We start from the raw sequence: 109,670 nt of genomic DNA on the forward strand, positions 1-109,670 counted from the left end.
ATAGTCCATGAATGGAATATTCACCCCCTTCTGGGGTATGTCTAGGGCCACCCTAGGGACAATGCCCAACTCTATGGTTTACACTCATAGCCTTGGGGGCCAGGCCCACCCTGAGTGAAGCTGGGACTCCAGAAACCTGATGTCCCTTACCAGGTCTGTGGGGTCAGGGTTGGGCCCCCAGGAATGGGCCCTCACTCAAAAATACCAGGTCCATTAGTGGGAAGAGGCCTAGGAATGCAGACAGTAGCTATGGGCACCTACACTGTGCCCCTCACTGCACCCTTCTATTTCCCTGACAGGGAAACTGAGGCCCAGGGCGTGGCAAGAATTTGCCCAAGGTCACAGTGAAATGGGAGGGTTGAGGGATTCAAACCTAGACCCCATGGCCCTCACTCCTCTCCCAAGGCCTAGGGTATGTAGGGGACTCTTCGGGCCAGAAGGCTGTGTCAGGGTGGGTGGCAGCCTACTTTGGGTGTATTAGGAGGGGCTTGTGATTTTATTAGGATACCCTTCCTTTTTCCTGGGGTCTTCTTCACTCCCCTTTCCCTACTTTTCTTCCTTTCAGCCCAGCTCCCTTGCCTGGAAGCAGCCCTAAACTATGGGTTGATACAGGGGCTTCAAGTGGGGGTGGAAGGGCATTGCAGGCAGGGGGTATAGTAAGGACAAAGGCTCAGACATGAGAATGAGCCTGTCAGGTTCAAGAACAGTGCGGACGCCCTTGTGTCCAGACCTCCATGGGCCAAGGGGCTGGTAGCCTCTTCTCAGGCTTGGAAACAGTGTAGCTCTCTCCATGGGGACACAGGTAGCCATGAAAGAATGTTATTTAATTTATAATAGTAATTATTCCCATTCTGTAGGGTCTGTGGTCTTCAAAATCCTCTTGCTGTGGGGGAAACTTTGGACCTACTAAGAGAATCAGCAGGCTTGATCTATCCTTAGGTCTGTCCAAACTTAGGTCCAAATTCCATGTTACAGATTGGGAAACTGAGACCCAGCGAGTCAGAGACACAGCGCAGGTCTCACGTGGGGCTTTCTGACACTGAAACAGAGCTGACCTCGGTTTCCCTGCCCGTGAAATGGCTTTCACTCGCTGGTCCTGGACCTGGGCCTTGGTTGCCCTCTCGCAACACCCAACACCATGGACAGCCCTAGGAACGCAGACACGACCAAGCCCGAGAGGCCGCGCGGGCGCCTACGCAAACCTGAGAATAAAAATGCAAAACCCACCCCCGCTGTTTCTCGAGGACTCTAATTCGAAGAGTCCCGCCTCTTTCTTCGCAGTCAGCCGAGAGAGGGAGTGGCCTCTTCACGAAAGCTCAGTCGCGCCGCCAATCAGGCTTTCGCGCCCTCCGATTGGCCACTACCGCTCTGCCTTATCTTACCATCTCTCGGCCCTTTCTCCCTTGCGTCATGTGTGTTACGAACCCTATCCGTGTGCGCCTCCGCGTTGGAAGATAGTCCCTGCCCACTAACCCGTGCCGTTTGCAGGAGGACTCCCAGGGCGTCCCCACCCCCAGACTCCAGGCCCCGCGACGCAACAACGGCTTCTTGCGAGCGTGCGGGGCAGTCAAGCTGGGAGAGGAGGACCGCCGGGGCGGTGGCGACGGCGGAGGGATTCGCGGCCGCGCCGGACGGGGCGGGCCGTGGGCGGGCCCTGGAGTGGGCGTGTCCGGCGCACGGGTGGGGGACGGAACATGTCTCCCGCCGCAGGAAGATGAGGCAGTGGCGGCGCCCGCGGACGTAGCGGGCCGGGCAGAGCCGACTAGACGCGGCGGCACCGCGTACTCCGAGCAGGACGCCTCCGCCAGTGCCCCGAACACGCGCGGGCACGCGGGGCGGGCACGCGGGGAGGGGCCTGGGCCACGCGCCGCCCACGCGCGACCCTCGGGGCCAGCTGGCGCCCCTTTGTCCGGGGGGGGGTCCGTACGTGTACCGCTCCCCGTGCGCTGCGGTTGGGCCGCTCTGAGCAGGTAACTGCAACGGGACCGGGGGCCGTGTGGCTTTGGTGGCCCTGTGTCTTTGTGCAAAGTTGCCCCGGTCTTCCCCGCACCGTGGGGGCCGGGAAGTTGGGGAGGGGGCGGTGCTCCGGGGTGCTTTCCTGCCCCCCCCCGCCCCCGGCCCCATTGCGGGCCAGGCGCGGGGCGGCGGCCGGGAGTCATTGTTCTCCAACTTTGGTCGCCGGGCATTGGGGCGGGCGACGTGTAGGGTCTGGTGCACGCGAGGCCCGCGCGCGCCCCCTCCCCGGTCGGGCCGGCCACTTCGGGAAACTTTCCGGAGCCCTGGGAGGGGGTGCAGGGGGCGCCCGAGGGGCCTCCCAACTTTGTGGCGGGGTCCTCAGGGCGCCCCCTCCCCCGGGAGAAGCACGGCGGGGCGCTAGAGTTTGGAGGGGGAGCGTGTGAGGGAGGCAGAGTCCTTTTGTCTGAGCCGGGAAGGTGCGGCCGCGCAAACTGAGGCTCAGGTTGAGGGCCGGGGGAACTGTGGAGTGAACATCTGCTCCGCGTTAATGGGGGAGAGGCGGCAGCGGCGGCTCGGGGTTGCGAACAGCGGAGTGGTGGCGCCCCAGCTTCAAAGGGCTCCCGGGCCTCGCCGCCTGCACCGGCTGCGGGGGGTGGGCGGTTGGTTTCTCGGGCTTCCCCCTCAAAGGAAGACGTCCCGTGCCCCCCTTCCTTTGAAATGGTTCGGAACACCTTACGAGTCCCTAAAAGTCTTTGTGACACCCAGAAGTCTCAGGTCCCCTATAAGAGCCTGTTTCAGCCACCCACCCCAGTCTGTCTTAAAAATTGGTTTCAACTATCCCACAAAAAATTGCGGTTTCGTATTCAAAAAAGTCAGTTTCACATGCCCTCCCAAAAAAAAAAAGTCAGCGGGGGAGGGTGTGCTCAGGGGCAGCCGTTTCACACCCAGCCTCCAGTTGACAAACAAAGCGGGGGTTTCTCCAGCGCTGAAGTTGGGTCTCCCTCGGCCTCGGAACCCCCTTTCCCCGCAGTGTCCCCACGGCCATCCCACCACCATCCTGGCACCCAGGGAGGAAGCCAGAGGGACTTTGTTGTCTGTCTACAGAGCAAGGAAGACTAGTTCTGCGCCCTTTTCTGGGGGTGGGGTGGAGTGGAATGGGGTTTGGCAGGTGGTCCCCAACCCCCATTCTAGAATATAATGTAGCCCCTGGGACCATGGAGGGGGGGACCCTAGTCTAGGAACCCATTTCCCCCAGGGGCGGGAGAGGGGATGTTTTCAAAGTCGCTTAAAAATAATTCCCGGATACAACGTGACAATAAAACAACCTAGGGTGGTTTTTTTCTCTTCTGAGTTGGGTTGTTTCTTGAAGGGGGAGGAGATGACGGGGAGCTTTGAGGATAGGTCCTGTGCTGGGTTCCTATTAATTCAATCATGAAGCAGGCAGGGGCTTTGCCTTCTTGAAGATTTATTTTGAATTTGGGGGTGACCAAGACTTCAACCAGCTGTGACAGTTGCTTGGGGGAGGGGGTGAGCAAATCTCCTCTGGTTGCTGGGGCTGGGTAGGCCTGGGAGTGGTTAGAAATGGGAGATGTGACCTGAGGGGGACAGGTTCTGGCCCAGCAAGTGGAGAAGTGACTGCTCCAGCTCTGCTTCCAGTTTAAAATTTGTAGCTTGAGTCCCTGGTGGTCTCAGAGGGAATTAGGAAATCTGTATTTGCTCATTTCCCCTCTCTCATTGTTCAAACCCCCATTGCTCTGGGGAGAGGGGTCTCCAGGGGTCCCAAATCCTGGCATTCTTGCTGCCGTGTCCCCATAGCCAGGGTCACGAAGGGACTCAGTCTAGGGGGACCCAGTCTCTCAGGGTAGTTAGAAGGGTGTTTCAAACAGCTCTCCTACTCCCCATCTGCCTGCTTGGGCCACAGTCACAAAAACCTTTTTTCTTCTTTTCCTTTTTCTCTGTATGTGTCTGTCCCTGCCCTTCCCTGTGTCTACTATCACCATCCGCCACCTCAGACTACCACACAGGGCCATCTCTAGGACTGAGATATCCACCTTGGCCCCTGAGCCCACCATTGCAGCTGGAGAATGAACCAGCCGCAGAGGATGGCGCCTGTGGGCACGGACAAGGAGCTCAGTGACCTCCTGGACTTCAGCATGGTAAGCCAGGCTCTGCTGGCCTCTCAGACACCCCTCGTACTCCCAGGATTCCTAGGAAAGAAGTACCTACTGAAATACCCTCAGAAGCTAGGCCTAACATTTGTTTGGATGGAGGGGCCCCCAGGTGGGACTGTGGGAATCGGGGTGTCGCTCTGAAGGGCAGGCTGACATGGCAGTATGCGTAACTGGGGCCGTTGTTGGGTTCCAAAGGCACCTGTCACACAGGCGTTTGCTCAGGCACAGAATGGGTTCAGTCTACCACTATACAGGTGGGGAAACTGAGGCCCAAAGAGTGGGAGGGGCTACCCAGAGCCTCCAGTGTTTTCAAGGGGAGGCTCAGCTCTGAGGCCCCTGCTTGGCTGTGTGCACACAGTGACCTTGGCCTTCTGATCCATAAAATGAGTTGGATCAGTGTTATTTGCTACATCATGGATTTAAAACAAAAACAAAAAAGCAAGGCAGTATTCATGGTCTAATTATTTATCTAGCCACACAGTGGCTAGTGTAGTCAGTTGACATGAAGACACCTCATGAGGAGTGTGGGAATTTGTGGGCAGCACTTAGCCATCACTGCCATTGTTATTTTCGGGGAGAGGTGGGCCCCATGGGGAGAGGTAGGGATCCTTATACTTCAGGTGGTTTGATCCAACTTGAATGGCCCATTTCTCTGAGAATCAGGTGGAGGTTCAGAGAGGGTGCTGGCTTTCAGAAGTCACAGCTCAGAAACCATAGCAGAGCTCCCTTAGGTGCTGAGAGCTGGAGTGCACCTTGGACCACAGGCCTTGGTTTGCTCATCTGCACAATGGGCCACATGTCACGAGTGTCTAGGTGATCAGCATTTCCTCACAAACCAACCCAGTGTGGACAGTTCCCTAAGTCCCGCCCCTTCCCCCACCCAAGCACCATTTTGGTTTGAAACAAGTTGGGGGAGGACTCTTTCGGTCTGATTTTAACCCTCCACTAGTACCAGACCCAGTCTACTGAAGCTGATGAAAAACAAGTCCCCAAACTGAAACATCAGCCATCCTGCGGAAAAACACAGCCCTTGAGACAGTGCACCTACACCTCGGGAAGGGCCGGGCCCGTATTTTTAAGCCCTGTTTTATTTTTGCCTCCCTGGCTGAGTAACTAGGGGTACAGCTCAGTTGTTTTTTTTGTTAAACTGACAAGTCACAGACTACTGGGCCAGAACAGATTCACTTGGGGGTTGGGGAGCACAGGTTTAGAGCTGGTCTCTTCTCTGTCATCTGAGAGCCCTGAACAACTTGTCCAAATCCCCCTTCTTTTTTTTTTTTTAAGATTTTATTTATTTTTAGAAGGGGGAACGAAGGAGAAAGAGAGGGACAGAAATGATGTGAGAAACATCGATTGGTTGCCTCTCACATGTGCGTGCACCGACTAGGAATCGAACCTGCAACCTTTCACTTTGGGGACCACACTCAACCAGCTGAGCCATACCAGTCAGGGCTGCCTCCCTTTCTGTCTAGAGAGTCTGAACATCCCCCTCCCCAGCTAAAAACCAGTAACCCATTTCACAGAAGAAACAGGCTGAGAGAGTGAGATGCCCATTGTCCTCTCTCAGAATCTCAGAGCCTGATTTTCATCCTCCCTTCTTGTTACTGGAGAACAGCGCAGAGGCAGCCTCCCATTTCAGCTCACATTCTCTCCATAGCGCCCCTTCTCACCTCACCTGCCTCAGAGAAACTGAGTTCATCGGATTCTTTCAAAGACCTTGTTTTTAGACTGAAACGGAAGAAACTTAAAGGGAAGCAGGTCTTTGGGCTAGGTTCTCAAAAGTCAGAAAGACAGCAGTCAAAATTAAATACAAAGAAACTCTCTAGGTTAGAAAAGGAAGGTGTTGAGAGCAGTTTGAGTGATGTTCCCTGAGTGGTCCCGAGATGGTTCCTCTGTCTAAAGAGGGGCTGGGAGGACAAGGTGGTTGGGCAATGCCTGTCTGTGACCAGCCTGGGTGCTGCTGTGAGCCTGGTGTGTGTGGAGGCTCCCACATGCCCTAAATATCTGTGTGAGTTGGAGTTTCACAACATCCCATGTATTCAAAACCCCAAGCCCATTTCACAGAATAGAATATTGAGGCTCCAGGAGGGTGTGGCCTGTCTGGGTTGATGGTGAGTCCTACAGTGCTCAAAGGGCACAGCCCATTGCCCCTTTGGCAAGTGCGGTGGCAGAACCCCTGGCAGTTTAGGGGACAAAACAAAGACAAACCCCAGAGACTTGGCTGCTGACCTTCAGGTCTGGGGTCCTATTGGTTGGGGTCCTTCTGGTTTTGGTCCTGCCTCAGGCCAGCCCCTCCGCTAACATAGACCTCAGTTTCCCTAATGAAAAAGGAACCCATTTTGGAGAATAGGGCCCTGGGGATGCTGGCCCAGGTCAGGGAGCATAGACACACGGGCGCGCGCACACCACACCACCCCCAAGAGGGGCACAGACTATGAGAACCCATTGCCATCCCTCCCATGAGTCTCTGCTCTAACTCCTACCAGGACCAGTGGAGCATGTGGCCTTAGTTTCCCCTCCTGCAGAATGGAGCATGAGGGGGCAGGACCCTACTTCCCAGGCCCCTCCCAGGGTTCATGGTGCCCACATGAGAGTCACCCGCAGGTGAGAGCTGCATCTCCATCAGCCATTCCCCAACAAACCACTTACCCCAATTCTGGCCACTTTTATTCACTTGGGCCCAAAACAGATCTGTAAAACCCAGATCTGTGGGGCACGGCAAGGACATGTGTTTGTTTTTTGTGGCAAAGGATTTGTTGATGTTGGGTTTTCCTGTTAACACTGCTAAGCTGTTTAATCCGTAGGGACTTAACACCAAGTGTTTGAGCAGGCAGGGTGACACCCAGGGAACCACCCAATAAACCACAGGGTGGGGGTATAGCTGCTCCCTAATTCCTCCAGCTTCCTGCCTCCCTGAGCCTCAGTTTCCCCTTCTGAAGGGCAGGCATCAGCACTTATGGTGTGGTGAGGGCTGCTCAGGCAGCTGCTGAGCACAGAGCTCAGCATGTGAGGGACACTGCGCCTGGGTCATGCTCTCTGTCCCAGTGCGGGGCCTGGATGTCCTCCCCATGTCCCTGCCACTCAGGGTCAAGGATACATACAGGAGGTGACTCCGGGTTTGTCAGGAAAGATCTCTGTGCATGGTAGCATGCTAGGCCCTATCTACCTGTTAGGTATAAGTGGTCTCACCTTCTAAAGCTGAAACTTTATATCAAGTCTAAGAGCAGATAAATTGTATCAAGTACTAAATAAGTTATTCCATTGGGCAAAATACAAGCCTGGTGTAAACGATTTTAACTTCCACTGGATATTGTTGCCACTGGTGGGCTGTGCTGTCAGAGGGGCTTTCAGTTAAGGTGGTGTGCAGTGAAGGGACCCCTGGCTGCCTTTTCCTGCCTTGGCCTTCTGATGGGACAGGACCTGTAGGCAGAGCTGCATCCCCGGATGTGCCCCCCCACCCCACTCACCACTCTCTCCCTCCCCACAGATGTTCCCCCTGCCGGTGGCCAATGGGAAAGGCCGGCCCACTTCCCTGGCTGGCACCCAGTTTGGAGGCTCAGGTAGGACTCTGCCGCCTTGGGGCTGTGAGTTTGCACAAAAAGATGAGAGTGTGCAGAGGGTGGGCTGGAGCAGAACAGGAACAGTGTGCAGCACCAGATCTAGAAGGTGGAGTGGGGCTGAGGCTGGATGCAGGCTCATGGACAGGGTGCCAGAGGAGGAGGTTTTGGGGGAGGGAGGCAGCGCCCAGATCCAGCCGTTGGAGTGGGGGTGGGGGGCAGTGAGCCTGAGAACCAGCTGCTGTGACAGTCACAAGACCTGCGTTGAGTATAACGGAGGGAGCCTGGAGGTCAGCATAGCATCTGTCCTGCACCTGGAGCCCAGGCCCCTGGCCTGGAGATGGGAAGCATCTGTATCAGTCAAATGGGGGTCCTGTGTGAGAAAGGGACTTGAGTCTTTGAGGTCCTCTTTGCCTCAGTGGGGTCCTGGGTCTCCATTTCATCCCTGAAGAGGAAACTGAAGCCCAGCAGGGGCGTGATGTGGAACCCCAGCTCTTGACAGATCTTGCCTGTCCCACAAGCCTTGGGAGAGGCACAGCTCCTATTTACATTCAAGCATGTATTAGGCCCTTAACGGTATACAGGGGGATTCAGAGGGTTATTGGAACTTTGAGCATTCAAACTGGGTACATCTACCTGGCACTGAATGCTGATGACATGGCTGTGGGAGGATGGACAGTATGGCCTGAAGGCACCTACAACAGGGGTCACGAAACAGCAGTGGGGAGGGGCTTCCACAAAGCCAGGCCAGGTGGGGATGGTCTCCAAGGAGACATGGCAGAGAGTTCAAGGCAGGAGGAATAGCATGTGCAAAGGTCCTGGGGCAGGACCTTGCCTGGGGTATAACACGGAGAAAAAGGGAGGAAGTTCATGTGGCTGGAACAGAGTGAGCATGACAGGGTAAGAGGGAGGATGTTAGGGCAGGGAGGGGATGGGGCGGGTCATGCAGGGCCTTGTGTGCTATGATGAGGACTTGGGCTTTTGCCCCAAGGAAGGTGGGAACCCTAGAAGACTTTGAGTAGAGAGTTGCCATGTGCATGTGGGGGAATCCACTCTGGCTTTTGGGAGGATTTTGGGGGAGCCTTTGGGAAGGTTGACTGTTTCAGTCTCCAGCACTTCTGGTACTCTCTGTGGACTTTGGCATCTTTCTGGAATTCCGTGATTAGCAACATGTCCTTCCATGCCATTGAGATCCAGGACAGAAAATTCTATCTTAAAGTCATTTCTGAAATCCGTTGGGATATCCAGTTAGCTCTGGCTGGAGGAGGAAGGGTTTCAAGGGGGTGGTTTATGTCCACGCTGCTACCCCGAAGGGAGGAACATTGCGTTGCCGATGCCATTGCCCTGCACTGGCCTTCCTCTCTGCCTGAGGAAGTGGCAGCATGGCCAGCTAGAGTCCTCCCTGAGGTGTGGAAATCCCCACATCCCTTCCCTTCTGAAATAGCCCGCAAGGGCTAAGATGCTGCCACTTCGTTGCCTCAGGCAGAGGGTCAGGGCCTGGGGTCTTCCTGGAGGAGTTGGCACAGATGTGCCTTCATCTCCCCCTTGGCCTGTGCCCTGTGCTGTTTTCCTTATCTGGTGTCCACTTATGGGGCCAGCAGCCCTAAGTAGCCAAAGCCATGGCCCAGGGTACGGGTCCCCTCCAGGACACCCCGTGCCTGGACTGGCTTCCCAGTGCACACCCAGCCCAGCCTCAGTAGGAGCCCTTGTAAATATTCGCAGATTGATTTTCCGTGGTTGCTACAGCCCCTGCCCTCCCTCTGGCCCTGCCCTGACCACTTGGGACTGGGAGGGTCTTGTCCAAACCCCCCTTTCATCAGAAGGCCACCCTCCTTCTAGAGAGGCCATGTTAGCTTAAGGGGGACACTACCATTTATCAAGAGTTTACAAATGGTTTTGCCAGCCACAATCTCTCCCTCGCCCCTCCTTGTATGTCCTGGTACATGAAGTCAACTTGCTTCTCTTTAAATTTATTTCAAAAAGGCACTTCTATCAGAAAATCAGTGGCCTGGCCCAAAATAGGAGGTGTCTCTGAAAGTAACTGAAATGGTAGCTGAGGGGACTGTTGGGGTCTAGAGACAGCCTTGCCCAGGATGTCTGGGCCATCTCTGCCCTTTTTTAAAAAAAAATTTTAATTGATTTTTTTAAAAATATTTCATTTATTTATTTTTAGAAAGAGGGGAAGAGAGGAAGACACAGAGGGAGAGAAGCATCACTATGTGAGAGATCAGTTGCCTCTCACACGCCCCAACGGGAACCTGGCCCACAACCAAGGCATGTGCCCTGACTGAGAATTGAACCGGCGACCTTTCGGTTTGTAGGCTGGCACCCAATCCACTGAGCCACACCAGCCATGGTTAATGGATTTTTTTCGGGAGAGAGGAAGGGGGGAAGAGAAAGGAAAAGAAAGAGGAAAACATCCATTTGTTTTTCCGCTCATTTACGCATTCATTGGTTGCCTCTTGTGTGTGCCCTGATCAGGAATTAAACCCACAACCATGGAGTACTGGGGACAACACTCCCGCCAACTGGGCAGACCATCTCTGCTTTTAAGAAATGATGTGGCCCTGGCTGGTGTGGCTCAATGGATTGAGCACCGGCCTGCAAACCAAAGGGCCACCGGTTCGATTTCCAGTCAGGGCACATGCCTGGGTTGCCAGCCAGGTATCCAGTTTGGGGTGTGTGAAGGGCAACAGATCAATGTATCTCTCCCACATCGATGTTTCTCTCCCTCTCTTTTTTCCCCTCCCTTCCCTTCTCTCTAAAAATAAATAAATAAAATCCTTTTTTTAAAAATGGTGTCAGAGAAGCATTTGGCGACCACCCAGTGCCAGGCCAGGCAGAGAGGCTTTCTAGTTCTCTAGATTGAAAGATGTTTAAAACAAGAAAAATTTTTGCAGTCTTTCCGTTTGGGGAAACTCTGAGGCACAGATCTCTAAGTGATAGTGCATACTCTGCCAAACACTACAGGGTTCAAGGCCACATGAGACATCAGGGAGTGCTCGTTGTCAGACCAAAGAAAGTGTCTCTAATTTTAAGTTCTCCACAGCTTTCTTGGTTTGTGTCAATGTAACATATGCTTTGGTGAAACACTAACACTTAGGAGGGATGGTTTCCATGTTTCATCTTTGTAGGGATGCTGCGCAGGTGTATGTGATTGTTCTCTGGGGAAGCCACTAGGCTGGCCATGGACCTGCATTCACCATGAAAGGTCCTCACTGCTTGACCAGTACTGTATCTTTTAAAATCTCTTCCCATTTAATTGGTGAAAAGGAACATGTCATTTGAATGGGCACTTACTTGATTAACAATGAGTAATTACCTTTTCAAAAGCTGATGGACCATATGAGTTTTGTTTTTTTTTTTAATTAAAAAATATATGTATTTTTGATTTTCAAGACAGAGGACCTGAGAGAGAAAGAGAGGGAGGGAAACATCGATGTGAGAAACGTTGATCAGCTGCCTTCCATATGTACTCCAACCTCAGTATAAACCTGCAGCCCAGGCGTGTGCCGTACCAGGAGTCAAACTGGTGACCTTTAAGTTTGCGGGAAGTCGCCCAGCCGAGAGCTACACTGTCTGGGGCCGTAGAGTTCTTTTTGATGAATTTCCCATTTACTATATTGAGCCCCCTTTTTCATTTCTTTCTTGTGGGGAGTGGATTGACCAACTTTTTAGTTTAGCTAAATTTTTTTTTCCTAAGATTTTATTTTCAGGGAGAGGGGAAGGGAGGGAGAAAGAGAGGGGGAGAAACATTGATTGGTTGCCTCTCAAAAATACCCTGACTGGGGAGCAAGCTCGCAACCCAGGCATGTTCCAAGACTGGGAATCAAACTGTCAACCTTTTGCTTTGCGGGACAATGCCCAAGCAACTGAGCCACAACAGTCAGGGCTAACTTTTTATTTTGAAATCATCATAGATTCATAGAACAACGCAAAGAAATGTATTGAGAGGTTCTGTTCCCCACCACGCCGCAGTCCCCCAGCATCCTGCATGTCTGTGATATAACACAGAATTGGAAGGGGGGCTTTGGTACAGTACACAGTTTACTCAGATCTCACCAGTGCGTGTGTGCCAGTGCATACATGTGTGTATAGTTCTGTGCACTTTGTCCCCAGTGTAAGTCCATGAAGCTACCACTATAGTTAAGACATAGAGCTGTTCCATTGTCCCACTGTCTCTCCCCTGCTGCCACTTCATAGTCACTGCACCTGGAGACCACTAATTTGCTCTTCTCTATCTCCACATTTTATTGTGTTGAGAAGATTATATACACAGAACCACAAAGCATATTGCCTTTCGAGGTTGACTTTGTTCGCTCAGCATAAATTTCTGGAGCTCCATCCCAGTTGCTGGCTGTTCTAATGCTTGGTTCCTTTTTTGCTGCCTGATCAACTTTTTAACAAAAGTAATCATAATATTTATCAACAGTGACTTCTGTCACTATTTCTTGAGCACTATATGCCAGGTACGCAAACTGGGTCATTGATTGTGAGTCTTCCATCCTCACAGGTCAGTGACATAGGTGCTATAATCATCCTCATTTTACTTATAGAAAAGCTGAAACTCAAGTTTAGTAACCATCCCAACTAACCACTCAGTGCCACCTTCCTGTATCCCATACCCACACCCTGTGTTGTTCTTTTTTGATTTCAAGAACTCTTTATTTAGGAAGGATACTCTTTTGTGATCTACGATGCAGCAGCTTTCTTTCTTACCAACCATTGTTAGTAATGGAGGTTTTTCATTTATCTCAGTGGTTTACTGTCTTAATTTTAATATCATCAAGTCTTTCACTTATATGTTCTAGCCTTGGTGGCATTTCTGAAAAATCCCTAAGAACTGGATAACAGTCCATTCTGCAGTGCAGATGTGACAGTCACAGATGTGCCTGTTTCTCATTACATCAGGTTGAGGAGTATATGGGAAAAATGCTGGAGAGGAGGAAGGCATGCTTTTGCCGTTCTTGGCAGAGCAGAGACATTAAAAGTAAGTGGAGGAGTCCTGACCAGTGTGGCTCAGTTGGTTGGGCATCATCCCACAAAGTGAAAGGTTGCTGGTTTGATTCTTGGTCAGGGCACATGCTTGGGTTGCAGGTTCCGGCCCTGGCCAGGGCACGTTCAAGAGGCAACTGATCAGTGTTGCTCTCTCACATTGATGTTTCTCTGCCTCTCTTTTTCCCTTCTCTCCCCTCTCTCTAAAAATAAATAAATAAAATCTTAAAAAAGGAGGAGGAGGAAAGCAAGTGGGGGAGAGAAATCTTAATGGTGATTGAGGCTGAGCTAACGTAACTGTTCCAGGTGCACACATGGGGCTGCCCTGGACAGCCCTGTGCTCTGGACCCAGAGCCCCTGATGAAAAGGCTGGGATGGGGCCTGTAAGAGCTTCAAAGCGGTTCTAAGGGTACCTCCAGTTAGAGCACTTACCCTTTAAAGGCCATACCCTGTAATTAGGGTCCACACCCCTTTTATAAACATCGACCACATACTGGGCACAATCAAGACATTTAAGAACAACAACAAAAAAGACCAGTATAAACCACATTTTTTGAGGACAGTGCAGCAACTCTAGGAATAAAACACCAAAAAGTAGAAAGCCTGGCCACTTAGATCAGAATTCTTTTTTACCCAACTCTTGGGTTAAGGAGGACATTAAAACAGCCAAGAAAGAATAGACATAAATCAGCACTAATGAAAACACATTGAAACTATTTGGTGTAGCCAAAGTTGTACTTGGGGAAGAATCATAGCCTTTGATGTTCTCATTAGAGCAGATAGAGTGAAAAGAAATGGATTAAGCATTTAAGTTAGGAAATTCTAGAACAATAGGATAAATTCAAGGAAACTTTTTATTAACTGATTGATTGATTGCTTTTAGAGAGAGAGAGAGAGAAACATCAATTTGTTGCTCCACCTTTTGATCCTTATATTTGCCCCGACCAGGGATGGAACCCACAACGTTGGCATATCGAGACAACACCTAACCAGCTGAGCTACGTGGTCAGGGCCAAGGAAACCTTTCTTGGCGGTTCAAAATGCCTTAAAGAATTTCCTAAATTCTAATTACCCATGAATTTTTTTTCTCATCTTTTTACCTTTCTATCTATTACTACCTCAGTACTACCTAGTGTTGTTACTGTAGCTTTATGGTGTTTTTACAGTCCTACTGCAGTTCTTCATTTTCAGGCTATTTTCTTCCGTATTTTCAGAGATGCTGTTTCTTTTCCATGATGTTTAGAATAATTATGTTTCCTCTTCCCAATTCACCCTCACCCCCCAAAAAAAGACCTCTTGGGATTTTGATGTGTTAAATTCATAAATAAGTTTGGGAAGAACCATGTGTCTTGCCATTGTAAGAGTCTGTTATCTTCTCCATTTATTTAAGTTTTCTTCATTCCTTAGTAATTTTTAAGATAAACTTTGAAGATTGAAGTATAGAGCACTTAGTCATTTTACATAGTTTTTAAAAATTTGGTCACATACTTTTCCAGTGAGGGGTGTTTCTACATATTCCAGTAATTTCTGTGCTGTGTTTTAGGGATCTTTTTAATCATGCTTACCACCTGGTCACTTCCTGCCATCCCTTAAATGTTTGCATTTTCCCCTTGGTTTAGTTTTAGGCCACCCATCCTTAGACACCTAGGCTCCCCTGTCCCAGAAGAGATGCCATGTCCCTTATTGCATCAGCTGGTGTTTCTAGAACCATACAGCACATGCTATTTGCTTGTTGTCAGCAGGACCAACCGTGACACTTGCTGTCAATTTGAGATTGATCTTTCTGTGTGTGCTCACCCTTTTAAGGGCATTTCCCTCTCGCCCTGTATGACCATCCATAGTGAATGTCTCAGAATGGCCTGTGGTTTCTTCACCAGGTCCACTAATGGTTGTCACCGCCAATGCTCCTTGAATTTTATGCATGGCCTGCATTCTTTGTTAGCTAGATCTGTCTTGTTTTTGTTTTTGTTTTGTTTTTGACTGTATTCCTAAGTCGGTTTGGCCTGCGGCTGTAGGCACCGCTGCATTTCTGAGCCAGTTTCTCAGGAACAGTCTCCAGTATGTGGTACTTTATCCCTCCACACTTGGGAAACCGGCCCTGCCCTGTTTGTTCCCGGTGCTTACCGTCAGCCTGTCGAGATTCTGTTCACTCCTCTTGTTCATTTTACTGTTTTCTTAGGCCAAAAAAGTCATTCATTTTAGGCACATTTAAAAATGGCTAATGTTGCACCCGGTTGGTGTGGCTCAGTTGTTAGGAGCGTCGTCCCATAACCTAAACGTTGTGGGTTTGATTCCTGGTCAGGGCACATACCTAGGTTGCAGGTTTGATCCCTGGTTGGGGTGCATACAATTCCCAGTTCAGGCGCATTCAGGAGGCAATTAATCAGTGTTTCTCTCTCACTTCAGTGTTTCTCTTCTACCTTCTCCTTTCTCTAAAAGCAATGAAAATATTTCCTCGCATGAGGATAAGAAATAAATAATAAATAAAAATGGCTAATGTTGCATTCTTTTATTATGTATAAAGTCACCTGTCTTTGTAGTATCAGGAGGTAGTCTGTCCTAAATCTACATGTTTTTTTCTATTCTTTTGTCCTTCATTCTGCTCCCTCATCTGTTACTGATCTTTCTTTCAATCTGCTTTATTGTTGAATCAATATTTATCAATTGACTGCTTTTCTTTTCCTTCTTCCATCTTGATTTCTCCTGTTTTTAATTTAATTTTTTTTTAGTTTTATTGATTTTGTTAAGTCAAAGACCATGTTTGTTTATATCAGCTCTCTCATTTAGTAATCAAGAGTCCAGTATTACACGTTTCTTTCTGAGGACCACTTCAACATTGGTTTCAGTATTGCATATTTTCCTTACGTTTCAAAGATACTGGATAATTAAAAAATTTTTATTTTTGAGTCATTATTTTGGAGATTTCTAATTTCCCAGTTGGAAGTGGCGTGTCCCTGGATTGGTGGATTTCTCTTCTAGGTTATCAGTGCAGAAATCAATGCAGCATGAGCAGCTGCACCTGTCCAGATGGTACAGAGCATTCCTGCTCTCACTCTGATAGAGCCACTTTGTCATTCTTCACAAGCACTTGAGGGACAGTTGGACCTGGAGCCAGGAGGCCTTTGTCCCCCACCTGACCACCATTTAGTGTTTTAATCTGTTTCACATTAAGACGGCAGCTTGTTTCCCCTCTTGTTTTGTTGGTCTTCGAGTGTTCCCTGGGCTCCAACTTATTTATTTGCATGCTGGGTTATCGGCACATGAAACTCGAATGGAGTTTTCTCTGCGGGTCCAGCCTGTCACTTGCGGAAAGTCACCCTCTCTATTTCAGTGAGCACTTGCCTCTTGAAGTCAGACTTTTAGATGAATGTTACGATCCCATCATTTAGTTTCATGCCTTGGTCTGTCTTTGTGAAGCTAATTCTCTGTAGTCCTCTGGATTTGCTTGTTCTGGAATGTCTCCTGTAGGTGCTGTGGCTTTATAAGAAATCGTGAAGCTTACGTTTTCAGTCCTTCCTCCATACTTTCATGTTTGGTTTTCCTGTCTTTACAACCCCTCTTGCAGTTGCGTATGTCTGGTGTGTATGTTTTGGAAATTGGTTTTGAAAGGTCTGTGCTGGTTCGCAACTCACTGGTGATTATTTTCATGGCTTTAAAGAATGTGCTGAAACCTCTCATTTCTGCTCTTTCAATCCTCGAAGCAAAGTCACATAACCCTCGTGTGGGAAAGTAGAGGAATGAGCCCCCGCGTCTCTTTTCTGCCCTGGTATTCATTGTGAATAAATTGCCACTTTTTAAAAGCATTGTTTTTCTTCATTAACAAATTGTGTGTGTGTGTGTGTGTGTGTGTGTGTGTGTGTTCTCAGAAAAATGCCTCTGCCGCTTATTATGAGACCTTGAGCAAATGATAAAGTTTTGTGCCTCTGTTTCTCATCATCACATGGGGATATTAGCAGACATTACAAGGATCTGGTGGGATTAACCAGGAGAAATATCCAGAGCAGGGTGGCACCTGCGGGCCCGCAGCCCTTTTCTTGGTGCAGTGGCATCTTCACTTCAGGGCTAATGGGATCACTCTCCCCAGACCCATCACATACACCTGACTCGAGTGTCCGTGTTTGACCCCTCCCAGTCTGGAGTGAGTTTTCATGGATGATTTCCAGCAAGGGAACATGGTGATGTTTGCCTTGCACATGACAGGACTAGAGTTCCTTGGCCACCAGCTTTCCCACCGCCACCTCCACCTGTGCAGTACAGGTTGTATGCCATCGCCATCCCATGATACTAGGTGAATGTGCGTATGTTATCTTAACTCTGTGTGCTTTTTCATTCATTTTGGGGGTTGCCAATGAGCCCTTAAGGTCTCTGTTTCAGAAATGCTTGGTCAGCTGTGTCTTCCACTCTAGTTTGGGTTTTTTTTTCTGTTCCCTTTTGGGGATGCCAGCTCTCCTGTGTCAAGTCTCATGCTGAGTCTTGTTTAGATCTTCATGTCCATTGTCTCAGAATTCCTTCCTTCACCCCTGTGTTTGGGGGCATTTACACAACTTTCCCTCCTCTTCATTGATCACCTTTTCCGCTCCATCCGTTCTGCATTTGCTTCCTTTGACGCTGCCTTTTAAAACCTGTGAATTTGTTGCATGAACTTCTTTTCTTAGTTTTTCCTGCTTCCTCTCTTTCTCTCTGAAATCTCATCTTTCTTCCAAAGAACCACGTGCTCTGTCATTTCCTTCCAGGTGTATGGAGGTTGCTGTCTTAGATATGCTTCTGTTTCCTGGGATAAATCCTGAACTCATGAGTTTGATCCATGTTTTGTGTTCCGTGTTTGTTCCCTTCTTGTGTTTGTTTCTTGTAGGAGGTTGCAGGTTGGCCTCTGAGCTCCTATTTGGGGGTGGGAGAGAGCATATTCTCCCATCCCCACCTTTGGGTACCTCATGGGTCCCACTTGAGACTGGAGCAGGAGGGAGTCTTTCTGTTGTCATTTTGGTCTTGGATCTGAATTTCACAGGAGGGAGCGGATGGGCCAACTCCTGCAGCTAAGGGATCCCAGTTCTCTGTGAATCATTCTCTCTTGGTGGGACCCTTCATCTGAGGGGGCTCCGCACACTAGGGAATCCCCAGGGTTGGGAGTTGCTGCCCTGGGAGTTCAGGAAATGTTCGGTTGGGGGGCCCCCTTCTTTTAGAAAGGGTGGAGTGTGGCCTCCACTCACCTCTGCAGCCTCAGAGCTGCTTGCCTGGGTGGGGAGCATGGGGCCCTGCCTTTGTGCTTCCTGCTCCCCATTTCGGGGGCACACACAACATTCTAAACAGGGCAGCTGATAAAAGGGGTGAAATAGAAACAAGTGAATTTGGATTTGGGGCACAACCTGGCATTCTCTCTGTAACTTTCCTGTAAGTATGAAATAATAAGCTGCTGCCAGCCACCCCCTCCCCCTCCGCTAGTGGTGAGAGCCCACGGCCCCACTCAAGAGGGAGGGCTGCCCCCAAATTGAAACCCATATTTCTCTTACCACCACCTTCCCCCTGCCCCTCCATCACTCCTGTGAGACTCTAAGCACCACAGGGCCAGGCCCTGGCCCAGGCAGGGCAGTCAAATGGCCACCATTTGGTTTCATGGGGGTTTTAATTTTAGGTAAAAGCTGGAGGAAGAGCAAATGGGCTTGGGGTCACATCGGCCACCTGATAAAGCTCAAGAAGAAAGTAATTTCTTGTGCGCTGGCCGAATAAGCAGTAAAGGCACTGTTGGTTTTTTAATTAACATTGTTTAATTGCTCTTAAAGGCATTGACAATTTTTCTCAGATGTGATTATGGTCTATGGTGGTTATTTTTACTATTGTTGTTACCATTTTAGGCTTTATGTTTTGGGATCGCACTGTCCAATATAGCAGCCACTAGCCACATAGGGCAATCTAAATTTGCATTAATTAAAATCACAGAGTCGGATGTTCTTTATCAGCTCTGTGTGGCTACCAAACAGGACAGATGTTATGATCGTGGCAGACAGTCCTGTTGGAGGTAGGTTAACTTATTTGTGAGTGCACTGAAGAAGTGGAAAACAAATATGGAGGCTATTTGAGGGGTCAGCGCTGTGCAGGGATGCTGAGGTCACAGAGAGGGCCCTGGGCTGGAAGACCTGCAGGGTGACTTTCCTGAAGGGGGATGAAGAACCAGCAGGTGTGGGGACTAACAGGCCAGAGCTGAGCAGGGGCAGAAGTCTGCTCATGTGTTGGGGGTGGTCAGGGAGGAGCCCAGTCTCTGTCCTGAGGGCAGTGGGGAGCCATGGCAAGAATTAGAAGGAGAGAGGAAAGCCAGGTTTTGCTCCTGAAAGCTCTGTTGGACTGCCTGGGGTGAAGTGTGGTCAAGGAGCCTGAGAGGGCACTGCAATAGGGATGCAGCTGGTGCCAGCTAGTGGGAAAGACACAAGAGGGAGGGAGGGAGATGGGGCCCTGCTCCCTGGCGAGGGGGCACTTGCAGAACTGGGCCGCAGAATGAAGCCCCCAGGCCGGGCTGAGAACCACCTGCTTGTACCTATAGGGGTTTGGGGCAGGGACAGTGGATGAAGCACCGTGACCGTCTGGGTTTTGCCTGTCCCACACGGTAACCCTGCTTGCTTGTGGTACTGAATTCTGATGGTACCAAGTTCTGATGGTCAGGCTTCTTCATACAAAGGAACCAGCTTCTGGAATCTTTCCACTCACCAGGGCCAGTAGATCTCCATAAAGGGCCAGGCAGTGCACATGTGGAGGCTGGGCAGCCTCTACTGCAACTAATATAAGCGATTACATTAGTTGTAGCATAAGTTCCTGTAGACAGTAGGGGTCAAATGGGTGTGTCTATGTGCTAATAGAACTTTATTTATGAAAGCAGTTAGGGGCCAGACTTGGTGTAAGGGCCCTTGTTTGCTGACTCTGCCCCAGAGGAATCCTGCACAGGACATGGGCCATTTGGTCCCAGCCAGTGTTCACTGAGTGTCTTTCAGAGGCCCCTCCCCCAGTTCATCAGGCAAAGACCAGCCCTCAGTCACATGGTGGAGTTACCTCTCCATCAGGACGCTAACTGTGCTACCCACTCTACAGCAGTCTTTGCCATCCCAAAGCAACCTGGGCTAGTGGGCAGCTTCATCAGCCCCAGCCACCTCGAACTGGGACTGAAGCTCAGGGGATGGGCAGCACCCTTGGGCCCCACATGCACTCTGTTCCATCTCTCTCCCTCTACCTGAGGCAACTGGGCTGAATCTGAATGGATAGATGATTTTTCCCGGGTGGCCCCCCTACCCCCAGTATGTCACATCCAGAATATTTTTTTTTTTAGAAAGAAATAATTTTTCAAAAATTATACTCTTGACAGCAATGTCTGATTCTGTTGGTATGTTTTAATTAGAATATGAACAAGGGATGTGTTATTTAAATGCATAAATTAATCAGTGGGGGTGTTAATAACTATTAATAGAAGCAATGAGGGAGGGAGAGGCTGTACCTATTTTTGTCATTTATAGAAGAGGATATGCGGGCTGGGGGAAGGGCATTTTCCAGAAAGGCCCTTTGCTAGGCACTCATGAGGCCCATGTGATGGGGGTGTCCCTGGGCCCCAGGAGTACCCTTAATTGCTGCCAGGCCTTAGAGAGTGAGGGCTGCTCCAGAAGGGGTGAGGACAACAGGCAAGTGCGCATAGAGGGAAACCGAAGCTCCATGGTTGGTAGCACTTTTTACCCAAGGTCACCCCTGGCTCCCTAGCTGCTCTCCTTCCCAGAGCCCAAGAGGGGATTCAGGACCTTTTGGTACAAATACCCCAAATCTGGCAGGCCACAGAATGGATCCCTAGAGACCACAGGACCCCCTCCCCTCTGCCAGGTCCCTTACTGTAATCACATTGGAAATTTTTTATTAGAAAACAAAATCTGCATGAGATATATGAATATTCATCAGGATGGGAGCTTAATATACATAATCATGCAAATTAGACAGCAATTAAACACCAGTTCTCTGGGGGAAATGATTAACACAATGCCACCAAAATAGGAGGATACAATTTGAAGGAAATTTTAGTACAGGCGAGCAGGGGAGGGCAGGAGACAAGGTATAAGATTTGGGATGGTGTGCATGGGAACTCCAGCATGTTGGGTGGGAGGTAGGGCCCCCTCCTCCCTTGTCCCCTCCTCTCCAGTTCTGCCAAGTGGGCCTATTCAGAACCCCGTTTACAGAGGAGGAAAACTGAAGCACATATATGGAGGGGTCCTGGTGCTACTTCCCCTCTGCTTTGTCTAGGCTTTGTGCTCTGTGGTCCCTGATGCATGGGGTGGGAGCTCTGGCCCAGGAAGGATGTAGGCCCAGGCTTCCTGCCCCATGGGGAAGATTCTGAGTCCTGGGTGGGTGCCTAGTGCCTGGGAGAGTGTCTGAAGAGATAAGGCCCCACCCTGCCCTGCCCCTTGAGACCAGGGCCCTTTCCTCACACTGGTTAATCCAGGCTGCACTTTGAGCCTCTGACCTCCCAACCTGGCAGGCCAGTGGCAGGAACCTTGGTTTGTCCCTAATGTGGATTCGGTTCCACCCAGGAGGGACTGCCAGCCTGTGCCTGGTGGGTAGTCAGTGGAAGCTGCTGCTGTTGTTATTTTAGCAAAGGAATGGCCCATTTCCTGAACTGGCAGGGATGGGCAAGGAGAGATTCACATGTTCCCAAGATCTAAGCTGATCATTCATGACCCACTTGCTTATATCCCTCATGAGCCTTTCTTGCAGGGTCAAGAGAGACTGAACCTGACACAGGTGCCCCAGCCCTTGTTGTCAGCGAGGGGCCTGGGGCTGGGGGAAGGAGGCTCAGTGTGAGTGAGGGCTCTGCCCAGGGTAGGCATGATGGATAAGGTTTTGGCAAATGGGTAGGAGTTTGCCAGCAGTGATAGCTAGTGGAATTTTTTAATTGAGCTGCAGACCTGGAAGTATGCTAAGTGCCAAGGTGGCTGGTGCACTTGCCACTGACAATGATGTCCATATGGGTGGTGCTAGAGTTGGGTGAGTCCGAATAGGTATAGAAGTCATGCTGAATCGAGTTAGGACTCCCCTATGAGATGGTAAGGAGCTGACTTTAGAGCTGGGCAGAGGTAAGGGTGATCCTCTCTCTCTTCGTGTCCTGCAGGTCTGGAGGACCGGCCCAGCTCAGGTTCCTGGGCCACTGGCGACCAGAACAATTCCTTTGACCCCAGCCGGGTAAGGAGCTGCTGCCGGGCCTGAGATCCTGGGTTTCCCTTTTCCAGGGGAGGGGAGCACATGAGGAAACTAAGGCTCAGAGAGGGAACTTGGATGCCTGCTTGGTCTGCAGGGACTTTGGGCTTAGAGATGTGGGTTCAAGTCATGACTCGGGTACTTAGGTTTCTCCAGCTATAAAACAGGGTGCCCCAGCACCCCTCATCCCCACCCATCTCTCAGCAGACGTACAGCGAAGGTGCCCACTTCAGTGAGTCCCATGGCAGCCTCTCTTCGTCCACATTCCTGGGACCAGGGCTTGGAGGTGAGTGTCTTTGGAGCATGGCCCCTTCCCCCACACTGACATGGGGACTCCTGGGCGTGGCCAGCACACTCAGCAGCAACACTCCTGGACATTCACTTGGCGCAGAGGGTGAAGGTGGATATGGCCTGCACCCCTCAAGTCTCTGGGGGCTGACCAAGTCCCCACCAGGAGGTGGACTTTGGTGTTCTGGTGACTCAGGCCATCGGAGCCTACCTTCCCTGACCGTGAGAATCAGTACTTGGCAGGCCTGGGCTTGAGTCTCGCCCACTGGGGCAGGTTGAGGTTGTCCCCTTTCTAGCATTGGTTTCCCCACCCTTGTTACCGGAATGCTCACAGAACCTTTCCTGTAGCAGGTAATGAGGTCTTACCCAGAGCGCCAGGTCCCGCGGGCACCCCTACCCCATCTTGCAGATGGCCAAACAGAGGCCAAGCAGGAAGAGACCTGTCCAGGGGTCTGTGGCTGGTCAGGGACTCGACTGTTGTCCCATGTGCCGTCCATCCCTCCAGGGGACCGTGGCAGTATCCCTGCTGAGCCCTGGTACCCCTTTCCAGTTCTGAGGGAGCCTTAGGGGTGAGTGCAAAGCTCACATCTCTGAGCAGGAGTGGGGTCCTGGATGCTATTGCCCTGGATCAGCTCCCGCCTCAGAGCTTGGGCTGTAAGTGGGGTTTTAGTTTTAGTGCACTGCCTGAATCCTGAGGTGGTATCTTTCATGTGAAAGCCAGGAGGAATCTGCTTATCTCAACACTGTCGCCAGTGGTTTGTAGGCTAAGGTGGCTGCAGGGGGAGTGGGCGTGTGGACTGGGACCCTTGGCATGACTAACCAGTTGGTGGAGAAACTAAGCCCAGAGGCCTTCGTGCTGAACCCTGAGGGGACAGCACCTGCCAGACCCCACACGTCATTTGTCACTTGCCGGGCAGAGGACTGGCTTGCACAGTAGGGCTGGATGAGCATGTGTGATGGGAGAGGAATTGTGGCAGGGGGCAGCATCCATGTACCCACTTCATGCAGCAAGAGTCTGTCCATTTCCCAGACCAGGAAGTAAGGCTTGGCCCACGTGGCCTGTCATGGCCTCTGCACCTGCAGCTGTTCCCCTCTACTGTTCTCCCGCCTCTTCCTAGTACAGGCAGTTCCCACGCCTAGCCTGGTCAACAGGGTCCAGAGCTAGCTGTGTCTCAGGTCCACCATATGCCCTGTGGCCAAGAAGCTCAATGAGCACTGTGTAGAACCCAAACCAGGCACGGTGGGGAGGGGGGTGCAGCCTTGGTATCCCTGGGCCTATTTCTCAGCCCTGGACTAAGCGGGATGGGGCTGGTAGGGCTGGTGTGGCTCATTGGCCTAATGGCAACGTGGAAGGCAGTGAGGGCCCCGCTCCCCAAGGAGTGGGACCAGTCTGTTCCCATGTGCCCTCCAGCGTAGTCTGCCTCCTGATGAGACTGGTCATTTTATTCTCTGCTATTTGTCGTCCTCCCACCCTCTTACAGATCCAGAGCATGGATTAGGTGCCTGCTGTATACCCATGGGGCTCACAGCCCCAGCATAGTCTCCTCCCAGAGCCCCAGCTTCTCCTCGCCTCCCTCACCCTTCTTTGGAAACCCATATTTGGCACCTGCTGTATGCAGAGCCTTAACTGTGGCAGCCCTGTCTAGCAGGGAGAGCTAAGAGTCTGGGAAGTGAAGCTACTTCCCTAGGCAGAGCCCAGAGCCCTGGCTGGGCCTGCCAGCTTTGCTAGCACCACCATCCTGGGAGGGAGGAAGGAAGTGCTGACATTACCCCCATTTACTCACTGGCCTGAGGGTGGGCTCCCTCTAACTTCCAGGTCTCAGTTTGCTCATCCCTAAGAGGACCCAGTGTCACCTGCCCTGAGGCGTGCTGGGTGTGTGGGTGGGAGTGTGGCCTTTCTCCCAGCCTCCAGCAGTTTCTGCTCTAGGAGTCTAGTTGAAATTTCACTTTTAAAATAAAGGAAACAGGAGATTCCACCCCCACCCCACTCCCCTTCCCCCAGCTAGAGAATAATACAAATTAGTCAGCTGACTGTTCTGATTCCTTGCTCACATTGAAATTGGCACCCAGTGTAAGCCAGAAAGACTTAAATGTCTCAGCTATTGATTGATCCAGGTACTTGCTTCAGGCAAGGCTGGATCCAGGCATCTGTACAGCAGCAAGAGTCCACACTGGTGGCTATTAGACAAGCTGTGTCCCCACAGCCCAAGCTGTCTCCTGCTCACACAGGGGAGGGTCCCCTTCTCACCAAGTTACATGCTGGTTCATGCACTGACCCCTGGCAGGGGCCTGAGTGCTGAACCTTGCAGACTCAATGTGCCCTCTCCCCACAGCCTGTCCCCTGGGAACCCACCACCCTGGGGAGTTGACGTCTCATGACCTTGAATGGAGGAGATGAAATTCGGAGGGCAGTGGGTACTGAGCTTGGCGCTATCATACCTCAGAATAGGATGTGTGAGGGGCCTTGGTGGACTTGCATACACCCTTGTGTGTCATCAGGGAGGGAGTGGTGTCTGGCTGGACCACTGCTTGTCTGCCAGTCTGATGGGGAGACCGGCATCCCACCTGGTTTTCTGTGTTGTGTTCTTGCGGAGCCCCTGCTGTGTGTGGGCACATGCCAGGTGCTTGGGATGCAGCCTCCCTGGCGTCGGCTCTGAGTGACCCTCTCTTCTCCCCTCCAGGCAAGGGTGGTGAGCGGAGCACTTATACCGCCTTCGGGAGAGATGCAGGTGTTGGGGGCTTGACTCAGGTGAGGCTGTGTGTAGGTGGGCGCTGCTGGGGCCCATTGGCAGCCAGCTAGCTGAAGAATCCAGAGAACGGGGTGGGTAGGACACCAATTTTCAGACTGGAGGGGCATTGCCAGTGGGCGGAGACTGGCCAGGGGTTGGTGGGGATGCACTGGAGGCTGCAGTCACTGCTCCACCCATCCCTTTCTTACCCACCTTTTAAATTTTTAAATTTTTAATTTTTTAAAAAGATTTTTTTTTTTATTTTCAGAGAGAGGAGAAGGGAAGGAGAGAGGGAGAGAAACATCGATGTGAGAGAATAACTGATCAGTTGTCTCTCGCACGCCCCCAGCTGGGGACCTGGCCTGCAACCCAGGCATGTGCCCTGACTGGGAATCAAACTGGCAACCTTTTGATTGGCAGGCTGGCACTCAGTTCACTGAGCTACGCCATCCAGGGCTTATTTATTTACTTTTAAAGAGATGGGAAGGGAGGGAGAAAGTGATGGGGGGAGAATGGTTATCTCTCGCACACCCCCAACTGGGGACCTGGCCTGTAACTCAGGCATGTGCCCTGACTGGGGATCAAACCAGCAACCTTTTGGTTCACATGCCGGTGTTCAATCCACTGAGCCACACCAGTCAGTGCTGGGGGCAGGCTTTACTGGCCAGGAGTAGACAAGGAAAGAGTAAGGCAGGGGAGGCCACAGCCTCATGTTCCCCTAACCTGGGGGCTATTGGACACAGTTGGAGTGCCTCAGAGAGACACCTCTACACAGAGAAATTGAGGCTGGCCCAGCAGCCTTGGGGTCCTGCTCCTTGCTCTTCCCAGAGAGCTCACCCCATAGGCCCCCAGCCTGGGCAGACCTTTATGCTCGCCCCAGCTGTAAGGCTGACAGCACTGACTGGTCTTAGCAGTCACATGTGGCCTCTTGTCCTGGTCACCCTTAGGGCATCATCCCTTGCATACCCGAGGGTTTCATTCCTGTCCCCTCCTGTGCCTCCTGAATCTCAGGCTGTGCTAGGCCTTGACCCAGGTGGCACCACCTGTGTGCACATCAAACATGAGTCAGAGCACCAACTGGGCACCAGGCCCTGTACCAAGGACAGAGCTCATAAGGCCCCCATTGGTCCCCATGACATCCCCTGAGCTGACATACCCGTTTTACAGATGGGAAAGATCAGGCATACAGCATCCACTTGCATGGAGCCTTGAACCCCAGTCACTCATGCTCCTACGGGAAGAATGCCCATTTCAAATTAATTATGCAGAATTAAACCATCTACCTTAAGAAAAAATGTGCAACCTAAACCAGATTTCACTGACACCTAGAAGCACACGTTTGCACAGTCTACATCCTGGAACGGGGTTACTCTTCAGACTTTCTGGCAGCTGTTTTTGTTAAGAATAATGTTGTAGCATACAGTCCCTGTGTGACAGGTGTCAGGTGGGAAATGTCGGAGGCAGGGATCGTGTTCACCCCTTGGATGGCCAGGCTGGGTGGTGGACACCAGCCCAGCCCCTGGTGATGATTTCCCTTCCCTTCCCCAGGCTGGCTTCCTACCCAGTGAGCTGTCCCTCAGCAGCCCCGGGCCACTGTCCCCCTCAGGCGTCAAGAGCGGATCTCAGTATTACTCTTCCTACCCGAGCCACACTCGGCGGAGAGCTGCGGACGGCAGCCTGGGTGAGTGAGTGAGTCCACCATCAGGGCTGATGGGCCCAGGGGTGGAGGACAAGGAGGGGATTAGCTCCCACTGTGTGCCTCTCAGGCCCTGGCCAGACTGGGAGATCAGATAGATAAACGGATGGGTAGTGAGCCAAGAAAGAAACAGTGGATTCTTGTCATTTGTAGAGATTCTGTCCTATAAAGTCACCACGAGCACTGATCTGCTCCTGGGGAAATGCAAGGATAGGTTCCTGCCACCCTCTGGTCACAACTGATCAACTCCTAACTTTGTGTCAAGTGTGTTTCTGTCTAAAGATACTTTATTTTACATAAGTCATAGGTTCATTAACAGAACTTGCCAATGGTGCTGTAACTTGGGCCTGAATGTTACTGATGTAACACACATTTTTCATGTCCTGGTAGTGTTTGTGCCTAGGGACAGTAGCCAGCACCATGTACCCAGGGGGAGTGTTTTAAGCGCAAAACCACCCTCAAGAAGCATGAAAATCAGATTCTCAGTGGATAGAGAAAGGGACCCTGATTTGTAGTCTGAGCTGGAATTAGAAGGCGGAGCACTGCTTGGGCCCCCTCAGTGGGCACATGCATGGTAGCTACACAGTTTCCCCTAACACACCACGTGTACGATTTAGGGGAACCAACTTCAGCAGATGTGCAAGTCTGGGATCTGTGAATAAAGGGGCAGAATGGAAGTCTTTGGAGCAGGGCTCTGGTTGAAGTGTTGATTTACTCCCTACTTTGCAGACTCCCTGCTGCAGAACACCCCACCCCCATGATTCTTGTACATTGTCAGACCCCTGCACATGGACCCAAGCCCTTACTTAAGTAATTGCATTAAAAGGGAAGCTCAAGGGCCTCTTCTCTGAGGTGTAGGGGCGGCTGTCTTCTGACACCCCCAGGGATACACGTGTCCCTGGGCCTTGAAGGATTCCCCTGTAACCCTGGCTGGGTGGGGCAGGAGCTAGGCTGGATGCGCATGGCTCACTCCTTTTACTCCAAACAGATGCGCAGCCCAAGAAAGTCCGGAAAGTGCCGCCAGGTCTTCCATCCTCGGTGAGTGGTGGGATGGAGCAGAAGCCACACAGTGGGCGAGGTGGGCAGTGTGTGCTGCTGTAGCTGGGAACACATGGCCTCCATGTGGCCTCCAGAGTGTGGGCACATGGGTTCTGGGCCGAAACCCCCAGCTAGACTGGCCAGTCAGCTAGGCTTTTGCCCTGAGGCCTCAGCTCTAACCAGAGACCACCTTCCAGGGAGTTTGGAAAGTTCTTTCTACAGTTCTAGGGTCTAGTCTCAATACTGCCTGCTTTAAGAGGTCATGTCCTGTGGTGCCATAGAAAGGGTGCAGATGGGGTCCTGTGGGTGGGAGCAGGCATAGGCGCCCTGAGGGCCAGTTTGGAGGTCCCCCCGACCCAGGTTCAAGCTACCCTTCATCCCTGCCTCACTGTCTGGAGGTTGGCAATGTACCAGGCCCAGCAGATGGTGCTGGGCCATTCGCTATTTAATCATGGGAAGAAAAGGCAATTTGCCTGTTTCCTCAGCCTAGCTCTGTGCTGGCCTCCAGTAGCCCTTGAGCCTGGAGGTCAGGCAAGGCCCCCTACAAGTTAACTCAGGCCACAGGCTCAGGGTTAGTGTCAGAGGTTGACAGTCCACAGCCAGGAGGTACAGTCAGGCTTAGGAGGTCTTGAGACTTGATTCCTGATGTCATTGACTCCCCGCTTTTTATTCATCTGAATCCCTACCCCAATTACTAGAGCTTAGAGCCCATTGGGCCCACTTCATCACACCAGCGCTGTGCATGCCTTATTCTACTCCCATGGTCAACATTATCAGTTGATCCCAGCACTTTTCTCCTGGACCCCGCCTTAGTTTCAGGCAGTGCCCACTGATCAGAGTTGGCACTGATCCTAGAAGACCTTTGCTATCTCCCTACTCTGGGATACCCTGGGTGGTATGTTAGTCTAAGGCCCTGTCTCTGAGGTCCCTGGGTCTTGCATGATCAAGGCTGTGAAGGCAAGGGAGGTTCCAGCATTGGGGGGATGAGGAGGAAGGGCGGGCTGGGGGCATAACAGCTGGGCTTTAATGGATCAGGAGTTTGTTGAATTAAAGAGGGAAGAGGGAAGAATTCTGTATAAGAGGTCCAGCTCAGGAGAACTGGGTGGTGGGATAGACTGCTGTCCAGGCGGAGGGCAGGACCAGGGAAGGGGCAAGCCAAGGGGTGGGGATAGGTTAGTCCTGCCCTTCCTGTCCATGCCCACCTACCTGCTTGCAGGTGTACCCACCCAGCTCAGGTGATGATTACGGCAGGGACGCCACCCCCTACCCATCTGCCAAGACCCCCAGCAGCACCTACCCGGCCCCCTTCTACATGGCAGGTACGTGGAGGCTCACCCAAGACTGCTAGAACAGGGCCCAGGTCCCTCTGCCCGCCTACCTCACTATCCCCTCCTCTCTACAGATGGCAGCCTGCACCCCTCGGCCGAGCTCTGGAGCCCCCCAGGCCAGGCGGGCTTTGGGCCTATGCTGGGTGGGGGCTCGTCCCCCCTGCCCCTCCCGCCGAGTGGCGGCAGCTCTGTGGGCAGTGGTAGTAGCAGTGGGTTTGGTGGCCTGCACCAGCACGAGCGCATGGTAGGCCCCTTGGGAAGGAGCGGGGGCGTGCATTCGGGTAGCGCCCTCTCTGACCCCCTTTGACCCCGTCTGACCTCCTCCGACCCCATCCCACCACAGGGCTACCAACTGCACAGCGTGGAGGTGAATGGTGGGCTCCCGGCTGTGTCCACTTTCTCGGCCCCCACAGCTGCCTATGGCAGTATTGCCAGCCACACGCCCCCCGTCAGTGGGGCCGACAGCCTCATGGGTATGGCCCCCTCACCCCACCCCGATATGGCCCTTGTTATTAATGACGTGTTCCCTTTCCTGGGATCAGCTCAGGTGCTTCCACCAAGTCTCTGATGTTTGAAAATGGCTTATCACCTTGAAACACTTCCCATTTAACCACCTCCTGCCTTGTGTGCTATTGTTGTTGCTTTTAGTGATATATTTATTTTAAGCCCCACAAAAAAAAAAAAAATGATTTTTTTGAGGCGTAAACGCCCCTGCTTCCCATCTGGGAAAACTGACTCCGAGAGGGGATCTCTTGCTTCAGGGGCCACGTTTGCCTGCCTCCAGAGCCTCCATAGAAGCGGGTGACGAGACATCAGGCAAAAGTCAGACCAAAACCGGGGTCTGCCAAGACCTGAGCTTGGGCCTCCATGCCCAGCAGCTGAGTATAGAAGGGAGCTTCCTGTCAGCCATGGCATCCAAGCCAAGCTCAGGTAGTGGGGGTGTCTAATCCTTGAGGTTGTGTCTCACCTCTATACACCCACAGGCTCTCGAGGGACTACAGCTGGCAGTTCTGGGGACGCCCTTGGGAAGGCACTGGCCTCGGTAAGGCTCAAGGCAGGGGCGGGGCGAGATGGGTGGGGGTAGTATAGCTGGGGTGGCTGGTCCAGTGACTGTGAGGGGCCAGCCCCTGACTGGTTGCCTGGTTGTCCTGTCTCTCCTCATCCCCATTTCAGATCTACTCTCCGGATCACTCAAGCAATAACTTCTCGTCCAGCCCCTCGACCCCCGTGGGTTCCCCACAGGGTCTAGCAGGTCTGTACTGAGTACTGCGTCGGGGGGTATGTCTGCTGCCTCCAGTCTGGGGTGGGTGGGAAGGAATCAGGCTGCATCATGGGATGGGAATTGAACAGACCACCGGCCTTGGAGTTTATATTCCTGTGGGCATCCAGCAAGGCTTCCAGGGATAGGTCCCTAAGCCAGGAATCTTAGGCCACACAGCAAGGGCAAAGGCCAGGAGTCAGGACCCAGGACCCAGGACCCAGGACCCAGCAGGTGTGTGCTTTTGAGTGTGAGGGGCACATGAGAACGAATAGGGCCAGGGCAGAGATGCCCAGAACCAAAGCAGCTGACCAGAGGCTCTCACCCAGACTCTAGAATGTACACATGTTGGTGTTCGTCCACACAACAGTTAGTTAGGCGCAAACTATATGCCCCACTCTTGTTGTGCCAAAGGGGCCAGGTCCTTCTATTTCCCACTTCTCTGTTCCCTGCAAGGAGGTACCTGGGGAGCCTGGAAGTGGGTGGGGATAAGAGCAGAGATTCCTGGAAGACCTGTGTGGTGCAGCAGGACTAGGAGGAGCTCGCCTCTAAGGCACCTACTGTGTGTCCCTGAACCAGCAATCTTTCCTGTGTGGAAGAAGGGGTTGTTGATTCTGCACAGGGGGAAAATGAGGCTTGGGAGATGTGAATCTGCCTGGACCCGGTTGGACTCATGGCCCTAGAACAGCTCTGTGGATACAGGCGCCCCCGTGTGGCTAGCCTGGGTATCATAGGCCACTCAACTTCCTTACCCCTGCCTTCTAGATTCTTTCCTCCCTCCTCCTCCCCTCCCTCTCTGGATCAGGCAGCACCAATGCCCTTCTTCAGGGCCTCCCATTCATGTGTCTCCTACCCTTTCCAGGGACGTCGCAGTGGCCCCGAGCAGGAGCCCCCGGTGCCTTATCCCCCAGCTATGATGGGGGTCTCCATAGCCTGGTGAGCTTCCATTGTGGCTGCTGGTGAGGGTGCTGGGGAAGGGGTGGAGGTGCTTGTGGACAGGCATGGAGACGCCAGTTCCCAGGTCTTCAGATGCAGCCCGTGGGGACAGCTCAGCATTTCTGCTGTGGCCGCATTTCATGTGATGTTGAAACTGAGTCCCATAAGAGAGCCATTAGATCTCGTGTGACCAGCAGAATCTGGATTAGGACATAGATGCCCCTTTGACAAGAATTAACTTTGTAAATAATTTGTTGAGAAAAAGGTCCAGCATTGTCTCCATGGCCAGTGCAGGCACGTGTTTCAGGCCAGGTCACAAAGGGCTGGGTGGGGGTCCTGGCAGACAGGCCACTCATTCCGCATCCCCACAGCAGAACAAGATGGAAGACCACCTGGATGAGGCCATCCACGTGCTCCGCAGCCATGCCGTGGGTACCTCAGGCGACATACATGGACTGCTGCCCAGCCATGGAACATTGGCCTCGGGCTTTGCTGGCTCCGTCATGCCACTGGGTGGACGGCACACCAGCTTGGTGAGTTCTGGGCAAGGGAAGGGCCAGAAGGGTGGGTGGTGGTAGCCCTGCCAGCCCCTGACTCTTCCACTTGTGGTCCATAGGTTGGAGGCAGCCACTCGGAGGACAGCCTCTCCGGCAATGGCAGCCTCATGCACAACCACGTAGTCCTCCCCAGCCAGCCCAGCACCCTCCCTGACCTCTCTCGGCCACCCGACTCCTACACTGGTAAGTCCCAGTATCGTGCCTGGGCAGGGTGGCCAGCACCTCCGAGTCACCTGTGCTCTGGCCCCTTCTCTGGGGCTGTCACTGGGCACCACTTCTTCCTCTAGAAAACAGAAATGACAGAAAGAGCTTGTGACACTGGAACAGCCAGGCTGGACTGTTTGCTCTGCTGGGATGGGGCTTGGGATTATCCCATTTCCGTTCCAGTTGAGGAAATTGAGGCACAGTGGAAACTGGGGAAGCCCTACGAGCATGGGTGGAGGCCAGGCAGGTGTGGTTACTGTCGCAGTCACCTGGAGTCCTAGAGAGGCCAGCAGAGACACTGGTCATCTCTTTCCAGAAGCAAAGTAGAGCCCAGCAGCCTCTAGTCTTGGCATTGGTGCAGGCGATGCTATAGCCATGAGAACTCCTGTTTTTTCAGTTGTCCAACAGTTTTGTGAACTGAGCGAACCCAACAGGCATGGATTCAGTGCCAAGTGTGTGCCTGGTATGTCTGTAGGCTCTGGGGAATAAAACATGGAATCCAACAGAGAAAGAACCACCCTCCCACCTACAGGTGGTGGGGAGGCAGGTGTGAGAAAGCGGGGAGGAGAGAGGATGCAGAGGGATTACAGTTTTAAGGATAGTTGGGGGGGTGACATGTTAGCAGAGCCAGAGAGGAGCAAAAATGGAAGGAGGGGGGAGCCCATGCAAAGGGCCTAGGACAGGACCCGGCCTGGAGTAGAGTGAGGGGCAGGTAGGGAACAGGGAACGGTCATGCAAGGCCTTGTAGGCCACACAGAAGTGTTGGGCTTCACCCTGAGGAGGTTGGCTCCCTGGAGAACTATGGGCAGAGGAGGGACAGGACCAGACTGGAGTACCATCTGGTGGCTTTGGGGAGGATAGGCCAGGAAAAGGCAAAGGTAGGATCTGCCCCAGGTGCTCACTGGTGCCCTTTGGTGGCTGCTTCTGAGAGGATAGACTGTATAGGGACAACAGTGGGAGCCAGGGACCAGGGCAGAGGGTACTCTGTGGTCCAGGAGTGGGGGCAGATGCTAAGGCCTGGCTAGGGAGCAGTGGGTGGGTTTTGGATATTCTGAAGGCAGAGCCAACAGGAACTGCTGATGTGGAGGTGATGATAGGATTTGGATCCAGAGGTCAGGGTGAGGCCCAGGTATCATCGCACATGGTGGAGTTCAAAGGCAAAAGAACCTAAATGGGGCAATAGACAGTGTGTGGACAGAGCGGAGTCCAGGCCTGAACATCAGGCCAAATGGGGACAGACACCTGTGGGAGGTGAAGGAGGGTGGACTGTGTCAGACGCCAAAGTGAGGACCCAGGCTACACTGATTAGGTATCAGAATGACCTGGGCAGGGGCAACACCAGTGGAATGCTAGGGCGCTGCTGTCCCGGAAGCAGGAGTGGGAGGGAGTGAGGTCTAGTGGGGTTTTTTCCTTTTTTTTTTTTTTTTTTTTTAATTTATTTTTAGACAGGGGAAGGGAGAGAGAGGGAGAGAAACATCAATGTGTGGTTGCCTCTTGCACATCCCTACTGGGGACCTGCCCCACAAGCCAGGCATGAGCCCTGACTGGGAACCAAACCAGTGACCCTTTGGTTCTCAGGACAGCGCTCCATCCACTGAGCCACACCAGCCAAGGCAAGAGTGTTTCTTTAAAGACTGAGGTGACATGTTTGAAGGTGTTGGGGCCAGCAAGGGGAGGCCCCTGGTGAGCAGGACAGCTATCCATTTGCTAGGTCTGTGGCAGGGCTCACGAGCACATACTAGGGATCAGGGTCCTGGGTCTCATCATGGCCAGTCTCAGGATTAGTTAATGCCAACCCTGCTACGTACAATAGGGGAGATCGAGGCTCAGAGAGGGGCTAGGGGCTCCCCACCAGGCAGTGGCTGAGCCTGGCCTCTACCTACCCTGCCCTTGCATCAACCTTGTGAAAAGTGTATCACATCAAGTGACAAAAATGTGAGGTTGGTGTATGACATGGCTGCTTAATGTACCAAGCACCCTGGGAACCCACCGTGCAACCTAAATTAGAGCAGGCTCTCTCATACCTGCCTGGGGACCCTTCCCATCCTGCCCTGACTCCCACCCCCAAACACCAGCTGGCTTTGAAAGAAGTCAGTGCTTTCGTGTTTCTTAGTTTTGTTACTCCACACCCAGAAGGCACTGGGCAATATCTGGGAACATCTGTGATTTTCATCAGTAGAGATGCACCTCTGGCATTGAGTGGGTGGGGGCGAGGGCTACTGCTTATTGCCCCACAGTGCCCAGAACTGCCCCGGAGAATGACCTAGCCCCAGTGTCCACAGTGCTGAGGAGGAACTCTAAGCTTTTACCCTAGGTCCTCCCCCTCCCTTCCCTTCCCTTCGGTGCATTCATTGAAGAACCCTGGGCTATTTCCTGTGTTAGGCATTTTGCCATTTTGCACTTCAGCGTAGTTGAATTCAGTGTAACTGTTTGCCCTGAAACCGTGTATTTTGTTAATGTGGTTTTTGGATTCTCAAAAATCAACAACCTGCCAGAGTTCTTCTGCATCTGTTTGCTTGCTCATGTTGATTGTGAGGTCTGCCACCCTGCAAGTGGCAGAGGACAGGCCCAGGGCCTACCTAGGACATTAAGTCGCTTCCCACTCTGCTTCCATTAGGTGTTTTCTGGAACATGTCACCTGGTACACATGTGCAAGAATTTTTCAAGTGTGGTTCCAAATTGTGGAATTTCTGGATACACATGTGTCCGTCTACCTATTCCAGGTTATACCCGGTTGATTCCCAGAGTGGTCATACCAACATGCTGTGTCACAAGCAGTTCTTAGAATTGTCAAGTCTCTCCATTCAGCTGACTTACTGAATGTGACATGTAGCTCATTAGTCCTCATTTGAAAGTTCATGTTGCTCTAATGATGCAGATTTCCATGTAGCCATGTCTGTTTCTGGGCCTATGAAATACCTTCTTGGTGCTTCACCTGTTTTCCTGTTGAGCCATCTGTCCTTTTCTTATTGGTATACAGGAGTCCTTTACATATTGTGGAGATCCAGCCTTTGTTGGTTTATGCGTGACAAGTACCTTCTGTCCTGTGGCGTGTCTTACTTTCTTTGGTATCCTAGTGATCAGAAATTTTCAATTATGATACAGTCAGGTTTATCAATTTCTTTGGAGAACAGCTCTTTAGTATGTTACAAAATAGTTCCCTGCCTCCTGGCAGCATTGAAATTCCCCTGCACTTCCCTCTAAAGGTTTCACCTTTCCTGTTTCAGACCTTTGTCTATAATTATGTGCCTGTGTGTAAGGTAGGTGGTTTGTTCCCCCGCACCTCACACTTTGCAAATGAAGGCCTGGCTGTCCAAGGAGAGCTCACACACCTCACGACAGGGTCAAGGGGGATTTGTCGAGTGGCCCTGGAGGTGGCTATACCCTAACTCCCAGCCTGTTTCAGGACTTGGTCACAGGGCCACCGCCTCAGGTACCGGCGAGATCAAGCGGGAGGAGAAAGAGGATGAGGAGAATGTGTCAGTAGCCGACAACTCAGAGGAGGAGAAGAAGGAGCTAAAGGCCCCCCGGATCCGGACCAGGTGCCAGCCCCTTCTTGGCCCCTGCCCCACCCATCAGGACACAAGCATACGCACACAGTGCTCACACCAGTGGCGCTCACACCGCGAGGCATCCGGCGGGCCCTGCGCCTGTTCCCCGCCTCACTGTCTCCCTCTGGCCCCCTGGCCCCCCCCACCCCCATAGCCCGGACGAGGACGAGGACGACCTTCTCCCCCCAGAGCAGAAGGCTGAGCGGGAGAAGGAGCGCCGGGTGGCCAATAACGCTCGGGAGCGACTGCGGGTCCGAGACATCAATGAGGCCTTTAAGGAGCTGGGGCGCATGTGCCAGCTGCACCTCAACAGTGAGAAGCCCCAGACCAAACTGCTCATCCTGCACCAGGCCGTGTCGGTCATCCTGAACCTGGAGCAGCAGGTGCGAGGTCAGTGGGGGCACTGCTCCCCTCCCGTCGCCTCTGCCCCCCCCCCGCCCCCGCTCTCTCCTTCCCCTTCCTGGAGCCCGCCTCCCCTGCAGTGACCACCTCTCTGCAGTGACTGGTCTCTTCTCACAGTGACCACCTCCCCATAGTGACCACACCTTGTAGTGACCGTTCTCCCATTCTGAACCAGCTGCCCTCTGCCTGGCCTGGCCCGGCCCGTGTTCCCTCTGGAATGGGAGGATGAGACTCTGGACCCCTAGCCCTACAGACCTGGGCACTTGGGCTCAGAATTGTATCCTGGACCCTAGGGACCCCTGCCCACTCCTTCCGTCTCAGGAAGCCCAGAGCCTGGCCAGTAGGTGCCAGTGTCTCTTGGGGCCCAGAGGCTGTCGCTGTCACTCTGAGCAGACACCTCGTGGGACCCCATAAACCCCCATCTGCAAAGGGGGTTCACCCCCCTTTCCCAGGGCTGGGTGACCATCTGAAAACCTCCCCCAGGTGACTCCCTTCTCCCCCAAAACCAACTGCTTCCTTAACTCTTCCCCGTCCTGCACACCCGTTAACCCTTTTTCTCCTGCAGCACTGTCGCTTGTACTGGAGCTGGGGCTCTGGCCCCCCCCGCACTGTCCCCTCAGCTCTCAGGTTTCCGCATCTGCACTTGGTGTGGGCATCATGCCACGTCCCCGCGTTCGCCTCTCTGCTCTCTTGACTCTTGCGCTCTTCCCCCACCCAGCCTGTCCGTCTCTGCTTCCACCGGCAGCCCCTCCTTACCTCGCACTTGCTGCCCGAGTACTGGATGGCTGGTGGCAACCTCAGGCCCTTTCCTCTGCAAAGCCCCCAGTGGAGACTTGAGAGAAGAAAGGGGACTGAGGAGCACCAGCCTCTGGGCCTGGCTGTCAGTTTGGTCTGCGCGCTTGTCCTGGGCTCCGGGGCCAGCAGGCAGGGTGAGGGCAACAGCCCCCCCCAGCACAGGAGCAGGACGGCACCAGGGGTCCAGGTTCCTGTGTCTCAGGCGCATGCTGCGTGCCAGGCCTTCACTCGTGTTCATTTTATCACAACAACTGAGTGTGGCAACTGAATGTCCTGATTTCGATTTAGCCCCCATTCTACTGAAAAAGAAACAGGCAGAGAGTGAGGTCACTTTTCCAAAGCCACACGGCCATGCAGCTACTAGGGCTTGGGCTGGGTGTGGACCAGGTGGGCAGGTGTTTGAGCTCCAGTTCCAGAATCTTGTGTGGTCAGTGGGCCCAACTCAGCGCCCAGCACGCACAGCACTCCATAAATTGGAGCCATCACTGTGATCTGAAGAGCAGAAGCCCCAGACCCAGGGAGCTAACGCTCCCAGCCCAGAGTTGGAGCCTCTGGGTAAGGCTTATGGTGGGCACTCCAGACATAGCCGTTAGGGTAGCCACAGTCCAGTGTGGAGTCTTGGAGGGTATGAGCTGGTTGGCTCTTTGTGGGACTTAGTGTCCTGGACCATTCCCAGGCCTTTGCCTGCTGAGCCAGTCTCCTCAGCCCCTCCACCCTGACTGATCCACCCAGGCAAGCCCAGCTCTCCCTCACCCAGCAGGTTACTGCTCTGAATGGGGAAGGTCGTCATCCCAGGAGGGACGCCAGGCCTCTCTTGCCTTCCTGGCCAGTCCTGGGGCATGTGGGATGGGCAAGGGGTAGATGGAAAGGCCCACCTCCATTACTATGAAATGTCCTGGTGACTGACGAGCCTTGACCAAGGGACATGACAAAGCCTTGTCTAGAGCGGAACACAGGCACACTGCCTATGGTTTTTGGTTCAGGAGCACATTTTTATGGACATGAAGATGCACACACTAGGCACACGCACTCATGCCATGGTGCCTGCCCTCAAATGCAAGCCGTAGACCTGCCCCTGTGCTGAAGCACCCACATTCACACACAGCCATCGGGTGCCCTCTCCACACCCCTGGCCCTGCCCACCCACCTACCCACTGTTCGGGGGGCCCCCCCATTCCCCTGCACATAACTAACAGAGGCCCTGGTGCTGTGACCCAGCAGTACGGAGGAGGTGCTATCCCTGGAGGAGAAAGACCTGAGGGACCGGGAGAGGCGTATGGCCAATAACGCGCGGGAGCGGGTGCGTGTGCGGGACATTAACGAGGCCTTCCGGGAGCTGGGGCGCATGTGCCAGATGCACCTCAAGTCGGACAAGGCACAGACCAAACTGCTCATCCTGCAGCAGGCCGTGCAGGTCATCCTGGGCCTGGAGCAGCAGGTGCGAGGTAGGCGCCCAGGCCAGGAGTCCCCACCCTAGCCCCTTCCCACCTGCATGCCAATGGTGCTTCACTGGAAGTGGGTTGCACTAGCTTCTGGGCTCTGTCCACATCTCAGACTCTGACACCCCCACCAGGACACCCAACCTGTTCTTTACAACCCCGCGGCCCTGCAGTCTTCTCGGAATGGGAGGACAAGTCAACAGATGGAGGCAGCCGCACGTGGTGGGGCCCTTGCCTTCCTCCAGCGTTCTGCCACACTCCCCACACCCTGTCTCCTCATGTTCCCTCTCTCGGGGACCGTCTCCCACAGTCCTCTCCCTCTACCACCAGAACGTAACCTGAACCCCAAAGCAGCCTGCTTGAAGCGACGAGAAGAGGAGAAGGTGTCAGGTGTGGTCGGAGACCCGCAGATGGTGCTTTCAGCCACCCACCCAGGCCTGAGTGAGGCCCACAACCCTGCTGGTCATATGTGAAAGGTACGCCACCGTCAGCTAAGTTGACCCGACCTCAGTCTAACCTGGGATGGTCACACAAGGTATCAGGTCCATCGTCAATGTGGGCCAGCCGGTCCACACCTCACACAAGCCTGTGGTCAGTGTTGAGCCAACACCAACCTAAGGAAGCTGCAAGTGATGGGAGCCCTGGAGGCAACAACTGGGTCTAGGAGCCCTCCCAGGCACCCTGCTGTATCCACCCCCAGGCCTCAGCCACCCCTATGCCCTGGGACTTGCCTGATGGATCCTGAAACTGCATCTTGGCCTTGCTACCCAAGCTCTGGCCAAAAGAAGCTTTCTTTCTTTCTTTTTTTTTTTTTTTTGGTAAAAACTGGAAAGCAAATGAAATATACAATACACTTTGTCAGAAAAGGAAAAAAATGCCTTAAGTATAAAACATGGAAAAGTTGAAACATATCACTCGCTGGAGAGAAACTCTGTGAAAAACTGGCTTGTTCTTTAAAAGCCACCAGCAAATTGTGCCTATGCCTGATATTTTTTTTAAGGGAAATAAAATGCTAGTTATGAGAATTTTTTTTTTTTTTAATGTAGAAGAAAATTAGCAAGGAGGATGCCTTTGGTCTTTTTTTTTTTTTTTTAGCTTTTTTTGGCGTATGTTTTGTAAGCAACAAATGTTTTTGTATAAAAGTTTCATGTCTCTTGCTATTTCTGCTGCTGTTTCTAGAACTGAGCATCACATTTCACGATCAAACAGATGAAAAGTGGTATTAAGAAGACCCCACTGTAAACCTGAGGTCCCCCACTCCTGCACCAGGAGCCCATCTGTGGGGCACAGGGAGAACAGGGACGGGTGGCTCTCATTTTAGTTTTTTAGATGTTGGGGTTTGTTTTCTTGCTTTGGGGTGAAGTGGTGGGTGGACTTTCACCCTGATGGGGGCCTCCCCTCATGATCCTCTCTCCCTCCAAGAGAGGGGACACTCTAGTCTCTCAGGCGGGGCAGAGGCTCAGCTGAAGTACGGCTCTCCCAGGTGAAAAGGCTAAGGGCCCTCCTCCAGAAGTCACTCTGGTTCTTTGGGCACCTCCCAACAGCATGCCACACTCCCTACATCCCTCTCTGGGATCCCAAAAGTTGCTCTCCCTGTAGCCCACAGAACTCTAGAATTGTGACCCAGTTTCTAGGACATGAGGACTGTACTGCTGGAGCACAACACTGTGGGGCCTTCCCAGACTCCTCCTCCTCCTTCCCTTTGACCTGGGAACCCAAGCCTGTATTTGCACTGTGGCAGCAAGGCTCTATGTCGTTCAAGGTCAGCACAGAAAACTTGCAGTACCCCACCAGCCCCTACCAAGTGGCTGTCCTGGTGTGGATGGGCCAGAAGTGGGCGTGGACAGAGCAGGGAGAAGGTACAGGGTCCCTGGCTCAGAAAACCCCCCAGGTTATACACCTGTCCAAATACTGCCCAACTGCAAAAGGAGAAGGGTATGTCACCCTTGGGCCTGTGGGCTGTGGTGACCAGGCTTCCCTAAGTCCCCTTTGGTATCAACTTCTCTCATGTGTCACCAGGGGGACCAATTCATTCCAGGACTGTCCCAGGTTTACACTGATCATCTGCATTTTTGGACCCCCTGCAGTTCCCAGGAAAACTGCAATGGTGGGTCACCCTACATGTCACCCAGGTACAGGATCAGGCCTGCTGGGGTCTCAGTTTCCTTACCTGTATGCCCCCCACCCGACCCATAGAGGCCTTAAGGACCCTCAGCCTAACTGCGTTCACCCCACCAACATCTCAGTGGGATGCTGGGGAGTGGGAACTCTCCCCACGTTTCCAGGGCCACCTGACACACATACACCACCCCCCCATCCCCACCAAATGACTAGAACTCCCCACGGTTAGGAAGCAAAGTGCTCTGTGGGAAGCTCAAAAGCACCCCACGGCCAGCACCAGGCAAGACATCCAGGCTTGGGTCCAGGGCCAACTCCTAACCCCTGATACCACCTGGGTTCTCTTCTAGGGTCTTATCTAAGACCCATTGGGACAGCAAGAAGCTATCAGTTCACCTGATGATTCCCTTGGTCTGTTGTGTATTGTCTCTCTTGGGGAACCTGCCTCAATTTCCCTCTTACTCTGCTTTTGGTCTTGCCCCTTGGTCCAGACAGGCAGGGGCCAAGGGCTCTAGTATCCCCGAGGACTGCAGATTTTTGAACTGTGTCTTTCTTACATACATAATTTAAAGTGTAGCCCTGGTCAGTAGCTCAGTTGGTTATATTGTCTGGATATGCCAAGGTTTTTCAGTCTCTGATCAGGGCACATAGAAGAATCAACCAATGAATGCATAAGTAAGTGAAACAACAAATCAATGTTTCTCTTCCTCTCTTCCTCCCCCTCCTTCAAATTAATTTTTTAAAAAGTAATTTAAATTATATAACATGAGATTAACCCAGCAGGGGAAGACGTAGCACTGGGGGTGGGGGGGGGGGCAACCACACTTAAAGGAAATTGTGCTCTGAGTGCCTCAAGGTAACTGGTTTTTTGTTGGTTTTTTTTTTTAATTTTTTAAGAAAAATAATTTTATACAAGTGCCCACACAGCTGGCTGGATTCTTTGGAAATTTTAAATGAGACCCTGTGAAGTCAATATGGAGACCTGTACATAACAGCACTGTAGCAATAAATGTGACATATGACAATGCTCAGCTGTCTCCTGCTCTCTCAGCAACTGTGTTCTTAGCAATGGGGCGGGGGGGGGGGCAGCAAAAAAGGTGGTCCCCTGAACTCGGGGTCCCTGGCCTCAAATATGAGGGAGCAGATTGTTGACTGGCCTGATGCTTGTGTCCTGTGAGGATGGTACTGAGGATGTGGGACTCTTCAGGATGCCCGGGCACTGGGGGTGTGAGTGTCCTGGGGCAGTCCTAACAAAGTGCCACACGTGGGTGGAGGCAGCTTAAACCCACTGTGATTGATTCTCACATCCTGAAGGACTGAAGTTCAAGGTCAAGGTGTTATAGTGTCACAGGACCACATTCCCTCCAGAGACTCCAGGGCTTGCGGCCACCTCACCCCAGTCTCTGCCTCTGTCTTCACATGGCTTCTCTTTATCCCATGTCTGTGTCCACATCTCCCTCTTACAGATACACTTGTCACTGCATCAGGGCCACCCAATTCCTGAATGACTTCACATTAATGACATTTACAAAGATCCCCTTTCCAAATAATATCCTGTTCATTGGTACCACGGGTCAGGACTTACCATGTGTTTTGGGAGGGGCACAACAATTCAGCCACAACAGGGATCTGACTGGGGTGGGCTGAATTAGGCCAGCAAAGCCACTGACTCATCTGGAAAGACAACCACAATTTCTCCTAACACCAAAGCTCCATGTGAGGCAGGAACCTGCACTTATAATAGGGGCTCCTGGTGACTTGGGACTGGGATTGGCTCACACAGAAAGGCTGCTTCCAGAGATGCTGCCCGTTAATTTTTAGATTATTGATGCAATATACCAGACGCCATGGAATTGTGTATATTAAATGGGTGAACAGCACAGTGTGTGAATTACATCTCAACAGAAGTGTTTAGAGATACATCTTAGCCTTTGCTGGTGTGGTTCAGTGGATTTAGTGCCAGCCTGTGAACCAAAAGGTCGCCATTTCAGTTCCCAGTCAGGGCAGGTAGCCAAATTGTGGGCCACGTCCCCAGTTGGAGGCAGGGGGCATTTGAGAGAACCAGTGGATACAACGATGTTTCCCTCCCTCCCTCCCTTTCCCTCTCTTTAAAAATATAAATAAAATCTTTTAAAAATAAAAAAGATACATCCTAAAGGTGCCGAGCTTTGGCCGGTGTGGCTCAGTTGGAGCATCATCCAGTGCACAGAAGGACTGCAGGTTCAATTCCCAGTCAGGACACACGCCTGAGTTGCAGGTTTGGTCCCCAGATGGGGCATGTGTGGCAGGCACCTGGTCAAGGTTTCTCACATCCATGTTTGTCATTCTCCTGCCTGCTCCTCTAGCTTTCTCTCTAAAAGCAATGAAAAACGTCCTCTGGTGAGGGGGAATAAAAAGGTGCCTAAATTCTCACAAAATGAGGCATCCCCTCTCTGTCCCAGCAAGGGTTGGCTCTGGAAATTTCTGGAAGGAAAGCTTGCTTCACTCAGCTCCGAGAAACCCTGTGGGCAGTGGATGAGGCATCAGGAAATAAAATGATGGGTATGTCACCTTGACAGTGGTGATGTCAGGGTGTGGTGCACCGGGTGCCTGTCGCCTGCCTCTGCCCAGGCCTCCAGCAGCCCTTTTGGCTCTCAGAAGATGGATGCATATGGCCAGGGCCTGATGAGAACCTGCTGAGCCCGGCCTCCTGGAGCAGCCCTGTCACCCTTGGACCAGGGAGGGAAAGGACGTGCCAGACTAACACGGGGAGAACCACGCCACTCCATGGTGCGTGTCATCAGAGGTCATACTGTGCTGCAGCTGGCGATGGTGGCACCTGGAGCCTGTGAACAAGGCCTTACAGGGAGGCCTCAGAAATACGGTGGGTTCAGATCCAGGCCACCACAATGAAGCAAGCTGTAATAATTTTGCTGGTGGAGGGTCTGGCCTTCAATTTGTAAAAAGTGCACCATCTGAGGCCTAAAAGATGCCAGGTCCGGAGGCCGCATGCCCCTTCTGAGATGCAGGAGAAGCCTCTGGAAGGTCTGCTGTGCCTGCCTGGAGACAAAGGCACACGATGTGAGCATCACTGAGAAAGGAGAAGAGCACCGTGAATACCTAATTAAGGTCCACAGGGGGTGCGTGAGAGCCCTGGCATTTAAAATACGAAATGGTGGTCTGCTCCGGAAAATGAATAATTCCTGAAGAATGAAGATGATTTCCCACAGGAAACTGAAGAAACGAAAACTTAACGGCCCAGGAGTAAATTCAACATAAATGCAATAAAAGTAAAAAAAATTTAAAAATAAGAATAAGATAATTTAGTAATTTGGGGAGTTCTTTGATAAATTTTGATAAGTGGAAAAAGTTATTTACAATTCAAAAAGAAAAAGGAAAATTCCCTGGTCAAACAAAAAAATATCTATCATCTGTGCAGTGCAATAAAGTGAGGATTGCCTGCATTAGAAAACAGGTTTTGCAGATGTAACCAAGGGAAGGATCTGAGATGAAGTCATTTTACCTTATGGGGTGGGAACCCAGTCAATGACAGTGTGCCTATACGAGACACATAGAGGAGAAACACAGACACAGGAGAGAGAGAAGCTGAGGAACAAAGGAGGCAGAGACTGCGGTGATGTGGCTACAAGCCCAAGCACACGAACCTGCCAGAAGCTGGGACAGGCAGGAAAGGACCTGCCCCTGGGGCTTCTGGCGGGAGCGCAATCCTGTGACACCTTGGTCTGGAACTTCTGGTCCCAGAAGGCAAGAGATTAAATTCCTGTTGTTTCATGTGGGCTGGCGAGCGGTCAGTTGTTACGACAGCCATGGGAAACGATATAGCAAGTGTCCCTTTAAAAGTAGTAAAACATGCAAAGGCTACAGGATTCCCATGTGACTGGTGGATAGGTGCAGCTACTTCAGAAAACAGTGGCGGCACACCTGAAACTAGTGTAATGTTATATGTCAATTGTACATCAATTTTTTAAAAAGAGTTTGGCACTCTAGTGTGGTTCAGTTGGTTGGGCGTTGTCCTGCAAAGGGAAAGGTTGTCAGTTCAATTCCCAGTCAGGGCATGTGCCTGGGTTGCAGGTTTGGTCCCCAACAGGCATGTAGGAGAGGCAACCAATCATTGTTTCTCTCCCTCTCTCCCTCTGTTCCCCTCTCTCTAAAAATAACTGACTAAAATATGTTGTTTTTAAAGTCTGGCAGTTTCTTCAACAGTTAAACATATGCTTTCCTGTGAGACAGCCCCTACACTCCCAGGCACCCACCCAAGACAAACCAAGACACTCATTTGATATGGACATGATCATCCATTGCAGCTTCATTTATAATAGAAAAACCCTGGAAACAACCAGAATGCCCTTCCCCGGGTGACTGAACGAGACCTGTCTACGCATAGCAAGGAATACAGCTCAGCAGCAGCAGGACGACAGACACGACGACCGGATGACTCTCCGAATACTTACGCTCTGTGGGAGAGGCCAGGCACCAAAGAGAGCAAACTGTATGACTCCCTTTATAGAAAAGTCTAGAAAATGCAAACTAATTGATAGCAGCAGAGAGCAGATGAGTGATGGCTGGGAGGAGGGTGGGGGAGGTGTTCACTGGATCAGTGATGGTGATGGTTTCACAGACATGCACATGTCCAACACCAACCTGTATGTTTTAAATATATGTATTTTTTGTATGTCAAACATCAATAAAGTAGAAATTTTAAAAGAATCCATCCACAGATGAATGGACAAACACAATGTGTCCATCCAGACACTAGAATATTAGCCATGAAAAGGAGAAAAGCACTTGTAATAACTACTTATGGTGCCAGGTGGGTACTAGACTTATGGGGAGGATCATTTCATAAATTATATAAATGTCTAACCACTATGCTGTACACCCAAAACTAATATAATGTTGAATGTCAACTGTAGTTGGGAAAAAAAAAAAAGTGAAGACTGTCGTTTGCTACAACGTGGATAAACCCTGAAAACGATGTTCAATGAGAGGAGCCAGATAAACAAGGCCACACAATGTGATTCCATTTGTGTGAAATGTCCAGAACAGGCAAACCCACAGAGACAGGAAGTGGATTCATGGTTGTCAGGGGCTGGGGAGTGACCGCTGATGGGGGCGGGGCTTTTTTTAAGAGATGAAAATGTTTTGGAACTAGATAGAGGCGGTCGTTGCACAACCCGATGAATGCACTAAATGCCACTGCACTCTATATTTTAATGGTTAATTGTATGTGATGGGAATTTCTCAATAGTAAAAACAAGAAAAGGAGTTCAGTTGTCCCCGGAGGGGCAGACAGGAACAAACGGAATCCAGGAGGCCTCAGCAGAGGTTCAGCAGGGTGGGAGGGAGGTCGGCAGCTCATGCTACCCAACATCTCCTCTGGTCACAGAATCCTGGTTATTCTCTTTTGGGGATCCTCTTCTTTCCATTTCAGCCTATGTCCTCATATGAGAGAAGCTGATCCTGCCCTGTTTCCAAAGCAGGCTATCAAAAACCAGCCTTGGGACGTTTTCTGCAATTATTGGGAAAGAGGTACCATGTTCCTGCAAGAGCGGCTGGAAAATGAACCCAGAGTTTGCGGGCCATGCTGCCCAGAAAGAGTTTGCCAGAAAATAAGGGTGACACAGAGAAAAGAGCTGAGAGAAAAAAAAGAAGAGATTGATAATAATATTGCCAGACTCCTGGATCTAGCCATGTCTGAAGTTACACAACATGCCATAAAACTCTTACCCCGTTTTTGTCCTGGCTGGAATACATTATGCAGAAGAAGCAATAGAGGCAGGGCTTCAGGAACTGCTGAATCCAAGACCCGTAGACCCAGGCCTCCATGCCCGTGTCTGCTAGTCTTTTCAGGCCGGCTCTATTCTTTCTCCCTTTTCTCAACAAATCTTTGTAACGGCCCCTACTTCCCACTTTTTAAGTTTCCACCAAGGACAGAGACTTTTTCAGGCCCTGTCTTATGACTAAACTACTAAACTAAAAAATTCTCGAGGAACTGAAGTGAATGAGAAACGAGGCTATAGTCACCACCTACTATTCCCGGCTCCCAGTCCAGGGCCGGGGACCAGGGGCAGGTCGGAGCCTGCAGCTCCTGCAGGCAGGCGGTTGAGGGCTCTGGGAGGAGGCAGGGCTGGGCAGCACACCCGCGGCGTCCGGGACTTACCTCCAGGCCTGCTGCTTTCTACGCGGGGTTCTAGCGAGCCCTGGCGGCGGTCAGCCAGGATGGGGTGGGCCTGTCACCCCATCACATCATCTATCAGGGGACTCGGGTGTCCTCGGGGTCCGGAGCTGGCCGCCCTCCGCCGCCGGGAGAAGGAAGCTCTGCACTCGTCGAAGGAAACGTGCACAGAATTCCAACAGACAATCGCGAGAAGCAAACAGGTTTGGGGAAGCTCTGCCCTTTGACGAAGTCCCCATTAAGAACGGGTCAGTGAGAGCCCCACTTCTCTAGAAGTGGGTTCACATCATACCCTGACCCTTGGGCGACCCTGGGCAAGCCCCCTCCTCGCCTGGCCTCAGTTTTGTTAGTTGCAAATGAAGTTCTGGCACATAGTAAAAACACAAAGCCACCGGCCAAATGTCGTGAGCCGGTCCTAGTTTCTGGAGGCCGCACAGCTGGGGCCTCGGTGACAGCTGGTACGAAGACTTAGCTAGAGGCGCTGGGTCACGTGCTCATAGGCCCGCCCACACTCGCCCTAATCTAAACGTCATCCGCCCCGCCCCGGAAATGACTGCTAATGTATTCTGGGTCTGCGCGCGCAGTGTCCCGGTCTGGATTGCGCGTGGTCCGTCGACCCGGGGCGGGGCCTCTTACGCGCCTACGCAGTGCGTCCCAGGCGGGCGGAACCAGGGTCACCCTGAGCTGCGAACTCCGTCGTGATGCTGAGCAAGTTGCTGGGCCCGCGTTACCTTCAACTGGCCAAGAACTGGTGAGGTCGCGGCCTCCGCCCTCCGCACCCTGTGCCCGCCCTCCCCAATCCGCGCCGCCTCTGTGCGGCCCCTATCTGCGCGCACTGCCGCCCCCAGACCTCAAATCGTGCCGGGCCACACATGCGTAAACTGAGGCACAGAGAGGCGGAGTGGTCTGACTCGGGCACACCTACACGGCGAGCTTCTGTTCCCGTGGCCAAACCGCTCTGAGCCTCAATTTTCCCACCTCTACCTGGGGGCCGCGACGGTGCCCGCCCGGGAGGCGCCCACCCTGTCCCCGCCCAGCACCCTTGGCTCAACTGTTCGGGCCTGAAAACTGATCCTGTGTGTTCCCGGCTTTGCTTTTGGTGTTTTAAATGGCCTTGAACAGGGAGCGTGAAGCTTACGCCTGCACCTGTCCCTGCTCCCATGTGGGAGGCCGATGGGATTGGGGTTGACAGGGTGAGGCGCTAAGAAAGAGGGGACTACACCCGGTAGTCTTGTCTGCGAGCTCAGGTAGGGAGAGAGGAGTGGGAGCCGCCTCTGGACAATGGCTCTGGCAGGGACCTTCAGGTGGACACTGATAGTGGTGATTGACAGCTGGAATGGCCAGGGTTGCAAGGTGAAGGTTGTCCCTGGCGTATCAGGTGAGAACCACCAGCGCCCATACAGTCCCTCTGCCTGTTGTCCCGGACATCCCCAAGGTCAGTTGGTCCATTTTCATGTGGGGCTGGTCAGAGCAGCGACAGCCTCTTCCAGGCTTTCAGTTAGTAAGCACTTTGAGCACACAGTATGTGCTAGCACCTAGGACTGTTAAGTGCCAGAGACACTGATAAATGTAACCTTTGTGGCTGATGTTCTAGTCAGTGCACAAGAGAAAGTGAACAAATGAGATCTATGGTATAAGACTGTTTGTCCTCAGGGAGTGAATCACCCTCTCTGCCTGGTCTCATCTGTAAAACAGAGACCCTGATAGTCATGCCTCCTTCAGTTTTAGGCTGTTGCAGGGGTTAGCCAGTCACTGTAAACTGTATATACAGTGCATGCACACATTGGCTGTTGGCTGTAGTAGTTACAAGCTTGGGTTGTTTTCTTAGTAGCAAATTCCTCAGATGAAACCTTAGGCAGATCACAATAGGAAAGCAGACAGCAGTTGTGTCACTTTAGGGTCTTCTGCCGGTGCCTTACCTGCAGGATTGTCAGCAGGATGTGTCCACACATTGGGCAGGGGCCAGTACATGGTGAGTGACTGATATTACGGTAGCTAGGGATGGAGGGAGGGACCAACATGTGCTACCAGGAGGATGAGCCCCCAGCAGGGCCTGACCCCTGCTGCTCCTCTCACAGGATTCCCACAGCAGGCATGTGGGGCGCTGTGGGCGCCGTGGGGCTAGTGTGGGCCACCGACTGGCGGCTGATTCTGGACTGGGTGCCCTACGTCAATGGCAAGTTTAAGAAGGATCACTAATTAAACTGACCCTCCTCAGACCCTTCTGGTAAGTTTAGCGACTCTCGGCAGGTGATACGCTTCCATAAGGTGGGTTCCCACACTTCCAGGCCTGGGGCAGCAGGGCGGGAAGGCTCACCTGGACTGTTGACCCTGGAGAATGTCTGTGGGCAGAGCTCCGGAGTAGGCACTCCAGGTACCTCCTGCCCATTGGCACAGAGCCGCCAGCTGGCAGCCTCAGTTTGTGAGGCAGTGGAGTGGGCACTGCTCCTCAGTGCTCAATCCTGGAGACTGACCGTGTACCCTGCGTGCCATCTCAACCCGTCCAGGCCTGGGCAGAACAGAGGAATGCCCAGTTTATATTTGGGGACAGCGGAGGTTGGCCCACAGCCACTGGCTTCCCTGGATGGGCTGCTCTGAACAGTAATGAGCCCTTAGACCTTTCCATTAGTCCCTGGCGTGACCATCAATGTGCTGCCCATGCTGCCTGTGTCATTAGCTCGCTGCCCACATGACAGTTCAAAGAGTGCATGGCTTTACCCCACATCACAGATGGCCTGAGGCCCTGGCCATGCAGCTCCTAGATGGCACAACTAGAGCTGGTTTTGAAACCTGGCTGCAGCATCTGTGTTCCTTCCGACTGCTCAGTGCCTCTTTTCCCATAAGAGGAGGAGCCCAGAGCCTTCTGCTCACCCTGCCATGTTCCCCCTTCAGGTGACTGGTGGTTCCGACAGCTTCCATCTCAGCACCTGGTATGTCTGGAACAGCCCCGGCCCTCAGCACGGATCACAAGGAGATTCACAGGACAACTTGGGACTTTCTATGTTTTTGAAAATAACTTTGATGTCTGAATACATTAAACTTTGCTCTGAAACCTGCCCTGCCTGGATGTGGTAGTACTGGAAATTTGGCAACCTTGGTCACTTGATGGCTGGGATGACCCAGGGGTCCTTTTGGCTCCAAAATTTTGCAAATCTAGGAATTTCCCAGTGGCTGGCAGAAATTGGTTATTTAAGGCATTTAATGGATAATACTTGCAAAGTGTATTTATCTATTGCTACCTTAGGAAATTACCCCATGACAAACATTATTTTCCATTTCTGTAGGCCAAGAATTTGGAAGTAACTTAGCTGGGTGGTCTTGGCTTGGGGTCTTTTCATGAGGCTGCAGTCAAATTGCTGGCTGGGGCTGCCTCATCTGAAGGCGAGACTGGGGCTGGAGGAGCCATTTCCAGTATGGCTTCCTCACATGACTGTTCACTTGAGGCCTCAGCTTCTCTCCACGTGGCCTGTCCACAGTGCTGTTTGAGTGTTCTCCCAGCATGGCTGCTGGCCTCCCCTATCCCCCAGCAAGTGATTCCAGAGAGAGCAGGCAGAAGCCACGTGTCTCTTACGATCTACCTTCAGAAGTCTCACTCCATCCCTCTGTTCTCACTGCACATTTCATTTGTTAGGACCACTTCCCTTAGTCCAGCCCACACTCAAGGAAAGGAGAATTAGACTCTGTGTTTTCAAAGGAGGAATATCAGAACTTCCAGATACGTTAAACCATCACATGAAGGATACAAAAACAAGCAAGTATATAAGGACATGGCACACAGTCTGTTCCCTCCCCAACGCCCCTACCCAGTTCTCGCCAACCCTTGTCAAGTTCTTGAAAATTCTAGAAACACTGTATGCAGATATAGCACATTATGAAAATAGCTATTATATTAGTCTGTGCGGGCTACCATAACAAAACACCACAGACTGGGTGGCTTAAAACAGAATTTAGGTATCTAAGATAGTGTCATTTTCCTCACGAGTTGTGGAGGCTGGAAGTCTGAGATCAAGGTTCTGGCAGGGTTGGTTTCTGGAAGGACCCAATTCCTGGCTTACAGACAGCTGCCTTCTCACTGTCCTCCCTTGCACAGCCTTTCCTTGATGCCTGGGCAGAGGGAAGAGAAAGCAAGTGGGCTCTCCCTTGTCTCTTAGAACAATACTAATCCCAGGGGACCCAGGCCCCACCCCTCTGATCTCGTTTAGTCTCATTACACCCTTAGAGGCTCCATCTCCAGGTACAGCCACACTGGGACTCAGAGCTTCAACATGAATTTCAGTGGGGGACACATTCAATTCTTAACGGTTCTATATTTTAAACACAAATGGTGGCATTTGATACACATCTTTCTGCCTATACTTTGTTCACCTAAGGCTTATTTCCTAGAGTCAAGGCCACTTAAGAAAACACAGCATCGTCAATTTTTAACAGCTGTCTGGTACCAATATTTATTAACTAGTCAGGAATATTCATTTCTTGTCTTTTGCCATTATAACATCTGTGATATTCTGTTAAATTTTTGTTAACAATATTTAATGTATGCAGGTCAGACAGAGCAGTGCTGAACCATATTGCAGCTTGAAGCAAAAGAAAATGTGCCCTGATTCCCATGATTTTATGTATTTTTGTAATAGTTAATGGTTTTCATAAAAACATCTGAGGAGTGACATCAGCATCACGGCAGAGCGAGAACACTCCTTTTCCCTCTCCTTAAAGTCAGACAACTGTAACTCTACAAGGGACCCTGCTTTACACACAGATATGCCTGAGAGACGGCGCCTGGGGACATCTGAAGGTGGTGCATCAGAATAAGAAGGGGAGGTGGGACAAGGAAGGGCAAAAATAAGATCCTCAAGATACAGGCCAGTGCCCACCATATCCCTGCTGATAAGGTAGCACTGGAAGAGTCAGGCTGCACCCCTCACATGGCAACCAGGGGACAGGAGGGACAGAAACTACACTCTGGCCTGAGTAGCCAGAGCCTAGTGAAGGTAAACCTGTGACAGGCAGAGAAGTAGCAGAGCGGTGTGGCAAGCTGTGGCCTAGGCGCCACAACTAGCAAGGAGGTAAAACAGAAGACGGGGGACCCTTCTCCCCTTGCTCACCCAAGCAGCAGATCCCAGTAGAGGCAGCAGGGGTGAGAGAAAACAAACTTGCTAGAGCGCCTCATATTGAAAAATAAAAGACCTGGACTTAGCAACCTACTGAATTGCTAAGAGCTAAACTATCCTAACAAGAGTTCACTGCCTCAGCCCTGACCGGTGTGGCTCAGTTGGCTGGGCATCATCCCACAAAGGGTCACTGTGGCCAGGATACATGACTGGGTTGTGGGTTTGGTCCCTGGTCAGGCTGTGTGCAAGAGGCAACCAATTGGTGTTTCCCTCTTTCTTCCTCCCTTCCCTTCTCTCTAAAATTAAATATATAAAACCTAAACAAGAGTTTACTGCCTCAAATCCACAGAGAGAGAATCCATCAGGTACCACGAATAACCGAGGATATCACACTCCCTGTCTCCAAACTATACTACAAAGTCACAGTAGTCAAACAGTACAGTATTGGCAGAAAAACAAAAGACACCAATGTTACAGAATTGAGAGTTCAGAAATATACTCACACATTGGGCAAGTAATTTTCGACAAAGCAGCCAAAAAACACAATGGAGAAAGGAGTCTCTTCAACAAATAGCATTGGGAAAACTGGAAAGCCACATGCGAAAGCATGAAACTAGACTGCTGACACCATACACAAAAATTAAAAGTGGCCCTGGCTAGTCTACCAAAAGTGGATCTACTAAAAGTGGATTGAGCACCGGCCTGTGAATCAAAGGGTAGCTGGTTTTATTCCCAGTTTGATTCCGATGCCTGGGTTGCAGGCCAGGTCCCCAGTTGGGGGCACTCAAGAGGTAACCACACATTATGTTTCTCTCCCTCTCTTTCTCCATCCCTTTCTCTAAAAATAAATATTTTAAAAAAGAAAAGTGGATTAAAGTCTTGAATGTAAGACCTGAAACAATAAAATACGTATTAGAAAACATAGGCACTAAACTATGGAACTTGATCCACAGTTACAAAATAGTCATGAGGATGTAAATAATACAAAAAGTATCCAGCCTCATAATATGAAAAAGTGGCATTTATTGAAGAGAAGATACCAAGATACAAGAAACATTTTACATAGGACAATGATGCCTCAGTCCCCTTCAGAGTAAGTACCTGGGGATCTCACACAGTTCTCCCAATTGCCATCAGCTGCCCTGTCCTATTTTCCTGAATCTCAATGATAGTCTGAAATCTCTTTCCTTTCAAAGGTGATTTTAGTTTTGGGAAAAGCCAGAAGTCGCAGGGGGCCAAATCTGGGCTGTTGGGGGAGCTGTCACCTGGGTGACTTGATGTTTCATCAAAAAACTGCACAAGACATGATGCATGAGTGGGCACATTGTTGTTATGAAGCTGCCAATCACCAGTTGCCCATAGCTGCGGCCTTCTGAATCATCTGAATAGTTTCCGCGGAGGAATGTTCAAGCTTAACGCAAAACTTTTTAAAATTTTATTTATTTTTAGAGAGGGAAGGAGAAGGGAAGGAGAAAAAGAGACGGACACATCAATGTGTGGTTGCCTCTTACACACCCCCTACTGGGGACCTGGCCTGCAACCTGGGCATGTGTCCTGACTGAGGATCAAACCGGCAACCCTTTGGTTCAGAGGCCAGCACTCAATCCGCTGAACCAAACCGAATTTGATGCATGTTCATTGCTCTACTTGCTCAGTCATTTTGAATGCGATGGCCACATAGTACACATGCTCGCTCAACAGCATCTTTCACTCCCTCTATTGCAATAATGTTATCATTATTTACACATGCACATCCCAGTCCACTCTCCTTGGCTGCCAGGTTACATTGATGTTGTGCAAACTGTTCTCATTATGTGAACAGTTCTGAGTAACCCTTCAGAACTAGGTGAACCAATGAGTGGAGAAGCATATGAGAAATATGTATCATCTATTGAGGAGTGAAAATGGAACCCCCTAAATAAAATAGCATGCAACAAGTTAACCTAGCATAGTTGTCTTAAATTAGTGGTGGGTATAAGATTTAAATTAGCAGCTTTTAGTAATACCAATGGAAAAAGAAACTACAACGCTATTGGAAGAAAATACCACTTAATTTTCTAATGACTGCAGATAAACACAATATGCACTTTTTTTTCATAACACTGTAATTTTTAGGTTAGGCTACAGTTAGGATATTCAGAATTCCTGGAATCATCTGTGGTAAAATCTAGTTATAAAAATTATGCAATTCAAGGATAACATTGTTATCTTAAGCCTTACATAATTTGTAACTTACATCTGTCTCTGGATTTCAGTCAAAATACTTGATGTTTCTATTGGAAATAACTGGCAGTGGAGAAAAGGTTTTGCTAGTTGTTAGTGTCAGATGACACACAATTCTATCTTAATTTGGCAATATACTGAGTTGCTGGTGCTATTTTTTCAATGAAGCAGTAGCCTTGCAGGAAAACAAGAAAGTTTAATAAAACATTCAACTTCTTCACTAATAAAAAATATTAAGAATGGAGCTACTATATGACCCAGCAATCCCTCTTCTGGTTATATATCCCCCAAAATTTGAAAACGTATTCATAAAGATATACATACATACCATATATTCATTGCAGCATTATTCTTCATGACGAAGAAATAGAAACAACCTAAGTGTCCCTTGATGGATGACTGGATTAAGAAAATGTGGTTCATATATACAACAGAATACTACTCAGCCATGAAAGAGATGAAATATTGTCATTTGCAACAACATAAATGGATCTTGATAGTGTCATGCTAACTGAAATAAGTCAGATGGAAAGAGACAAGGACTGTATGATTTTATTCATATGTGGAATATAAAACAAAATAAACTCATGGACACAAACAATGGTTTGGTGGTTACCAGAACGGAACAGGGTCAAGAAATGTCAAATAAGTAAAGGGGGTAAAATACAAAGTGATGGAAGGAGACTAGATTTTGGGTGATGAGTACACAATGGAGTAAACAGATGCCATATTATAAAGTTGTATAGCTGAAATTCGTATACTGTTGTTAACCAATATTACCTAAAGAAATTTAATTTTAAACAGATTTAGAGGGGGAGACATTTAAAAAAAAGAGAAAGAAAATATAGCTGCATTTGCTTCTGTGAAAGCCATAAAAGTGAAATTTTAATCAGTTCAGGTTTGGGGACAAATAATAGTATTTAATCTCAAACTACAATTGATTTTCAGTATCTTAATATTTTTCCAACCACTTTAATGTTTTGGGGAAAAGTTAACCATTAAAAAAAAGACACAAAAACACATATAAATGTGGAATGTGTGTCATTTTGCCTTGGTCTCCAAAATGGCTTGACATAGGACTGTTCATTTAACCCTCTATTCACATAAAATTTTGACATTTTGTTGAACTGCATGGTACCTGCGTTCAGCAGTTTATTCCTACTGGGTTTTCAAAGGACTGTGAGATAAATTCAGTATCTGGCATCGTTGGATTTCTTGGCTTTGTGCTTGTTGATACAGCATAAAAATTTTGATGGTTCACAATGAACTTTCGTGTTCATTTTAGATTCTTAAAATATTGTTTTAATGCCACTCATTTTGAAGACCAAGGTATATGGTGCTCCCGTAAACCTGGGCCCCAGGAGAGTGCCTTCCTAACCTCCTATGAGCTTGCAAGGACCTTGGCAGTGTCTGGGGACATCTGTGGTTGTCATAACTAGGAGATGCTCCTAGCATGAAGTAGGTGCAGGTTAAGGGATACTGCTCAATACCATATAGTACCCAAGACACCCACCCCACTCCTCAAAGAGAAAGGCTGGGTCCCAACGTACACAGCACCAAAAGGGAGATGCTGCCATAGACAGTCTTTTAAAGGCTCCTCATATAGCACCTCCCAATTTAATTTCTATTTTTTTCCCTTCCGGAGATGGGCAGGAAAGGGTGTCTGCCTGGGGACTAAGCCAGCCAGCCTGGGAAAGGGAGTTTATTTCAAAGGGGCAAAGGGGAGAGAAGTGGGCAGCACCATCCCTCTTTCCTGGGGCATGTCCACACTCCCAGTCAGGTCACTGGCAGCACACAGCTGGGCCAGCTGCTAGGAGTACAATCCCAAGAATCTGGTTTGGGCCAGATTCCCTAAGAAGCAAGTGCGGAGAAAGTGGGGGCACATATGGTGTATATTTGACAGTGGTTTTTGAGGTCAAAATCCTGGGACCCAACACCGCACACCCATTAGGATGGTTACTATCAAAAACAAAACAAAACCCAGAAAACAAGTGCTGGCAAGGATGTGGAGAACCCTCGTGCACTGGTGCACTGCTGGTGGGAGGGTGAAATGGGGCAGCCACTGGGGAAGACAGGATGGTGGTTCCTCAAAGAATTAAACATAGAATTACCGCCTGACTTAGCATTTTTATTTTTGGAATTCCTTTTTTGTGTATGCCCAAAAAATTGGAAGCAGGATGGGGGGAAGGTAACGGTGGGGACCCCTGACACAAGGTGGGGATGGCTAATACTTTTTCCTTTAAACGTTATTACATGGCTTCGCCGATTACAATTAATGTGTTTGTCTCTGTAATTATTTCTTCAATTAAGAAATGAAGTCATGTCCTGGCCGGTGTGGTTCCATTGGTTGGAGCATCATTCCATAACTAAAAGGTCATCATCAGTTCGATTCCTGGTCGCTGCACATGCCTAGGTTGTGGGTTCGATCCTCAGCACATGCAAGAGGCAACCAATGGATGTTTTTCTCTCCCTCCCTCTCTCCTCCGCTCCCTCCCTCTACCCCGCTTTCCCTCTCTTGAATGAGAATTTTAAAAACCTTAAAAAAAATAAAAGAAATAAAGTCATACATGCTGGAAACACACCTAGCTAGTTAAGACCCAATTAAGGCCCGGATCCTGGAGTCCTGGGTTTGGGTCTGAACTCTGCAGACAGGAACGGAAGGCTTCAAACTGGCTCTGTAATTCGGCGACTGCCTGGCCACTTTGCCCTGCTCACCTGAGTCTGTTGCTGTTTGTGCAGCTGCCCCTTGGGGAGCCCAGGAGAAAAAGGACATAAGAAATCTTGAGAAATTGCACTCACCTGAAGACTTATGACAAATGACACCTGCCTGCTGTGGGCTTGGGTTTCCTTGCCCAGGACCAGCCTCCAACCAGAGCCTGAGCCAAGGGATCCAGGGCTGAAAAGACACCTGCAGGGGATAAACAGGTGTGCGGACCACCCCTCTGCCTCCCAGGGTGGAGCCTGGGGCCTTACCACCGGCATTCCCCCATTTACCCAGAGAGCACACGTTTGGATAAGCGGCCAGGGGGTCCAGCCTGCCCTGGACCGGTACCGGCCACAACTGGCCACTCATGCAGCAGTCTTAAGTACCTGCCCTGGGGGAACAAGAAAGCCAGGGGGCAGCGCCACCTGGACCCTCTGGCTGGGGAGAAAAAGAGGTTATAGGGGGAGGGGCAAAAGGAGGGCGAGAGGACCTTAGGAAGGTCCTGGACTCCCACGCGAAAGATGATGGTTAGACTAAGGTGGAGACGGGGAGGAGATGTATTTCCGGATTCTGAGGTGTCAGAGAAGGGTCGGATGTGACCTGGGATATATAGGGGGGTGGTCAGCGGCAGCTGCCCCGGAGGTGGACGCCGGTTTAGAATTTGGACGCTGTGAGACAGGACAGCGGGGAGTGAAACACGGGTCCGACACTGGACAGGCACCTCGGATCCCAAGCGCGGACGTGGTGACAGCGCAGGAGGAAGACCCCCACGAGACAGGCAGAGACACTGCTGAAGGACGCAGGGGCGGAGCGCGCGAGCCTCGTGCCGCAGCAGGCCAAGCTCCCTGCCCGCGTGCTGATTGGCGAGGTTGTCGCGGGGCGGGACCTGTGCGGCGCCTGCGCAGCACGCGGCCCCGCGCGCGGGCGGGTGGGCGGAGCGGGCCCCCCGAGCGGGGGCTGGCGAGCGCGGGGAGGGGGCTGAGAGGGCGGCAAAGCCGGCGCGCGCCCGACTTGGGGTGGAGGGTGGGGGCCTGCGGGCCGGAACAGCCACGGTAAGTGGCGGCGGCGGCGGCGGAGGCAGCTGAGGCGGCGGCGGAGACCGGGGGTCCGGGCGGCGGCGGCGGCGACGGGCCGAGGAGCCGGGCGCGATGGAGCGGAAGAGGTGGGAGTGTCCGGCGCTCCCGCAGGGCTGGGAGAGGGAAGAAGTGCCCAGAAGGTCGGGGCTGTCGGCCGGCCACAGGGATGTCTTTTACTATAGGTGAATGAACGTGCCGGCCGGGCAGGGCCCCAACGAGCGCCTCCCAGCGGCCTCTGCGGCAGCCTGGGCACCCTACCTGGGCCGCGGCCTGGGCCCCGCGCGTACGTCGTGCGTGTGTGCGTACCGGCGCGCGGCGGGAGCCTGGCCCAGTGCGCGTGCGTGAGCGCGCGTGGCGGGCCTTCCCCCTGCGCCCCCGTCCGGGCAGTGCGCGTGCGCCCCTAGTGCGGACGCATGGCGTACGGGTCGGCTCCGGGTGGTCGAGTAGCGGCCTTTGGCGGCTGTGGCAAAGCTGCCGGCGGGCTGACGGGCCCCCGGCGCAAGCCAGACGCCGCTGGGAGGCAGGGGTGGGGGCTGGGCTAGGTTTTCTTCGGTGGGCAGGGAGGGCGTACCTAGGAATGCAGGCTCCGGGACTATTCCTAGGGTGACCGGGCCCCGGGGCTGCGTGTTTTTGAAGGGCCGCCCTTTTCCGTCTTTGAGCTTGTTCCGAGAGCGCCACCCCGGGTTGAGCGTGTGCCCTCCAAGTAGAGACGCGGGATGTGAGACTTTTGTGAACCCCGCACACAAAGAGCCTCGCCTCTGTTTTCGTTATTGGTAGTCTGAGGCTTTCAGAGTTACCCTCCCCCAAATTGGAAGGAGGGGCTGCCCTTGGCCCGGGAGAAGTGGCCAAATTGGCCCGAACCCCCCTCTGTGGAACAAAGAATTAGTGGGAGGCTCGCAGCCCAACCCCAGACAGTGGGCCACCTGCTCTTTGCTTTCTTCTCCTTTTTTTCCCCGACTGGTAGGAGACGCTTTTGTTTCTGAGTAAGCTTTGACGGTACTTACCCTTTGCGTCAGGTCCCTGGTGAAAGAGCTGGCAGGACACCTGCCTCATGTTGAATGCCAGCAGGTCCTGTGGGGTATGCAGCCGGGTCATGGGCCCGGAAGCTGGCAGGGTGAGGCCAAGAAGCAGCAGAATCGACGCTCCATCTTCCCAGTGCTTGGGCCCCTTGTGGCCCTTTGCTAGCCCAGTTTTGGGAGAAGGAGGGAAGCAAGCAGGAAAGGGATAGTGACTGGTCCAGGACAAGCTCGGGTTCTGGTTTCTGGTTTCCAAAAAGTGCAGGGCACCGATAGGGAGCCAAGCCGGGGGCCTCCAAATGTGTATGGGAATTGGCTAGACGCTAACTTATTCATTGACATAGTGGCACTGCAAGCAGCATTTTTCAGGGACACGTGCATACTCGTTCACTACCACCTACTGTGACATCACTCACAGGCTCTTGAGAAAATCTAAATCCTTTTAGTTCTGTCCTGGGTCTGTGGGGAGGCCTCAAGCTAGAAACTGCATTCCTCATATTAATTCCAGATATGCTTGTGTGCTTGCTTGCTTTTTGATCCAAGGGCTGAGGCAAGCCTCTCTGCCTCTAGTCCTTTTTTAATTTAACAAACATCTCTGCAGCATCTGCTGGATGCCTGGCATTGTTAGGTCCTGGCCATTCAGCTGGGAGTAAGACCCCAGCACCCCACTCCTGGGTGACAGCTGAGGCTACTTCTACTCACCCAGTTACCCCTGGGTTTCAGGTGGCAACATGTGCTTAGAAGTATAGGTATCTGTGAAGGTTGGTAGTAGGGGTGCCTGACCAGCTGGGGCAGTTCAGGGAGGGCCTCTCAGGAAGTCATATCGAGCTGAGCCCTAATGGGAGCCAGGAAGAGCAGTCCAGATAATAGGAACTGCAGGGGCCTGAGTAGAGTCCCCAGGAGGCAGAAAGCAGTTTGTAGCTTGGGATCTGAACCAAGGCCAGCGTGGCTGGAGCACCCTCTTCTCGCCACCTGCCTAGGAACCTGTCAGGACCTTAGCTGAGTGGGGTCCCGCTCTGAGGCTCCAGTCATGAGCATGGGAGTCTGGAGGTGGAGAAAAACTCCAAACTGGGGCTGGACAGATGAGACTTCAGATTTTCCCTGACTACACTGGAGAGGTGAGGGCCTGAGATGGGCTAGGAGGGGGTACAGTCTAGCTCCATTCCCGGCTCTCTGACCTGAGTAACCCACCAGGTGTCTTCCTTTCTTCTAGTGATGGGAGGTTTAGGGCGATGTGATGTGACACTATGGTGTTTTCCTGGAATGTGGGTTCCTGGCCTCCTCACCACCCTCTGGAGATACCTGCTATGAACCAGGCAACTGGGTAGGAGCAGAGAGAGTTTCCTTTCAGGTCTCAGGGCTGGTGCTCAATCCACTGAACCACACCAGGCAGGGCCACAGATCAATTTTCCTGATTCTCTTAATGCAGTGGGGAACTAAGAAGTCAGACAGACCTGGCCCTGGGTTCTAGCGCTGCCCCTAGGGACATGCAGGCCTCAAATTCTTGGTTTCCTCTTTCAGAAAGTGGGAGGGAGGAAGTATCTTCTTAGAAGAATTACATTGCAGGAGAGATGAAGTGACCCTATAGACCTTCCCCTCGGGACTCACCCACACATTCCTCCACCTTGGTGATTTGCCTGAGCTCACTCCCTGAGTGTGCTGAGACTGGGGGGTGGGGGATAGAGCATCTGGTGGCAACTGTGTTTTCTTTGTGAAAACAGCCTCGCTTCTTGACATTTTCTATGCAAGCAGGAAATTGAGGACTTGGGAGAAGTTAGTACCCTGGACTGAACAAATGATTCTTTGGGGTGTGTAGCATAGACAAGATTTTTCCAAAAGATCTCACTTTAAAAGTAGAAAGAGACTCAGGAAAGCAGGACAGCAGCCTTGTCTACAGATGAGAAGTGGAGGTGTAGGGAAGGACCAGGGCCAAGGCAAGTATCTGTCCTCTTGCATCTCTTTGGGCCCCCAGGCTCCACAACCAGCCGTGCTCCCCAGTAGGCCTGCCTGCAGAGAAGCCATGGTGCTCATTTGTTTTCTCATTCACTAAATATCAGGAAGGCCTTCCGTGCCAGTGCAGATCTGCAAGACCTCTTTGGAAAATTGCGATACAATTTCACATTCCATACAAGTCACCCTTTAAGAGTACCATTTGGCAGATTTTAGGACATTTCACAACATTGTACAACCATCACCACTGTAGTTCTAAAACATTCTCATCACCCCAAAACGAAACCCTGTGCCTATTAGCATTGCTTCCCATTCCCTCCCTTAGTTCCTGGCACTTTTTTTTTAACAGCTTTATTCAGATAAGGTGCACATACCACACAAGTCACCCATTTAAAGTGTACAATTGAGCGGGTTTTGGCATATTTACAGATACAGCTATCACCACAGTCAATTTTAGGCCATTTTCATCACCCCAAAAAGAACCCTAGACCCTTAACTATCAATGTCCTATGCCCACATCCCCTAGCCCTAAGCAACTGCTAATCTGGTTTGAGTCTTTATCGCTCCATTCTCATTAATTTTTTCTTTTTTTAAACTCTCACCTGAGGGTATGTTTTTGTTGATTTTAGAGAGAGAGGAAGGGAGAGAGAGAAACATTAATCTGTTGCTTCCTGTGTGCCTCAACTAGGGGTCAAACTCATAACCTAGATATGTACCCTGACCAGGAATCAAAGCTGGTCATACAACATTTCGGTACACAGGACGATGCTCCAACCAACTGAGCCACCTGCCTGCAAATTCTTGTTTTGGGGTTTTGTTTTTTTTTTAAGAATTTTTAAAAATTTTATTTTTAGAGAGGAAAGGAGGGAGAGAAACATCAATGTGTGGTTGCCTCTCACATGCCCCCTACTGGGGACCTGGCCTGCAGCCTGGGCATGTGCCCTGACTGAGAATTGAACTGGCAACCCTTTGGTTTGGAGGCCAGCACTCAATCCACTGAGCTACATCAGCCAGGGCTCATTTTTAAATACAGAATAGCAACCAGTAGGGGTGACTGGAGGCAAAGATGTTGGTGAGTGTTTTGCGGGGGTCCCTCCCCTCTTTGCCTTTCCTCTGCCCTGAGTGTTCACATCAGCCCAAACAGCACATAATAGAAAAGTGGACCTTCCAGAAGAGTCCTTAGTGGCCTCAGAACCTGGGGCAGTTGGGAGACTCGATGCTGGGGCACCCTGTCCTAGGGAATGTGGCCAGGCCAAGGGAAATATAGCACAGGTTCCTGCAATGACCTTTCCTGGTAAGAGGTGCCAGTGGGGCCAGCTCAGTGCGCCACTATAGAAGTGGGTTTCCTTTCTGGCTATGATAGGTCCCACCCTACCCTCCATTGTTTTTCATCTGTTATGTGCTGAGACATCTGTAACAAGACTGGAGGGGAAGGTATGCGCTTGTTGAAATTAGGGCCTTGACCCATAGGTTATCTGAAGCCCATCAGCAGTTGGCCTCCATAGTCCTCCCCAGGGCCTGGCACCCACAAATCCACTTTTTCTACTGATAGATTTGCCTGTTGGACATTTCACATAAATGACTTCACACACTATGTGGCCTTCTGTGTATGGCTCCTCTCAGGAGCATCATGTGTTCAAGGTCCATCCACATTGTAGCGAGTGTCAGTGCTTGCTTTTCATGGCTGAATGATATTCCAGTGTGTGGATGGGTCATGTTGTGTTTATCTGTTCATTAGCTGGTGGATATCTGGTTGTTTTCACTTGGGCCTATCGTGAATTCTGCTGCTGTGAATATTTGGGTGTAAGTTTTTGCATGAACATATGTTTTCCTTTCTCAGGGAGATCCTAGGGGTGGAATTTCTGTTTGATCCTTTGAAGAGCTGCCCATCTGTTTCCAGAGTGGCTGCATGAGTTTACATGGCAGTACTGTTTCTGTGTGCTCGGTCCTACACGGTGGTTTCCAGCGTGGTTGTATTGACTGCACGGCACAGTGGCCCTGTGTGTTCTAGGAGCTGAGCAGGAAGCAGAGCTTCACAGCCAGGTCCTCATGGCTCCTGCTTTCCAGCTTTCTCAACAGGCCATTCCTGAGCAGTTGTTTGGGGTCCCAGTCCCAAATCTTAACATGAGATTTTACCACCCTGTCCCTCAAGAGACCCCAGTCCCCAATACTGTAACCACCCAAAGAAGACTGCTGTTGGGGCTTGTCTTTCAAATTCCTACTGTCAATGGGTCTTTTCTCAAAAACACAGCCTACTTCTGTTTCTGGAATGTTCTGGAAATAGCCAGGGTCCCAGGGCTCGGCCCCATCCCTCTTTAGGTCAGGTGTTCATCCCTGCTCTTGACTTTGGTGTCTTCTGTGGGCCCGGTGTTGAGGGTGCTGGGCAGCCCAGTGTGTCCTGCAGCCGCTGACCCCTCTCTGTCCGCAGCCCAAGCGGGAAGAAGTTCCGCAGCAAGCCACAGCTGGCACGGTACCTGGGTGGCTCCATGGACCTGGGAGCCTTTGACTTCAGGACAGGCAAGATGCTGATGAGCAAGATGAACAAGAGCCGGCAGCGGGTGCGCTATGATTCCTCCAACCAGGTCAAGGTGAGCTGCCCTACTCAGCTATCCCAGTCATATTGGAGTTGGGGTCACCATTTCAAATCCATGGGGGTGGGGCGGGGAAGAGAGCTGATTCTGTAATCGAGTTTATTTTTCCTGATGTTGAAGTCATAACAGTTCACTGAGGGAAGTTTGGAGGCCACCGAAAAGCAGAGAGAAGATAAGAAACCGTTTGTCATTCTGTCCCTTGAGAGGTCCCCAGCTGCTTTTCATGCCTGTCGGACTTTCCCTCCCAGCACAGCACCTTCAACAGCTGATGATCCACATGGGTGCCCAGTGACGCTGTGTATCCCCCAGTCTGATGGATGCATGTTCAGAGGAACTGTGACCCTTGCCCTGGCTGTCAAACAGCTGGCCAGGGTGCCCCCAGGCCAGTACTTCACAGAGAACAAGGCACAGGAGGCTAGGATGGGGCTGGTGTGTGTCCAGAGCCCCACTGAGGGCAACAGATAGGCAGGACCTGGGTTTGGCATTGCCTCTGGGTCCCTGGGTGCCAGCATGCCTCTCTCCACAGGGCAAACCTGACCTGAACACGGCCCTCCCTGTCAGGCAGACCGCATCCATCTTCAAGCAGCCAGTGACCAAGATCACCAACCACCCCAGCAACAAGGTGAAAAGTGACCCCCAGAAGGCTGTGGAGCAGCCCCGACAGGTGAGGGCACACCCTACACCCGCACCTGGGCCAGGTCAGGCCCAGCCCTGAACCCTCAGTTCCCCCCAAGCACAGTCCATTCTTTTTTTTTTATTTATTTTTTTGAACAGACTTAATTCACTTTATTTTTTTTAATGTAAAATTATGTGGTGGATACAGCTGGTGTCTGGGTCCTCTGGTGTGGGTCTTTACAAGATGGTCAGTGAATTCCTGATAGGGAGACTTAGTGACTATAGGCTCTGCATAGATGTCAGGGGTGATATAATTGTAGGTCTTAGAGATGGCGTCAAAGGTGGCCTTGGCAAAGTTGCCCGAGGTGACAGAGCAGCCCCTGGCCAAGGTGTAGCAGTAATCGGTACTGGCCATCATCAGCCACTTCTTGGGAACATGGACTAAGCCAATGCCAGTGCTCCTGGGGGCCGGGGAAAGGCACACTGGCACAGAGCCACAGCAGCCAGTCACCTGCAAGGGATGTAGCCTTGCTGCACAGGGACAGTAGAGAACTTACGATTGGCCCCACAGATGGTAGTGGCTACTTCCTTTGAGCACCTAACACCCAGCCCAGCATGTCCATTGCAGCCCCCAATGGCGACAAGTGCCTTGAACCAGGTCCTCTGGTCAGTGCATATCTGCTTTTACATGGGCATAATCTTCAAAACCTCGTCCTTGAGGGATGCCCCCAGGAAAAAGTCAATGATCTCAGATTCTTCGATGATAGGGAGAAGAGATCGATCTTCTCCAGGGACTTGCTCTTCATGTCCTTGACCAGGCAGCCCAGCTTGGTGACAGGGATCCACTCCTTGTTCCCGGCTTTGCCTCTGTGAGCAAGCTCCATGGCCTCAGCCCTGACCCCAGCCCCAGCTGCTTTGACTTTAGCCCAGGATGCCGCTGCCAAGTCCTCCCTGGAAGCTGCCATAGCGTCCCATTCTAGGGTCCCCAGTGCCTCCAGATCCTCCTGCAAGCAGCACAGGCATCATCCATCATTTCGGTGTTTCCTTGGAGAAGCAGCTCAGTCCACTCATTAGAGCCTACATCCATGGATCCTTTTGCCCAAGTACCAGTCCGGAACAGCCACCCCAGAACCTAGTTCTGTGGGAGCAAATCCCTCCCCTGGCCTTGCCCAGCACACACAGGGCTGCTGGGACACTTTTCTTGAATACGTGGTTAAGTTTTGTTGGGGTTGTCTTAAATAAGATCATACACATACCATTTAAAACCGGCTTTTCAAAAACCAAGAATTACCCATGTTTTCATTCAAATTTACAAATAACCCATACTCTGTATAGGGGGGATGTGGGACAGTCATCTTTTGGGAACCGTCAGTGTCAACAGTATATCTGACATACTGGGTCTTCATCCTGCCAAAAACTGGAGTTGGAGTTTCTCTGCCCTGGGAGGACAGGCCTGGATATGGATCCTGCTGGGTCTAGGGCAGGAATACACCCCTTGGGCCATGGCACCCTCATTTCCCAAGCTGGGTGCCAGCAGCTCTAGCCAAGGTGGTCAGAGGTCATGCTGAGACCACCATACTGCATGTAGACCGGCTTCAACCATTGCCCGGACCACTGTGGTTCACCTGCGCGTGGGGGTTGCTGGCTGTCTCATTAGCTTCACATCTGTCTGTCCTGCAATAGCTCTTCTGGGAGAAGAAGTTAAGTGGCCTGAATGCCTTCGACATCGCGGAGGAGCTTGTGAAGACCATGGACCTTCCCAAGGGCCTGCAAGGTAACCCAGTGTCCAGGACAAGCGGGTTTAGGAGGAGGGCCAGGCCTGCGGTAGGGAGGAAGGGCCCCTTCAACCTTCAGATCTGGATCAGAGGGGCCGCCGCCTGGTGCCTGGTTCCTGGTCCTGGAGACAGCTATCCAGAGCAGAACACAGCTAGGGGTGGAGGGGCGACCAGCACGATGCATCTGTCCTGGGGATCCTAGAAAGACTGGGGGTGTGATTTTGCTCCTGCATCACAAACACAAGCACCCGTCCCTGAGCATGCAGAGCTCCTTTTCTGATGTGGGAGCATTTGCGTGCCCATAAGGGCAGTTTGGGTACAACATCTGAGACTGAGGAACAAAGGCCAGTGCCTGGTGGCGATTGCCCTTCCTGCGCCCCTGCAGGCGTGGGACCCGGCTGCACAGATGAAACCCTGCTCTCGGCCATCGCCAGTGCCCTGCATACTAGCACCATGCCCATCACTGGGCAGCTCTCGGCTGCTGTGGAGAAGAACCCCGGGGTATGGCTCAACACGGCCCAGCCCCTCTGCAAGGCCTTCATGGTGACCGACGAGGACATCAGGTAGCTGCCTTCCCACCCCACCCTCTCTGTGGCTTGTGGCTGGTGTGTCTTCAAACCCTCAGGGATATGAGGCCTTTGAGGGTCCCGCTGAGGGGTGGCATACTGGCTGTGGCATAGAAGAGGAGGCTGTAGAGTGGCAGCAACTAAGTACATGACAAGAACAGGAAGTACCGTACTAGGTGAGAGATGAAGATAGACACATTCTAGGGCCTGAGTGCTGGGCCTTGGTGGTTCCCAGGCGCAGGTAGACCCCAGGCGGGAGGTGTCCATTTGCTGGAACCTTCTGGGAAGACCTGGTAAAGAGGCAGTTTGAACTGGCACTAGGCAGGAAACATCTACAAGTGCTGAAAGGATAAACACTTACCCTTTAAGCTTTAAAATGTCAATGCACAGCTGAGGTCAAAAGAAGTTAGGAACTCTAGGGGCCTCCCCCCAAAGGGACTAGAACCCAGAGTAGGCATGGCCTGAGTGATATATAGGGTGGGGTTGTGGGTGTGTGGTCTTCCTGTTTTGAAAATCAGGAGCTCAAAATATCGTGGGTATGAGAGAAACCCCTGTGCCCCATGCAAGGCGAGGACATGGAACCAAGATATTACACCACCACCCCCAAATCCCTCATGTCAGAGTCTGTCCAAGGGAAAGGGCATGAGAGAGAGTTGAAAGTATAAGAAAAAAACACAACTCTCTGAAAAGAGTAGGATTTTTTAAGTTAAGCAGAACTACAAATAAAAGTTACTAAGATGAAGAACTCAGGTCATAGGTTAGGCAGTGGATTTGGTTCTGTCTGGAGAGGAGATGAGGAGCCAGCAGTGCAGAGAGGACAGTGGGAAGGAGAGAAAGGACTCCCTCCACACAGGACAGGGACTGGACCAAAACTTACCAGACTGGGAGACAGACACAGCATTGGATTTGGGTTACAGTGAAGATGTAGAACTCGAGTCAAGGGAAGGATCCTAAAAGCTACAGGGAGGCGGGTAGATGGGCAAGCAGACCACGCTACAGCCACTTTCATTGCCATGGTAACAGAAGCCAAAAGAGAGAAAGCCATTCCCCACCAAAAGTTCTCTACCTGCAAACCTGCATTGGTGGACTGGACACTCAGCGGTCCCTTTAGCTCTTTGCAAACCCCAGTAAAATAATAGTAAAAGAGCTCACACTTGTGTGCTAGACCAGAAGAGCCAGGCAGACAAGTGACTGCCCGTTCTGGGGAGGGGAGAGCTGCCAGGCAGACCAGACTGATCAGGGTAGTGCCTGCCAGGTGGTAGGGAGAGAGGATGGTGGAACAGGAGTCAGGTGTCTGTCTGAGCACCTGGAGCCCGCAGTCCCCAGGGCTCAGCCCCGACACAGGTGGAGCGTGCCAGCTGGAAGGCTGGCACAGCTGCTTGCTTGAGAAGGGAGTGTGAGCCACAGGCTACAGCTGGAGGACCCTCGGCCCCCAAAATGACCAGCCTGTGTATGTCTGCGTGACCCACCCTCCTGGCCTCGCACCCTGGTCTTCCTGGAGACAGGGACTTGTCCTGCCAGTGCTCCGTGTGTCCCCAGGAAGCAGGAGGAGCTGGTGCAGCAAGTCCGAAAGCGACTGGAGGAGGCACTGATGGCTGACATGCTGGCCCACGTGGAGGAGCTGGCCCGGGATGGTGAGGCGCCACTGGACAAACCAGGGGCTGAAGATGAGGTGGAGGATGAGGAAGATGAGGAGGAAGAGCCTGACCAAGACCAGGAAATGGAGCATGTATAGAGTGGGTGCGGGTGGACCCCTGGCCACAGCATGCACTCGGGTAGTGACCACAGGGGGGAGAGACAGTCCAAGAGTCCTTGGACCTGTTCCATGCCAGGTGTCTGCTGTGTTGGGAGAGCTCCTGTCTCCCTGGAGGAGCCCAGTGTGGCCTGGCCCTCCTTGTCTTTCCAGAGGTCCTGCCCAAGCCCCACCTGCGTGGGGCACTTACAGTCTCGGCCCTTGCCTTGTTGGGACCAGGTTTGGGGGGAAGGTGGCCCCCCCTCCCATCCCAGGCATGTCCACTCCTCCAGGCCACTGGAGCAGCACCTGGGGTTCATGGCTGGAGGATGGCTCCCTGCACAATGAACCCCCACATTTGCCCTTCATTGAAGGGCCAGGCTTCCAGAAGTGCTGGTCGCTCCTGGGCCCCGCCTGCAGGGGCCTGCCTCTTTGGGTCATGGTTCCTGAATGCTGCTGGGCCTCTGGACTCAGTGTTGCCACCTGCGCTTCTTGGACAGGACAGCTGCCCGTGGGCAACCTGCACAATTCCTGTGGGGTCAGAGAAAGGTTCTTGAAACTGTCTTGCCTCCCTATCAGAGTATGAGGGACAATCCTCCGGGCCAGCCCGTCAGCCCTCCAAGATGGGGTTGCAGGGCAGTTCCCTGAGTACCCAACTAGCCGGGAAAAGCCACGACGCTTGGAGCGTGTCCAAAAACAAGCGGCACAACCCAGATGCTATCCTTCAATAAATCGGTGGTACAAACTAGGCTGAATATCCTGTGACTGCTTTACCTTTGTGTTTGCTACAAATGGATGTAAAATCTGGACCTCACATCTGAAAACTTCGTCTTCAGCCTGGCAGGCCCTGCCTAAGGGTCAGCTGCCGGCAATGGAGAACTCTGGGAGCACAGTAGGGCTGACCTACCTGACTCAGTTTCCCCCTGTATAACAGGAACAGTTAATGCCTAGCACTCTGCGCTGTGAGCTCATGTGGCCTGGCTGGAGCTGCCACTAGGGCCCAGGCTCCTGTGTGTTCCTGTCCTGAGGTACATTTCATGGCCAAGCATTTCCAAGTGCCGCACCCAGAACAGTGGCCTCTGGAGAGCGTTGGGGGCAGAAGTCATTAGAATCCTATTACCTCACCTGTTCCCTGCCACCTTGGTGCCTCAGGAGAGAGGTGCCACTTTGTGCCTACTGTGCCCTAACCAGAAGCCTGTGACTGTTGGCAAGGACTCTGGTTGCTGAGTTGTTCGGCCAGACACCCTGGGCAGTCCAGGCTCTTTGTGGGTGTGTGGGGCAGGGGCGAGGGGTGACATGGGAGCCCCTCAGAGCTACAGGGGGTTGCTTCCAGCTCCACCTTCCACGGATGCTGGTCCTTTCAAGTTAAGTCAAAGCGCACCTCCTGAGAACCATGAAGGTTGCCTGAGAATGGGGTGGGCCCTGCCCTGGGCAGGACCTGGTGCCAGGAAGGCCAGAGCCTCCTGGGAGGGAGAGCCTCCCCGGGGCAGGAGCCCCGGCCCCTGTGTGGAGTCGAGGTCCCTGGGCCACAAGTCCTGCCTTTCCCCTCCAAGAACGGAGGGTCTTGGTTGGGCGGGGGGGGGGGGGGACTGCAGAGGACTGCTGTGGGTGATGTGCGACTGAATAAAGCTATCTTGGGCAAGCAGAGTTGGACCCTCCGTTCAGTCTGAAGAGCAGTGTTGGTGTCTGAGCAATGCGGGCCTTGCCTGTGCTCCCCAGGTCTGCATCCCATGCTTATCATCCATCCCGGGCTGGGTGGTGATGGAATTGGGATGGGCCGGCCAGTCCCAGGGGAGGGCAAGTTTCCCCTGTGGTCCCAAGAAGGACTCCAAGGTGCAGGCCTTTTGACACTGACACGTCCCAGCACTGTTAGTTTAAGTGTGGAGGTTTCCAGAAGATTCTGGGGGCTCCTGTACCTACTGGATGGAGTCCCAAAGGCTCCTTTGGAGCACCGGGAGCTCCCAGTGTTGGGGGGTGCTTTTCAGGGCTGGGCACACAGGGACCTGAACTGGCCCTGCTGCCCCTAGCAGGCTCCCAAGAGGTTCTGCAGCCCCCGGGCTACTGCTAACAGGTCAAGTGGCCAATACTAGTGTCTCTCCTAACCTAAAGGCTGGTGCAAGAGCTAGGAAAACCCTGTCCATCCCCGTAGGTCCTCTCCCCATCCCACAGCTACTGGCCTGGACCACCCTCCTCACCCCTACATGGAGCTTCCATTCTTCTGCCCTCCCACTCTGAGTGGTCCCTCCACATCCATTCTCCACTCTGCAGTCACGCCTGCCCACCCACCAGAACTGGCTTCAGCTTCCAGAGGGAAAACTGAGGCTCAGGTTAGCAACTTGCCCAATGGCACCATTTGGAAGAGGGCTGGGCCTGCCTCAGAACTTGGGTCTCCACAACTCCAGTGCCCGTGCGGCTGACCATGCCCTACCTCTGGCCACTGAGAGGCCCTGAGCAGCCACTGACCTCAGGACTTCAGGAGGTAGGACAGGGGCCTGGATCCCGGTGCCCAGTGGTCCCTCGTGAGAATGGAATGCTCTAGCTCAGCTGTAGGGCCCCCACAACAAAGAGCCCATCCTGACACTGAGCCACCTTTTCAAGCTTGAGGTTCCCTCCTGAATTCTTTCCTCTCTCCAGTGAGACCCCCCAGAGGCAAGAGTGCTAGGGTTTCTGCGCCAAGAGCTTGGGGGTATCTGCACCATAGAATCTCAGCCACCTCCAAGTTTCTACCATGTGCCTGGCTGCCCTCAGCCCAAGGCAGGGAGAGGCCTCTGAACTGCACCGCTCCCCTGCCGCTCACCCTCCGGATACCTCCTCACTTATGTGAGCCTCCTGTGGCTGCTGGGACAAACCACCATAAACTTTGTGGATTAAAAGACACATTTATTCTTTGACAGTTTTGGGGTCAGGAGTCCGACATGGGCCTCACGGGGCTAAACCCAGGGGTGGGCAGGGCTGGTCATTCCAGAGGTTCTAGTGGAGATTTGCTTCCCGCCTTTTCCAACTTCTAGAGGCACCACATCCCTGGCTCATGGCCCCTTCCTCCGTCTTTACAGCCAGCAGCGCAGCCTCTTCCATCTGATTCTGACCCGCCTGTCTCTTTTAAGGACCCTGGGTCTTATAAGGACCCCCGGGAGAATCCAAGGTAATGCCATCTCAGGGCCCTGGATCCCATCCTTGCCAAGTGAGGTGACATGTCTGCAGATCCCATGGATTAGGGTTGAGTGTCTTGAGGGGGGCACTATTTAGCCCACCACAGATGAGACACCCCAACTCAACTTCTGTTACTCAGTTCTTCCTGCCTACACAGTAAAAACTACAAATCAACAAGTCTATTAGTGTGCAAGCAAAGTTTATTAGTGGTAAGTTCTCATGGAAGAGAATGGGCCTTGCTGAGGTGGGGGTGAAAGGTATAGGCTTGGGCAGCAAAAAGCAAGGGTGGAAAAAGCATTGGGTCCTGTGTCCTGAGAACTTACATAGTTGTGGGATGGGTGAGGGAGTTGTATATTGGTGGGAAAAGGTGGTGTCAGCTTCCATTGGGGGAACATGACTACCCAAACATAGGTATGTATGGGGGTCTGTTAGCCCAGAATTCTCAGTTTTGCTCCAGACCACATTTGGTCATCTTGTAAAACAGACACATGACAGGAGGCAGTTGATTAAAATTAAGGCAGTTACCCAAAGTTATTTATGGGCTCTTTCTATAAGGACTCCTCATAAAACAGATAGTGACCAGAGACAGGCAATTAACCAGTTATTTTATGGGCTGCTTCTTTGGGCACTGTGGACCTCTTCCTCTTCCCCATTCTAGACCTTGGGATGAATACAGTTTCAAAGGCTTTCTTTCCCAGATAGTGGGAATGATACATCCAAAATTTAAAGGGCTTCCCATCTCCTGTGCTAACGCAGTGTTTCTTGCGATGTTTGGAGTACCTGGCAATCTTATTGGACCAGGCTCGGGACTGCAGTTAATGGGTGAGACAGGTCTCCCTCCTCCTCCCTGCTTTGGTTTACTATCCATCCTCCCTAACACTTCCCTTATCTCTGCCCCACCTTGGAACTTGAACACCATTCCTACCTTCTGAGTCTGAGGGAACAGTTCAAGCTCCTGGGATTACATGATCTCTGACTTCCTCCTGTCACTCACTCAGTATGCATTTATAGCAGGGCCAGCTCAGATCTGGTGCCCCCAAGACAAGAATTGGGCTGGATGTGGCCTGAGGGTCAGGAAAGACATTTTAGTGTGGGGAAGGATCAGGCACAGGGACCAAGGCAGGGGAGTGAGGGCTTTAATTCGGGAAAGGGTACCTACCAGGTAAGGCAGTAGGTGGAGAGAAGTGACCAGAGGTGGACAGTCCAGCCGTGGACAGTTTTGGCTGAGGAACTACATAGCAAGGGACAACAAGAGAGGGGCCAGTGCGTGGCAAAAGGGATCAGGCCACCCCTTCTCACTTGGAAATCTCACGCAATTGTCCTGAGGTTCCACAGCCAACCAGGGACCTAGGCGGGGTCTCTTTGAAGACTTGGGGAGGTGGTTCACAGGGTCCATCCGGCTCCCAGCCTATCTACCATGAGAGATCCCATGGGAAAAGCCGAAAGGCTCCTTCATTCCAAAGAAGCAAGGCAGCTCGAAGAAGGGCCGCGGGGACAAGGTGGCCCTGGAACTGGGCAAGCGGCGCAGCTCTGGAAGCCCACAAGACAGGGCGCCAGGTACTCGAGAAGACGGAGGATATTCACCTCCGAGGGCTCTGGCCGGTGGAAACCAGCCCAAGCCAGGAAGCACCGCCCACGTGGCGCGATCTCTGATTCCGCCAGTCTGTGCTGGGGGAGGTGGGTGCCCGTGACCTCCCCAGGGGCCCACGAGCGCCAGGTACGTGCAGGAACAGGGGACAGAAGTCCGAAGGCCGGCCGGGTCGCGAGAAGCCTTGTGGGAGGGACCCTGGCCCTGGGGCAGGGACACGGACGAAGTGCCTTGGGGCACAGAGGGGCCCCTGGAAAGGGAAAGGCGGGCGAGCACCAATCCCGGGGAGCCGCGGGAACCTACCTGCAGCCACGCCCGCACCTGCAAGCGCGCTGGACTCACCCCAGCGCCCGCGGCACGAGTGGCCAGCGCCCATGTGACCGCGCCCCGCCCCGCCCCGCGCGTGCGCCCTGATCGGCGCCCCATTGTTGGCCGCGCGCGCGTCACGGGGGCGGGGCCGGGGCGGGGCGGGCGGCTGGAGGGAGGGTGGTGGGAGGGCGGGAGGGAAGGAGCGTCCGCGCCGCCGCCGCCGACGCCGCCGAGAACCCAGCCGCCGCCGCCGCCGCCGCCGCCGCCGCCGCCGCCGCTGCCGCCTAAGAGCGAGCAGAGTCGCGCCGCCGCCGCGCCTCCCGCGGCCCCGAGCAGCCCCGCGCCGCCGCGCCCCCGCCGCTCCCGCCCCGCCGCTGGATGCCGGCGGCCGGCGGCCGAGCTCTCAGAGGCGGAGGGCGGCGGCGCGGGCGGCGGCGGCGGCGGCGCGGGCGGCCGGCGGCCCAGAGGCAGGGGCGCGGGCCCGAGCGCTAGCGCCATGTCCGGCTCCATCGGCCAGCCCGACGGCGGTGGGGGCACGGGCGGCGGCGGGCTCGGGGCGGCGGCGGGCGGGGACCCCAGCCCGGGTTCCCCGCCGCCGCCCGCGCCCGAGGCCGCCGAGGAGGCCGCTCCCGCGCCCCGGCCGCCGCCCGAGCCCGACGACGCGGCCGCTGCGCTGCGCCTGGCGCTGAACCAGCTCTCGGTGCTGGGGCTGGGGGGCGCGGGCGACCAGGACGAGGAGGGGGCTGTCGCGGGCGGCGGGGATGGCGTGGCAGCTGCTCGGGGAGCGGACGGTGGGGCCGCAGCGGAGCCTACGCCCCCCGACGGGCCCGAGGTGGGCGCGCCCGTGGTGGCCGTGGCCCCCGGCCCGCTGCCGCTGCTGGAGCCCGACGTGAGCCCCCCACCGCCGCCGCCCCGGCCGTCACCGCCCGATGTGTTCGCGGGTTTCGCGTCCCACCCCGCAGCCCTGGGCCCCCCGACGCTGCTAGCTGAGCAGATGAGCGTGATTGGCAGCCGCAAGAAGAGCGTGAATATGACCGAGTGCGTGCCCGTACCCAGCTCCGAGCACGTCGCCGAGATCGTGGGTCGCCAGGGTGAGTGGCCGCCGTCGGGGGCGCAGCCCCAGGGGTCCCTGCGCTGCTGCTCCAGGGACAGGGCCGTCCCAGTCCAGCCCCGCGGCCGCACGCCAGACCCAGGCCACGCCCCGCGTGGGCTCCGGCCTCAGTGGCCGCCTGTGCCTGCCTTTGTCCTGCGTTCAGCCGCCAGAGAAAGTTGGGCGCAGCCCGCGCTCAGGGCCCGCCGCTGCCTTTGTCTGGGCGTCTCCATTCCGGAATGTCCCCTGTGTGCAGCGCCGCTGCCCAGGCCCTGGGCTGTGCCATCGTGGGGATCAGGGGCCCAGCTGGGTGGTGGGCTCTCCACACCGAAAACAGGCATAGGGCGGGCCAACTCGGGTTGAGGGGGTTGGCGGGCGCTCAGGTAGTATCATGAGCGAAGTTTGGCTGCACAAAGAGAGTACATCACAATTTGCCAGATTGGGAACCCTGCTGGTGGTGGTGGACAAGACAGGATGAGAGAGGGTCCCACCCTGCTCTCAGCACGAGTCAGGAATTTGGGGGCATGTGGAAGGACCAATTGTAAAAGCGGTTCCTGGGGTCCAACCCTATGGCCGTGGCTTGGCATGTGGGCGGCAACAGGCCCTGGAGTATGGGGGTCCCCTCAGTGGCATTGCTGGAGTGTCCCTGTGGCCACCCCATTGTTCTCTTTGTTAGAGAGCCAGGCTGAGATTTGCAGTGTGACATCAGGCTGGCCGCCGCTCATTGGCCCTGGAGCTGTGGGGCGGGCAGAGGGTGGTGGGCAGTGCCCACATACCCACCCACCCTGTTAGCTGCCTGCCCACCGCCTCAACTTTCTCCTGCCTTCCTACCCACACCTCCCTCCTCCTTGCTGGCCTCCTGTGGTCAGCCAGGTTCTAGAACTTGGGGTGGGGCCTGGGCGGGGCTTTAGGTGGGGCCAAAGGACACTCAGGCTGGGGTGGGTCCCAGCCTCTGGGCCCTCAGGAACAGGAGCCAGAGTAGAGTGTGTGTGTGTGTGTGTGTGTGTGTGTGTGTGTGTGTTGGGGGGGACCTGAATTATAAGATGACCTGTTAACTTCACTGCCGCCACAGCAGAGAGCAACAGGGATGCTCTGGACATAGCTCTCTGCTTGTTCTGGGTTGGTGGGGTAGCTTGGCCAGCAAACCCTCCGGTCATTCATTTGTCCTTTCTACATGTGGACACAAGGTGGGCCAGGTGTGGTGCTGACCCTGGGAGCCGACTGCCGCCAGGGGCAAGCATGGCTAAACTCAAGCGGGACAGTCCCTCTTCACCACCCTGTTGCCACCTTCCTATGTAGGCTCCCCCGCCCCCGTCCCTCAAAACTGCACTGGGACATGTAATGAGATAGTTGCCATGTATTGAGTATCCAGAAGCCTGCTGGTGGGCAAGCATGAATACCGATGCATGGGGGCCATTTGCCCAAAATAACTAGGCTGATCTGTTGTGCAGTGGAGCATGAGGGCATGTTCTGTATGAATTATGTGTGTTCTGGCACCTGAGGGTCTTTCCAGAAAAGCCTCATGCTTCATTGTATGTCGTATGGGTGGTAATGGGAATCAGGCAGGGGGCATGCCAACCTGTAGCCTCGGGCTGAGTGGTGTGGAGGAGTGAGCCTGGGGCCCCAGGCTTCATCTGACCTCCTGGGTGTGCATTTGGTACCTGGTTATTGTGTGCCAGCCTGTATCCTTGGTGGTTGTGGACAGCAAAGCATACTCTAAGCAATATGGTAGACCCTCTAGTCTGGGCTGGCCCTGTGACCCTGAGTGAATAAGAGCCTCTCTCTGTAATGGGGGGGACAGCACCTCCTTCAGGGTTTTTGTGTGGATTCTTAAGGCTGGCACCCAGTAGCCACCCACAGTTGGGATGCAGGGTACCAGAGGAGGAACATGGATGCCAGGACAGGTGTACTGCCCCAGCCCCAGACCTGTCTGTGGCGCCCCTCCTTCCCTGTGCGGTTCTCAAGCACGCCCTGGAAGACTGCCCCAGCTCCACTCCTTTCCCTCTTCCTATTACCTACCCACTCTCCGCCCTGTGGGCCCCTGGCCACCAAGCCTGCCCCTTCTTACTGCTCAGGCTCTCCCTGATGCAGGGAGCACAACCTGCCCTCAGTTATTCATCCTGTTCTGTCAAATCCCACGTCCAGGACTACCCCTCCCCGAGAAGGCACAAGTGGAAGAGGCTGCCGGGGGCAGGGCAGGGCTGGGATTTGAACCCTGGTTCTCACCGGCTCTGCCTGCCCTGCGGGGAGCAGCAGTGGGCCATAGTGAGGGGCTGGCAGTGAGAGGTGGCGCCATTCTACAGACACGAAATGTAGGGACTGGAGAGGATGTGAAATGTGCCACTCCCTCCAGCCGGTTAGCGTAGGCCAGCGGGGAGGCTGCTGAACGCTGGCTGTGAGAGTGACCTTGGGCCCAAACCTTCCTCCTTGCCATTGATGCCCTGCGCCCAGAACGCGTCTGTGTCCATGTCTGTGACCAGTGCAGAGTGTGGTCACGTTGGGCCTTCAGCACCGTCAGGAATGGGTGAATGAAAGATGTCGAAGGCAGCCCCTAGGTCCCCTTCATTTCTGCTTTTGTCAGGCCGAGGACAGTGGCCTGGGACTGCCCCCCTATTGTCAGTTCTTCTCTGCTCCTGGGCCTGGCCCCAAACCTACAGGCATCACGTGCTCTTTCTAGCGGCCAGGGACACTGCTGGGGTGTGGGGTCCATGCCTTGGTGTTCCTGTGTGTCCGTCGTGGGGTGTAGAAAGAAAGGGGTTCCCGCGACTGGGTTGAGGGCTTCTTACGTTGGTAAGTGTAGACCTGTCTTGCTTGGGGAGCTTTCCACGTTCCTGTGTCAGAGACAAGCCAGCTTCCCCCAGACCGCCCTGCTGTGATGTGCCCCGCCCAGGGCTGCAGCCCACTTTGGTCCTGTTTGAGGGACCTTGTCCTAGCCCTGTCTCATTTCCACAGCTCTGCCCCTGCTGTCCTCTCCCCTGGAGCGTTCCCCTGCCCTTGTCTTCCTTCCCCGCATAGCCTTGAGGTTTGGTTGGTAAGTGTAGCCTGTGGTCACCCGTGGGGCCTGGTTCTGAGTGCTCAACACACGGGGGTGGTCAGAGCCCCAGAATGGGGTCATGTGAGTGATTGGAGGCAAGGGGCTGCCCCCATCTCCAAGGCTTTCCTGGAGACCCTCAGCCTCCCTACTTTGAGGGGAGGGTCTGGCCGTGGTGAAGTGGGGGTTGCCAGGGCCTGAGGCGGGACAGCGTCAGCCTGGAGGGCTGTGGCCACGTCCCTGAGCACACTCGGCTCTCTGAACCGGCACCGGGGGCACTGCCCAGGGATCTGCATTTCAGCCTGTGCCCACCTGTCAGTGGTGGCCCCCAGAGTTCCCTAGACATGGGCTCAGCCCCTGGTCACCACCCACTCTCACTGTACTGTGTCATCCCCACTGGGGCAGGGTATGGCCCAGGTCACGCGTGGATCCCTGATTTCCTGGACTGGGCAGTCCCACCCTCCTAAGTTTTGCCCCCTCTCAGAGCCTGGACATGGGTTGGGTTTGGGGGCCAACAGGTGTCACAGCTGTGCAGTCAGTAAATTGGGCTCCTCCTGGCCACTAAGGGCTCCACCCAGGGCCACCCCAGAGGAAGCTGCATGGTCCCTGCCATGCCCTGACCCACCTGCGGGGCCCATCACCTTGGAGTTTCACAGCATGACCAGCTCCATGCTCTGGCAAAGGCCTGGGCTGCTTCATCTGTACAAAGGATCAGTGGCAGGAAGGGGGCACCTGTGGCTTGCATCGCCGACCCCATCTTTGGCAAATCCCCTGCCCTTTCTCCAGGCCCCCTCGTATCCCTCTCCTCCACTGTATGTCTGCTAGAAGCAAACATTTTGGGGGCAGGGTATCTGCCTGTAGCCACAGCCCATGAGGTCCAGCCCCAAATCTGTGAGGCTGGGTGTTTCAGCCCTCCTCTGTGGATGAGGAAGTTGAGGCACAGGAAGGTTCCCTCAAGGGCCCAGGGTAATTCCCAGTTTACCAGCCCCTAGCACACAGTCCCCTTGCCTCAAGGAGTTCAGAAAATCTGATGTGGGATCAGGAGAAACTCTGAAAAGTGTGTCTGAGGCCAGACCCAGTCATTGGGCTTCTCAGAGGAGAGGGTAACAGGCTGCAATTTGTTGCAGAGAAGGGAGAGAGCTTGGGATGAGGGTGGTGAGGACAGTGTTTTGAGTGGAAAAGGTCATGTGGGGAGACAGCATGGCCAGGACAGAGGGAATTTGCCAAGTATGGAGGGGACCATCACAGCAGGAGTGGAGGCAGCCACAGATCAGGGTGACTTTGGGAGGCCCGAGTGGGTTTAGAAGGTGCTGTTGAGGTGCCACAGCTGTGGGGGAGAGAGTGGCTGAGGATCAGGGAGGTGGTAGGAAGGCGACCCCTCACTCGGAGGTTTCTGACCCCAATTTACACTCCCAGGTTTTGTTTAAAGCCCTGGGTGGCCGGGGATGGGCGGGGGGCGTGCAGGGCAGGGGCTGTTGTCTTCCTTGGGATCAGCGTGAGGCTGCCCCTGGACTGGCCATCACCTCCAGGATGAGCAGCCCCCCCAGGCCTCCCCCCTGGTCTCCTTGATTTCCTCCAGGGCAGAAGTACCCATCCTGCTAACTTTGTATCATCCGCTGTTGTGAAGTTTGCAACACTGTTCCTCTTCTCAGTGCCTCCTTTGTATTGAGACAATATCCCTGTGTCCCCCGCTAGCTTCCCCAGAGCCTCAAGTGGGGGTTCTCCCAGACTCCTAGGCCTGGACTCAAGGTGTCTCAGAAGGCCCTGGGGGTGTGGGTATCAGGGACCTGGGCAGCACCCCTGTCAGAGGTTCAATTGAACAACTGACCTTGCTCCTCCACTGGGTGGGACCCCCAACTCAGCTCAGACACAGTGCCCTGTCCCCAAGTATCCCTGAGCATTTCTCAGAGGCCAGGACCTCTGAGGTGTCCTGAGTTCAGGCACAGGAGTTTACATTGGGCTGAGACTTTGGCTTCCCTTGGGCTGGGAATGTCACTTGGCTGGAAGAAAAAAGCAAGTGGCTTACACAGTCTGAGCCTCCGTTTCCCCACCTGTCAGATGAAGAGTTGGTGTCAGAGGGTCTGCGTTTGTGTCCTAGGACTGACATAATGAACTGAATAGCTTGAAACAATAGAAATTAATTCTCTCACAGTTCCCGAGGGCGAGAATCTGAAATCAAGGTGTTGGCAGGGCTGCGCTCCCTCCAAAGGCTCTAGGGGACAGTCTGTCCTATGCTTTCTCCCAGCTTCTGGTGGCTGCCAGCAGTGCTTGGTGTCCCTTGGCTTGTAGCCACATCACTGCAACTCCTGCCTCTCGTCACATGGCCGTCTCCTCTGTGTGTCCCTCCTCTTGCATTCAGGGCCCACCCAGCCCCAGTATGACCTCATCCTAATTACATCTGTAGAGGCCCTATTTCCAGATGAGAGCCATTCTGATGTTCTGGGTGGACATGAATTTTGGGAGACCCTATTCAACCCACAACAGAGTCCTTGCCTCCTTTTTCCCAACCCCAGGGGTATCCAGGAACTGAGGTCCAGGGGTTGGAGGATAGGATGTGGTGTGTCTGAGATTAAATCCTGCAGGGATTAAATCCCACAGGTGGGGGGTCGAAGCTGGGTAGCCCCTACAGTTGCTGCTGGAGGAGGGACTATCCTGGGGGGAGGGGGGGTCACGTCCTCACCATGTTCCCCTCCCCCATCTCCAGGGTGCAAGATCAAGGCTCTGCGCGCGAAGACGAACACATACATCAAGACCCCGGTGCGCGGAGAGGAGCCTGTCTTCATTGTGACCGGCCGCCAGGAGGACGTGGAGATGGCCAAGCGTGAAATCCTGTCTGCGGCAGAGCACTTCTCTGTGATTCGTGCTACACGCAGCAAGGCAGGTGGGCTGCCTGGCACCGGGCAAGGCCCACCCAACCTGCCAGGACAGACCACCATCCAAGTACGCGTGCCCTATCGCGTGGTGGGGCTGGTAGTGGGGCCCAAGGGTGCTACCATCAAGCGCATCCAGCAGCGGACGCACACATACATCGTGACACCCGGACGTGACAAGGAGCCGGTATTCGCTGTGACAGGCATGCCTGAGAACGTGGACCGGGCGCGCGAGGAGATTGAGGCTCACATCACGCTGCGCACTGGTGCATTCACTGATGCTGGCCCTGACAGTGACTTCCATGCCAATGGCACGGACGTCTGCCTGGACCTGCTTGGGGCAGCTGCGGGCCTCTGGGCCAAGGCCCCCAACCCTGGGCGGAGGCCCCCCTTGCCCACCGCCAGCCTCCGTGGGGACAGTACCCTAGGCGCCCCAGGGGGGCCTGAGGCCTTCTACCCAGGCAGCCGCGGGGGACCACCAGTGCCAGACACGGGCCCCGCCAGCCCCTATGGCGGCTCAGGCAATGGGGGCTTCACCTTCGGCGGGGACGGCCCAGGGGCCCCCACGGGGCCACCTGCCCCCGAGGACTGCGATTTCGGCTTTGACTTCCTGGCGCTGGACTTAACAGTGCCTGCAGCAGCCACCATCTGGGCCCCCTTTGAGCGCACTGCGCCCATGCCGGCCTTCAGCAGCTGCTCTGCCGTCAATGGAGCCCCTGTGCCACCTGCTCCGGGTGTCCGGCGCAGCAGCGGGGCTGGTACCCCGCGACACTCCCCCACGCTGCCTGAACCTGGTGGCCTGGGCCTGGAGCTCCCAATGGCCCGCCGCGGGCCCCCTGACCCAGTGGGCGCCCTGCCCTGGCGGCCCCCACAGGGCTCCCTGTCATCTTTCCCAAGTAGCAGCAGCTTCTCCACGGCCACCTCACTGCCCAGCAGCTCCTCAGCCTCCTCGTGCTCCCCCCTGGACTCAAGCACCTCGGAAAGCAGCCGCAAGCCCTCAGCCACAGCGTCCTCGGGGTCCGGAGCGCCCGTGGCCTCCACCGCCCCTGGCCCAGCGCTGGTACGGGAGTGTGTGGTGTGCGCAGAGGGCGAGGTGATGGCTGCGCTAGTGCCCTGCGGCCACAACCTCTTCTGCATGGACTGTGCCGTGCGCATCTGTGGCAAGAGCGAGCCTGAGTGCCCTGCCTGCCGTACGCCCGCCACCCAGGCCATTCATATCTTTTCCTAACGAGTCACCTCGCCGCACCTGCGGCCACGGGGCCATCTGTAGGAGCCTGGAGTGGGCATGTGCTCTAGGCCGGGGTGGGGGAAGAGAGGGATGATGGGCAGGGAGGGTAGAGGGGCAGGCCAGGGGAAGAGGGGTCAGGGGGCAGTGTGGCCAGTGTTTACAGACGAGCTTTAACTCCAGTCCCAGGCATGGAGACGGCGACCCAGCAGCCCAGTGGCACCTCAGTTCTTAACAAATAACAGTATTGAGTTGACAGGTTAAAATAAACCAGAGAGAAAAGGTCTGTTGCACTTTTTATTTGAGACACACCTCCACCCCGGGGTGATCTTTTTAAGGAAAAAAAAAAAAAAGATTTTTACAACAATCGGTTGTCCTTTTCTATGAAGTAGATTTCTGATCTGACAGTGTTGTTTTGTGCGGTCTTAGCCTCTGCAGAAAGTTCCACCTGGAAGATGGTGACATTTTTACTCCCTTTTCACTCCCTTTTTGGGGCTAATCGGTCACCCTTTTGTAGTTCAGCCCCACGAAGGCCAGAGGGAGGGGGTTGGCGCAAGGAGCATCCCAACCAGAAATTTTTAACTTTTTTTAATTTTTGATTATTAATCCCCTTCTGCTGTGGTTTATGTTGTCCGTTTTTAAATTTTTTTAAATTGTTTTTTTTAACTTTTACTTTTTACCTCTTGTGTATATGTAGCAAATTTATAGGGAAATATGTACTTTATGGAATAAATTTTAAAAACTAAAATATATTTTATTTTAAAGTAACGGACCTTTAATCTTACGCAGCTAAATTACTGATTATATATTTGCTGAGCTGACTTAAGGGTTCAGAAAATTGTATCAAGAGTTTTATTTTTTGACTCCAAAGCCTTCTTAATAAAGTCTTTTTATGACATGCGAGCTCTTGGCGTGGTGTGGGGCCGTGGGCATGGGAGGTCTGAGGGGGAGGGACTCAGACTCGGCTCCTCACCTTTCATCTTCCCGATACAGGAATTTGGCTCAGGGCGCCCCCATTCCAGGCTCTGCTGCAAGCCAGGTGCTGTGCCTGTTCCAGATGAGGACGTCGGGTCCCTCAGGAAAGCGGGTCCACCAGGCTAGGGGCCACCGCGTCCTTGAGGTCTGCCAACCATGGGGTCAGTTAAGGCCACTGTGGAGGTGGCGGTGCCAGACTGTCTCTTGGGGCACCTGCCCAGCTCTGGTGTGTCATGGGGTTTCCAGCCCTCAGGATGAGATCCACCTGTGCTGTGCAGATGGGGATACTGAGGTCTGATAATCTGCCCCCTGGGTCCTGTCACCTCCTAGTCCCAAAAGGATGTCTGAGCGATGAGCCACAGGCATCCCCCATTCACCTTACGTCTAGTTGGAACCGGGCCATAGGGCCGCCGGACACAGTTCAGGGCCAGGTTGGCCTGGGGGTGAGGACGGGGTGGGGGTGGGCAGGAGGTGGGGTCATCAGTAGTCGGGTGCCGCCTGAGTTCCGAAGGAGGGGAGGAAGCTCTGGAGTTGAGGTGGGGGGGGCGGTGTGGAATATGGTGACAGGGAGAGGCCTGAGGACAAGGGTCTTCACGGGCTGCTGGCCTCAAGAGTGAGGGATGAAGAGGGGTCTAGGGGACAGCTCACTTGGAAAGCTAGGAAGGCACAGTGGAGCTGAAGGGCTTCCAAGAAGAGGCAAGGAGCTTGGGACGACAAAGACAGAAAAAACACAGACAGGGAACCCCAAGCGCAATGTACCCAGTGGGTGTCAGTTGCATCAGACCCTCTGGCTGAGGAGTGGAAGCCCCTGAAGGGCTGACCCTGTCCAGGGCTCCAGGGCACGGGTAGGTCTCAGGAAGAACCACACACATGAGGGGTTCCAGCTCAGCCCTGCCTGGAACTTCCTCATTTGTAAAATGGGGCGCTCGAAGTCCGCATTCCCAACTGGTGAGGCTCAAGGGGGTTGAGTGGGTTGAATCGTGGCCCCCACAAGATACATCCCCCAGAACCTGTGATTGGGACTGTATTTGGGAAAAGGGTCTTTGCAGATGCAAAATTAAGGCTTTTGAGATGAAGTCATCCTGGGTTGGGGTGGCCCGAAATTCAATGATGAGTATCCTTACAAGGGACGAGAAGAGAGACAGACCTGCAGAGGGAGATTTCCAACTCAGATATGCAAATAGCCATGTGACAAAGGGGAAAAGACCAGAGCGTTGAGGCCACAGGTCAAGGAAAGCCTAGAGACCCCAGAACCAGGAAGAGGCAGGAAAGACCCTGCTCTGGAGCTTGGGGGGGAGCATGACCCTACCACATCTTGGTTTTGGGCTTCTGGCCTCCAGAACGGTCAGGGGGAAAATACCATTTTTTTTAAAGCTGCCCACTCTGTGGTAATTTGCTCTGGCGGTCATGGGAGACCGGTACAGGTGGGTGGGCGGAGCTTACCTGGCCCCGCCCAAAGTTCAGCGGGGAGTTGGACCTGGCTGCCAGGGCCCCAGGTGACTGCAACAGGCTATGGGTGGAGGCAGCACAGAGGCGAGCTGGGGAGACCACAGAGGGAGGGCAGCCCTGAGGACCGAGGGGCCAGGATGGGTGGGAGTGAGTTCTCGGGAAGGAGGTGGGGGCTGCAGCCCAAGTCAGGGGTCCAAATGGAGTGGGCACTATGGCAGGGTGCAGGGGTCTGGGGTCCGCAATGAATTGAGGCACATCTTAGGTCGGCGTTGCCTCTCGACAGCCCAGGTGAGTCAGTTTGTCAGTATGCTGCTGTAATTTAGGGAGAGAAAAGCACCTCAAAGCTACCCTGGATAGCCGGGAGCTCAGCAAGGGACACAGAATGAGGATGTGGCTGGATGACTGGCCACAGGAGAGTTGAGCACAGGGCTTAGGCCCAAATACAGTCTGGCCAGAGCGCTCTCAAGGGGTTTCTGAAAGACGCGATAGTAAATGTTAGTGGGGCCCCAAATCAGGGGGTGGGGCTGTCACCCCTGTGGTCTGAGGATGCGCTGTCCTAGGACTTTCTAGAAACATCTGTGGGTTGTGCTCTATCCCTGCTGGGGGCTTGTGAAGCTGATAAGAGGAAGGCTGGAGCTGCTGAGGCCCTCAGGGAGGGCCGAGAGGTGGCCAGAGATACTTATTGGAGTTTGCTGTTTGAGGTTCTGGATTCGGTCGTGTCTGAAGACAGCCCATTCACTCTCTCAGCTATGAGCGCCAATAAGCCCTCCTTCTTTGTTTAAGCCACTGAGAGTTGGAGTAACTCAAACTCATAACCACCTACAGGGATCACATCCCTGGCCAGGAAGGTAGGAAGCATTTGTTTGTTTTTTTGCACCAAAAACAATTATCCTATGCAAATAGTTTCTCCATACCTTGGCATACACAGGGATGTGGAAGGCTGAGGCCTGGCTAGTGTCCTGGATGCAAGCTCTCACTCCTTTGTCTCTTGTTTCTGTTGGTTCATGGACTCAAGCACCGCCTACCTCATCCCTGGACCCTTCCCTGTAAAAGAAGAAAGCTACACTGGCTCACACTGGACTTTAGCAGCCAACAGAATTTAAATATAAATAGCCACATGTGGTTGGTAGTTCCTGTACTGGACGGCAACCCTCTAGAACTTTGTGCAGTGATGAGAAGTTTCTAGATCTACACAGGAGCTACCAGCCACATGTGGTGACTGAGCATGATAGGTGGCTTGTGCAATTGAGAGATTGAATTATTTTATTGCTGTTTAATGTAAATTTATATAGCCCCAAACAAAACAGGGACACACCTAGGGAAGCTCTTTGCTCTGCAGATCTTGAAATATTTTTAGAGCCAGGGAATCAGGACAGCTGCCATGCCCTAAGATTGTTAAAAGAGATGACAGTGGGGTGTGCAGGGTGGAGGCCCCTGAGCAGACGAAGGCCCCAGAGGAGCAGCAGCACATGGACTGTTAGGTCGGCAGAATAACTGCCCCCAAAACCACCTTATGCCTGGTCCTGGGACCAGGGAACATGTTTGTTACCTCACATGGTAAAGGGACTTTGAAGATGGGATTAAGTCAAGGACTCTGAGATGGTGATGACCGTGGATTCCCTGGGGGGCCCAGTGTCCTCACAGGGTCCTCACAAGAGGGTGGCAGGGGGGTCGGGGTCAGAGACGGGAGAGGCTGCGCTGTTGGCTGTGAAGACGGAGGAAGGGGCCACGGGCCAGGGGTGCAGTGCCTCTAGAAGCTGGAAAAGGCAGGAAATGATTCTCATCTGGAGGCTCTGGAAGGATCGACCCTGCCCAGACCTCGAGTTTAGGATTGCTGACCTCCAGAACTGTCACAGAATACATGTGCATTGTTTTAAGCCACCAAGTCTGTGGTAATTTGTTACAGTAACAATATAAGACTCACAAAGCTGTGTTAAAAGTTGCCCCAACTCCTTGGAGAAAGAGCTGAAACACGCTCAAACCCCCTACCCCGAAGGATGGTGACATGTCCAAGAGCACAGGAGCCACCAAATGAAACAGCTTCCAGTGGCAGAGCTGGAGCAATTCATCCTAAAAGACACAAGATGCCCAGTTACTTTAAATTTTAGATAAACGAGTCATTTTTTAGTACAAGTTTATCTCAAATATTGCATGGGACATCCTTCTACCTAACAACAATGTGTTTTTTATCTGAATTTCAGGTTGAACAGGGTGTCCAGGATTTTTGCTAAATCCAGTAACTATGAGGAGTGGAGGGAGGGGAAAGGGTAATCCACTGATTCACGGGGTGAAGTATAAGCCAGACAGCTCCCCTCTGTGGTTCCTGAATTCTGCTCTGGCAGGTAAAGGAGGACAAAGCCAACAGAACATGGGGGACAGGGGAGGGGATGTTAGTGAATGGACCAGAAATAATTCCACAAATATTGATATATATGGATTGAGCACCTGGGTTACTGCCACAGCCAGCAGTGGGTTTAATCAGGGGCAGCAGCTGCAATGAAGCCCAAAACCCCCGAGCACATTCGCCCTCTGCACTGCCACCAGCCACGCTACCCCTGGGCTGGCCCCACCGGCAGCCAGGATGGACCACCAAAATACCCTGTACTCTGTGGCCACCGTGTGGCAAAAGCTGCACATGACAACCTGCTCACAACAGCAGTGGTGCCTGGAACAGCTAGGGCACTCAGCATCATCTGTGTCCAGTGAGGTTAAACAAGTCCGAGCCGTTCCTATGTCTCTTTCCCGCGCCTCCTCTCCTTTGCTTCATAGCAACTGCATTTCCCTACAAGGATGCTTAGTAAATATGTAGCCACAGTGTCACAATCAGACTTAAAATTTTAAGCGCTAATTCCTCCTTCCCGCCCCCGTTTTACTGAGATATAAGCAACATACAGCAATTTATAAGTTTAAGGTACACAGTATAATGATTTGACTTGCAACATTAATTGCTTAATAGCAAAAACCTGGCTGGTATTTATATGGCATCGGTTGTTATTTTTTTATTATTTACAGCTGGTTTGTTTTTCTCTCTATCTAAACACAGGCCACCTTGGCATTGCTATGTCCTCATCTGTGTGATGTAGGCCCCTGGTTCCCAAACCTGACTGCTCCTCAGAGTGGATAAGGGGCTTTAGAAACACCAGAAGCTGGAGCCCCTAATTCTGCTGTAATTGGTCTGAAGTTTTTAAAATTGTGCTAAAAGTCACATAAGGTAAAATATACCATTTTAATAATCTTAAAGTGTAATTCAGTGACGTTAAGTACATCACAATGCAACCATCACTTCTATCTCATTCTAGAATGTTCTATCACCCCAAAAAGAAGCCCTAGCCCTGTAAGCCTCATCCCTATTAGCAATTACCTCTCCCCCATTTCACCTCTCTAGCTTGTGGACATTTTACATAAATGGAATCACACACCATGTAGCCTTTTGTGTCCAGCTTCTCATACTGAGCATCACGTTTTCAAGGTCCATCTATGATGGAGAGAACGTCGGTGCTTCACTCCTTTTCACAGCTGAGTAAATAACCCATTGCATGGTTGGCCCACGTTTAGCTTGTCCATTCATCCATCATTGGAGTTTTGGGTTGTTTTCACTTCGGACTACCTGAACAGGGCTACTCTGAACGTTCATGCACACAATTGTTTTTATTTTTTTTTAAATTATATTTTAATGATTATGCTATTACAGTTGTCCTGATGTTTCTTCCTTTAGGCCCCTCCACCCAGCACCCCCTACTCCCTCAGGCCATCCCCCCACCATTGTTCATGTCCATGGGTCACGCATGTAAGTTCTTCGGCTACTCCATTTCCTATATTGCACTTTACTTCCCCACGGCTATTCTCTGACTACCTGTTTGTACTTCTTAATCCCCTCACCTCTTCACTCATCCCCCACCCCACACATGGCAACCATCAAAACAATCTCTGTATCCGTAATTCTATCCCTGTTCTTGTTTGCTTAGGGTTTTTTTTAGATTAAATTGTTGATAGAAACGTAGATGTGTATTTACTGCCATTTTATTATTCATAGTTTTGATCTTCTTTTTCTTAAATAAGTCCCTTTAACATTTCATATAATAAGGGTTCGGTGATAATGATCTCCTTTAGGTTTTTGTTTTTTGTCTGGGAAGCTTTTTCACTGCTCTTCAATTCTAAACGATAGCTTTGCTGGGTAGAGCAAGGTTGGTTATAGGCCCCTACTTTTCGTGACTTTGAATATTTCTTGCCAATCCCTTATAGCCTGCAGAGTTTCTTTTGAGAAATCAACTGACGATCTTATGGGAACTCCCCTGTAGATAGCTAACTTATTTTCTCTTGCTGCGGTTAATTTTCTCTCTTTATCTTTAACCTTTGGCATTTTAATTATGACGTGTCTTGGAGTGGGCCTCTTTGCGTCCATCTTGTTTGAGACTCTCTGTATTTCCTGGACTTGCATGTCTATTTCCTTTACCAAATTACGGAAGTTTTCTTTCATTATTTTTTCAAATATATTTCCATTTCTTGTTTTTTCTCTTCTCCCTCTGGCACCCCTATAATGCAAATGTCGGAATACTTGAAGATTTCCCAGAGGCTGCTTATATTATCCTCATTTTTTTGGATACTTTTTGTTTTTGTTGTTCTCATGGGTTTTTTTTTTTTTTTTTTTTGCTTCTTTATGTTCTAAATCATTGATTTGACTTATCCACTCTACTGTTTTCCTGTAAATTGTTCTTTATTTCAATCAGTGTATCCTTTATTTCTGACTGGATCTTTTTTTATGCTGTTGAGATCCTCACTAATTTCCTTGACCAGCTCTATAACCAGTGTTTTGAACTCTGCATCTGATAGATTGCTTATCTCCATTTCATTTAGTTCTTTTTCTAGAATTTTGATGTGTTCTTTCATTTGGGCCATGTTTCTTTGTCTCCTTGTTTCGGCAGCCTCCTTGTGTTTGTTTCTATGCATTAGGTAGAGCTGGTGTGACTTCATGTCTTGGTAGTGGGGCCTAATGGAGTAGGGGTCCTATAGGGTCCAGTGGCACAGCCTCCCCGGTCACCCAAGCTGAGTACTTGAGGTGTGCATTTCGTGTGGGCTGAGTACACCCTCCTCTTGTCATTGAGCCTTGATTGCTGTTGGCGGGTCAATGGGAGGGATTTAACCCAGACCAGTCAGCTGCAAGGATTGGCTGTGACCACTGATCTCCACCCATTGCCCTCCGTGGAGGATCAGCCGTGCAGGGGCAGGGTGGTGGTGCTCTGATGTGGTCTGTGGCTGCCCACTGGGTTCGCAGGCTCTGGGGTTTCCTGGGTGGGACAAGACAAGGTCAGCCCCAACCTGTGTTTTGCCCAGGGCCACCCTGCCTCAGGTATAAAGCAATCTGAGACACTGATACTTGTGCTGGGCTCGGAGATTCCCAGGGGGAGCCAGGCTGCGAACCTGGGCTGGCTGCTGCTAGTGCCGGGCCTGGGGCTCACTGAGGCCAGCTATTCCTTGTTTGAGAGGATTTAGGAAGTTGTGAAGCCGGAGCCAAGACCACCATTCATATGGAAAAGCAGCTTGGGTGGGCCCCAGGTTGATGGAGTCTCAAATATGGCACCAGCTTGCTGGCTCTGTGGCTCTGTCAGGGGAAGGTTCAGAAATGGGACAATGGCCCCTGCTCGCCTTGATGCCAGACACTTCAGTTCCTCCCTGCATACCACGGGTGCCTTTCAAGCTGCTACCCTCATGCTGAAGCTCAGAGGGAGTGAGTCTGAGTAGGTGAGTTCATGTGTGGGTTCTTTAAGAGGAACTGTTTGGGTCTCTAGAAGTTTCTTCCACCGACTCAATCCCTGCTGGTTTTTGCAGCCAGAAGTTGTGGGGACTGATATTCCTGGCACTGGAACCCTGGGCTGGAGGCCCTTATGTGGGGCTGGGACTCCTCGCTCCCGAGATATCCCTCCTGAATTTTTATCCACCAAACATGCTCCACATCTGCGCGCCTCCTACCAGTCTGGGTGGGTGTGGTTTCTTTAATTCTGTAGTTGTCAGACTTCCATTCAGCTCGATTTCTAATGGTTCTGAGTGATGGTTGTACTACATTTTAGTTGTAATTTGGATGTAGTTGTGGGAGGAGGAGAGCTATGTCTGCCTATGCCGCCATTCTGACTGGAAGTCCTCACACAATTATTTTTAAACACTTATTTTAATTTTCTTGGGGATGTACTTAGGAGTGGAATTGCTGGGTCATGTGGTAATTCTGTGTTTAGCTTTGCTGAGGAACCAGCAGGGTTTTTTGTTTTGTTTTGTTTTAGAGAAAGAGGAAGGGAGAGAGAGAGAAAGAGAAATTTTGATTTGTTGTTCCACTTATTTATTCATTCATTGGTGGATATTTTTCTTCTAGATTGCTGGGGGCGGGGTGGGGTTTGCAGATATTTTTATTGTATTTTTTCCAGTATCATTTGCTCTCCTTATACCCCTCTCCCCGTACCCCCGCATCCGCCACACTTCTGTCCATGTCCACGGGCCCTTTTTCCTTTGTGTTCCATCCCTCCGCCCCCTAACCAGCCCCAGAGCTGTCAGCCTGCTCTCTATCTGAGTCTGTCTCTATTTTGCTTGTTAGTTCAGTTTGTTCATTAGATTCCACATGAGTTTTTGTTTTTCTCTGGTATTTGTCTTTCTCTGACTGGTTTATTTCACTTAGCATAATGTTTTCCAAGTCCATCCAGGCTGTGGTAAAGGGTAAAATTTTCTTCTTTTTTATGGCCAAGTAGTATTCCATTGTGTAAATGTGCCATAGTTGTTTTATCCACTCATCTACTGATGGACACTTGGACTGCTTCCATATCTTGGTGACTGTAAATCATACTTTGGTGAACATAAGGGTGCTTATGTTCTTTTGAATTAATGATTTGGGTTTCTTTGGATATATTCCCAGAAGTGGGATCGCTGGGTCAAAAGGCAGTTCCATTTCTAATTTTTGGAGGTATCTCCATGCTGATTTCCACAGTGGTTGCACCAGCCTGCATTCCTACCAACAATGCCTGAGGGTTCCCTTTTTTCCACATCCTGGCCAGCACTTGTGTTTGTTGATTTACTGATGATAGCCATTCTGACTGGTGTGAAGTGATATCTCATTGTGATTTTAATTTGTATTTCTAATGATTAGTGATATTGAGCAACTTTTCATGTCCATGGCCATCTGTGTATCCTCTTTGGAGGAGTGTCTATTCAGGTCCTTTGCCCATTTTTTAATTGGATTGCTTGGTGGGGATATTTTGGTTGTTTTTGTTTGTTTGTTTTTTGGTGTTGAGTTTTATAAGTTCTTTATAAGTTTTGGATATTAACTCCTTATCAGATATATTGGTGAATATGTTCTCCCATTCCATTGGTTGTCTTTTTATTTTGTTGATTTTTTTTTTTTTGCTTCTAGATTTTAATTTTAATGACCTTGAAACAACATAATTTAGTACCAAATGGTTCAACACCTATTATAATCGCTAAACTGGGAAACCAGCATTATTTATATCTGATCGGCTATACAAAACTCGGCAAGTGTTCTTAGGAAAAAAGACAGCAGAAGTCCCAAAGAATAAGGGAGAGACCACTAATTAAAGGCCATGTTTACTAATCTAGCACTGTAATCCCAGCCTCAGGACCTCCCAAGCACCTGGAAGAAAGAAGGGAAGAGGTGAGGATGTTGGAAAAGTAAGGATAGTTCTTAACATGTGGCCCATGTGTACTCGAAGGCCACGCAAGGTCGAGCAAAGGCGGAGGCTGGAGAGTAATAGACGCAGGCTTTTGGTTCAGACAGCGGCGGAGGCCCATGGGGAGGGCAGCCTCAGGACTCTCTGGGAACAGTGCTGGAGTGGGCCTCATGGACTAGGGGGCTTTTCCTTGGCATCCAAGTCCTTTTTAATTTCTTCAAGTTTTTTAGCCAGGTTTGGTATATCATAATCCTGAGCCAGATACATTACTTTAGGCAATGGTTACTTTAAGTTGTGGGGACTGCCTAAAGTAAATCCAAGCAGGAATTGGAGCATGTCAGCAAAGAGGGCGAGAACAGTTGGTGTTGATGGGGGTTTTCTTGCTGTGCAAAAACTTTTTAGTTTGATGTGATCCCATTTGTTTATTTTATTTTTTTTAAATTTCCCTGGTCGATTCTGGTATGTGCCCTGACCAGGGAATGAACTCGCAATCTTGGCATACAGGCCGATGCTCTAATATACTGAACTACTCAGCTAGGGCAGAATTTTTTTTCATTGAAATTTTTATTGAGATCGTTGTGGATGCCCCTGCGGTTGTAAGAAATACACAGGGAGTCCATCTTATAATAGGCTCAGTCTCCTCCAATAAGGTTGTATTTTGCAAAATGAAATCAGTATCTCAACTTGGATATTGACATGGATCCCATCACCTACTTTATCCAGATCTCAGATTTCCCAGTTTTACTTGCTCTCCTGTGTACGTGTGTGTATCGTCTACAATTGTATCAACTGAGTAGGTTCAGGTATATACCACCACAAGGACCTTTAGAGCTTCCCTGTTATAACCTCAGCCCTTCCTCTTCCACACACTCCCACTTCTAATTCCCTGGCAACCACTCATTCGGTGTCCTGTCAAAAACGTTACACAAATGGGTCCTGGCTGGGTAGCTCCGCTGGTTAGAGTGTCATCTTTGATATGCCGAGATTGTGAGTTTGATCCCAACAAACCGATGTTTCTCTCTCTCTCAAGTCAATTTTGTAATAGTTACATAAATGGAATTTTACATTATGTGAACTTTGGATTTTTTTTCCCCTTGGCATAATTCCCTAGAGTCATCATGATTTTAAAAACTCCCAGGAGGGTTAGGGTGGCCAGGCTGACCTACCTACAGCCACCTGCCTTTTCTCACGGCAGTTTACATGTTGAGGCAACCCATGTGCCTCAGTTTCCTCATCTGTTAAATGGGGAGAAGATAGCCTCTGGCGAGTTCTTTGGCTTAAGGCAGATGGGGAAGCAGATGCGGGCAGGCACCACCTGGATTCTGTGAGGCTTTGTGACGTCACTCTAGTTTGCTACGGGCAGCAGCCAATCAGCCTCTCTGGCATGCTACGACCCCGGCCCCGCCTTACTCGCTGGTGATTGTAGGAGGCATCTCTGTCACATGCTCCCATGAACCAATGAGGAGGTGGTCCCAGAGGCAGCGTTTAGCCAAAGCTTCAGCTGGAGGGCGGGGGTAAAGGTAGAATTAAATTAAGGAAAGTTTTCCCTCATTCTTCAAAGTTAAAAATGCCCTCCGTAGTTTCCTTACCAAAAAAAAAAAAAAAACAAACAAACTGGCCAGACCTGGAGTGAATTCATTGCCACTTCTTGAAGCTCCAACCTTTGTAAGCACCCAAAAAACCAATAACTTAATTTATTTGGAGGTTCACAGTTCCCCTCTCTGAAGAGGTTTCCAGAAACGTTCAGTGTGAGGGCGGCGTGGGCACTTTGCCATCTCTTGACGTTCTTATACCTAGAAATAAGAATCGGCCTGGGAGGGTACAAAATTAATATATTCTGTGGTTGGTTTATAAACCACCGTTGTGGGCGATTCTCACAGATTGTTGCTGTTCCTACGCCCACGAACAGATGGGAATAAATACTGTAGGTAGGTCATTTTGCAAGATAGGCAGTTAAACTGCTGACAATGTTTTGTCTTTCCCTCCCCTGAAACCAATGTTCTGGGCAGAAATGGGGCTTGGTCCTCTTCATGTTTGGGCAAGCATATTAGTATATTATTGCAGGATAACAAGTCACCCCAAAACAGAGTGGCTGGAAACTTCAAGACACACATTTTTTCATAGCTTCTGTGGGTCAGGAATTCAGAAGTGATTTGTCTCAGTGATTCTAGCTGAGGGTTTCTCATGGAGTTGCAGTCAAGCTGCCAGCCAGGGCTGCTTCCTCTGAAGGCATGACTGGGGCTGGAGGAGCCACTTCCAAGATGTCTCCCTCATGTTGCTGTTGGTGGCAGGCTCAACTTATCTCGATGTAGGCTCCTCCAAAGTGTTCCTTGTGTGTCCTCACAGCACGGCAGCTGGCTGCCCATAGAGCAAGTGGTCCAAGAGAGAGTGGGGTGGAAGCCTCACATCTTATACAACATAGTCTCGGAAGTCACAGACTGTCACTGCTGATCTTCTATTGGTTCCACAGGCCAACCCTATTCAGTGTGGAGAGGACTACGCAAGGGGATGAACGCCAGGAGATAGGGCCATCTTGGAGGTTGCCCACCATGGTGTTTTCACACAAAAGACTCTCTGTTGATCAGAAACACACCACAGCAAAGCAAGATGGGATATCAGCATCTACTCTCCCTGCTTCTGGACCTGCCACACTCTCCTCTGGGTCCAGGAGACTTAGGGGAGGTCATGTGACCAAGGTCTGGCCAATAAACTTCAACCTGGGACTTTTGCTGGCACTAATGGGGAATATGTGGCTGCTGGTTTTCCACTGGGTTTGCTGGGGAGCCTGTCAGCTCCTGCCGGGGTCATCTTTGTCACTATGCTGCAAGAGCCAAAACAAAGGATGGCAGAACAAGAGATGGAGAAAGAAGGAAGGAAAGGGAGAGGCAGAAGGAAGACCTTATTCTTCATCTGAGCCCCTGACCCAGCCTTGCCAGCATCCATCCCTTCTTCTGAACATTTCAACGTCAGAAGCCACTTCTTTATATTGCTCATAAAAATTAGGAGGGAGGTTTCTGTCATTTGTAGCATGATGGCATCAAATGAACAAATAAATAAAATGTGGTCCATCCATACACCTGAATATCACTCAGTCATGAAAAAGAGTGAAGCACTGACACTACAGCGTGGATGGACCTTGAACACATGACGCTCAGTGAGAGGAGCCAGACACAAAAGGCCCCAGAGTGTGTGATTCCATTCATGTGAAACGTCCAGAGCAGAGAGACCCAGAGAGACAAAAAGTTGATCAGTGTTTGTAGGGCTGGGGGAGAGGGAGGGGAGTTCTGGGGTGACGAAAACATTTTGGAATTAGATAGAGGTGGTGGTTGCACAACACTGTAAATGCACTCATTGTCAACGAGTTGTACATCTTAAAATAATTAACTATATGTTATGTGAATTTCACATTAATAGCAATATAAAAAGAAAAAGACCGTGATGCTCCACCCAGCATTGCCTCTCCCTCTGCCAGGCCCTCTCCCACCCACACTGGGTTCCTCCCCGGTTCTCCAGGGAATCCTCCAGTTTTCACCCCCTCTTTTAAGCAGAATAATTTCCCCTCCCACACCAAGACATCTGACCTCCCCTGACTGATCCCAACAGCTCCCTCCGTTTCCTCCCCAGTCCCTAAATGCCAGATTTTCTTCATCCCCTCCTTCTATTTAAAGAAACAAGGTGGCTCTTTACACACAAATCCAGAAATACAACCAGGCACATGGTTGAGGAGGAAAAGCCAGGATGTGCTGATGGTTCCTTTTCTACAGGCACATAAGTGTAAGCCACTGGGTAGAAGAAAAACAGGGCCCTCCCCAGGGAGCACATTCCCTGCACCCCTAAGTTGTCTCAGGTGCCCGCCGTGCCAAGCACTTTTGCCCCCTGCATAACACAAGTCACTGCCTTTCCAGCTCCCAACATTCATTTTCTCACTGCCCATCCATTAAGTATCTGTCCCATATTTTAGATTTTTGGTCATTCCAGAACACCACCCTGGTCCTAACTTCTGTGTTGGTGAAAATCTGGCCCGCCTATCTCTGCCACAAAGAACGCTGGGTTTGAGCGCTGCCTCGCTGAAGCTCCTCAAACTCCTCCCAAAACAGTCAGGCAGCAGGCTGCAGGTCACTTTTTCTTTAATGGAAAAAAAAAATGAAAGAAAGAAAGCTGAACAAAAGTCTGGGTAGAACAGTCATGCCATGAAGCAGGGACCCCCACCTCCCATGCACCTGCAGGCTCCCCCGACTGCCTCAAGGGCATCCCCTCTGGAGGAGCAGGAACAGAAATGGAGCCTGGGTCCCTGGCACCAACATGCAGAGGTCCAGTCTGACCCTTGAGGGCGCTAGATGCTCTGCAGCATACGGAGAGCATGATGCAGGTGCTGGCGAGCAGCAGGGGGACAGCCGTGGCTCCGCAAGATCCCCAGAGTGTAGGAGGTATGAGGCTGGCCCCGTTCCCAGACCGTGAGCTGCAGCTCTTCGCCCCCACCACTCAGCACCAGCTGAACCTGGCCTCCACCGCAGCTGACCTGCCAAAGGTAAGGAGCTGAGGTCAAGGGGGGAAGCGTTCCCCCGGGACCACCCCCAGCTTTGGCCCTACAGAGAGAAGGACAAGTGGACAGGAGACTGAGAGCCCCTGACCTGGGTCTCAGAGGCTGCCCTGCTCCTAGGAACTCACAGAGTCGCTAGCCCAGAGTTTTACCAACAGAAGGGGAAACTGAGTTTTAGACAGGACTTCCCTGCCCACGGTCACCTGGCGAGACCTCCATGCTTACTCCTGTCACCGGGAGAACTCCAGCCCCTCACCAAGCACCAGTGCCCCCACGTGCCCTGCACAGCCCTGAGGACAGCGCGCTCGCTGCTCACATGCCCAGCGCAGCTCAGGGCATGACCCGCACTCCAGTCTGAACAGCTAGAGCTGTTTATCCTACTGTGAAAAAAGTTTAAAGTAATACAAAATTAAAAGTAATAACAGAAGTATCATATGCTGCTTGTTTTGAAATGTTTTAAGACTGGCTGATTTCTCAGAAATTGCCATGACTTCTCAGGAAAAACTAAAAAAATGATTTTCCAAGGAAATGGCATTTTGACAGCTGCTAAATGAAACCACCCATGAAGATGACCCCAAATTACATTTTGCCATTACTTAAACACATTTTATTTTCAAAAAGATTGTGTTTATTTATAGAGAGAAAAGGAGGGAGGGAGAAGGAGAGGGAGAGAAACATCGATGTGAGAGAGAAACGTGGATTGGTCACCCCTCACACACCCCCTGAGTGGGGACCAAACCCACAACCCAGGCGTGTGCCCTGACCAGAAATCTAACTGGCAACCCTTTGTGTTGCAGAACGACGCCCAACCAACTGAGCCACGCTTGTCAGGGCACATTGTATTTTCAATTTTGCACTTTTTATACTTAGGAGTCAATACTTAGCCCCCCTCCCAGGAACCAGCTGTTTCCTGGAGCGCCCCCCAACCCCGCCAACAGTGTGCACTGGAACAGCCAGCAAGGTCCAGGGGACAGGGCTGCCGCCAACCGGCTGACCCCCCAGGGGCTCCTGAGGATGAGGGCCCAGGCTCACCTGCACTGTCCCATCACTGAAGAACAGCAGCAGGGCCTGCTGGGACACAAGGAAGCGCAGCAGGCAGAGGCTGCGGCTGGCAGACTGGGTGGGCACAGGTGGGCCCCCCTCCTGTGGACAGACCCAGCCACAAAGGTCTTAGGACCAGGGCCTCTCCGTCTGCCAGTCCGCACTCACTCTCCACCAGCCCCACTCACCCTGCTGCCACTCACCTCTTGCAGCCGCTGCTGCATGTAGCCAGCAAAGAGTCGCAAGACGGCCAGCTTGGCACCCAGCGGGCTGGGCACGTCCCTCAAGGCAAATGTTTCCAGCTTCCCTCGGTCAGGCATATAGCTGACTTGGCTGAGGGCAGGGGAACAGGGTGGTGCCAGCTGTCACAGCCGCTGTCCTGGGTGCCTTAGGCCAGGACACTGCCCCGCACAACAATATCTTCTTGGACGGCGGCTTTGAAGGCCAGCTCCACACTGACCGCCCCTCTTTGTGGGCCCAGCCCCTCTCCTGAACTCCAGACCCCTGGAATCATGGACTTGGCCTGGCCACTGAGATCCTGATCGTCCCCTGTACCTGCCCTCCTGCCATTTTTCCATCTTGCCCAAGTGGCACGCCACCCTTTCCACCTGAAAACTCAGTCAAGATTCCAGCTCCCTTGTATCTCTGCTCTGCCGCCCTCCCCACCTAGACCACTGCCATTGCTCAGCTGACTAGTCCAGTCATTCCCCTCTGGTCCCCTGCATCATTCCTGCTAGAGAGATCTTGTTAAAAGTGTGAGCTGGATCCCTCCTTCCTGCCCCAATCCCAATTTCACATCCTTCCTGTCTCCACTCACTTTGGAGTCCCCGCTGTTCCTCAAACCCACCGTGCTCAGTCCCATCCTTGCTGCTTTGCACATGTTGTTCCCTGTGCCTCAAATGCTGTTCCCAATGGGCTCCATTTTGCCATTCATGGCTTGCCTGAATGTTACTTCTTCAGAAAGCCCCTCCACAACCATGCTATCATGAGCCACATCTACCCCCGCCCCCACAATCTGTCACCTCACCCAGTCATTTCCTTCAGAAAAGCCCTACCTGAAATCAACTTACGCATTCATCATCGTTCTTCCTTACCAGGCAATGAGTGCCTGTAGGTGTGCACAGCAGGTACTTGAATACTCGAGGAATAGAAGAAGAAAGGCAGGGGGAGAGCCTGGCCCCCAAGGGGGCAGGGGCCCCATCACTTACCCCCCTGGGGGGCGCAGAGCCATGTGGGTGCCATCCCGAAGCAGGACACCACTGCTCCCATCTGACAGCTGGTAGCCAAAGCCATACTTGCTGGAATAATCCACCCACTTGGGGGCCCAGAGGATGGACCGCTGCTCTCTTGGGGGTTCCTGCATGGCTGGGCACAAAACCAAGGTGAACTGAGTGGGGGTCCTGGTGGGGCCTGGGTAGAGGGATGGCAGGTGCACAGGAGATGTCGAGAAAGGTCCAGAAAAGAGAAAACCAACTCTTTCCTTGTTGGGGGAGGACTGGGACATGGGGATCACTCACTGCCTCTGGAAATGAGTAATCCTGAAATGCTTGTAACGCCCAAAATACTGTCAGGCTTTACTCGATCTGATTAAAAATATTTGTATTAAAAATAAAAATCGCTCACTGCCATGTGGGATGCTGTATCAGCTCCTGGGGGAGGCAAAGAGTCATTAGTGGGAAAACAGGACATCCAGTGGCCGGGCGCAGGTGGGACTCCGTGCTGTCGTGGTGGCTTCTCTGAAAAGTTACCTTAAATTCTCTTTTACTGTTTATTTAAAACGTTGAAATAAAAGTGGGCTCCAGATGATTAAAGACAAGCTTAAAGCCTGGGGTTTTCTTGTGCTACACAGTCAGGGGAGGCTGAACAAAAAAGCAAAATGGGTCCCACAAAAAGAAAAGGCTTGGGGCTCCCTCTGCAAGCAGGGCAGTGTCTCTCTCCAAATGGGGCAGGACACAGGGGTCACGGGGGTCAAGGAGAGGAAGGGGAAGAGGGCTTGGGAATCAGGGATGCTGGGGCATGGGAAGGGGGCCCATCTCGGGGCGTGGCTCTGACATGGGTTCAGGGTTGGTGAATGTCTGATGTCTCATTCCCTTCCTCAGCTTCTCTCAGTCCCCTCTCCGGTACTCAGATAGGACTGCATTACAAGTTATAGAGACTCAGACCCTGAAAAGACAGGGATGCCCCCCAGAGCCCTCCTCAACATGTCACTGAAAATAAACAGTCATCCTAAATAAAATCCATATAAAGAGGTCTCAGGAAGTTCTAGACATCTCACACAAGTTTAGCTGGCACTATCATCAGCTTCCTTCTGCAGGGAAGGAAACTGAGGCACAGAGGGTTAAGTGACTTGCTTGAAGTCATTGTGTCCTGAAGACTCCCTTAAACTTGTCCCCCCGACCCCCGTGGAGCTCCAGAAATACCCCCAGGGGGGCCTGGATGGACACAGGGTATTTTCCCTCAGAGATCAAGAGACAGAGTGGCCACATCTACCCGCAGTGTGGCTCAGTTAGCTGGGCGTCATCCTGCAAAGCAAAAGGTCACTGGTTTGATTCCCAGTCAGGGCACATGCCTGAGTTGTGGGTTTGGTCACCAGTCAGGGCATGTGTGAGGCAACTGATCAATGTTTCTCTCCCTGTCTCCCTCTCCCCCTTCCCGTCTCTTTAAAAATTAATAAATAGAATATTTTTAAAAATAGGGTTTATTTTTTTAGGCTGTGCTCCTACCTGGCGGTCCGGGATCCAGGCAGAGCTGTAGGTTTCTAATGGCCTCTTCCACCTCTTGTGCTGAGCTCCTCTCAGGCCCTGGGGAGAGAGATCTATGTGGGATCAGGGAGAGAATAAAACAGGGGACAGGCCTAGGCCCCGCTATGAAGGACCTCTTCAACCAGCCCTGCCCCAAACTCCCGCATCCAGGAAAATCTTGTTTTAAAGCCAGAAGGAGTCCAGACATGACTCCCATTTTACAGGTGGGAAAGTTGAAGCCAGGACAGGGCACTGGCAAGGCACTGTCTTTGTCCCCTGCCTCTGTCCCCTGCCTCGATGACCCTCATTCCCAACCCACAGCCCCCACCTAGGATAGATAGTCGGCTCACCAGCTGGGTCATTCTGGAGGGTCCCTTGGGTGAGCAGGCAGACAGGGGCCTCAGGCTGGGGAGCCCCTCTCTCTAACAGGAGATCCTGGGGAGGGAGCAGCAAGAATGAGGGACACCCCAGCCCCCGGGGGGAGGCCTGAGGTGGGTGAATGGCCCCAGCCTCCCTAATATGAAGACCCCCAAGTTCTTTCTCTGCTCAGTCTTGCTGCGGGGGCGCCCTTCTTGTGTCCCCCTGACCCCGAGCCCTCACCTCAATGCCCAACTCCATGGAGTCAGGGTCTGGACCATCTTCTCCTGGACATGAGGCCTCACCGGGAGTAAGGGGGCCTGAGGGAGGCATGGGATTTTGGGGACGGCAGAACCTGGCCCCATGCTGGGGGAGGCACTGGCCGCCCGTATCCACCTCTGCCGTGGATGTGAGTTCAGTGCAGGTGGGAAGCGTGACAAGCGTGTGAGGTACAGAACAGGCATCGGGCAGGCGGGGCAGGTGAGGGGTGGGCAGGGGTGATACTCACAGGACAGCTGGCACTGGCTCAGCAGCAGCTGGCCCACCTTCTGGAAAAGCCTGCCCAGAGGCTGGGGAATGGCAAAGATGGGTGGGCTGTAGCAGGAGTGGGGTGGCAGCCGGTCTGGAGTGAAACCCTTCAGAGTGGGGCACCGGGGGTCAGCACCCCACTGATTGCCTCAGCCACCTGGGGTCCTCACCCTTCCTGGGCCTCCGCTGAGAAGGACCCAGGCCTCCAGCCCCCAGGGTGGCACCATCTGCTGGATACCACACACCTGTGTGAAGAAGTTGTCCTGCAGCAGGTGGTCCAGGCTGGGCCGCTCGGCCGGGTTGGGTGCCAGCAGGCGGGCGATGAGGTGACAGGCATTGGGTGACAGGTGGGTAGGCTCAGGATAACGGCCGGCTAGGATATTTTGATACATCTCTGACAGGGGAGCCGCCTCGAAGGGAGGGGAGCCAGTCAGCACCATGTACCTGGGAGAGGTGGGGGGCAAGAACCTGGGTGCCTGCTTGCACCTGTCCTGGGCTGGTCCAGAGTTGGCTCACGCCTACCTGTGCACACCTGGCCAAACCTACCCACACTTCCCTACTCTGTAGATGCTTCCCATCCATCCGTGTTCCCATATCTACCCTTCATCCCCTCCCACCTGGCCATTCCTGTCTGCTCAGTAGACACCAGTATCTGCAGACACCAGCTTATACCTGTACATGCCTGAACGTACCTGTCCAACTTTCTTTAATGCATGCTCACACCTGTTCCACTCCTGTACGTACTTATGCTGTATACATGCCCTCATCTGCCTGTGCACCTAACACCTGCACACACCTGTCCACACATCTGTGCACACTCAAACCTGACCTCCGTTGCACATAATCCCCCCATTTCCCTATTTACACTTGCGTGCTCAAATGGTGGCTCGTAGACACTCCTCCCATCTGTCCCATGTCTGCACATGTCTGTTCGCACCTGTCATGAATATGCTCACATGTGCCCATACCCCACTGAACCCCCCCTGTACTCACTTATACCCATCCTTGCCTCCTTGCGTGCTCCCACCTACCCAGACCTGGCACCACCGGTGCAATCCTGCCCCGCTTTCCCAGGCCCAGGCTCCCAGGGCCCCACTCACATGATGCAGCCCAGGGCCCAGATGTCTGACTGGCAGGAGTGCCCATTCCTGGAGACAACCTCTGGGGCCAGGAAATTTGGAGTCCCACAGAGCACTCTGGAAAGGGATAATGGGGGGCTCAGGAAGGCTGGGGCCCCCATGCCAGACCAGGTTCACTTGTGCCCACCCCAAGAGACTGCTCCGAGCCTCCACCCTTACCTGTGGCATCGGCCCCCTGGCCCCACCCTGGCAGCCAGCCCCAGGTCCCCGATCTTCACCTCCATCTTCTTGTTCAGGAAAAAGTTACCTGCCCATGGGGTATGGGAAGAGTCATGGGCATAAGAGGGGGATCCAAGTCCCAGCTCCCATGGCCCCCACAGCTGCCCTTCCTACACTCACTGAGCTTTAGGTCTCGGTGCACAATATGCTGCTGGTGCAGGTAGCGCAGGCCGCTGACCAGGCCCCGCAGGTAGTACCGCACCTCAGGTTCCGTCAGAGTCTGCCGCACCTCCAGCACGTGGGCCAAAGACTGCAGGTGACCCCGCAGGCCACAGCACCAGCACCAAGGAGACACAGATGAGCTCAAGTGCACTTAAGTGGGCAAAATGAGTGCAAGCAGTCTATGAAGGAACCACTAAGTTCAACTGGGGGCATAGGGCATGGCAAAGTACGAGAGGAACACAGGTGAGCACAGGTGTGCTCAGGTAAGCCCAGGCACTGCAGATGAATATGAAATAAGCTTGGTGACCACAGAATAAACTGGGCACAAATACATAGGGGAGCCTAGATGAGACAAGAGAGCCTAGGATGAGCACAGATGGGTCTGGCCTGGGTAAAGGTAGAAACAGGTAAGTGCGGACAGAACACAGAGGTGAATGCACATGAGCACAGCTGACATGCGGGTGTGCAGACTCCCTCTCTGCCCCTCCCCTGGGGCACCTGGCGGCTGCAGTACTCCAGCACCATGTACACATGGTCACGGTCAGCGAAGTGTCCATGGAAGGCCACAATGTTGCGGTGTCGCAGGCGGCTGTGCAGGGCGATCTCTCGCTCCACCTGCAGGCACAGCCCTCTGTGTATACACCCTGCATGCAGTAGTCATGCCAACGGGCATCCACGCCGCCCTCAAGGGCAGGGACCTTTTTGGGACCCCTCTGTGGGCGTGGAGACCCTGGGCACTGACGGGGGTGCCCTACCTTCCCACAGGGGCGCAGACCCCTGGCTCCAGCCCCACCACGCGGCACCACCTTGAGTGCAAACACGGTGCTTGTAGATAAGTCGGTCAGCTTATAGCAGCGGCTGAAGGCACCCTTAAGGGAGGGAATTCACAAGCTCAGTGGACAGGTGTGCACAAGTATGTGGACAGGTGGCCAGGCCACTTCAAATGCACACGCCTGAGACTCACAAACACACAGCTCACACCCTTTTACCTGGACACGCAATGAAACGTCTGGGAACAAACACATGGACACATCAACTCAGACAGACACATCCATACCAGGCACAGAAAGCAGAGAGATGTGTAACACATTCAGGCACACACACTCCTGGAGACAGCACAACAGGGTTTAGAGAAAGGCACAAGACCCATTACACACTCAGTGGTAGCACACCCACGCTCCTGGACAACACACAGCCCGCCAGTTAGCGGTTCCCGCCACACAATGCACGCCCTACAGCGGGCTCACCACAGACCAGGCATTCAGCCCAACGCCAGACCCCAAAACTCGCGCGGATACACAACACACGCAGAGATAAAGCCCGGGGAACGGTCGGCAAACAAGCTGGACGCACATCGGCTCCGCTGCACTCAGGATCGCGCGTGCACAGCCCGCCCTGACCCGCCGGGACCCCCGCCCCGCGGGGACTTGCGCCTGGCCCGGCCTTGCCCCTTGTACCGAAGTCGGGGTACCGGGGTCCCCACCTTGCCAATCAGTTTCCCGCGCTTGTAGACGCGCCCTGAGCCCGGATCGCGCAGAAAAGGGGAGACCAGCGGGCGGCAACTGCCCCGCCGCCGCGACCTGGACTCCATCCCGGGCGGGGGGGGGCCTGCCCGGAGCAGGGCTCGGACACTGGCGCAGCCTCCCACGACCACCGCACCGCGCCGCGCAGCGCCGCTACTCTGGGGGCCGCGCTGCCAGGGGCGCGTCTCATTGGCTGAGGGGGAAAAGGGGAGAGGGCGGAGTCCCAAAGCTTGGGGGCTGGTCCTCAATCGCAGGGGAGGGGGCGGATGTGTGGGAGGAGTGTGGGAGTGCGTGGATGCCCCACTGGCAGGGTTCGCTCCCCGCGCGCCAACCCGGTGCGCTCAACCTGGCTTTTTCAATCCTGCGCCTCCCGCCGAGCTGCCAACTGTCAACGCGCAGTTTCACTGAACCACTGAACCAGAAACTGAGTCCCAAAGGAATTGTCTCATTCTCTAGGAGGCCTCCCCAGGATAGGTGGGTGGTGGTGGGGTTTGGTGGGCTCTCCCCCTAGTGCGCTTGAGAAGCGAATCTAGTAGCTCTGAATGTCTATGACTAGGTCTTTTCTGCGGGTGAGTCGCCAGCGCCCCCGTGACCCTGTGGGGCTTGATTACGTGGGCCCTGGGGGACACAGCAGGAGTCAGAGGCTGAGAAAGAAGTCCAGTATCTCTGGGGCTGAGGCTGGTGGGGAGAGGAGTGAGGCCTGGGGCAGGGACCCAGAGGGGGAATGGCTCCGCGTTGGGAGGTGTCACTTATGAAGGACACTTGACAGTGAGAAGGGACCAGTGGGTGGACACTGGGATTTATGATCCCCAGCAGAGGCTGACAAGGAGAGGCTGTCAGGTGGGAAGACAAGGGGGCAGACTCGGGCCCTGCGGGGGCATCTCTGAGCTTTGGCCCAGGTTCAGTCCCAGGCACGTTCCATGCCTTCTCCCATTTCACCATTACACTAACCTTGAAATACAGAAAACGGCCTGTCCCCATTTTACAGGTGAGCACGCTGAGGCCCAGGGAGGTTAGGTTGCTTACCCAGCCAGTGCTGTGTTTGAATTTGGGCTACTGCCTCTGGCCGCCTGGGGATTAATCCCCAAATGTTACATAATACAATGAATGGGGAGGGATTAGCAGGCCCCAGTAGGCTGGAATCAGGCCTAGGAATTTTCCAGAGACCAGATTTCGGAGTCTGGCCCAGGCATCCCCCCAGGCCTCCTGGGAGGGAAGGCAGAGCCTAAACGCTGGAGCAGATGGAGAAGACCACTGAATCTCCAGAAGGTTCTTGGGGGTAAGAGAATCCGAAGTTCCTGGCCATGTGCCACACAGCCTGCCTGTCAGCTGGACCCCTCTGTACAGACACCAGTCTACCCCAACTCCCTGCTGCCCGCTGGGTATTCCTGGCTGCACCTCCACCACAGCACTGGGGAGACCTCCCTTCCCAGCCTGCACCCCCCTGAGCAGGGACCTCCCTCCCCTAGAAGTCTAGAATGTAAAAACCTAGAATAAAGTGAAAAACATAGCTGTTCACAGCAGTACGATTCACAACAGCCAAAAAGGAAACAACTTGGATGTCCATAAATGGCTAAAATGCAGCTCACCCACACACTGGAATATTATTCAGCCTTAAAAAGGAAGGAAACTCTGACACCTGCTACAATGTAGATGAACTTTGAGGATATTCTGCTGAGAGAAGTAAGCCAGATGCAGAAGGATAAATACTGTGTAATTCCGCTCATATAAGGTCCCTAGAAGAGTCAAATCACAGAGACAGAAGGTAGATGGTGGGTGATGGGCTGGGGGAGGGGGAGGAAAGGAAGTTGGCGTTTGATGGAGACAGAGTGTCATTTTGGGAAGATAAGAAAGTTCTAGAGATGGATGGCAGTGATAATTGCACAACGATGTGAATGTACTTACTGCCCCTGAGCTGTGCACTTAAAAATGGTTAAAATGGCAAACTTATGCTATGTGTCATAACATACGCCATTTTGTCACAATAAAAAAAGGAAAAACTAGAATCCCCACTCTACTCCCCCAAAAACACAACCTTAGGGGACTTATTAAACCCCCCATTTTAAAGATGAGCAAACTGAGGCACAGTTTGGGTGCTGATCACAGTTTTGCAAACGGGGCTGCCTGGTCTCCCATGCTGACCCATGTCCCAGGTTCCCCAAGCCAGATGGTGACCAGCCAGGGCCCCAGCCTGGCCGCCCGTCCCCTGAATCCCTACACCCCAGGCCACAGCTTCACTTCCCCTCCATTCTGTTTCCTCACTGACCTGAGATAACTCCCCAGACTCAGCAGATTTCCCTGGAGAAGTGCAGGAAGCTTTGCTCAAAATACCTGCTGCAGGTGAGGGGGCAGCTGCTGAGACAGCGCTGGGCAGCCAGACTCCTGGAGGTCTCCCTAGGGAGGCTAAGGGGCTTGGCATGGGGCCAGCCTGGGCACTGTCATCTTCTCCCAGGTGCCAGGACGGGAGCACTCAGGCGGACGTGACTCACCCTGGCTCCAGGTATCTCTCTGGACTCCTAGCCTTTGAACCGCAGTGGGCTCCCTCGTGGCTGTACTCAGGAGGCTGGCCTCCGGGGACAGGGCCTTGTGAGCAGAGTCAGCAGGGGGAACCCTGCCTCTGTGCTTCAGAAACCCCGTGACTGCAGCAGGACACTGCTTTGAGACCGGCTCAGCGTTGGTGGGGGGGGGGGGGGACTTTGCTTCCACTGGTCCAGGGTCAGACCTTGTCCTTGCCTCTCCCAGCCTCCAAGCGTCCACTGTTGTTGGATCCTTCTAGAAGCACCACCTTCTATGGCCCTCCAAGGTCATCTCCATCTCAGGGTCCTTAACTTAATCCATCTGCAAAGTCCCCTCTGCCACATGAGGCGACATAGCTACAGGTCTGTTTGGGGAAGAGACATTATACTACTGACAACAGAGGGTAGACAGAAATTTTGTAGTGTCTTTGCAACTTTCTGTAAATCTAAAATGATTCCAAAATTATAATTTTATTTAAAAGAAAGAACAAGAATTAGGAGATCATTATAAGAAATTCAAGTAAAACCTATAAGGCAGTAACTCAAAGTCAATTATAACCCTCGCCCCAAGTTCATCGTGGCCAACACTAGGGGTGTATCCTTCAATTTCCTGTCTGAGTTTATGGTAACATGCACGCTTGTTTTATAAAAATGTCATCACATTGTGCATGATTTTTCTAATATTTTCCACCCAACAGCGTACCTTAGATGACTTGCCATTTCTGGCTGTTCCATGTTCCTCAGCCTCCAAGACACATGAGACTTCTGCCTCTCTCCAGCCTCAAAGCCGATGTCCTTGCTCACTGCGCTCCGGCCGCAAAGTCCTCCCTTGGGCCTGGGCCTCACCTTCGCACATGCTGTTCCTCTGCTGAGAACACCCTCTTCCTCACACCCTCTGCCACCCAGTTCCCCCTCATCCACCAGGTTCTGCCTGGAGCATCCCCACTTCAGGCAAGTCCCCCCGTACCCTCACCCACAAAAGGAGCCGAGGGTACCCATTCAGGTGTGGCTATGAAGTTGTCCCAGGACCCCTGAGTCTCACTGAGTGTGACTTCACCCCTCTGTACCTTAGTGTCCCACCCCATAAAGTAGGGGTGAGGAATGTCACATCAGATATGAGAGTCTTCAAGGCAGCGGCAACTCACAGTAGGTGAGCTCAGTCACTGGGTCAGTGGCACGAGAAGAAGGACCTGTATGGAATGAGGGTGATACAAAGGACACTCCCCATTAGCGGAGACCTCTTGATTAGAAGCCACAGAAACCCAAAGTTGCTAAAGTGAAAAATACTGGGTTTACGGCTTTGGGCATGGCTCGATCCAAGGACTCAAACAACTGTCTCAGAAACCTGGCTCTTTCTGTTTCCTGCCTCTTAAATGCTTAAAGTGGCTCTTTCCATGTGGCAATCACAGCTCACATGGGTGACCTTGGCCGTGGTAGGTCCCAATTTCTGTTCTATCCATGCTCATACTCAGGGACATCTGGGAAGCTCCAGATACCTTAGATTGTGGAGCAAGAGTGGCAGGACCTCTTCCATCCAGTCAACTCAGAGGGCTGAAGTGTCCTGGGGCCATATGGCCAGGATCCACGGATCACAGGTGGCACAGGGAATTAGAGGAGGGGGCATGAGGAGACCATCGGATCTACTCACAGGCATTTCCTAACCCCCAAGGAGGCCATGAGGCCACAGACCTCAGAGGGAGCAGTCCAGCTGACCCGCCTCTGCCATGACCCGCATGCACTCGCCTGATCCTGTCCTGGCCCTGCCTCCAGAAGGGGGTCTGGGCTGGAACTCAGGATGGGGAATCCAGCTGACCCTGGGCCAGGGTTCAGGCCTGGGCACAGGGTAGGGGGCTGAGATGCCACTGGACCTGGAGCCTCTGAACCTCACAACCACTCTCTCCACCTGCACCAGGTATTTTGAGCCACACTCTGGGCATTGTCCTCTGGAATCTACTGAATCCAACTGGGTTATGTTCAGAGGAGAGAGGTAGAGCCACAGGGAAGACAAAGACGGGGAAGTAGGCCCAGGACTCCACACCTTCACCCCATCCCCACCTGGTGATTCCACAAGAACTAGGAACCCCATGAAGGGTGCAGTGCCTGCTGTATTCACTTTCTACAGGACTCAGTGGATGCTAAATACACTTGCTATAGATAGAGTACAATGTCTGCTCCAGACATTCTCTGCAAAAAGTAACTCCTGTGAACCCTCCTTGCATGGTGCACTGATTTCTACAGGAATGCACTCTTCTACAGGATACAGTGACTGTTGTAGGCAATCTTTGGAAGGCTCAATGTCTCCTACCTGTAGGGCACAGTACCTACTGTCTACACTACCTGCAGGGCAAAGCGTATGCTGCGTACATTTCTATAGGATGCAGTTCCTGCTGAATACAGTCTCTACAGAACATAACACCTGCTGTGTATGCTCCATGCAGAATATAGTGCCTACTGTATGCACTTTTTGCAGGGCACAATGCCCTCTGTATGCACACCCTGCATGGCACTGTGCCTGGGGTTTGGGGAATGAGGCACCTCTAAGGGGGATGCAATTGTCCATTTTGTGACATCCCTGGACCAAGCCCGATTTATTTCTGATGACCCACCAGGCCCCAGTCCATAGCTTTGTACATAATCAGCGCTCAGAAGAGGATGCCTGCTTTCTCCATCCCCCCTCCCTCTGCTGCCATCCTCTCTCCAGCCTTGTCCTAGCAGGCTTAACCTCATCGAGGTCATGACTGCCTCCATCAATGACAATCCACTTCGGTCCACTGGTCCACATCCTCATCTTGCCCACACAGGCCATACTGCCCTCCTCCCAGAAGCCCTGCGTGATCTCTGGGACTCTGCACTCACCTCTTCTCCCCCTGCCCTTTTCCATCCACACTCATGTCCTGTGACCTCATCCATGACACTAAACAACCCCATGTGCCGAGGACACCCACGTGTCCACCTCCACCTAGACCTGACCCCTGGACTCCCAGCCTCTCCTGGTGACCCACAGCCACCTCACCCTAGAGCGGTTCAGAAGTGACTGCTGAGTCTGTCCTCACCCACCTGCCTGCCCTCCTCAGTAAATGGGGCACCTCCCTTCACCAGCCACTCAGGCCAAGTTCCTGCCTCACAGTCTTCCCAACACTTCCCCCATGGGATCCATCAAAAACTCCTGCAGACTCTGCTCCCAAACAGCTGGGAACCACCCACTGCTCTCACCTCCTCCCACGCCCCAGTTTAGCCCCTGCCCAGAACACCCGATGCTGCCTCTCACTGCATTCCTGGCCCCCACTTTTGCCCCCACAGCAGCCAGGGATGGCTTTTCCAAAGCTAGAGCACCCTCTTCCACTTCCCATGGCTCCTTCCTGGATCTCTGACCTCATCCCCTCCCCCCACTCAGGCCACTTGCTCCACCTACTCCATCTCCTGACTCTTTATACCCTCTTAACATGCTGTGCCCTCTCCCTGGGCCGCCCTCCCTGCCGCCTGCTGTGGCAATCATCTCCCCAGTGAGGACCTTCCTGACGTTTCTCCCATCTGCAGAGGGCTTGGGCTCTTTCCTCTGAGCACCTGACCACAACGTTAGATTATACCTGCCCAGGGGCTGCCTTCCTCCCTCACTAGCCTGACTGGCTGGGTTTTTCACCCTTGTATTGGCACATGTTGATAGTACGTTCTCAATAAATGTTGAAGAAATGAATGCCATTGGGTGGCTCTGTTCTGAGCTGCTCTCGGTTGGAGTGCAGACAGATCTGGACCTGCAACCTCTTTCTCCCTGTGGTCTGAGCTGGGAGACC

At 52.7% G+C, this 109,670-nt stretch overlaps 5 protein-coding genes, 1 long non-coding RNA gene, 1 other non-coding gene and 1 pseudogene across 18 annotated transcripts; 5 read left to right on the forward strand and 3 right to left on the reverse strand.

Moving 5' to 3' along the window:
* Positions 1–1,921: 1,921 nt before the first annotated feature.
* Positions 1,922–39,245, forward strand: TCF3 (transcription factor 3). 5 transcript variants are annotated; one of them, XM_054587231.1, is made up of 19 exons: positions 1,922–1,970; positions 3,969–4,112; positions 7,615–7,687; positions 21,807–21,877; positions 22,100–22,178; positions 24,862–24,929; positions 26,458–26,590; positions 27,594–27,643; positions 28,860–28,962; positions 29,046–29,215; positions 29,315–29,444; positions 29,955–30,013; positions 30,145–30,223; positions 31,092–31,165; positions 31,537–31,698; positions 31,782–31,905; positions 35,333–35,468; positions 35,632–35,867; positions 38,444–39,245. In XM_054587231.1, exons 2-19 carry the CDS (start codon positions 4,041–4,043, stop codon positions 38,584–38,586), a joined length of 1,962 nt encoding a protein of 653 aa, XP_054443206.1. In that variant the 5' UTR covers positions 1,922–1,970; positions 3,969–4,040; the 3' UTR covers positions 38,587–39,245. The 5 variants fall into 5 exon arrangements, with proteins under 5 accessions (XP_054443206.1, XP_054443214.1, XP_054443220.1 ...); XM_054587239.1 differs by lacking the exon at positions 35,632–35,867 and adding an exon at positions 37,893–38,119; XM_054587245.1 differs by lacking the exon at positions 35,632–35,867 and adding an exon at positions 37,896–38,119.
* A 7,754-nt stretch (positions 39,246–46,999) lies between these two features.
* LOC129081642 (cytochrome b-c1 complex subunit 10) lies at positions 47,000–49,458 on the forward strand. The gene is made up of 3 exons (XM_054587313.1): positions 47,000–47,157; positions 48,485–48,633; positions 49,299–49,458. Exons 1-2 carry the CDS (start codon positions 47,108–47,110, stop codon positions 48,603–48,605), a joined length of 171 nt encoding a protein of 56 aa, XP_054443288.1. The 5' UTR covers positions 47,000–47,107; the 3' UTR covers positions 48,606–48,633; positions 49,299–49,458.
* Positions 49,459–54,860: 5,402 nt separating this feature from the next.
* Positions 54,861–55,000, forward strand: LOC129081708 (small nucleolar RNA SNORA8). Its single transcript, XR_008530329.1, has one exon. It is a non-coding gene; the product is annotated as a small nucleolar RNA SNORA8 (small nucleolar RNA).
* A 779-nt stretch (positions 55,001–55,779) lies between these two features.
* LOC129081651 (uncharacterized) lies at positions 55,780–57,244 on the reverse strand. Its single transcript, XR_008530328.1, has 3 exons — positions 57,163–57,244; positions 56,320–56,482; positions 55,780–56,146 (listed from the first exon to the last, which is right to left on the reverse strand). It is a non-coding gene; the product is annotated as an uncharacterized LOC129081651 (long non-coding RNA).
* A 242-nt stretch (positions 57,245–57,486) lies between these two features.
* Positions 57,487–68,821, forward strand: MBD3 (methyl-CpG binding domain protein 3). Of its 4 annotated transcripts, none has more exons than XM_054587291.1 (6): positions 57,487–57,699; positions 62,912–63,071; positions 63,601–63,738; positions 65,373–65,463; positions 65,850–66,027; positions 67,536–67,768. In XM_054587291.1, exons 1-6 carry the CDS (start codon positions 57,590–57,592, stop codon positions 67,627–67,629), a joined length of 771 nt encoding a protein of 256 aa, XP_054443266.1. In that variant the 5' UTR covers positions 57,487–57,589; the 3' UTR covers positions 67,630–67,768. The 4 variants fall into 4 exon arrangements, with proteins under 4 accessions (XP_054443266.1, XP_054443274.1, XP_054443256.1 ...); XM_054587299.1 differs by having other exon boundaries at positions 57,488–57,699; positions 67,574–67,768; XM_054587281.1 differs by having other exon boundaries at positions 57,495–57,699; positions 67,570–68,821.
* On the reverse strand, positions 63,881–64,903 carry LOC129081603 (40S ribosomal protein S2-like; annotated as a pseudogene).
* A 4,484-nt stretch (positions 68,822–73,305) lies between the features above and the next one.
* MEX3D (mex-3 RNA binding family member D) lies at positions 73,306–81,809 on the forward strand. Its single transcript, XM_054587266.1, has 2 exons — positions 73,306–73,900; positions 79,635–81,809. The coding sequence occupies exons 1-2, from the start codon at positions 73,306–73,308 to the stop codon at positions 81,026–81,028; spliced, it is 1,989 nt and encodes a 662-aa protein (XP_054443241.1). The 3' UTR covers positions 81,029–81,809.
* Positions 81,810–95,230: 13,421 nt separating this feature from the next.
* On the reverse strand, positions 95,231–103,491 carry PLK5 (polo like kinase 5 (inactive)). Of its 5 annotated transcripts, none has more exons than XM_054586739.1 (15): positions 103,324–103,491; positions 102,596–102,709; positions 102,339–102,455; positions 101,799–101,928; positions 101,619–101,706; positions 101,421–101,516; positions 100,566–100,764; positions 100,301–100,361; positions 100,036–100,112; positions 99,786–99,870; positions 99,418–99,495; positions 97,903–98,059; positions 96,898–97,027; positions 96,686–96,796; positions 95,231–95,632 (listed from the first exon to the last, which is right to left on the reverse strand). In XM_054586739.1, exons 1-15 carry the CDS (start codon positions 103,429–103,431, stop codon positions 95,447–95,449), a joined length of 1,737 nt encoding a protein of 578 aa, XP_054442714.1. In that variant the 5' UTR covers positions 103,432–103,491; the 3' UTR covers positions 95,231–95,446. The 5 variants fall into 5 exon arrangements, with proteins under 5 accessions (XP_054442714.1, XP_054442706.1, XP_054442742.1 ...); XM_054586731.1 differs by having other exon boundaries at positions 100,301–100,427; XM_054586758.1 differs by lacking the exon at positions 95,231–95,632 and adding an exon at positions 95,820–96,033 and having other exon boundaries at positions 100,301–100,427.
* Between the last annotated feature and the right edge of the window lie 6,179 nt (positions 103,492–109,670).

The sequence above is a fragment of the Pteronotus mesoamericanus genome, unplaced genomic scaffold (genome assembly GCF_021234165.1).
Source record: "Pteronotus mesoamericanus isolate MK-2021 breed Mesoamerican mustached bat unplaced genomic scaffold, CSHL_Meso_final contig_1210, whole genome shotgun sequence".
Taxonomy (NCBI): domain Eukaryota; kingdom Metazoa; phylum Chordata; class Mammalia; order Chiroptera; family Mormoopidae; genus Pteronotus; species Pteronotus mesoamericanus.

Excerpts from the sequence above, each read along its gene's own strand:
- TCF3 (XM_054587231.1), top strand. The coding sequence starts at position 4,041 with ATGAACCAGCCGCAGAGGATGGCGCCTGTGGGCACGGACAAGGAGCTC. Across the intron at positions 30,014-30,144 it reads TTGGGAAGGCACTGGCCTCG|ATCTACTCTCCGGATCACTC; the intron begins GTAAGGCTCAAG and ends TCCCCATTTCAG. Across the intron at positions 35,868-38,443 it reads CCTGGAGCAGCAGGTGCGAG|AACGTAACCTGAACCCCAAA; the intron begins GTCAGTGGGGGC and ends CTCTACCACCAG.
- LOC129081642 (XM_054587313.1), top strand. The coding sequence starts at position 47,108 with ATGCTGAGCAAGTTGCTGGGCCCGCGTTACCTTCAACTGGCCAAGAAC. Across the intron at positions 47,158-48,484 it reads CTTCAACTGGCCAAGAACTG|GATTCCCACAGCAGGCATGT; the intron begins GTGAGGTCGCGG and ends CTCCTCTCACAG.
- MBD3 (XM_054587281.1), top strand. The coding sequence starts at position 57,590 with ATGGAGCGGAAGAGGTGGGAGTGTCCGGCGCTCCCGCAGGGCTGGGAG. Across the intron at positions 65,464-65,849 it reads CCTTCCCAAGGGCCTGCAAG|GCGTGGGACCCGGCTGCACA; the intron begins GTAACCCAGTGT and ends GCGCCCCTGCAG. Across the intron at positions 66,028-67,569 it reads GTGACCGACGAGGACATCAG|GAAGCAGGAGGAGCTGGTGC; the intron begins GTAGCTGCCTTC and ends GTGTGTCCCCAG.
- MEX3D (XM_054587266.1), top strand. The coding sequence starts at position 73,306 with ATGTCCGGCTCCATCGGCCAGCCCGACGGCGGTGGGGGCACGGGCGGC. Across the intron at positions 73,901-79,634 it reads CGAGATCGTGGGTCGCCAGG|GGTGCAAGATCAAGGCTCTG; the intron begins GTGAGTGGCCGC and ends CCCCATCTCCAG.
- PLK5 (XM_054586731.1), bottom strand. The coding sequence starts at position 103,431 with ATGGAGTCCAGGTCGCGGCGGCGGGGCAGTTGCCGCCCGCTGGTCTCC. Across the intron at positions 100,113-100,300 it reads GAGCCAGTGCCAGCTGTCCT|GCCCCCTTACTCCCGGTGAG; the intron begins GTGAGTATCACC and ends TGCCTCCCTCAG. Across the intron at positions 96,797-96,897 it reads TGCAGCAGCGGCTGCAAGAG|GAGGGGGGCCCACCTGTGCC; the intron begins GTGAGTGGCAGC and ends GTCTGTCCACAG.